General features: G+C 42.0%; 4 protein-coding genes across 9 annotated transcripts; 2 read left to right on the top strand and 2 right to left on the bottom strand.

The window, feature by feature from the left end:
* Window positions 1-5568: 5568 nt before the first annotated feature.
* On the top strand, window positions 5569-25302 carry eepd1 (endonuclease/exonuclease/phosphatase family domain containing 1). The gene is made up of 7 exons (XM_003455237.5): window positions 5569-6732; window positions 14808-14859; window positions 19035-19145; window positions 19724-19858; window positions 20176-20314; window positions 20431-20625; window positions 23661-25302. Exons 1-7 carry the CDS (start codon window positions 5783-5785, stop codon window positions 23849-23851), a joined length of 1773 nt encoding a protein of 590 aa, XP_003455285.2. The 5' UTR covers window positions 5569-5782; the 3' UTR covers window positions 23852-25302.
* A 3785-nt stretch (window positions 25303-29087) lies between these two features.
* Window positions 29088-40674, top strand: anln (anillin, actin binding protein). Of its 3 annotated transcripts, none has more exons than XM_005459749.4 (23): window positions 29088-29244; window positions 30711-30861; window positions 30946-31371; window positions 32594-32916; window positions 33058-33358; window positions 33580-33746; window positions 33843-33932; window positions 34021-34129; window positions 34437-34735; window positions 34815-34942; window positions 35028-35169; window positions 35254-35389; window positions 35650-35829; window positions 36013-36139; window positions 36308-36356; window positions 36477-36530; window positions 36680-36712; window positions 36815-36833; window positions 37657-37769; window positions 38144-38230; window positions 38324-38431; window positions 38810-38982; window positions 39068-40674. In XM_005459749.4, exons 1-23 carry the CDS (start codon window positions 29227-29229, stop codon window positions 39186-39188), a joined length of 3354 nt encoding a protein of 1117 aa, XP_005459806.1. In that variant the 5' UTR covers window positions 29088-29226; the 3' UTR covers window positions 39189-40674. The 3 variants fall into 3 exon arrangements, with proteins under 3 accessions (XP_005459806.1, XP_005459807.1, XP_005459805.1); XM_005459750.4 differs by having other exon boundaries at window positions 33055-33358; window positions 34509-34735; XM_005459748.4 differs by having other exon boundaries at window positions 33055-33358.
* Window positions 40675-53739: 13065 nt separating this feature from the next.
* Window positions 53740-56779, bottom strand: arl4ab (ADP-ribosylation factor-like 4ab). Of its 3 annotated transcripts, none has more exons than XM_005459751.4 (2): window positions 56624-56779; window positions 53740-55639 (listed from the first exon to the last, which is right to left on the bottom strand). In XM_005459751.4, exon 2 carries the CDS (start codon window positions 55560-55562, stop codon window positions 54957-54959), a length of 606 nt encoding a protein of 201 aa, XP_005459808.1. In that variant the 5' UTR covers window positions 55563-55639; window positions 56624-56779; the 3' UTR covers window positions 53740-54956. The 3 variants fall into 3 exon arrangements, with proteins under 3 accessions (XP_005459808.1, XP_025757951.1, XP_005459810.1); XM_025902166.1 differs by lacking the exon at window positions 56624-56779 and adding an exon at window positions 56298-56608; XM_005459753.4 differs by lacking the exon at window positions 56624-56779 and adding an exon at window positions 55743-56218.
* Window positions 56780-57859: 1080 nt separating this feature from the next.
* Window positions 57860-96581, bottom strand: scin (scinderin). Of its 2 annotated transcripts, XM_003455239.5 has the most exons (16): window positions 96283-96581; window positions 84501-84655; window positions 82769-82930; window positions 81503-81652; window positions 77498-77590; window positions 75685-75817; window positions 75480-75568; window positions 75112-75327; window positions 71757-71878; window positions 66532-66622; window positions 65728-65898; window positions 65473-65650; window positions 61130-61251; window positions 59498-59575; window positions 59363-59423; window positions 57860-59110 (listed from the first exon to the last, which is right to left on the bottom strand). In XM_003455239.5, the coding sequence occupies exons 1-16, from the start codon at window positions 96473-96475 to the stop codon at window positions 58947-58949; spliced, it is 2178 nt and encodes a 725-aa protein (XP_003455287.1). In that variant the 5' UTR covers window positions 96476-96581; the 3' UTR covers window positions 57860-58946. The 2 variants fall into 2 exon arrangements, with proteins under 2 accessions (XP_003455287.1, XP_019206212.1); XM_019350667.2 differs by lacking the exons at window positions 57860-59110; window positions 59363-59423; window positions 59498-59575 and having other exon boundaries at window positions 65439-65650.
* Between the last annotated feature and the right edge of the window lie 5691 nt (window positions 96582-102272).

The raw sequence follows: 102272 nt of genomic DNA, 5'->3' as shown, positions 1-102272 counted from the left end.
TGGACGGCCCCCTTCCAGGCCGATGGTTGGGCATCCTCGCCATCGTGGCCGGCCTCCTGACCTGCTCCGTCGCCGCCGGTGCCTCCCGCCCGGCCAGCCTCCTGAACTTTTTTCTGGACTCTTGGGCCGTCGTCCTCCGGGCCGGCCCCCTGAACCTTTTCAAGGCTGTTGCCTGGGCCTCTGCGCCTTTCGTGGGCCCTTTTGTTTGTTTTCTTTTGGACTGTTCCTGGGCCTCAGTGCTGTTGTTTTGTTCTGTTTTGGACTTTGTTCCCTGTGTTTTGGTTTCTGGCTCCTTGTGTTTTTGTTTCTACATACACACTGGCCCGTATTTAAAGTCCCTGTGATTTTTCAGATGTTTTATCTGATTTAGTGCTCAGATCAACTAATTATTGTGGGTGATTTTAACATCCCAGTAGATAATGAAATGACAGCCTCAACATGACATTTAATCTATTATTAGACTTAATTAGCTTTTCTCAAAAGTGTAAAAGAACCCACCCAGCACTTTAAACACATTCTAGTTCTTGTTCTGACATATGACATAAAACCTGAAATGGCATCTCACTAATTTAGAAGATCTTAATTTAGCCTGGAAAAATAGTTTGTTGCTCTATTTAAAAAAAAAAAAAAAAAGCCCTCTGTAAAGCTAGCACATCTTACTATTCGTCACTGATTTAAAAAATAAGAACAACCCCAGGTTTCTCTGCAGCACTGTAGCCAGGCTGACAAACAGTCAGAGCACTGTTGAGCCAAGCATTCCTTGACTTTAACTAGTAATGACCTTATTAATTTCTTCACAAATAACATTTTAACCGTTATAGAAGACCATCATAACCATCTCACAGATGTAACATTATGTACAGCTACTTTCAATACTATTTACATTTTTAGACTCTTTTTTTTTCTCCAGTTGATCTTTCTGTAATTCCTTCACTAATTCCTACAAATCATCATCTATTAGCAGGGGCGGATCTAGAGAAATTTTCTTAGGGTGGCATGAGGGTGGCAAAGAAATCAAATGGGGTGGCAAACTCAAAGCCTTTTTTTTTTTTTTTTTGCAGACATATGCAGGTGGTTACATATGGTTAAAATGATTCAAATGCAGTAAGTATACACGTTTTTCATATAAATATTGTCTATAACTTTATTGTCTGTAGCCCACATAATTAAACACTTTAGTTACATAAAACATGTGAGTTTTGATGTTATGTACTGTATAGCCTGTATAATAAATAAATATGTAGCCCAATGAGTATAAGATCCAGAAAAATCCAGACTAACTACACAAAACAACACACTAATTATACACTCCACACTAAACGTCACAAATCTCCCACATCTAAAAACTCTCTCGCTCTCTCTCGCTGCCATTACCGTCACTCCCAAAACTTTCCCCTCTCCCAAAACAACCAAATCCCACGTGTTGCCTTTTCAGAAAATTGGTTGACATGGTACATTTTTCCACCGATAGGAAAGAGGTGGCTTTTTTTTCTTTACTGTTTTCGCGCTGTCCTTAGAAAATGCTTAAAACCAAACAAAAACACACACACACAAAAACGTGACGACAGTATTTAGAAAAAAGGATGGCTTATATATATATTTTTTTTATCATAACTCTGGATTTACTGGCCTGTAATCAAAATTTAAAAACCGGTGTATACTTTGAAGTCCGAACTTTCAACATGGGCTGAAAGACTCAGCGTGGCTGCAGCTTGTTGCTGTGTCAGCTTAAATCAGTCATGTGATTTGGAGGTGGCCGTGGACCCCAGAGGGTTAATAACACCCTAACAATCTAGAATTAATCGTATCTGTATTTGTTCAATACAAAAAGGAAAAACAAAACAAAGTCACAATCAAAGTGAAGTCTGTTAAGTTTGCCAAGTCATTATAGTAGTCTACTGTTCTGATGACATTTTGCACATGGATTTGCCGTAGTTGGGATGGAGTGTGGTCTGTGGCTCAGTTAAGAGAGAACAGAGGAGGTGCAGTGCTACAGGAAGCTGTGTGGAACATCTATTAAAAAATGTCTCCCCTATTTATGTAGTAACATCCTGGCATCGGGGGGAGAAGTGTGGCGTGTTAGCTGCTGGTGACAGTTGGTGGAATACGCTGGGCAGATGACTGTAAGATTGACTGTAACTGTGTCTTTGTGTGGTTTCGGGACCACACACCTGTTATAGCCACATAAGAGCCTCATTCCTGAGTGGACAGTTGGATGTGCATAAACCAGTGAGCACAGAGGACAGTGCCCTCAATTCCATGGGACAGGTAGCCATGAACCTAAGGAATAGGATGTGACATCATGTAGTTATTTAGGGTGGTAACATGCCAGGACATCACAGAGAAGGACACCTTGAATACCATCTTGTTAACTGTGGAACATTTTCCACAAACTCACACAGACGACTATTTCGCTCAGGCAGAGGATAAAATAGTGGGAGATCAAGGATAAGGTGAAGCACTTGGCTACTGATGCTGAACCTAACATGATACCCTGTGCAAGGACACCACAGGCCAGGCACAGCATCTGTGTTGAACATTCCCTCAGTTTAATAGTGCAAAAGTCAATTCAATAGGTCCTCATGTTTGCAGATGTATGGGCATAATAAAGGAAGATGGTAGCAGATCAGATCATTTATGCCAGACGCAAGAGTCAGTGTGCTGACCAAAACATAAATTACTAATAGAAGTAGAGACCAGATGAAATATCACCCTGTTAATATTACACTGCCTCTTCGAACAGCGTGAAGCTAACCAGCTGGTTGTCTGGTGTTTGAATGCTGTTTCTTATGGCAGGACTAGTTATAACTGAATATATAATTAATTCCTACTAAAAATCCCGACTTCCCAGGGGGTTCTGGAGTTCTTGAGCAGCTTCCATGGGAACTTAACATGAAGGAATAATTTGGATGGTCGTCAGCCTGCCTTCAGTATAAACACACTTTCTGCCCTCTGTTGATGTATCTCAATTCAAATCATATTCTGACTGTCAGCTGAAGCTTATTTTACAGTAACTGTATTGCTGGAAAACAACTTGTACTGGTTAATTTCCTGTGTACTGCTAACCAGTAAAACCCTAGCAATGAATCTAAGTTCATTGAAGAAACAAACTTCTTTTAAACAAGTCAGTTTACTGATCAGATCTAAAATAGTGTCTAATCAATCTCTCTGTCCAGATGTAGTCACATGACAGTTTTCCAATGAGCATTTGAGTGATTTATCGACTGTATGTAGCCTTGAGTTTGTCTTTCTTACTGACTTGTTCAAACAAAAGCTGGACTCTGTGGACTTACTCTTTTGTGCAGTACAAAGCACAAACACTGCTGTCACACCACTGCCCTGGCACTGCTTTGAGCTCTGATTGGCCAGTCTTCCCTTTGACTTAGGCAGGTGAAGACAATCTCATCATTTCTCCAAAAGAAATGTTGACACAAACATCACCCTGCAGGACATGTTGGTGTAGTTTTCATTGTGTTACAGGCCATGTAAAGATTCCTTTGATCCTCTTGTTCTGGATCTAAAATATTGCTGCCGGATTCTTCTAGCGACGATGCGAAATGGTTTGTTCCATTCGGTTTGTTCTATTTAACTCCAGTTCATAACAAAAATTGTCTCAAGGTGCTTGTTAGGTGTGACAGGAAAGAGAGTGGGAAACAGTAGCATAGAGAGGCTATGACAACAAACGGGACAAACTACAAGATAAACAAAGAAATGCAAGGGTGGCATATAAATGCATGGGGAGTCTCCCACTAGCCTGAGTCTACAGTAGCACAACCATGCAATGTATGAGGTAGCCTGAACCTAATAATAATAATAATAATAATATTAATAATAATGGATTGGATTTATATTAGCGCTTTTCAAGGCACCCAAAGCGCTTTACAATGCCACTATTCATTCACTCTCACATTCACACACTGGTGGAGGCAGCTACAGTTGTAGCCACAGCTGCCCTGGGGCAGACTGACAGAGGCGAGGCTGCCATATCGCGCCATCGGCCCCTTTGGCCACTATAAGCCTTATCAGAAAGGGAAGTTTGCAGTTTTATCCCAAGAGTCTGTTCACGTTTGGTTATTTGCTGTTGTGACACTGACCTGGGCCCAGAGGGCTGTAGTGTTTCTGAATGTTTCAGCTATGAGAACATCTTTAGATTAATATGAATCTCCCAGTTGTAAGGATGATATTCAGATGTGCAGCACTTGTTTCAGAAGTAAATTCGTCCTTTATTGTAATGGGTGCACTTACAGCCACACAGCGGTAATATCCACCATATTAGTGTAGAGGCTTATACATAACATTGCATTCACATTTGTCTTTCTTTAAATATAGGAATTAATTTGCAGGATAATAAATAACTGGTTTTGGTTTAGAATTAATTCACCTATTCACATAACACTGCATTCTAAAATAAGTGCACACATTTTAGTTTACACTGTTATATATGATTTTAATCTTTGTTTTCTGAGTGTTTCTGAATGTTTCAGCTATGAGAACATCTTTAGATTAATATGAATCTCCCAGTTGTAAGGATGATATTCAGATGTGCAGCACTTGTTTCAGAAGTATATATATATATATCTATCTATCTATATATATATCTATATATATATATATATATCTCTCTCTATATATATATATCTAGATATATATATATATATTCCCTCTGTTAATACTGTCCATATGTATATAGTGCTGCAGAACTGTTTAGGAGGTTCAAATAGAAATATTGTGACACAAATTATCTTGAAAACTTTCTGCTTCATATCAAACCTCTCAGAATCTTTTTGTATAAAACAGCATTTAATATTAATTTCACTTTGGAATAACTTAAAAATAATACAATTATCAAGTCAAGAAAAAATCCTGCACTGAGTTGCAAAAGCAACATTTCAGTACTGTGTTTAGAAAAGCAGAGCTCGACGGTGATAAATAAATTATTAATCCTAAATAAAACCAAATCTACGTTTGGCTACAGCCCTTAAAACAATTTACATGTATGTATGTTATCAGATCCTCTTCCTCAGTGACAGAAAACATTTGGATATCACATAGAAAGACACGCCCCCTACTGTTAACGGTTGAAACAGCAAACCAGACATTTCAAAATAAACGCCAAACGCCAGGTAAAACCTCCAGGCTTCAAACTACAAAACAATATTTCTAAATGTAATGAGTGTTATGATAACATAGCTGAGATATTCCTATGTTTTGTAGAAATGACTGACGTAAGTTACACAGTGTAAAAGTAAAACTACAAGTAAATAGTTTAATTTCATCGGGCCAAATCCTGATTAGACAAAATCGATAAATGTATACGGTACCCAAAGTATTACATGAATAATGATCCGTAAATGAACAATAGGCTACCAGATTACTTTGATGCATAAGATGAGTAAATATAAATTGTTAAATGTGAAAGAAAATCATTATTAAACCGCGTTAATGTATCTGTTGGTTATTCCTACACTGTGTATTTATGTGTTCACTTGTCAATGAAGCTGATGATTGATTTGAACCGGTGTCACTGATGGCTTGCTTTTATTTTGAAGTCTGACAAGTACTTCGGTCTGCGCCGGTGTGGAGCTTGGCACTTGACAGACTTCTCCAGCAACGATTTGTATTGATGTGACCAAAGGCGAGTGAGGTGGAGGCTGACCCGTGCGCGGTCACACTGCGCAATACCGGAGGGCAAAGTTTGCCTGCTCTGATCTGCAGCTTGTGACTCGGAGGACTGCTGTGTGCGGCAGGAACCAGGGCTGAGCGCAGGGCTCGGGTGGTGCGTATGTCCAATATTATCTTTAATGAATGCTGCCGTGTAACCGCCGTGTTTCAGAACGTACTCTCTGGCGTGGGCCTCCGCCTGTCCACTGCACTGATCCTAGCCATGGGTGGGAGTCTGGGTTGCCACCGCTCCATCCCCAAAGACCCCACTGATTTCAGCTGCGGCAAGCGCAAATTCAGCGCCGCCTGCAACTTCAGCCACATTCTGGTGAATCAGGAGCGGCTGAACATTAACACCGCCACCGAGGAGGAGCTCATGACTCTGCCGGGAGTTAATCGCACAGTTGCGCGGAATATCGTGCAGTACCGGGACTGTATCGGTGGCTTTAAAAAGGTGGAGGACCTAGCGCTGGTAAGCGGGGTCGGGGCCACCAAGCTGGAGGTGATCAAACTGGAAATCTGCGTTTCTAGCAGGACCAGTTCTTCCCAACACTCTCCGTCGTCACTGCGCAAAGACTTGGACTCTCAGTTCTACACCGGGATGAACATCAACACCGCCACCCCGGCGCAGCTCATGAGCATTCGAGGTATCACGGAAAAGATTGCAAAGAACGTGGTTTCGTATCGCTCGGAGCACGGCCCGTTTAAAAGCATCGAGGACCTGGTAAAGGTGAAGCACATCAACAGCTCGCTGCTCGACAAAATCCGGTTCCAAGTTTTCGTGGAGCGCTCCCGGGCACCCTCCACCAACACGAACGCAGGGCTCCCCGGCACCACCAAGTGTCACCCAAGCCCCTCTTCCTTTAGTCTCGGCAGCGACGACTTGGACCTCCCACCTGGAGGCCCGACCCAGATCGTCTCTGTGCGGCCGAAGGTGGATCGCCCGCTGGGGCTCCGGGACGGGAAGCCCGTGGTGCGCGTGGCCACCTGGAGCCTGCAGGGCTGCTCGTGCGACAAGGCTAACAACCCGGGGGTCAGGGAGGTGGTGTGCATGACCCTGCTCGAGAATGAGTGAGTACCTGCACACACACTCATCACACCGTGGTTACTGAAGCGTGAGCAGATGAGGAAAGCAGCTTATTGGTTAAGTGGTCTCGGACGTGTGCCTGATTCCTGTGCGGAAATCCGGCAAAGGTCAAAATATTTCAAAGCTACATGAAACCCCCAAACTGAATAACTCACTTTATTAAATTCAGTCACTTTTATTTATATCGCGCCAAATCACAATAACAGTATTAATGAATGAAAGTTTGTAAGATAATAAACAAAACAACTCGAGTTTCATTTTTCCCATCACACCAAATGCACACAATGCACAGTCAGCCAGCTGTATATGTGCTGATAGTCATTATGTCAGAGTATGCCAGCTGTGCCACAAACCATACCAGTCACTTAGCAGCAGAAGCTGAAGCTCTTTGTGGTTAAATTATGCGGTGACCTCATCATATTTTCAGATTTATGACTCTTTCAATCCTAAACGGGAGCCTTAACAGGACCTTAACACTTCCTGCAATATTACTGCACTCAGGCCTAAGTTTACTTGTGCAAAAACCTAAATAGTGATTTGAATGATAATCTTACAGGAATGATGGCCCTTTGTTTTGGTTTTCCTTATAAAGACGTGCATATTTCAGACTTCAGAAAAACAAAACCCAGACTGTGAAAAGACTACAGCACACAAAGCAGCTCTTTGCTTTGTGTTATTTGTCTGTTATGGGTTCAAAAAGGTGGAAACAACATTAAAACTACTGCAGAAAGAAAATAAGAGAACATTGTTTAAAAAGAAAAGTTCAGAGTCATGACTTTATTTTACAAAAGCATAAATCTGAAAATCTGGGATTTAACAGACTAAACTTAATCCTGACCTGATGAGTTTTTTGTAGTGTTAGATCTGGTTTTATGTCCAGAATAAAACTCGTATCATGCATCTTTTGTATAAAGCCATCAGATGCATATGAAAGGGAAAATGTATCATACAAAAATATATGAAAATTCTACCCCGAGACAGCAGGCGAAAAAGATTATCGGGGCTTCGTGATTGAGGTCAAGCCAGTTTTGTGTTGCAGGGCGACACATTCTCAGATTCCCTGTCAGCAGAGTGGACCGTGGTTCATATTCCACCAGTGAAAATGTTCTTTTAAGCAGAAAATTAACTAAAATAAAATAAAAATCCATCCATGCATTTTGTTTGGCTTATCTTGGGCTGGATCGTGGGGGCAGCAGCCTAAGCAAGCATGCCCAGACCTCCCTCTGCCCAGCCATCTCCTCCAGCTTATCCAGGGGAATACCGATGCGTTCCCAGGCCAGCTGAGAGATATAATCTCTCCAGCCTGTCCTGCGTCTGGCCCGGGGCCTCCTCCCGGTGGGATATTCAGCTCTTGAATGGCTGAGCTCTTCATCCCATCTTGTCCCTGACCCAGAGTGGCCACTACAACCTTCTCCGGCTGAGGACCATGGCCTCAGACTTGGAGGTGCTGATTTTCTTTCCAGGCATCGGTCTGCATTGCGATACGGTGAAAACATAAGACTCTGTGGAAAACCTTTGGGTGTATATAGACGTGAAGACCATGAGTGGCTGTGAAAAATGAGAGTATAGGCAGAGCGCAGCAGCAACTTAAATCAGGCATTAGGGTTTAAATCTCCTTAGTGGCTAGGTTCTTTCTCATGTTCTCTCCTGGATAAATGGGAGGATGAAGTTTGGTAAGGTGTTTAATTGACCCCCCTCCCCCCCCCCCCTCCCCTTTTTTAATATTACAAAAAAAATGTTCTTTAACCCATCTATAGGGCTTCACAGCAAACTGTGTCAAGTACAGCCTAAACTCAGTAATGGTGTTGTGATCATTGTTATTGAGGAGCAGGAACAGCAGCAGGAGGAGGGCACTGTGAAGGAGACTCAGTATGTTTGCACAGTGACAGTACTGTACTGCTGTTAGTAATCACAAGACCCAGTCTAAGTTTACACACTTCATGGCTTTCCTCCAGGCAAAAGCAGACAGCTACTAGAGTTCAATGAACTCTGTTTTTTTTCACCAAAGTTTGCACAAACTGCACTCGGCCAAAACAGGCTATCAGGGATGTGGTGTTAGAATCAGCTGGCTGCAGTCATCCTGACTATAGGGAAGTAAAAAGAGCTGACTTACGCTCCTAATAGCGAGGTTTATATGGATCAAAGCATGCAAGCTGATAATGTGCCTGCAGATGTTAAAATGTCACTGTTGAATTCTTCTCTCCCTGTTTTTGAAGCATTCACAAAATATGGACCTTGTCTCTCAGTGTCTGTCCAAACAAGATGGGCAGTTCTGTTCTACTGTGACATGCATCTACTTCCCTTCCTGCGTCGACGCTTCACCTTACACAAAATGTGAAAAATCAAACCCTAACATTAAAGGAGAGTAGTGACGACGGTGCACCCAGCATTCTTTAGACCGATCACTGATATTAGATCTTTGGTCTTCCCTTTAGTTTCTCTTGAACTTCCTGATCCATAATGACTGGATGAGCAGAGGCATGCCATGATTTTTGTTATATGAAAAGTAATTGAATTAATTAATAATGCGTAAAGTAGCGTGCCATTATTATAAATGCTGCTTTGGCTTCACACTGCCAAACAGGCCCAGCTTTGTTAGCAAGCTAACCTAACTAACTAACCAACCAAAGCATGTGGGACTGAATTAAAATGTCGAAATTTAATGTTTAAAGATTTTTTGTTATTTTTGTATTTTGGACATTTGAGTGAGATAAAAATCCAGTACTTAAGTTTATTAGTTTATACCTGGACCAGTTTCTTGGACCGGCTCCTATTTTTTCCCCAAAAAATATCCTTCAATCACTGATGTGCAGTGAATATTGGGACAGGGTGGACCTGGTGCATCCTGTAAATCTTGGGAAAAGAACTCATTTGTGGGCTGCTTTTGGACGAGCCCATGAATTTGGACAGCCTTCGTCTCCTGGTTGTGACTTAATCAGCCTTCAAATGTGACGTTCAAAGGATGCAGCCACTGATGCTTCATCGTGTCTTACTTGTGTCTGCATTGAAGCAGCTAATATGAAGTCCTGTTTGACATTATCAGTGGTTGCTACTGTCAGAGTGACACTGACGAGTCTTTATGCAACATTTACTCTTATGCGTATTTTTCTTGCTGTAAACCCAACTCTATAGACTTGACCAAAGAGTCGTGGCTTACAGTTACCAGTGTTGTCCTGATGAGATGGCTAATAGTCAGCTCAGACTGTGGGGATTTGAATCCTTGCCAGTGGAAATGGGAGGATCAGGATCTTAAGCAGCAGGACCGTTGCATGCTCTCAGAGCGATCAGACCTGCAGGGGAGGAAGGGGGGTATTGTCTGTGGGACTGCAGGCTGTTTATTCTGAAAACAGGAACTGTGGACAAAGTTTCTGCCTATAATCCTATCAACACGAGGCTGTTCAGCGTCTCAGGTGGGCCAGTATGGCAGAGCAGTAAAAACATGCAGGTGCTAGAAAAGTGAAATGGAGTCCAGTAAAATTTGGTCTTTTTTTTTTTTTTTTTTTTTACTTGTTATTTATAAGCACTTTTTAAAACAACAGCAACTGATCAAAGCTGTACAGCTAAAAGAATAATGAAAAGCATGATACAAAACAAAGAACACAAGTAAAACAGTCCAAGTTAAAAAAAATAAAATAAAAAAATAGCCATAATTAGTTTGGGGCAGCTGTCGCTCAGGAGGTAGCGTAGGTCATTAACCAATCAGACGGCTGGTAGTTTGATCCCTCTACTCTCGTCCTTTGGCAAGATACTGAACCCTGATTTGCCCTTGATGTATCTACTGAACTGTGTGCGCGCGCGCGCGCGTGTGTGTGCGTGTGTGTGTGTGTGTGTGTGTGTGTGTGTGTGTGTGCGTGCGTGTTTGTGTGTGTAGCTCCCTGATGTGTTTGACTCATTTTCAGTATTCAGGGTTATATAGACTGAGACCTGCAGAGGTTCATTAACAGGATCAAACACCAATTAGTCTAATTGAGCAGAACCTGGAGTACCATCGAAAACCCACGCAGGCACAAGAGGAACATGAACCTCCACACATACGGTACCTACCCAGCTGGAGTTTAAATCATGAGATGCTCTGTTTCTATGCCATGTGTACAGAATCAGGAGTAAAACAGGGAGCACGAGGGTTCATTTGCATTTTCAGAGACGCAAATTTAACTTAATAATGAATTAAAAACATTGCTATTGTTTTCAACAATTAAATGTTAGTCAGGCACTTTATTAATTTTATCTTAACTGAGCATTCAAATAACCTCTGTGCAATAAACAACATTTACCTAAACTTCTTGTGTTTTCCAGTGATGGTCTGAGAACATCTAAGGCTTTCTAATAAGTTAGAGCTCTGTCTAGATCTCGGGTTGATAAGCTAGCATGACAGACTCCGGCCATTCCTCGACCTGTGTTAAAGATTCTGGCCGTTCGTACGACTTTGAGGTGCTGATTCTTTTAAACATGGACTTCCTGCTGTGATGTTTCTAGGACAAAAGAAATCAATATTTTGATAAGCTTTTAAATAATAATTTACTAACAGGGACTCAGAGAGGCCTAATGATTCATTGGGTTATATTTAGTTGTTTTTGCTCTTTGGTGCTATTGAAATGTTTCCATTCATTTAGTCATTGGGGTTTTTGCTGGTGTTGTTTATTATTTTTGGTGCTTCTGTAGTAGCTGCATAGTGTATAAGTTTACACCTGAGCAAAATGTAATTCCCAGGAGTAAACACAAATCATTTGGAGTTGCATCAGGAAGGACATCCGGTGTAACGAATCAAAACAATCTGAGCAACCTGTTGTGGCAACCGCACTGTAAATAATAGAGGAGCTCAAAACAGCTTTTATTCTTGGTGGTCTGAGGACAGACTGACTATAGGTATGGAGTTTTAGGGAGCTATTGCATGAAGACTATAAGACTGCAGTGTCATATATACATGCGATTAGTAGACTCCAAGTGTGGAACCAGATTTGCACACTCTTCAATGTTTATTTTTAGTCTTCAGTTGATGCAGATGGGTGTTGTTATTGTCATCGTCCTACAAAGTCTGTTTAGCCGTAGCCAGTAGCTTTCAGATTGCTGTCTCAAATGCATTTGGCTATGTTTGTGGAGTCTAGCTTCAAATTGGCAATCACACATAGAATTATGAAGGACTAAAGTTTATTTTTGTCCTTGTTTTTTTTTCCACAAGGAAAAAAAATAAAATGAGGGAAGTCGATGTAAAAATGTGGATGGGCTGGTGGTGTGTTTGAGCTAGCATTTTGGACTAAGTTTCATCCTCACCCAGGCAGTTTGAGTTCTCTAGAAGACCTGCTGGGGATGGTTATAAGGACCTCAGCTACTTTACACCCTTAATACTTTGAAGGGCCACATTTAAACCACTGCCAGTAAAGGAGGGTGAAAACTGGAACTACCGGTGTGTAGTCATGGATGGATAGATGGAATTGGCACACTGAGCATGAGAGTGCTGAAGAAACAGCTGTGATGTTTATTTATAGCAGCAAAAGTACAAATGGCTAAGATGGTAGCTTCAGCTCAGCTTTTCTTTCTTTTTTTGGTATGGTATGTATTGACAGCGTGTAGAAAATCTTCGCTACAACAGTCACAGTTTATGTTGATTCTTTGAAAACATCACTAGTTGTTGCAGAAATGTCTGGAAACTGCTTAATTTGAGCAGATACCAGGTGTTGCACACACATCTCTCTTTTCCACGTTACCCACAGTTGTCAAATGACTTTGTTGCCGATGAGAATCGGTCCCCATCTTTAAAGGAGAAAGAACTCTGCTCTTTTTTTCTGTCTGACATGAATCCTGTATAACTGAATAAACGTGGCGGTCTGATCATGGCTGAATTCTGCCATGTCATGTGACATGTAGAGGATTTGTGGTGTAACTCAATTCTGCCTCCTGACTGACTGCATTACTGATGATGCTTGTATATCCTTGGTTTCAGTGAGGATCAGCTGATGGGAAGCAGCCAGTTTGCAGCTGTAGTACTGAGTTCCTCACCTGTGTTGCAAAATGCAATGCAAAGAAGCTCATGTTCAGAGTAAAAGTGCTGGTGCCTGTTAGAAGTGTATAGCATTTTATTATGCTGACTGTTGATCTGGGGAGTCATTTGAAAAGTAAACAGTTCAATATTTATTGGGCTGTAAAGGCCCCTCTTCATGCAGTGTTGGCACATTGAATTTCAAACAGCAGTCCAAAGTGTGTCTATAAAGAGTCTTATTTTCTCAGCTGTCTGCCAGTTTGTTAAAAGAAATTGTAAATTTGGCCTAAGTTTGGTCTGTGTTTACTATGCTGAGAGTCTACCATAATACACGACCATCTCCTAGAAAAACTGTGATCTCAGCTTTGCTTTGTACCAGTAAGTCATAAATGCTGTGCAGATACAGTGCGAGGGTAGAAAGAAGAAATGAAATGCTCAGAACTTTTAATTAAGGCTAAAAGTTTTCTTCCATTAATATTAGAAGATTTCTATAAAACAGAGTCATCCGTCACATTACTTCATAGCTAGTAATAATTTTGTTTAATTTTTCAATGTTCTGATAAAATTTATTTTTCCCACACATTGTATGAATTAAACACGTTTTTCTTCAAAGTTTATAAATTTTAATTTACAAATAAGGTCAGTGTTCATGACTCCACCATAAGAAAGAGGCTGGGCAACAATGGCCTACATGGGAGACTTCCAAGATGAAAACCACTGCTGAGCAAAAGGAACATAAAGGCTCATCCCAGTTTTGCCAGAAAATATTGTGATGATCTCCAAGACTTTTGGGAAAACCAGGTATTAGGTTTAGGGGGCAATCACTTTTTCAGACCACTGTAAAACCATGTAGTAATGACAGGAGGAATGCCCAAAGTACTTTTTTTTTTGTCAGTGGGTTTTAGGGCTGGGCGATATGACCCAAAATTCATATCTCGATATTTTTTTAAAGCCATAAAGTAAGAACAAAAAGAGAGTTCTTAGTCAAAGCTGTGTCCCAGATGTCACACAGGCACTTTTATTAACATACAGCATAGATGTACATGAAAAAAACTACTCAAAATAAATTATGAGCATTTATTAAATAATGATGCTCTATAAATAAAAGAAAACTATGTTGTTTTTGTGCATAACAAAGAGCTCACAATTGTGCAGTCAAAATGTAAACTAACAGACGCTGAGCATAATAACAAAGACAGATTTCACAGCTGCTCTGTTCCCAACTTCTACTGCGTGACTGACAGCCTGGAGTTTGAAATCTGCTTCGTAACCATGTCTCTGAACAGGAGCCATTTATGGTCCTTATACACACACAGTACAGTAATATTACGTTGAAGCACAGTACGTATCACTCCGCGAGGCTCCTCGGTAGCCGTAATGCTCCGACAATCCATCAAGCGGTGCAGCTCCGTAGCTTAGCAAAGTCGTACTAAAACATTTTTTGACAGATTGCTGAGCGCTGTGTATCACATAAAATCGGTTCGCGGTCATCAAGCACAACCAGAATTCATACAAAAGGCGCGCAGTCAACTTTTGAGAGAATGAAAGGATTTCAGGCCGTGCATGGCGTTAGCGTGGCTAGCTCGTTAGCAAGGTTAGCTCGTTAACACGTTGACGCCGTCCAGCCCCACGCACGGGGCGATGCGCGGTAACTCATTAACGGAGATTTGCCGTGTCCATCTTGTCGCTGCCTGCAGGTGAAACGATGGGGGAGGAGGGGGAGTTGTGTTCAGTGAAGGAGAGGCGAGGTCGAGTAACGTTGCATAGAGACAAAAGAGAGGCAAACTTGCGGCTCCGCAACTATAATTATAACGTAACACAGACTATATCGATATTTATATCAATATCGAGTCATTTATATCGATATTGTCACAGCTTATACCTCGTATAAAAATATATCGATATTTTTAAAAAACTTGATATATCGCCCAGTCCTAGTGGGTTTCATTATCATGCCTTTCTATCAGGTTTTTCAAGTAATTATTTCTTTTAAGAGGAGTTGGGTAAATAATGGATATGTATGTATATGATGGTACATGTAAAGGTACATTTTTAAAAAATGCATTCTCTCTCTTATTGCAGTATCAAGTTACTGGCAGTGCAGGACCTGCTGGAGCACGAGGCTGTTGATAAGGTAAAGTGGAATATGGATTACACTTATCCCAACTTCTATTGTAAATGAGATGACTTGCGTGCACGGGCAGCAAGACTCAGAATTGTGACAGCAGCTTCTCTTTGTGTATACTCTGCAAGGTTTTGTCCTGCAGAGGTTCAGTGATGGAGAGGATCATAAAGTTGATTGGGTTACAGGCATGTAGGGCCTTCCATGTGGTTTAAGTACGCCTGAGTTAAAAATACTCTTGTGCTCTCGCTCCCAGGACTGACACCTTCAAATTTTAGTTTATTTTTTCCGTCACACTGCTGCCAACATTAGCACACATTTCATTCATTCATTCATGTCATTACTGATTTCTCGTAACTTATATTTGTCATATTTCCTTTTAGTGAATAACATAATGATTAGCAACACATCCTGTCTCTTCTCCCCCTCGTTGTCACTGGTTATGGGCCAACTTGTAACAAGAGGGGGCTCGTCTGGGATCTAATTCATTGTTGGAGACGGTTTGCGTTGTCATCTGACTTAAGCTCATTGTTCCGATGGAAACTGTTTTCACTCCTGTCTTGGAAGGAGTCTGTTGGCTTGGTCCGCTCTGTGTACATTTGGCTTGTGTTTTTTGGTAGTCTTTTGTCATAGCTGACAGAGGAGAGACGTTTCTCTGGGCTGGTCACTGTCAGAGCTAGGGGGGTAGATGTATTTATTTGGGATGTTTCTGGCAACTATTTTTCTTAGTTGACTAAACGAGGGAAATAAATTAGACTGCATAACTGACTAGTCTAAAACTAAGAAACACTCAGACGTCAACTTAAGTTTGAGAACCGTTTAATAAACAATATTTAAAAACTCTGAAACCATTTATCACGTTCTTCATGTCACTTAACTGGGCAGCACCTCACATCGTGTGTTATGAATATTACACATTAAACTCCAAACAGAAAAAGGAAGAAAAAATAAAATAATAAACTAATGTTAAGTTTGATATGAACATTTTTCTTGTAAAAAAGGGGGGCCTGGCAAAAAAAGCTTGGGAACCACTGCTATAGAAGATGCTCATGGGTTATTAAAATATAACAGATTATCTGAATAATTAATAAATTGTTACTGAAAAGTCTGGCACATTGTGCCGGGTATCGTTCAGAATGTAGTCACATGACATGCATGAAAGACGATGACGTTAATAAATAAAGATTTTGAATAACAAATCAATAAATTATCTAGCCATTTTCTTCCACTTATCTAAAGTCATATCTTAAAGATCTTATAGTACCTTATGACCACTGAGGTGAATTGGCACTTCATTTAAAAATGAATAAATTAACTAATCCTCACATACAGTGTCATGAATAATCAGACTCCATTTTATCTAAAAGACTTCGTAGTACCATGTCACTCCAATAGAGCACTTCACTCTAGGGATACTGGCTTGCATGTAAATTATACTTCTTCAGGAAATCTACATCGTAACTCATGCTTTAACTGGAACCCCATCCTATGCCAAAACCTTCTATATAACAGATCGACGCATATCACAAGGACTTGAATGCCATGGAAGGTTGTGGTATAGTGATAAAAGGAACTTCTGGTTTTTATGCAAGTTAGAATGTGGCTTTCCAACAGAGGTCTAAATCAAGCTTTGGTTGCGAGGATATTTAAAAGTAGAATGGGAAGCAGAGCCTTCAGCTTTCAGGTTCCTGGTCTTTGGAACCAGCTCCCAGTTTGGATTTGAGAGACAGAAAACATCTCTGCTTTTAAGATTAGGCTTAAAACGTTCCCATTTGATAAGACATATAGTTGAACTCCAGCGATCCAGCGATGAATCCTCCCCTAGCTACTCCACACAAGGCCTAGGGTGCTAGGGGGCTTCCCATGATGCACTGATTGTTGCTTCTTTACTCACATATTTCACTCACTATGTGCTTACATACCACTTTGCATGTCATCATTCGTTATTATTAATCTCTGGCTCCCTCCCATCACCTCAAACCGGCTGCGGCAGATGGCTGCCACTCACTGAGCCTGGTTCTGGCAGGTTTTCCTCTTGCTAATAGGGAGTTTTTCTTTCTCACTGTTGCCAATGGTTGCTAAAGGGGGTCGTTTGATTATTGAGGTTTTTGCTGCAGGGTCTTTTTCCTTAAAATATAAAGCACCTTGAGGTGATTTTTGTGACTTGGCACTATACACTACCAGTCAAAAGTTTGGACATACCTTCTTATTTAATGGTTTTTCTTTATTTTTACTACTCTCAGCATCGTAGATACAAACTGAAGACATCAAATATATGAAGAAAGATCTATGGAATTATGTAGCAAAGAAAAAAAATGATAAATAACCCTAAATATGTCTTATATTGTTGATTCGTCAAAGTAATGCTTGACGAATCTGACGAATCTTGCTTTGTTGACAGTCCTGCAGACCCTCGGCCTTCTCTCAGTCAGCTTCATGATGTAGTCACCTGACATGGTTTCACCTCACAGGTGTGCCTGTCAGGGCTCACAGTCCGTCATTACTGTAAGAACTGAAGGTCAGTCAGTCCACAACATTGCTAAAACTTTGTCTCCAAGCGCAGTCGCAAAAACCATCAAGCTCTACGATGAAACTGTCTCACATGAGGACGCCCCAGGAAAGGAAGACCAAGAGTCCCCTCTGCTGCTGAGGATACATTCATCCGAGTCACCAGCCTCAGAAATCAAGTTAACAGCAGCTCAGATTACAGCCCAGATAAATGCCACACAGAGCTCCAGTAGCAGACACATCTCTACGTGTTCAGAGGAGACTGTGTGAATCAGGCCTTTATGGTCAAATAGCTGCTAAGAAACCACGACTAAGGAAAAGCAACAAGCAGAAGAGATTTGTTTGGAAAGAAACACAAGGAGTGGACATTAGACCATCTGTGCTTTGGTCTGATGAGTCCAAATCTGCGATCTTTGGTTCCACCTGCCGTGTGTTTGTGTGAGGCAGAAAAGGTGAACGATGGTCTCTACATGCATGGTTCCCACCGTGAAGCAGGAGGAGGAGGTGTGATGGTGTGGGGGGCTTTGATGGTGACACTGTTGGGGATTTATTCAAAACTGAAGGCAGACTGAACCAGCATGGCTACCTCAGCATCCTGCAGCCACATGCCATCCCATCATTTATTCTTCAACAGGACAATGACCCCAAACACACCTCCAGGCTGTGTAAGGGCTCTGTGACCAAGAAGGAGAGTGATGGAGTGCTGCACCTGATGGCCTGGCCTCCACAGTCACCTGACCTAAACCCAGTGGAGACGGTTTGGGATGAAGGCAAAAGGACCAACAAGTGCTCAGCATCTCTGGGAACTCCTTCAAGACTGTTGGAAACCATTTCAGGTGACGACCTCATGAAGCTCATCGAGAGAATGCCGAGAGTGTGCAAAGCAGGAATTAAAGCAAAGAATGGCTTCTTTGGAGAATCTAAAATATAAAACATGTTCGGAGTTATTTAACACTTTTTTTTTATTTACTACATAATTCCATATGTGTTCATTCATAGTTTTGATGCCTTCAGTGAGAATCTAAATAGTCATAAAAAACCCCCATTAAATGAGAACGTGTGTCCAAACTTTTGACTGGTAGCGTGCATATAATTCAACTGATATTTACTTTAATAACTCTGCGTGTGTGTGCGCCTGTTTGAGTGATTTAAAATAAGATTTCATATTGTTTGCTATTAACTGCTGCTCAAGCATTAAGTATAAGTTGACTTTAAATTGAATGTTGAATTGAAATCCTGATGTCTTACTTTGAGAAAATAATATAAAATACTCATATTCAAATCTGAAATAATTTCATTTTTAAATTTCAAGTCCTGCAAGCTGGCTCTCTTTTAAGTTATTTCGAAGCAGATTGGTAGAAGATGACACTTAATACTTTTAAAATGTTTGTTTTGTGTGTGTATTACCTGTTTGCCATGTTGGTATTTAAATAATAATCTATTTACAGTCTCTTTAGATAATAATTTGGGTTGGCTGTAGCTCAGGAGGTAGAGCAGATCATCTCTAATCAGAAGGCTGGTGGTTTGATCTCTGGCTGCTCCAGTGTCCTTGGGCAAGATACTGAACCCCAAGTTGCTTTAGATACTTTGTGCCAGTTTCTTCCAGAGTTTTACAAAATGTTAATTTGCTTTTTAGTTAGGTTTGCCTGTTATTATATTACTGTCTTTATGTGTTGCAGTTCTGTGCAGAGTTAAATCAAGGAACACTTGCCAGCTTACAGAAGTGGAAATGGCCACGAGGGCTGTGGAAAAGTGTTGTGTCGGAAAAACCCACCGGACATTCCAGCAAGGTGGGTTTACCGTTGGCAGCTGTTACAACAACACTTTAAAGTACATTGTATCCACAGGTGGACACAAAAATAAATCAAAGTCTAAACTTTGCCGAAGATCAATCAGTTCAGTTTTCAATTCCCAGAAATCGATTTGAATAATTTACCTGTTGAGAGTTTTTAACATTTTTTAACTCTGTCTGCACTGATGCTAAACATAGATTGTGACTGTTTCTTAACCACTACAGTTTCTTTTATTATCTAGAACTGTAGTAGTACTGCAGTAAAACTGTGGTAGTACTACTGCACAGAGACTGATCTTTCATGCGTAATAAAGATGAAATGATCTTTTGTGAAAATAGCAGTGACCCTTCAGCTCTATTACCAGCAGCTGATTACCGTCATGCTTACACTCTACTGTTAAAAAGAATCGGTCAGCATCAGTAAACTACATCATCTAAAATGTTTATGTAACTGACCTATGAATAGCTGTGATTTATTAAATCATAAATGGAGTAAGAAGATTGACTTGAAAGTTTATATTAATTTAATAAACTTTTGAAAATGTATCTAACACTAATACATCTCTCTGTTCACAGGGAGTGAGCTACTCGGGTTTTTTGTGGGATAGCTCATCAGGAATTGATCTGAAGGATGCCCTCGTCTTGGAGTCTCCTGCTGCCAATGGAAATGGGAGTCATATACACCATCCACTCTATATGGCTCACTTTTTAGTAAGGCTATAATGTATTGTCATTGAATTCATGTGTGTTTGGTTATAAACAACAATTCAATTAATTTTATTTATATGGCACCAAACACAACAACAGCTGTCTCAGAGTGCCTTATATAAAAGACCCTGGAATAATGAAGAGAACACCCCAACAATCAGATAACATCCCTTTGTAATTGTTTAGAATACACTGTATCTGAATACTGGTTTTCTTAAACCTCCAGAACTAACACGTGTTTGATGCACTGCTGCATATTCCTTTGGGTTTTTTTTAAGGATAAAATTTTAAGTGGTCAAAAAATTGACTTTTTCTTTTAGATCGGTTCATTTGAGCTGACAGTGGTGAACGTCCACATGCAAGCCCCTGCTTCACCAGAGCAGTCCGGTGGCAAAAACCAAAACTCTGATGAAGCCAAGTGTCAACGCCTCCCTCCCAGCATCCAGGGAACACTAAAAGGTTAGTCTGTGAGGTCGGACCACTCGAGTCCGCACGTGTCAGACGCCGTAGACGGATCAGCAAAGTTTGACGTCATTTTTGACATCTTGTCCTATTTTCCGTTTCTTTCTTTGCAGGTGAAAAGGATCTACTAGTGTTGGGCAATTTTGGTTGCTCTCCTCAGAGCTCAGAGCTGGACACACTGAGAAAGGAGAAATTCTGTCCCCTGATTCCATCCACTCAGTTCACCAACATCACCACCTGCTCACCACAGGGCACCCGCTGCTTGGACAACATCTGGGTCAGCCGTTCCCTACAGAAGATATATTCAGGTACATGTACAGTTGTGTTTGGACGATTGCACAGGTTAAAATTAAAAACTTCTCTTAGGTTAGTTGTCTTGATACGGTCAAGTTTCATATTAAAGGAAAAATAATCTGTGAATTCATTCAACATTCATCATATCTCAAGTTATTTAGCTCCGCTCAGTTTTATTCGTGTCGCATTAATTCAGAGCAATAGTCGACTAAGTTTAAATTAAAAGTTCATCTCAGGAAATTAGAATATCATGGAAATTCTTTTTTGTAATTTAATCAGTGAAAGGTTAGACTTGATATGATTTTTTTTCAGCTTTATTTTAAATTTTGGTGTGCTCAAATTATTATTTTTATTATTATTATTAGTATTAGTATTAGTATTAGTATTAGTAGTAGTAGTAGTAGTAGTAGTAGTAGTAGTAGTAGTAGTAGTAGTAGTAGTATAAGACTTTCAAGTTTGAGTAAATTACTATTCAGACATTAGTCTAACTTGTCTGGTTCAGTACACACAGTCACAGTGGAGGCTGCTGAATGGACAGCTGTCCAGCTGACGAATATCGACACTCCACATGGAGGGAAAGCCACAGAGGATCTGTGCTGAGAAGGCTGATTGATTTCAGAGAGCTATAGCAAAGCTTTTTAATCAGAGGTTGACTAGAAACTAAAAGTATGGTAGGAAAATCTATATAAGCAAAAAACCAAAAGTTGATTTCAGGAACTTGACTAGGCTGAGGCTGGTCTTAGCAAATCACGAGCCACCATGCACAGATGTCTTCAGGAAAGAGGCTACAACTGTCACATTCCTAATATCAGGCCAATCCTGAAAAATAGAAATGCTTATTATCTGAGCTAAAATGAAAACATTTTACCATCCTGTTGCTGGACTGTTGGTCCAAAGTCCTCTTTTCACCTGAAAGTAAGTGTTGCATAGAATCTGGAGGAAGAGTGCAGAGACACAAAAACCAAGACGTTTGAAGACCAGTTTGATGTTTCCACAGTTTGAGAAGAGATTAGATGATAGTTGTAAGTTTGATAACTTCATGACCGTTACTGCAGGAGGAATAGCAACTCTTCTGAAGTCTGAGTGGATGGACGAAGGATGCTTTTAAATTCATTTCAGTTTTATTTTTATGGTGTCAAATCACAACAACAGTTCCCTCAAGGTGCTCTGAGACCATGCCATAACCACACCGGTTCTCAGAAAGGCCTAAAAATAGCCAGTTGTCCACCTAAGTGGACATGTTTAAAAAAAAAAAAAAAGAAAATCAAAAAACTTTTTTTCATGCCTAAAGATGAATAAAAATACTTAAGAAAAAATCCTGATTAAAGTTGTCATAATTCATGCATGAAAGGGTTCATGAATATTTGAAAGTTATTAAATTAAAATGGTGAAAAAAAAATGATATTTTTCGTAATGTAATTTTTTCAATGGAAGATGGAGACCCTGCAGTGTTAAAGAATACCCCGAACAATCAGAGAATTCCCGTCTGATCCTCTGAATCGAGCTCCGTGAGAAGCAGCCACAGCCAGTTGTGGCATGATAGAAGAATCTAGGTTAAATAGTCTAGATACACTGATATGAAGTTTTAAAGATAAGTGGTAATGTCCAAGTTGACTCTGTCTTGTACAGTTTTGTAAAAAAGTCAAATAAGTAAATAAGCCGAGTACACCTCCATGATTCAGTAGCTTGTAAAACCAACTTTGATTCTTTGTTCTGTCTTGTTTATTTCTGTCTTTTTCTGACATGCTTACTATGACTGCTGGTTTATGCATGAATGGCAAATAAAGAACTTTGAACTTTGAATTTTAGCCCACTCAGTGTTGTTTCAGTTTCATGGAGGTTAGAGGGTTTTCATTATCCACAGCTCCAATTTTTTTGAGGTGCGTTTTAGAAAGATGGAGATTTCTCTTGGCGACGCTTCCAAACAAGCCGTACTTGTTTAGTCTTTTTTCTAACTATCAGGAACTCAAACATATAACATGCTAACTTATGCCTGTAAAGTTTTAGATGTAGTTCTTGGGTTATTAGTTAGCGCTGCGTGTTTTTGGGGGGTGAATAAACTGAATTTGTGTTAACACACACCTGAGCCATAGCAACAAATTTACAATAGAAATTGGTTAAATCTACGCTGTAGGTGTGTCAGAACTGCAAACCCTTGTGAAAGTGTGTTGTGTAATAATGTGCACCTCCCTACACAGTGGCAACAGTGTCAGCCACTCACATAGGCTACACTGTAGGCTCTACATAGGTTCATCACAGAAGGCCAAGTCGAGTGTTGCTTTTACAGGAGTGGTCACACTTCAATTCAGTTTAGTTCTTTATATTGTACATTTAAGACCCTACAATAACACTGAGAAAATCCTAACAATGAGCCTCTATGAACAGGGGGAAGGAAAAACTCCCTTTTAAGAGGAAGAATTGAAAAGAAAGAAAGAAGAAACAAAAGTCACACAAGCAACTAATGATTACATGTATAGTGGTGTATAAACTACTCATATAAAACAAGTAAAGTGAGGTTTTTCATTAACGGTCTTAAAACGAGGCTGACTTTAGTTTCAAGTCTGGTTAAAAACAGGTCAGGTTTTACGCCGATTTGTTAGACTTGAACACAAGCTAAATGTTAAGTCAGTTCTCAGGTCCTTTACATAAGACTAAGTGTGCTCTGGAGTTCACCAAACCAATTTAGGTCAAATCAGGTCTTCAAGTCTAAGCTTGGTCTAATCTGAGTGTCAAATCATCAACTTATCAAGGTATTTAGGCCAAGGTTGCCAAGACAAGTCTAAGCCTAGTTAAAAGCAATTTGAGGCCACACTTGCACCTGAGTTATTTAGACTAGAAGTTTGAGTCTCAAGATAAAAATAATTACGAAATAAATATAAAAATGTATTTTAAACAATGTGTAAAGTAGAGGCTACATGGTTACTTTTCAAATGTATGATGAATGTGATGCGGTTTTATAGAAGCTATTAAGTCAAAGTTTGGTGCATTATTTGTGTTGCATGAAGTTCTAAGTATCTCCTGACTGTCCTTGTGTCCTTTGTTCTGACAGGCCACTGCAGGGTGGTTCGGGAAGGCTTAACTAACCCCTGGATCCCAGATAACTGGTCATGGGGCGGTGTGGCCTCTGATCACTGCCCTGTGTTTGCAGAATTTTATGCAGACCTACCTCCTAAGGAGCTTAGCAGACCTGGTATGGCAGTGGTGGACAGGGGAGACATTCTGCCCAAACATGAGCGGTGACATCAGCTGCAGTCAAGACAGAACTGGATGACATGAAAAAGATTTGAACCTTTCAGGATTCTACTTTATCTGGGTTTGCTGTGGTGCAGTTTCCTACAGAATGTGAAGAAGTGCCAAGATTGCCTTTTGGGTTTCAGGTTATCAATGTAAAATCGTAAATGAGAAATATTCAAGCCATAACAAATGTTTAGACAAAAATATGATGTATTTTAAAAGAAATGTGCCAAACATTTTATATATGTATAGAAAAATAAAAATAAATTGATAGATGTTCAAGGTCTGTACAAACTCTTATTGATACAGTTTAAGCAGCATCTGTATGACCCTGCTCTCTTTATAGGCGCTGCTGTGTCCTTCATCTTTTATATTTCACTGGAGAGTAAGATTCAGTCTCAGCTGCTGAGCTCATGAAGGCTGTGTGCTTAATTATAAAGTGAAGCTTGTGTGCATGTGAACTGCCATACTTCCCTGAGATGGCAATAACATTGCCAGGCACAGTGACATCACAGGGCATTGCTGCTGCCCTTAAAACTGGTCATTAACCACCTTCACAATACTGCTTTTGAAATTAAACAGCTGACTAACACAGACTTGCGTTATACTGCTCAGCACGATGCACACACAGTGTTTTAAAAGCACTGTTTATGTGCACGGACACCTTTCTGGGCTGCTGTTGCCGACTGGCTCACCTGGCTCTTTCATTCTGCTTTGGCACACATCGCTGTTCTCTCTCAGCTCCTCTCTGCCTCCACATCCTGTGTGCTGCTCAAATAGGGGAGGCATGATCTGATGATGATCCCTAACTGCATTGGCCAGCCTCCTCTGGCACTGCCCCCTGAACCCACTGCACCCCCCCCTTCTTTTTGTTGCCCTGTAACGCAGAAGACAAAGTGGGGGATATGGTATATTTTACCACATGAGCTTTGAGCTCTTTTTCAAGTCTTACTGACCTTATTGACCTTACTGACAAAGCACTTTACACAGCAATCAAATCAGAAATTGACTCTAAGCAGTCATGTGATCCCATGACAGCAGAGATGAGCTAGTGATGATTGGATAACTCCTCATGAAGTGATTAATGTGTTGCTCAATAGTGAGACCTGCTGGATTTAAAAAGTTACTGCAGCCAACCTGGAGAAAGAACTTGGCCCATGATTCTGATACCAGGAGATCAAATCTGTGACAAATAATCCTGTTTAGATAACCATAAAATACAAAGTGAAGTGCATGTATTCCAATTAATTTATTATAACAAAATGAATATGGTTGACTAATACAGTATATCTAATATATCTGTTTTGTAATGGTCTAAGGAGCTTGGAAAGAAGAATATTTTGTGATGAAGTATAAGTGAAAAGCATGAAATAAAAATGAAAGTTTTATTAAGGAAATATAAGTGCTTGTCACAGTGGGAGTGATTGTACTTGTGTGTGAGGAGGAGAAGGTTTACACACATGCCTGCAAATAAAATCATGTCAATTCATGTGAACATAAAGAAATGAGTCCATGAATTGGAAAGTAACTCAAATTACAACTGCGCAAAAGCGGGAACGGGAACGATACACGCACCGATAATGGGTGTGGCTAGTTGTGCTCAACGACCATAGATTTCTACAGGTTGTGCTTGATACACTCGCCGACGTTTTGATATTGTTTGACCCATCATTAGCAAATCCCCCCTCTGTTTCTTCATCTTCCAGAAGCTGTCACTACAAAAAATGTCAAATTCACTAAACTTAATAAAGATTTCCCAAATCGTAAATGTGTCTTCCCTTTTAATCTAGCTTTTAAAAGAACAATCCTCCATAAACTTAATGGAATGGAACCTCTGGTCTCCATGACAGGGACCAGTAGATACCTGTAAGAGAAATGGGTGTGGTGTTTAAAGCCAGCATAACTCCATGTCATATATCCTCCTCCATGTCTATTTTAACATTTATGTCTTTAATTTTTATTATCAGAATCACGTTTATTGGCCAAGTATAAGTGCAGACACATACAAGGAATTTGGTTCCGATAGATGGTGGCTCTCAAGCACAGCAATGTAAATCACACACACACACACACACACGTGTCTATATATACATTACACATGCATACACATACACAAAGCTGTGTAAACCAACTATAAATAACTAATCTAAACGTATATACATAAAAGACAGAAATGAAATGAGGTGGAATGAATACTACAGAATGTACATAAGGTGCAGTTGCAGTCTGGCAGTGGGAGCAGTGTGACAGGTCAACTGTTTAGAAGGGAGATGGCGAGGGGAAAGAAACTGTTCCTGTGTCGGGTGGTCCTGGTCTGCAGGCTTCTGTACCGTCTGCCAGAGGGCAGCAGATCAAAAAGTCTGTGTCCAGGGTGTGAGGGGTCTGTGATGATTTTCCCTGCCCGTTTCCTGGTTCTTGAGAGGTACAGATCCTGGATGGAGGGCAGGGGGGTGCCGATGATCCTTTCTGCTGCCTGTACAGTCCGCTGCAGTCTGCACCTGTCCTGTTTAGTGGCTGCACCATACCAGACTGTGATGGAGGAGCACAGGACAGACTCAATGACCGCAGTGTAGAACTGGATCAGCAGCTCCTGTGGAAGACTGTACTTCCCCAGTTGTCTCAGGAAGTACATCCTCTGCTGGGTCTTTTTGAGGATGGAGTTGATGTTGGTCTCCCACTTCAGGTCCTGGGAGATGGTGGTACCCAGGAACTTGAAGATCTCCACAGTCGACACAGGGCTGTCTGATATGGTGAGAGGGGGCAGAGTTGAGGGATGTCTCCTGAAGTCCACTGTCATCTCTACAGTTTTAAGCATGTTCAGCTCCAGATTGTGCTGACTGCACCAGAGTACCAGCCGCTCAACTTCCTGCCGGTATGCAGACTCGTCACCATCCTGAATGAGGCCAATGACGGTGGTGTCATCTGCAAACTTTAGGAGTTTAACAGCCGAGTTCTTGGAGGTGCAGTCATTAGTGTAGAGGGAGAACAGTAGTGGTGAGAGGACATATCCTTGAGGGGCACCAGTACTGAGGGACCAAGTTTCAGAGGTGATCTCCCCCAGCCTCACTTGCTGCTTCCTGTCTGTCAGGAAGCTGGTGATCCATTGACAGGTAGCTGGTGACACGCTGAGCTGGGAGAGTTTGGAAGAGAGAAGTTGAGGCACGATGGTCTTAAAAGCCGAACTAAAGTCCACAAACAGGACCCTGGCATAAGTTCCCGGGTGGTCGAGGTGTTGCAGGATGTAATGCAGCCCCATGTTCACTGCATCATCCACCGACCTGTTTGCCCGGTAGGAAAACTGCAGAGGGTCCAGCTGGTGGCCTGTAATGTCCTTCAGATGGGCTAACACCAGTCGTTCGAAGGATTTCATATCTCAATATCATTACATTTTCTTGTTTTAAAAAAACGAAACACAAGTTGACTAAATCCAAAGTGTTTAACCTCATAACATTGTTAAACAATCAAGATTAAAATATCTGTCCAAAATAATAGTGATAATTCACATGAGTCTCCCTGTAGAATCCTACATTTCCAGAGTTTCGTGTTCTTTAGATCAGTCACTGCAGACACAGCCCAAACAAACTGGAAGCTTCATGTTGCTTAAAGGTGAGTAAGAATAATTATCTGTACGTTTCCCCTGTGACAGGCTGGTTACCTGACTGAAGAGTAATACCCAGTCAAAGCCTTTTGACCTCACACGGTTCCAAGTGGAAGAAAAGGTGAATTAAAGGTACTGTACAAATAAACAACTGGATGTCTAAAACTATTATGTTGGCTTTTTAGATTGCATCGAATCATCTTATTTGTATGCAGCAGACTTTTATATAATCACAATTTGTACCACAGGATGGTAGCGAGGTGGCGCCCTGTCTGCTCTCAGTCCAATAGGAGAAGATCAAGAAATGCTGATGGAAAGGCAGATGTGAAAGAACAGGCACACTAGTAACTAACTTACAATAACATCACAATCACTGGATGTGACAGCACATTATGTACCAGACTGGGGAAATTCAGACCATCTATGGTTCGTTATTCAGCTTTGGGTCACAAGTTTGGAGTCGGTCCTAGCTGACTCCACAGCTCCACAAAAAGGTTCCAGCTGACCAACCAGAGGCTTTTTTTCTGTAAGGCAACAGTGCCAGTCACCTCACCGCCCGATTCAGGGTCTAATGCTGCATTTTGTTTTCCACATTTACAGTTTGTATAACTTTAAAAAAAAAAAAAAAAAAAAGATCCACTGCCACTGCCGCACTATGAATCTTGGGATAGGGTGGACCCGTAAATGGAACATATCACAATCCTGCCCTGGGTAGCTGACTGTGGTCTGACTAAAGAAAGAGCAACAGTTTTGTAATGTAAAGCAACCCCCCCCCATGGTTAACAATAAAAACAATAAACAATAATCGGTTTTTACCCCCACCGATCCAGTACGAGCAAACAGTAGCAAATTGTGAAACTTTTAGTCTGTGCTGCCACTGTTGTGTACTTGTGACTCGCTAAATAAGTCGCAGCCAGAGCACTGAGCATGCTCTGTCCATCAATGTGCTGCAGCGGGTTTTGAATCTAAAAACGAAGCTGCGCTGCTGGTGATACATGATACAAGAATGCATGACTCTGTAGTGCCGACTTCCAATGTAACTGGAACTTGGCATGAATTATGTTTTTGTTTTTTCCTCGCGCGAAAACTTAGGATTATAATTCTTGCCAAATAACATTCCCAAAAGTTTGATTGTCGATATTTAAACGTTTGTAAATGACAAATGTTTAAAGCCAGAAACAATAATTGTGTCACAAGGTAGAAGCTGCAATCAGTTTTTCTGCAAAGCAACTTTTATGTTATTTATGAATGAATATATTTACATTCATAAATATATTAATGAATGTAGGCCAAGTATAATGAATGGAAAAAGCTCATTGACATGAAAAGATTTATTTTCCAAAAGAGATCGGACAAAGAGGGCAGCAAAAATTGCAAATTTAACATGACGATAATTTCAGAATATTTTAAGTGGTCAAAAAGGGCTGAATCAAATATAATGTGGAACACAGTATGTAAAATAACGCTGAGTCATAAAGATACCTGCAAAACAGGCCATGTCTTTATTTTATATCTAACACCTTCGCATGTTGACTGCAGATTATTTAGTAATATGAGCAAACGTAAAAAAACCACACAGAAACACCGGTCACGAACCCCTCTCGGTGATTTTGATTGGCTCTAAGTGATCCGTTGAAGATGTGGAGTCTGCGCAGTAGTCACAGCGCCGAAATTCAAATTTGAACAGAAGCTGTTTGGTACAAAGAGAGAAGCTGGAGTCGCGCAGTTCTCTGTACACGCAGTTGTAGTAGTGTTACAGTCGAGCTGTTAGAAAGTGACCAGAATGGATCCGTTTACTGAGGTGAGTCACAGAAAAACTTGACTAATCCGTTAACAGAAGAAACTGCGTTAAAGTGACTGGTTAGTGTGCGCAGCTAACGTAAAAACCAAATGTTATAATGGTAGTGCTTAGAGACAGCACGGGTGATTAGCTTGTTTGTTATTAGCTTTAGACGTTGACATTTTTAACACGGCTGAAGAAAACATGTCACGTGTTTCTTTGGTCAAAAAGACTACATGAGCAATAAAAAAGTATCTCATTTTAATGTCAGTATGTATGTGGCCGGAACTATTTAACAAGTATTTCGCTGGACTCCTGAATGATCGTTATGTTTAAGTGCTCCTTAAACAACGCCCCAGTCATTAAACTCGCTGAGTATCCGTATGCTGTGTCCAGCAGTCGGACCTGTGGGGTGTAAGTTTCTTTCTTTTCTTTTTTTAAACTCACTCATGTCGGTGTTGCCAGCTAACTAACCGAAATGACTCAGGAATGGATGTCTGATGTCATTAGAGTTTAAACCGCAGGCGTCCAGGAGGCGCGCGTCATTCTTCAGCAATGCTTTTCGTCAGCGCCTGCAGAGCTGATGTGGGGTGTAGTATGTGTTGGGACTTGCACAGCAGAATAGAATATGCTGCCATGGCATTGTTCATGTACAACGAGATTATGGGTGCTTCACGTTAAATTAAAATATAAATAGTAAGACAGCAGAATTAACTATAACAAACAGGAGAAATATATACAATCAATGAGTAGCCTGAGTGATGAGGGTTACTCAGACCATGGCTCAGATTGTTGGGGGGGGTGTTTACAGTAAACACAGTGTGAGAAAAACGAGGGCAAGCAAACACATTCTTATTATCTTTGGTTACTTTGTGTTTCTTTGGATTCGTTCACGTGCTCAGGAGTTATCAGCTCTGACAGGTAAAACTAAGAAACTCGCATTAGAATCTGACAGTGAGGGAAATCCCAGCTTCCAGTGTGAAAGTGATAAGTTGTTAGAGTTTTGCACTCACTTATTTGTATGATTCCTGGAAAAGCACGTGTTGAACGTGCTCAGTCTGGTGTTTCATCAACAAGAAACACTATTTCTTTACAGTTTCCATTTGTGTGCAGATGAAATGAGCAGCATAGACCAAAGTCATGTGTGTTGGGAGATGCTGCTCTGCCTGCTCCCAGACTTTACTTAATGGTGTGCTTGTATTTATTTATAATAGTGGTCAAAGAGAACACTGAGAGCCCAAAGCTATAGCAGACTCTTACTGCACTAAACCATTTATATGAAGTGTAAACAGTTGTAAATTATCTTTGATACAGAAACTGTATCTGTATAAGGAGGAGCGACATCATCCCTTTAGATGCAGCAGCGTTGCCATAAATCCCTTTGTGCACCTGGCTTTAGTTTGTAATTTAGCTTAATTCTGTTTCACTAAAGCAGTTAAACACTACAGAGGTGATGTTTTATTAACAACCCAACTCTACCAAACTAGAAACTGTTGGAGCGAACCCGAGCTCGCAGAGAGAACCTCCAGAAGAAACTCGCAGAAAGAAGCAATGCAGCGAACAGACAGGTGGTGAAAAGGCCTCGAGAGCCACTGGCTGACACAAACATTGTGATCAGCGAGTCTGTTATTGATAAAGGTATGAGCACCTTTAGTGTTTTGGCACTTTTACCTCTGAGTTGCAGCTGTCTTGCGTTTGCTTAAATCTCTTTATTGTTTTCAGTGCCCCAAACATCCACAAAGCCATCCCCTTCGAAGCGCAAGTGCTCTGGAGAAAATGTCCAACCTGCAGCTGATGAAGAGAACCAGGAGCCAATGATGCCACAAGCTCCTCTTCTCTCAGATCCTCCCACAGACAAAAAGCCCCCGGTGGGTCCAGCCAGCATCCGGTCTTTCTCCTCCTCCTCGGAGAAGACTTCAGCAAAGCCTGTTCTGCAGTCTCAGTCAGTGCAGCTGAAAACTGAATGCCCAGAACCCAACAGGATGGCTGTCTGCACTGCTCTTGTTCCTCCAAGCAGAACAGAAGCACAGATAGGAGCCGCCAATCCAGCTCCTCAGAGTAGCAAAGAGGATCCAGCTCCATCTGCTGCTGGCATGAAATCACGCTTACAGAACCTGGCAGAGCAGAGGAAGTGCTGGGACACTGACGGTAACAGTTTCCTGCTGTTTAATTTACATAAAATGAGTTTGAATTTACAGGAAGTTACTAACAGGACTTCAGGAGGGGGGGGGCATAGATTATCAGAAATAAATTCAAATACTCTCAGAATGCTACAAAAGATCACCATCCTGAGATAACAACAGCCGAGGGAATCTACATGAAATCGGCTCAACCAAAAAAACATCAAACTCTGAACACACTGAGGTTGACAAAGCTAGTTCCTAATTCAGATCAAGCTAACGGTTCAGTCACAAGACATAAAATAGCACAGCAGCCTCCTCCCACCTACAAAAACAAAGAAACTAAAAAATCCATGTTTGAATCCTGCTGACTGAATGTTTTTTCCCACATGATGTAACCAATTGTAGCTTGTGGTGACTAACTGCTTGTCCACAGCTTGAGGGCAATGTGCACACACCAAAGGTGAGTGCACAGGTCGCCTGACAGGGGATGACCTTTCTGCAAACAGTCACAGTCTGACTTGAACTTGCTATCTAATATTAAAATGCAGACCGTTTGTCGGCTTGTTATCAATAATCCGAACGAGAGAATGACAACTGGCTGCCAGCTGGTTGTGTTCTGGTTATTTTCTTATGGAAGAGGAAGGTGCTGAGCGCAAATGTTAAAGTTAAATGTGAATTTCTGTCTATGTAGAAAGTCACAGATGTGGGATTTTTGATGATTTCTCACAGTTGCTGTAGTTTCAGAAACAGATTGCATGTAACTGCCAACTTGATCGTGCTGAATGTCAGACTGATGGTACAGTGAGTCGGTCCTATGGCAGCATTTTAGGCAGGTTTTAGTGACTGTGTGACACTGTGTGTGTTTTTAAAAAATGTGATAATGGCAATAATATCGTATCATAGGTCAGGTATCGTGTTGTCTGGTCATTCCCACTTCTACAAGCAGACAACTGGAGGTTGAAATGTTTTCTGATGCTGTCTATTTTAAAGAAATCTCTCTTACATATATGTAATGTAGAACAATATAACACACACTGTTGGCTCTCTTATACATGATTCTTTTTTGTAACCCCCCAAAAAAGTTTGAGTGAGGTTAGTTTGTGACACCAAGAAGGATTCAGAAAAACAGATGTTCCATCTTCCTCCTCAGATGAGCTCTAATCCTGAAATTCCAGATAACGTCTGTGCTTTTTACGTGTGAATGCCTGAATAAATGTGTAAAAATGAAATTGTTTCTCCCTTTTCAGATGCTTGTGATATACCTTCAGACTGTATTCCTGTATCCATGATAAAGAGACCATTTGATGCCCAACCAGCTGCCAGTCCCTCTGTCTCCTCAGAAATTTCCCTTGGGAGGAGAGGCAGACTGGCGAACCTGGCTGCAACCATTGGTTCCTGGGAGGATGATCTCAGCCATGCTAAAATCCCCAAAGAGAATGCAAAGGAGACGCTCGCTACTTCGTCTAGTCCCAGATTTACAGTCAGAGATGCTGCGGCTTCCAGCACTAAACCCAGTGTCGTGGTGACCAGTTCAACCGTGAGGAGCAAGTGCATGGGCATCTCCAAACAGGTATTATTTTTTTATCTTCTGCATAATCACTTCACTATTCAAATTTTAGTTTTTCCTGCAAGGTTTCCTGGGTCACCAGGAAAATCCAACATAATCTCCTGTATAAATAAACTGGCTTTCCATCTGTTTATTTTTCAGCAGGCTGCGTTTTCTCCAAGCCTTCAACAAGCTGACTTGGTATCCAGTCCTCAGAAGTGCTCCAACCAGGGCACTACAGTTTCCTCTATTCATCAGAAGACCTCGATTGAGGAACCGGCCCTCTTATCTAGTCAGCAGAAGGTCAGCTCCTCCTCCATGTCAGTGCCTCAAAGTCCCCTAAAACATCAGGCCCTTTCCAAAGGCCCAAAAGTCTCCTCCAGTTCCCAGAAGCCTGAGCTTTGTGCCAAGCCCAGCTCATCTGACCTTCCAGTCTCGAAGGAAAAGGTTACTACAGGAGCTTTTGGTGAGTCAGACTGGAAAGCTGGATATTTACTCAGTGGTGGTCTCTGCATGTTTTGATATGGCCAGTTTCTTAGCACATCAGCCGGTTCTATTCACTTGTGTACCAGGGGCACCTTCCTACATTGTCATTTAATTGTCTGCTCAAATCAGTGTTGACATAGACCCATTAGTTGATTATATCCTCCACATGTAAGAAAGAATGGTTTTTACTATCTCAAATAGGAGTGAAATCTTTGCGGGAGCGCATCAACCAGAGCTCACCTGCTCGAGTCGGAGTACAGACCAACACTACCTCTGTGAGTCCAAACACCAGGTCAGTACAGGAGAGACTCAGAGCTGCCCAGGCTACAAACACAACCACGGCTGACATCACTATGAGACAGAAACTGGTAGGTTGATGTCATTCCTGGTGCTGCAGTTATGTTTTTCCCCCCTTGTCTGAATAGCAGAATGGCACATTATAGTAACAAGCTTGCTTGTTTCAGGAGCGTGAGAGTGAGCTGGCTCAAATTTGCAGTCGATTCCAGCAGAGGAGCAAAATGTGGAAGGACAAAGAAGGAGGAGCGGACACTAAGGTTGGACAGGAAGCATCAGGCACACACAGAGGAAATAAAGTCTCCCAGCATTTACCTGACTGGATTTTTCAAACGATGTACTTTTCAGGAAGAGGCCGCAAAACCTGTTGAGAGAGAAGTGATCTCATCTGAGCCGCCGGATGAATCCTCTGCACCATATAAGAAATCTGACGCACACGGCGAGTGCGCTCCTTCAGGTATTTTGCATGACGGTACTGAACAGAGACAGAGTACTCTGACTACTGGTAAAATGAAGCCATCAGTTATCTGGTGTTGGACAGATTATAATATGTGATATTCTTTTTAGTGGCAGTGCAATGACTGGTGTGTGTTTTGACTGATTGCACACACCTTCAAATGTCACCATCGGCGTTTCTGTTTGACCCTCAGCAGTAATTCAGTTTGATTCAGATTTTGAGTTTAGGATGTTGGTACAGCTCTACACAACAAACCATACATCCCGATGACAATTTCAAGATTTCTAACATGGGTTTAAACAAACAGCAGGTCGTCAGCTGATGAACTCCCCTCCAGTGTTGACCTCCAGCCCCCTGAAAGTGGTTGTTCACACTACAGATAAGTTGACTGAAGAGACCCCAGAGGAGAAGCAGGAGAAAAGAGAAGAAAACGTGGACCTGTCTATCAATTCTACCGTCATCAACGAGCTGTTTGGAGATCTAGAACAGAGTGAAGATCACAGCGGTGATGAGGAAGATGCTTTAAATATCTCCTCGATGTCCCTCCTCACTCCACTGGCAGAGACTGTGGCCGCTGTGGTAAACAGTCCAGAAAAGAGAATGATGGTAAGCACTGACGAGTCCTCATCCATGGAAATGCATCCGTAATTGTTCGGTGGTAACATTTTCTTCACGACTTGTGCAGACATCCACTCCAGCCAACTCTTTCATTATGAAGAGCACCACTCCAGACGATGTCGCCAAAAGCTTCCAGGCCTCCTCAGATGGAGATGGTGTGAGTGTCTCAAGTGAGGACCACAAGCTTCCCTACAGGTTAGTGTTTCCTCCGTGCAGTGCTTAGATGCTTCAAAGCTGCCTGTTTTCACCGTCTCACCGAATGTTTGCTGCTGTATGCAAGTATCGATGCATACAGGTCTACCAGGGTGAAGAACACCGAGAGGCCCAGTGTGAAGCAAGTTATTGTGAGAAAAGAAGACGTTTCTAAGAGAGCCGAGGAGCCCCGAGCATCCAGCCTGTTCAGTGTCAAACAGAAGATGAAGGTTTACATAAACTTGTACCATATAGGATTTCAACTGGTAATAAACGACAGTCTTATCTTACACAAACATCTACCTTTTGTGTAGATTCTGACGAATGAAATCAACCTGCAGCAGACGGTTATCTATCAAGCCAGCCAGGCACTCAACTGCTGCACAGATGAAGAACACGGGAAAGGCTCCCAGGTGGAGGCTGAGGCAGAGAGGCTGCTGCTGGTGGCAAGTAAGCACATCTCTAATATTTCCTCAGTCAGGTCAAGGTTATTCGCATAGCACAATCACAAAGTCTTGAGTAAAGGAACACAAATAAAAATACACTTGACATAGTGCTAATACTTTGTTTCCTGTATATAATGTAAAAAAGCTTTGCACAGGCCTACCCTGTGTCGATGTTAGAGCTCCACATAGTCGGTATTTAGAAGATTAGTGAGGGACATGGTTTGGTCCCAAAGACATGATTTTGTTTATGTTTGATGGCCTCAGGCGAAAAGAGAGAGACGCTGAAGGTGGAGCTGGACCGGCTCAAAGGAAATCCAGGAGGAAGGAAAGAGGGGCCTGCAGCCCCACAGCCGAGCACGATGGCCTCCAAAGGCTGCATCACCCTGCAGGAGCTACGCCTGCCTCTCAAGGCAGACTTTGTCTGTTCCACTGCTAATAAACCAGGTGCACCATCCATAACACTATAGTTTTACATGTTCTCGATTTGACAATAACCATATCTCAAATGTGTGCTTTTATTAGACTGTTATTTGTGTGAGTTTTAAGAATCCCCACAGTGAAAGTGAAATTCCACAGGAGCCCACCATACTAATGTGTACCATGCTGTTTGTGTTTTCATTATTTCAGAGTCTACCAAGCATTCATTTTTCATCATGATCAGGGCGGGAGCAGAGAACATTGTGGCCACGCCTTTAGCCACCACACACCGTGGCCTGAGTGGGGACACCCTCACCTTCCCCACCAAGTTCACTATGTGAGTCAGACTAAGCCAGACAGAAGCAGTTAGTGTACGGACTGTTGGACTTTAGTCAGACCGCTGTGGTCCACTCATCATTTCAGTGCATCGTTCTGTTAGTGAATACTATTAACTAAACATAATCAATGTATTTACTGATTGCTGAGCAGAATCTTTGCCTTTCAGATCTGACGTCGACAGTGACTTTGACATCAGTCTAGAAGTATACTGTCTGGTACGTGTCCTCATTCTGCAAGTACTAACACACTATTTTCTCTAAATGACACAGTCTGTTCATTCTATAAGTTTGTGTTTTGCTGTGTTACTGATGGGTCCCAGTGCTGTTCCCTTTCAGGTGCAGAAACGTGAAATCTGCAGTGACAAGAAGAAGAAAACCAACAAGTCGAAAGTAATTCCTGTTTTTGTGTGTGTGTGTGTGTGTGTGTGTGTGTGTGTGTGGGTATGAAGAGGAGACAGGTCTGTGAGTCGATGTCAGTATGAGGCTGTTCTCATTTTACTCTTTAAAACAAATATAATACTTTTTCTTCATCTTACTAGGCTATCACTCCAAAGAAGTTCCTTACCATCACTGTAAGTATTTAAAAAAAAAAAAAAACCCTAAGACTTTAAACAAAAAATCAGAAAAAAAGCTCCTTTTTTCCACATGTTAATTAATTTATTCTTCTCTTGCAGAAGACGGCACAGACACCAGGTATGTGATGCTAAGCTTTATACAAACTGTGTGCTGTGAGGACTATTACATAACAAAGTGTAAAAGATACAGAGTGATGGTCTCAATATAAGCTTCAAGGAGAGGGGAGCTTTATTGGGTCAAATAAACGTATTGGATGAATCAGTGATCTGGTATTCTCACAAAGTGGATTCTGTTCATTTGGGCTGTTCCATTTTAAACAGGAGAAACATTTCAATACTCTTCAAAGTGACTTCTTTAGTCACAATGTGACAGCTTTTGTTTGAAAGTTGTATCTGAACAAAACTTCTGAAAAGTACTCTTTGGATAGACAGAACCAAAATACAGATGTTTAGCTATAATGTATATCACTATGTATGTATAAAAAAATAAATGAATAAATGAGACAGACAGACCCAGAGTGGGTGCACATCACCAATTAAAAGGCTAAGCATCAGGTGCTCTAAGTACTGAAAAGCCTACCCCCAACAGGGAACTAATCCCCACACAGGATTACTCCAAAAATAAAAAAGGCAAAATAAAAAAATGAGTGCCTGAAGGAGGAGCTTGTGCTCAACTAGACGCTCCCCTGTGCTAAATATATTTCTAAAGATGCTTTTGACATGAAATTCTCACCAGATGTCAGTAATGAGGCGCCTTCTTATAGGCCATCAGTTGGGGCTGAACCAGCTGATATAAATTTGCACCCAGTGGCAGGATTTCTAATTACTGACAGATATCTGAGGGGTCTGTCCATGCCTTTTTGCACCTCCCTTTCTTCATGTGTTCATTACTTTTTCCCTGTGTCACTTGTCATTATTAAACATAATGTATGTTGTTGTAGTTGTGGCCAGTCCAGGGGGCCCCAATGCTGTTCGCACCAGTAACTTTGCTCTGATTGGAGCATACAAGCTCACCCTGTCTTCAATTGGAAAGACCCAGTTTCCTTTGGAGAAGGTATGAAAGCCCTGAGTTCATATTCCATGTATATCTTTCTACATTCACACTCTTACATCCATGGCAGTAACGTCCTCATGCATCTGTAAAAGGGCTTTATAGAAACTCGGTAGTTATGTCACCCTATGTATGTATGTAAGTAAGTAATTAAGTATTAATGAGGACACACATGCACGCACACACAGTGTTTCCATGTCCATATTCACCTGTAGACTGCACCACCATTTTTTTTCTCCCACATGAACTGAAATCAAATGATTGTCATTTCTTATTTTCCTAGTAAAATATAAAGAAATGTGGAGTGACTCACAACTTTTGTATAGTAATGTATGAAGTGTTAGCCTTCCATTCAGTCTGACTACTTTGGGTCATAGGTGCCGTTCTTGTGCCCTTTGGAGGGCCACATCTACCTTAAGATGCACTGTGAAGTGGGCTCAAAGGTGGAGGAAAGGGGCTTCCTGGTGAGTATGGGTCATATGATACTGGCCTTAATGTGCTGCTGCTCCAACTATTCTTGAAGTTTAATCATCTGATTTTGCTTTTTCTTACCACAGACAATGTTTGAAGATGTGAGTGGATTTGGAGCTTGGCACAGACGATGGTGCGTCCTGTCAGGATACTGCATCTCCTACTGGACTTACCCAGACGATGAAAAGAGAAAGGTAACAATGCTACAAGCCACGCAAGCAAGTTTGTCTGACATCCATGTTACTCTACATTCACATGCTGCAAACAGTGACTGCTGACTAATGTGACTGCTCTAAACCTGCAGTAAAAACTAAAATTCATTAAATAGAATGTGCCAAAGTTTAAAGCCTTAAGAATAAAATATGTTTAAAGACCTCTGCCTGAACAGGGCGTAGGATACAGGAGATCACAGCTGGCTAACTGTGCAAGAGTATGTAGTATGGTGCATTCGTGCACAAGGAACGTGTTTTGGTGGGGTGTGAAGATGGATAAAGGAGGCCAAATCAGACATACGGAAAAAAAGTGTAGAATTATAGACGAGCCAAACCTGATAGTTGTTCTACATCTCTTAGAATCCCATTGGGCGCATCAATCTGTCCAACTGTACAAGTAAGGCAGTGGAACCAGCCAGCAGAGAGTTTTGTGCCCGACCCAACACGTTTGAGCTCATCACCGTCAGACCACGGAGAGACGATGACAGAGAAACTCTTGTCAGCCAGTGCCAGAACACCATGTGTGTCACTAGGTAAGTTTCCACCATATGGGCAGGTACTTACTCCTGAAGAGTGGGTTGATGACAGCGAACATACTCTGCTCGTTTTCCTGTGCAGAAATTGGCTGAGTGCTGACACCAAGGAGGAGAGAAATCTGTGGATGAAGAAGCTGAACCAGATTCTGGTGGACCTGCGGATGTGGCAGCCAGATGCCTGTAACAGACCGCTGCCGAACTAATCCCTTTCTATTCTTTGGACTGCTGATGATGCATGGCTTACTAAGTGCAATATACTATGATACCAGTTGGATATTTGAGTAGAATAGGATCATTGATCAGAGGAGGTGAAATAAACATCAGAGACATGTTAGAACAGGTTTTTTGTGCATTTACATAGGTGTGGGGTTTTTATATATCTGATACATATGCCTGGTTTGATGTGCTTTGGCTAATGTTGCCACCTTTTTATGTTAATGCTAATATTTAATATGCACATGCTGCATGGCTTTAAAATATTTGTTTTCAGTATTCAAATTTGAATGTGCGTGGTGTTCAAATTCCTCTCTCTCTAAATATATACATATGTGCATGTGCACGAGTGAATATGTGTATATACGTGCATGCTTTATAACTCCCCCCCAAAAGTATTATGTTCAATGGAGATAACTGGGGACCCGATCTGTTACATATCCTCTGAAGCTTGAGTCTGCATAACCAGCACACTGACCTATAATCACTTCAGGGATGTTGGACCATGTCCCAGCTGTCTGTCTTGACCTACTATGCATGTCTGTGGATGAGAAAACCACACAGGCACACGTAGAACATGTCAACACCACAAAGAAGATTTGAACCCAGATATCAGTGTGATGCAGCAGTGCTTAACTACTGTGCGTCCATGTTTCCCAGTTTTTCGGTTCGTTTGTTCTTATTTTTAATTAAAATATAAAGGTTCTGTCAGATCTAACACATGGCTCATCTACACAAAGAAATGGGGGTGTTTTTCATTATTTTTTGTTTTTTCAAGATGACTAGTTTTACCCCTCAGCTGTAAAAGGCTGATGAGATATTGTCACCCTGCCAGGTGGGCAGGCGGCATAGACATGCATATGAATGCAATAACTCGAGAAGATGGTGACGTAGGAGTTTAAACAATCGGTGTAGCTAGTATAGTTTGAATCGCAGCGACATTGAGGTTGAGGTCATTTTACTTGTGACCGTAACTTGAGAACAAGGGACAGGATTTTAAAATTGATGCCACCGGTGTATCTACTAGGAGGCTGGGGGTAACATCGGCGGCCACCACCTTTTTCAAATGATGTAATTTTATTATATGTTAATGAGTCTCAGGTGTAACAGCAAACTACAGAGTGCATGTTTACCTCCTAGGTACCCTGTTAGACAATGCAGAGTAAATAAAATATTCTAGTGACTTGCAAATAAATACAATTTTTGATAAAAGCACTTTTTAAAAAGCAAATATGGATGAAAATGGTCTACATGCATCATTATCTCTAGGAATGAGCAGGAGGTGTTTCATCCTGAGCTGTGTTAGGGATTTGGAAAACTTGCCTGTTAAATAATGTATGCTAGAAGCTTTATTAAAAAAAAATAATGGATGGGCTATTTTAAAGTGTTGCTGTGTAATTATATTGAATGAAAACAGTGCTTTCTGTTTACCTTTTGCAATTTGGTGCATTAAAAAAAGTATTTGCCCCTTCCTGATTTCTTAGGTTTTCCACAGTGGTCACGCTTGTTTCAGATTATCAAACTAAGTTTAATACAAAGATAACTCCAGTAATTGCAAAAAGCAGATTTCAAATGATGATTTCATTTATTAGTAAATAAAAGCTATCTGAACCTTATTGGATAAAGTCATCTAAACTGAATTACTGGTTGTGCCTTCTTGGCAGCAAGAAGTGCAATCATGTGTTTGCGGTAACTGGCAAAGAGGTTACATAGCGATGGTGCAGGGAACAAGGAGGAAACAAGTGACCTCACTAGGTGAGATAAAGTTTACATAAATACTTAAGTACATTTTTAATGGCTTCCATAAACTTTAAGAGAATAACAGCCAGGTGTTGCTAACAAAATGCACTTGAGTATCTGATTACCTTTACCATAGATGCATATTATGGAAAAAAGGCCAAGTACAACACAGAACAGCATCACTATAAATACCACCAAGAAATATAAGTAGCTCACATTCTCCGACATTCACATTTAGTTTCTATTTTAGCATGACCCAACCCGCCCCCTACCTCTGCTGCACTGCTAAGGTCTGTTTACCTCAGAGGTGGTGCTTAGGTTATGTTCTATGTGCAATAGTTACTAAATCACTCTGTTCAAAACTACATTTTTAAAGGTTTTATTAAACATGTCTTTAAAAGCTAGAAATTTTTAATCAAGCTTTGTCTTTGTTTGTTTGTAATAGAAGCTAATATGGGAGAATATGCAATGCAACGGAGTTATATCTAGGAGTAAACCTTCCTCTGATATGTCACTTTTTTCTTCAGAGAACTCGTAGTATTATATGCAGACAGCTTTTAACTGTTACCTAAATAGTCGTGATGCATCATAATTGTAATGTAAATAGTGCAGATATTAATGATTGACACAATAAATAAACTGTTGGCCTAACAGCATGCTTGTTGTGAACTGTCCAAAAGGTGCAGATATTTCTTCATAATCATCAACGTAGTTTTAGACTATTCTCCCTTTTGTTTAGTCTTAAAAAGTCCCAGGTACACCACCAACCTGTTCATGTGTCAACTGTCAACTGTTTTTCCCCACTCTGCGACACACCTGCTGGGAATCAAACTCTGGTATTTGGTGATTCTGTTCTGAGACATATGAAGCTATAGACACCAGCAACCACAGTCAACTGTCTTCCGGGGGCCAGAGCAGGCGACACTGAGGGAAATTTATGACGCTATGGACAATATTCTGCCTTGTGGTTCAGCAGTCGAGGGGAGGAGGAGTCAAACCTTTTATTTAATGGGACATATCTCTGTGTGATTTAAAGTGGGCTAGACTAGTAAAACAGTTACTAGCACTTCATTCCCGTACAGTGTCAGATTCAAACCAGGAACCTACTCTCTGTGGGAGCAAAGAAGGGAGCATGAAAGCTAAGTCTCCCATGTTAATGGTGATCCATGTAGGTTAGAATGGAGCACATTTGCTAAAGTGTCTGATGTTGGAATATATGGTTGAAGTAGCTCCAAAAGGAGGAAGGCAAGCTGTTATCCACAAAGATTTCTGGAACACTCTGAAGTTGAATTGAAAACAGTTTTGCCCCCGTTTATACTGCATTATAAGGCTGTAAGTACGAAGTGTGTCAGCCACAGAGTGAAATGAAATGACCATCTGCCCCAATTGCTTCACTATTGCTGAGCTGAATTGGCTGGAGGCAGCTTCTGCAGTTGGTGGCACATGAAAAATGGGACAAGTCACTTTTCACAAAAGTGGCTCTCCTTTTACCTGGTTAAATCACCATATTAAGTAATGCTGAATGACTTACAACTTGGATGACAGTAAGTTAAATTCGGAGTTCTGGTTTAAAACTAGCTGCAAGCATCACATTTGGTGAGTATCCTTGTATCCACTCAGCATGCTGCCTGTGAGTTGGGGGGTTTTACCAGTGGATGAGAAGTTGAATCTCTCATTCAGTTGTATGAGTGTGATTTGAAAACCCTCTGCTGTCTGATCATTTCCTGATAACATTTACATTTACAATAATTGATTACACAGCAGTGGAGAGTAGACTTTATCACAGTAGATGTCTTTCTGAAAGTGCTGTAACTCAGTTTAAGAATATAATCCACCCACTGTTATCATCTTCAATGCCCTGTACCAACATAGAGCAGAGCAGCTATCTGAACGCTACTCCAACAGAGGTCGATCATCTTGTTAATAATTTTACCTCCTCACTACGTACGACTCTGGATACTGTAGCTCCTGTGAAAACTAAGGCCTCAAATCAGAAGTACCTGACTCCGTGGTATAATTCTCAAACACGTAGCCTAAAGCAGATAACTCGTAAGCTGGAGAGGAAATGGCGTGTCACAAATTTAGAGGATCATCATTTAGCCTGGAGAAATAGTTTGCTGCTTTATAAGAAAGCCCTCCGCAAAGCCAGAACATCTTACTATTCGTCACTGATTGAAGAAAATAAGAACAACCCCAGGTTTCTCTTCAGCACTGTAGCCAGGCTGACAAACAGTCAGAGCTCTACTGAGCCAACAATCCCTTTAACGTTAACTAGTAATGACTTCATGAACTTCTTCACAAATAAAATTTTTATCATCAGAGAAAAAATTACCAATAATCATCCCACAGATGTAACATTATCTACAGCTACTTTCAGTACCATTGATATTCATTTAGACTCTTTTTCTCCAATTGATCTTTCTGAGTTAGCTTCAATAATTACTTCCTCCAAACTAGGGCTGCTCAATTAATCGAATTTTAATCTAGATTACGATCTGGGCTTTCAACGATCATTAAAAATGACTGAGCCGATTATTAGCACCTCCCTCGTGCTTTACTCTCGCGCTGCTCCGTGTGGCAAATCGAGCGCACCTCTCTGCGTTTCGAACACGCGTCACAACAATTAAGAGGACCCGAGGGAAGCTCGGAAAGCTCGGAAAGCTAAGCAGAAGTTATTTGTAGAGGAGAGGATAATGGCTGCTGAAGAAAGAATGCCGCTGGTTGAAAAGAGGTAAAATGACTTCAGTGGTGTGGAAACATTATGGGTTCGCGGAGTCAGACGTGGATCAAATATTGTGCAGTATTTTGAAGTTCACTAAACATAGATGTTTACATTTTTCATTTATTTTTTATATTGCAAACATTTGCACTGTAATCAGTATTTGCACACTATTTTATATTATTTTTTGACAATCTTTAAAGCCATTATTCAATACATTGTTATTGTTAAGTAAATATCGTCAAATAATCGAGATCTCAATTTCAGTGAAAATAATCGTGATTATCATTTTTGCCATAATCGAGCAGCCCTACTGCTTTCTTCCATTCCAGTAATCCAAGATGGCGGCGCACATAGTTGCAGCAATTCAGTGTCCCACCGATCGATGCTGTGTTTGGATAATTTTGTATGCCTTGTGTTTGTTTTTGTGTTCTACCGCAAATAACTTCTATAGCTGACATGATCTCCTCAAGATTGGAGTAAGTTACCGTGAGAGTGTGACTAGAAAATTTGTCCGCTTACACAAGATACGGGTGGAAATAGCGAGGAGTCCGGACTCCCCATGGATTGTTATCCCTTCGGGGTGGAGGCGCAGGCGGCGTCGAGAGAGGAGAAGGCGAGGTTGCAGGGCCGGCGCGCTAGCCAGGCTATGGAGGCAGCCACTCAAACCACCGCTCCCCAGTCTATTCATCGCAAATGCCAGATCCCTTGCAAACAAGTTGGATGAACTGAGGTTGCAAATAGCAGCGAATAACTACATCAAAGACTCATGGATTCTTCTTAACACAGAATCCTGGCTACATCAATCCATTCCGGACTCTGCTATTGAGCTAGCAGGCTACACCACACAGCGACATGACCAAACAGTGGACTCCGGTGAGAGGAAAGGAGGGGGGCTCTGTATGTATGTGAACAACAGCTGGTGTACCAACACAGGGATCACAGACTGTCACTGTTCACCGGACATTGAATATCTGACTGTTAAATGCAGGCCCATCTACCTACCTAGGGAGTTCACCGTTGTCATAATAACAGCTGTTTACATACCACCAGATGCTAATGCTAACTCGGCGATCGCACTTCTGCACACAAACATCAATAACGAACAGAGCATGTACCCTGACGCTGTACATACCATAGCAGGGGACTTTAATCATGCAGACTTAAAAACAGCAGTCCCCAAATTCCACCAGCACGTCAACTGTGCCATTAGGGGTGACAATATACTGGACAAAGTTTAATCCAACATCAAAATGGGCTACAGGGCCAGACCTCTGCCACATCTGGGTCAGTCTGACCACTTGTCACTATTTCTAATTCCTGCATATGCCCCCTCAAGAAAACTGCTCCCACCATCACAGAGACTGTTACCATATGGCCAGAGGGCGCCTCTCAGCAGCTGCAGGACTGTTTTGACAGGACTAACTTTAAACATCAGGACCTGGAAATGTTCACAGACAGTGTTCTCTGCTACATAAAACACTGCATAGAGACTGTTACAGTAGAAAAACGTATCCGGGCTTATCCCAACCAAAAGCACTGGATGACCTGGGAGGTCAAGCAGCTGCTGAAGGAGAGGAACATCACGTTCAGGTCTGGCAACAGGGACAACTGCACCGCAGCCCCATCCAACCTGAAGAGAGGCATCAGAGAGGTGAAGGGGGACTATAGGAGGAGGATTGAGGACCATCTGGAGAGTAACAACAGCTGGCAGGTGTGGCAGGGCATCCAGCATTTAACAAACTATAAGATCAACCTCAGAACTGCGGAAGGTGACCTGGTGCTGGCGGAGGAGCTAAATCTCTTCTTCGCCCACTTTGAGGCCATGGTACTGGAGGTATTGGAGCCACAGCAGCAACACGCCGCCCACAGCAGCACCACCCTCACCCTGGAAGAGCACGAGGTGAGGCGCACTCTGCAGGCCGTTAACTCGAGGAAGGCGGCTGGTCCTGATGGTGTGCCAGGTTGAATATTGAGGGATTGTGCAGAACAGCTGGCTGGGCTCTTCACCAGGATCTTCAACAAATCCCTCACACAGGCGACTGTCCCACTCTGCCTCAAGTCCTCCACCATAGTCCCCTTGCCTAAGAAGCCCCACATGACCAGCCTGAATGACTACAGAGCAGTGGCACTCACCCCAGTGGTAATAAATGCTTTGAGAAGCTGGTCCACAGACGCATCACAGCAGCCCTCCTGCAGCCTGGATCCACACCAGTTTGCCTACAGAGCAAACAGGTCCACGGAAGACACTGTAGCCACAGCACTCCATGCTGCCGTATCACATCTGGAAGAGCATGGGAGCTATGTGGGGATGGTTTTCGTGGATTACTGCTCAGCTTTTAACACCATCCTTCCACACAAACTGGTGGTCAAGCTACAGCACCTGGGGCTTCCATACAGCACCTGCATGTGGATCAACAGCTTCCTCCAGGGCCGTAGACAGAGCGTGAGAGTTGGCCACCGCACATCCTCAGCCCTGAGTTTCACACACAGAGCTGTGGGTTCAGTCCACTGCTCTACTCTCTCTACACACACATGTCCACCAGAGCACACCTTTGTGAAGTTTGCAGACGACACCACCGTGATGGGGCTCATCTCCAGGGGTGACGAGTCTGCTTACAGAGACGAGGAGCAGCTGTCATCATGGTGTAAGGCCAATAACCTCCTCCTTAACACTTCAAAAACCAAAGAACTCACAATAGCCTTCAGAAGGAAAAAGGCAGAGATCCAACCACTATTCATTAATGGGGACTGTGTAGAAAGGGTGGCAAGCTTCCACTTCCTGGGAGTCAACATAGAGGAGAACCTTTCCTGGAGCGTGAACACCTCTGAGCTGCTGAAAAAGGCCCAACAGAGACTGTACTTCCTGAGAATTCTCAGGTGGAATAACATCACACAGAGACTGCTGGTGTCCTTCTACAGAGCCTCCATTGAGAGTGTTCTAACCTATTGCATATGCATCTGGTACACTAGCTGCACAGTGGCTCAGAGGAAAGCACTCCAAGGGGTCATCAACACTGCCCAAAAGATCACTGGCTGTCCTCTCCCCATGCTGGAAGATCTACACAACACCCGCTGTCTTAAAAAAGCTCAGAACATCATAAAAGATACCTCACACCCTGGCCACTCCCTGTTTGAACTGTTGCCCTCAGGCAGACGGTACAGAGCAATCAGTGTAAGGACTAATAGACTCAAACACAGCTTTTACCAAACTGCAATAACACGTCTGAATGCTGCTACTAAAAAATGTCCATCATGCCACTCTTGAATTAATCTATGCGCTGACTGAAGCATGTATGTGGGAATGTATGTGAATGTTTGATAATACTTCTTATTAGCACTTTAAGTATTCTATTTATTTTATTTATTTAATTGTATTGTTTTGTTTATACAGTGGAACCCCGACTTACGAAATTAATTCGATCCAGAGGGTCTTTCGTAAGTCAAACTTTTTGTAAGTCGAAGCACCTTTTTCCATCGCCTTTTGAGTGAGGCGATTCTGGCTGAAGACGAAGTTCTTGGTGGAGGCTGAAGAAAGCATATGTATGCATGTACACACATACATATGTGTACATGTACATAACATTATGGAATTTAATTCTAAACATTAAAACTAAAACTTACATTTAATGTACGTACGTACACTGTGCAATGATATTTTTTTAACATTTTTTTAAACTCGCTCATATTATGCCTTATGCCGGCCCCATTATGAATGAACGATAGGCTAATTGCAAACGAAAAGCACACGAAATAGTGCACTGCAACAACAATACGTCTTTCACGTGGAATAGCGAAACGCATTTCGCAAACGGATTTCGTTACACGGGCATTTTGTTGTACCACGGGCAAAAATATTGCCGTTAAGTGCCTTCGTAACTTGAATTTTTTGTTAAATGGGGTCTTCGTAAGCCGGGGTTCCACTGTATTTTGATATTGTTAGGGATGATGCACTGATTGGGGACAATTTTTAATTTTGTTGTACCTGTGACAATGACAATAAAGACATTCTGATTCTGATTCTGATTCATTTGTCCTGATTAGAGATCAGGATGTCCTAAAAACTCCCTGAAAAGCCTTCAGCTGATCCAAAATGCTGCAGCAAGAGTCCTGACAGGGACTAGAAAGAGAGAGCAGATTTCTCCTGTTTTGGCTTCCCTTCATTGGCTTCCTGTTTAATCCAGAATTCAAAATCCTGCTCCTCACATACAAGGTCTTAAATAATCAGGCCCCATCTTATCTTAATGACCTTGTAGTACCATATCACCCTATTAGAGCACTTCGCTCTCACACTGCAGGCCTACTTGTTGTTCCTAGAGTATTTAAAAGTAGAATGGGAGGCAGAGCCTTCAGTTTTCAGGCCCCTCTTCTGTGGAACCAGCTTCCAGTTTGGATTCGGGAGACAGACACTATCTCTACTTTCAAGATTAGGCTTCAAACTTTCCTTTTTGCTAAAGCATATAGTTAGGGCTGGACCAGGTGAGCCTGAATCCTCCCTTAGTTATGCTGCAATAGACGTAGGCTGCCGGGGATTCCCATGATGCACTGGGTGTTTCTTTTTCAGTCAGCTTTTCCATTCACTATGTGTTAATAGACCTCTCTGCATTGAATCATATCTGTTATTAATCTCTGTCTCTCTTCCACAGCATGTCTTTATCCTGTCTTCCTTCTCGCACCCCAACCGGTCGCAGCAGATGGCCCCGCCCCCTTTTTTGGGTAAAAAATCGAGTGTTTCCTTCCCACTGTTGCCAAAGTGCTTGCTCATAGGGGGTGATTTGATTGTTGGGTTTTTCTCTGTATGTATTATTGTAGGGTCTACCTTACAGTATAAAACGCCTTGAGGCGACTGTTGTTGTGATTTGGTGCTGTATAAATAAAATAAAATTGAATTCAATCTTGGTTGCAGATCACCAGACCAGCTCTTTATCCTATATTCGAGTGTCATGACAGTTTGACCCTCCAGTCTACATCTTTTTTGTGGACTTGGAGAATGGATTTGACCATGTCCTTATGACGGGGGTCCTTCGAGAAAATGGGGTGTCTGACCTGTTGTTACAAGTCATTCAGTCCCTGTGCAACATTGGGAGAGATTGTTCTGGATCACCAGTAATATGTCGAATTTGTCTGTTGATTGATTCTAAGAATAGAATAAAGTATTTTTTACTGGTGTAATTGCAGTTAAAAAATACAGTCTTCTTTAATGAGATTACTTATTGAATAACACTGAATAAGTATTCTTGGTGTGTGTTCTGTGTTCTACTACATTTCAGCAAATGGTATTGGGAATCCAGCAGAGTAATTCAATTCAATTCAATGTTATGTATATAGCGCCAAATCACAACAAAAGTCGCCTCAAGGCGCTTCATAGGTACAGAGAAAAACCCAACAATCATATGACCCCCTATGAACAAGCACTTTGGCGACAGTGGGAAGGAAAAACTCCCTTTTAACAGGAAGAAACCTCCGGCAGAACCAGGCTCAGGGAGGGGCGGGGCCATCTGCTGCGACCGGTTGGGGTGAGAGAAGGAAGACAGGATAAAGACATGCTGTGGAAGAGAGACAGAGATTAATAACAGATATGATTCAATGCAGAGAGGTCTGTTAACACATAGTGAGTGAAGAAGAAACACCTAGTCCATCATGGGAATCCCCGGCAGCCTACGTCTATTGCAGCATAACTAAGGGAGGATTCAGGGTCACCTGGTCCAGCCCTAACTATATGCTTTAGCAAAAAGGAAAGTTTGAAGCCTAATCTTGAAAGTAGAGATAGTGTCTGTCTCCTGAATCCAAACTGGAAGCTGGTTCCACAGAAGAGGGGCCTGAAAACTGAAGGCTCTGCCTCCCATTCTACTTTTAAATACTCTAGGAACAACAAGTAGGCCTGCAGTACGAGAGCGAAGTGCTCTAATAGGGTGATATGGTACTACAAGGTCATTAAGATAAGATGGCTGCCTGATTATTTAAGACCTTGTATGTGAGGAGCAGGATTTTGAATTAAAGTCCCTGTAGTCCCTGCAGCAAGAGTCCCTGTCAGGACTCTTGCTGCAGCATTTTGGATCAGCTGAAGGCTTTTCAGGGAGTTTTTAGGACATCCTGATAATAATGAATTATAGTAGTCCAGCCTGGAAGTAATAAATGCATGAACTAGTTTTTCAGCATCACTCTGAGACAGGATATTTCTAATTTTAGAGATGTTGCACAAATGGAAGAAAGCAGTCTTACATATTTGTTTAATATGTGCGTTGAAGAACATGTCCTGGTCAAAAATGACTCCAAGGTTCCTCACAGCATTACTGGAGGCCAAGGTAATGCCATCCAGAGTAAGAATCTGCTTAGATACCATATTTCTAAGATTTTCAGGGCCGAGTACAATAACCTCAGTTTGATCTGAATTAAGAAGCAGAAAGTTAGCGGCCATCCAGGTCTTTATGTCTTTAAGACATTCCTGCACCTGTAACACCTACAGCATGTTCTAATCGCTCTAATAGGATATTATGGTCAACAGTATCGAACGCTGCACTGAGGTCTAGCAGGACAAGCACAGAGATGAGTCCACTGTCAGAGGCCATAAGAAGATCATTTGTAACCTTCACTAGAATAGAATAGAATAGAATAGAATAGCCTTTATTGTCATTGTACAGGGTACAACAAAATTGGAGTGCCACTCCCTTGGTGCAAAATGCAATAATAAATATAAATGTAAAATATACTATATAACACTAAAGCTGTTTCTGTGCTGAGTACAGTCAGATATCACGCAGTACCATCTTGAAGTCATTTGATTGGAAACAGCTTAATTATTCAGCATGCCAATGATCCCGAACACACTGGCAGTGGAGTAAAATCATACCCAAAGCCATTATCTATAAATAGAGGAAACTGGAAACACTGTTAAACCTACCAAAATTCCTCGAAGAGGGCATTGACGACTTATCTAGGACTCTGAACAACAGCTACAGAACTCCCGGCCTCACTTGCCTGATTTCACAATATGAAAGAAACAAAAATGGCATGTATGGTAGAGTTCTGAGGCAAACACTACTACTGACCGAAAAGAACACAAACACTCAAAGTATGTAAACTAGGAGAATAGATGAGTTTTAAAAACTTGCAATCAATGGTGGGCTGTGTAAACTTAAATCTACATGAAGAGTAACTGCATTAATGTATTAATGCCATAATCTTTGGTTATATAAGACACATATCATATCATATTGTGTCATGTTCTTCTGCTGGCACTTGGTGGTGTCAAACATGTTCTAAATACTTCTTTCTTAACTCCAGCTTCACAGTGTTAAGTCTATGACAGTTTTTTTAGAGCAGGGCTCCATGGTGTAAATGAGCCTTTATACATGCAGTGTTTCATGTCCACTTTAAACACAGTCGGTAGGCTGTCATTCATGCATCTGCAGTTTCCTTCCTCCACAGCAGGATGGCTATCTGCCCAGCACCCCTGTGTATTTTCCATTACACAAAGTAGAGCGGCGTGCCAGGTTAAGACTCTGCCTTTTCCCTTTGGCTGGAGGGTGACCTGCTGGCAGTAAACACTACTGAAGGGGTTTTAGGTGTTATTTTTTTCTATATAATCATACCAGTCCTGGGCTTCTCCTAGAGTTTAATTAATGATGGATTAGTGAAGACACACTGTTGGCTGCAGCTTCTCTATCAGGTTCTATGTGTGTGTTTAGACATGAGGTCAAAATGAGGTTGAGAGAGACTCCACCACTTTTCTACTTGTATCTACTCCAGTCGGCTGCCTACTAAGGACACTGGATGATGACTGTTGCTGAGGGCATACTGGTCTCAGAGTATAGAAAAACCATTACAGTGTTTTGAATCACTTCAGGTCAGCTAATGTGAATTTGAGCTAACTCGGGGTCAGATTACCAGACCACATAGCACAGTAGCAACACCAGTGGCTAGCTGTATATATTTCATAGCCATTCCTCCAGTCTTTTATACAGCTGAGAAAAAAAGACTTTAAAAGCATGGCCATCCATTTTAGGGTGTATATTCAGCAGCAGAGAGGGGTGCAGGGTTGAGGTGGGACGTTTGAAAGCTGTGTGGACTTCTAATCTGATTCCCAGTCAGCTCCAACTGTGAACGGTGTAAACTGCAGTTTTCAGAGCTGAGAACAGGATATGGTGATAATGTAAGAGGAACCACTCCCTTCCTTGCTTCGGTTTCCTGAGAAGAGTCTGGCTGCCTGCCGACAAGACCCCACCCGACCAACCATTTAATACTGAGTGAAGAGATAGCAGGACCATTTCTGCAAGCTGCCAACTAATCATTTCTAAATGGCCAATTTTGTGTTCATCCAGCACGTAGTTCAGATAAAAACACTTTCAGATTATCGTGACAGATATTTAGGACTTTCGTGTGCCTCAGAGAGTAACTTTCTATTTTACTTATACTTTTATTTAAAAGTATTTGAACCCTTCCTGACTTCTTATTTTACATATTTGTCACACTTATGTAAATATATATTTGTCACAAGATATCCAAAGTTAATACAATATTAGTTAGTAAATTATTTAATTTATTAAGGCAAAAAAGCTGTCTGAATCTGTTCGGCCCTGTGTACAAAAAGTAATTGCCGCCCCGTATTAAATCGTGAATGAACTGCTGAGTCTAATTTTACTAGCTATACTAGTGATATATATGCTAGACCTGTTGAATGAAGAAATCACAAAGTCTGATTAAGTGAAGTAGCTAAAAGATCCCAAATAGCAAAAGACATCATGCCCTCGAGCTAAAGACACTCAGGAACAGTTTAGAAGCAGAGTCACTGACATCTATCAGTCTGGAAAGTAGAGTCTTTGGGACTTCATTGAACCATGGTGAGAGCCATTATCCACAAAGGAGTGGGTGACAAAAAAGTCAGATACCATGTTGGTGGTGTGATGATCTGGGGGTGCTTTGCTGTTTCAGGAACTAGCCAACTTACTGTAATTGATGGAACAATGAATTTAGCTCTCTACAAGAAAATCCAGCTCAGTTCATGCCCTGAAGCTTAAGTGCACTCGGGTTATTCAGCAGGACAGTGATCCAAAAGAAACCAACAAGTCCACCTCAAAATGGTACAAAGAAAATCAAAATTAAGGTTTTGGATGTTTTGAAATGGCCTTGTCAAAGTTCGACCTTAAAACTGATCCAGATGCTCTGGAATGACCATGAAAAGCAGTTCATGCTCGACAATCCTCAAACACGGCTCAACTGAAAACTTCTGTAAAGATGAGTGGGCCAAAATTCCTTCACAATAGTTTCAAAGACTCATTACATTATTTCAAATGCTTGATCGCAGTTCCTGTTCCCAAAGCTGGCACAACCAGTTATTAGGTTTAGGAGGCTAATATTTTTTCACACAGTGCATGTTGGCTTTGGTAACCTTTCCCCTTAATAACGAATAAAAGCAAGTAAGCCTACCAGCCTCAATAAATTAAATAATCACTTAACAGTACATTTTGCATTTACTCGGGACATCTTTGTGTGAAATATTTGTTTGACAAACATGCCAAAAAAATAAAAATTAGGAAGGGGGAAAACACTTTTTAACGTCCCTGTTTAACCAACAGATGTGCAAATGTACTTTTATTAGTATAACTAAACGCATGATGTACAGTTCCCTTCCTTTGAAGAAGTGGAATCAAAGTCGTGTTTTATAGCAAATAATTTTCCATCATGGTCATCCATGGGCACCCCAACTTTGGATGTAGTATGCAGTCCTGTAGTTTGGTGCTACACAACCCATTTGCTTACAAACAAGGACACACAATAACACGTTTACCTTCAACAGCACATGCGGTGCAGCTGGAGCCAATTACACCGAGTTGGTTTCTTTTTTCCCCCACAAAGTTACCAAATTGTAAATTTGTAAAGCCTTGTTAGGCTACCTTTGAATAACAGAACAAGCTCACGTTCATAGCACTGAGACATATGCAATATGTGGGTGTGAATCCTTAACTTAATCAGTAAGAGCTGCTCACCCTTTTATCTCATTGCACTGTGAACAGCAGTTTGACAGTTACATAAAAGCTTCCATTCTGATCATGTTAATTGATGTTCAAAGAAGTACTTGAGCATTACTTTTTAAAAATTTATTATTAATGCCTTACAACAAAAATTCCAAACATGAAAGGAAGTAACAAAAAAAAAACAATCACTACTCACTGAACATGAAAATAAATTCTCAGATGACGTCTAACATCACAGTTTTTATCTAATGTTAGCAGCACTGACAGTGGCACAGGAATCACAGGACAGGCTTAGACGTTACAACAGTGCAAGTAAAGCATGTGGGTCCAGTCTATGTTCTGCAACAAAGGAGACATGACCCTGAACAACTTAATAAATGAAGAAATGTGGATGGTGACCTGAAAACTAACATCTTAGCAGCAATGCAGATGACACTTGCATATCAAAAAGTATAATGCTGATTGATTGTCATCTTACTCCAAGTGTGACTCTGACTTCTCACTGTGGTTTTCGAAGCTCCAAAATGTTTTTTATGACAGTAGTTATAGTTATTAGCTTTAAATATTTGAGCACTGAAGCTATCGTCAATTATTGACTACATTTTATGATATAAACTAATATCAGAGAGTATATAAAGCACTTTTTTGGTGTAGTTGATTGAACTATTAAAAGCAAGGAAGCCTAGCAGCCTCAGAAAGAAAGAAAACAACTCATGTGAGTCATGTTTTGGTCTTTTGACACTACTGTCAAGTGAAGAAACTGGTTACTGTTATGTTTAAACAGTAACCAGAAGATTGAAAATCATGTAGTGTAACTGTACTCTTGGCTTGTCATGTCATCGAGACATGTCAGCAGGAACACAGGCGCACCCTTGAAAAATAGCTTCTATTCAACTGTAGCGACTTTGACACGTGACGCTGTTTCTAGGAGTCACTAGTGATTCTTTACTTAGTGAGTCATTATCAACTTCATGTTAACTTTTAGAGCTTTGGTGGAATATACATGAAAAGACTTATTTGATTGTTTTTGAGTTGGTACAGCGTATGTTTCAACAAATAAACACGACAAAAGCTTTTTGTCCTTCTTTGAGAGTTCGGCGTGGCGTATTGCTGTACTAACTTTAGAATGACTGTTTGCATTCAAAATACATTGCACTGTCCTCAGTGGGAGCACTGGCTGACTTTAAGCCATTTCAGTTGAAGGAACAGAGCCAGCCAAAAGGGGGCAACTGACAGAATGGGTATCACTGTGTTGCATTCAGCTCACAATAGTACTTGTGCAGCTTTAGATTCTGCTCATACTTTGTAGTTCCACTACTAACACATCATCTCTTCCTCTTTTGCTGCCGGAGCACCTTTCTCCTCTTCATGATCATGGCATGGAGCTTCTCCAGTCCCTCCTGCAGCCCCTCGCCGATAATGGCACAAGCAGGCTGAAGGTGCCAGGGTGTGGCAGTGCTGAGCTCACCTAGAGACAACATGCTCTCCATCTCAGCCAAACTAAGAGAATTCCGCAGGTCCTGTTTGTTAGCCACCACAAGGACCGGCACACCCTGGTTCTCTGCCAGCCGTGTGATTTTGTGCAACTCTGCCTTGGCTTCCTCGATGCGCTCAGCATCCACCGAGTCCACCACAAACACAATGCCATCAGCACAGCGCGTATACGAGCGCCACAGAGGCCGCAGCTTCTCCTGGCCACCTACATCCCAGAAGTGGAAAGACGCAGTCCGACGGCTGCCTCCAAGAGACACTTTGATCTTCTCTGTGTTAAATCCCTTGGTCGGGACAGTGTTCACAAACTCATTGAAACGCAGGCGATACAGTACAGTGGTCTTGCCGGCACAGTCCAGTCCTAGAATGACAATGTGAAAAGCCTGAAAGCAGGGGAGGCAGGGGAGCAGGGAGCGATGATCCGACAGTCCGTTTCCCATCTTGGCACACGGACCGAAAGAAGTTGCCACTAAATATTCCCAAGGTTGATCTTGTTGTGAAAGAACTGCAGCAAAAGCTAGAGTGTAGAGGAGAAATGCATGAGTCAAGGCATGCAAACACACAGCACTCTGTTACTTTACAAAGGCACAAACACCCAAGAAGTGAATAAACCCACACACCCTTACATTATCCTGACACTGAGGACTGAATTCGGAATAAAACAGCAGGGTGGATCGCACTTCAAGGTGTTACTCGGTAAACAACGGGGGCGAGAGATTTTTTAAATTTCCCCCAAATCCAGCCGTCACCTCCATGAACAGATCAAAACCGGGCTTTTTTTCCCTTAAACTGCTGAGCACACTGACATGTAGCTTTAAAAAAATGTGTTGCTTGGCAACCGACTTCTTTATGCTGAAAGGACCGTTTCTAATCTATAAATTTAAATAAATCTTTCGTTACTAACAAACCGACATGTCCTGAAGAATTCGGCTCCCATGAGGTCACTGATGAACACATTTCCGACGACAAGAAAACTGCGTTTTTATGACTTTATGCCTGGTTTGCAGCGGCCGCTCCCGCCCTGCTCACTGAGGTAGACACACGGAGATGGTGACAAGTGATGTGCCACCAAGTACGCGTTTCATTAAAACCTAGTATTAAGAGTTAGCCCGAACTGAAATATGGCAAATAAAGATTGATGAAACATCTCTATTTATATCAAATACTGTGAATACCTTTAGCTTGTTATCCGAGGAGCGGCGTCAGTTTGTGAGATATCCAAATGGAGTCTGGCGTGCAATGCTGTAGGTCCTGTGTTACAGCAGACCTGGCTCGACTCCAGCTTGTAAAGCCAACAAGTGTTGGAAAAAGCAGCCTTAGCGCTTTGGGCCTTTTATACACGTTTGCGTTACATGACAAAGCAGGCGGGCATCAACGTAATTTGCTTCATTCAGGGGAAATTAATTTGAGCTGTCTCTGGGGTTAGATATGATTTTCCGGCTGTTATCGCTGTTTTCTACAGAAGAATAGATCCGTCACAGTAGCAGCGTAAATAACGTACCTCGACAAACGATGTTAACCCATCACAGCTGGCAGTGCGTCCACAGGTTCGATAACCCACCGCGTTCACCTCCTCAGACGCCTACAACTACTACTACCTCTCCATTCCGCAGCGGCGCTAAGCCTACTAGAATAAACACCACGATTTCCGCTTTCGCTTTTCAAAATAAAAGCATAGCCGGCATATTTGGTTTGGTTGACTTAAGCAGGCTTCGAAGCAAATCACGTAAAAGGGAAGGGCTCATTAAACGTACCGATGCAAAAGGGTGCTGTTGTTTGGAAGGTTTTGAAATAGGAAATCATATAACTTTAGGTTTCCCCATAATGCATTATCCTGGTCTATATTCTTGTAATCATACAAGAGCTGAGAGTTCAGCGTCAGTGGCCTATTTACACCATTTCCCTCGTGTTGTACGCCCACCACTGGAAAATTCTTCAAAACAGTAATTTATAGGATAATAGTAATATTAGTAATAGTAATTGATACTAGTGATATTAAATGTTTGTACTATTTAAGAGTTACACGGGATTCATTCCATGCAATTTATAGTCTAATTGTCATGAACCTCAATTTTTCCAAGTCATTTATTTAGCGACTCACTTCTTGGTTACAGTCAAACCCGGGACTGTGCAATTAAGCCCGTTATCAAAGAGCACGCCTTAGATACATAAAGAAATACCTTTCGACTATTTATTTATTTTGGAAGAAGGCCAGCTTTTCAGGTTAGAACACACAGTGGCCTAAATTATGTTGAAGTAAACCCTTCAACATAATTTAAGCCACTGTGTGTTCTAACCTGAAATAAATACATTAGATAGATGGGATACACATGGACAGGTCGCTAGTCTTCCGCGGAGCTAAACGCAGGGAGGCAGACGACCATTCATGCTCACATTCACACCTCTGGGCAATTACGAATTAACATAATCCTTCTAACCGCATGTCTTTGGATTGTGGGAGGAAGCGGGAGTACCCGGAGAGAAGTAACCCGGACCCGGGTGAAAACATAAAAACTTCACACAGAAAGGACCCAGACAGATGGTGGATTCGCGCAGTAGGACCTTCTTGCTGTGAAGCAGTGCTAACCCCCACGTATACAATTTAAAAATCAAAGAAACTACTACATTGCTTATTTTAATTTTTATCATACTGACTCCAGCCCATGATGAATTAAATGAGCAACTCTGCTCTGTGGATGAGGTTGAGATTATACGTGCTTTTGGATCAGTATGAATGCTGTGGCCAAATATTGTTTATTACATATTTTTAATTATATTATTACAGGCATAGGTGCTTGGAAAAGTAAAATTCATTGGAGGGCATACAAACATCTACACCAGGCCTCGTGTTCACCCTCTGGTGGTGAAATTGTATCATTCAGACTATGACTCACATACTTGCATATATGGATGGAGGAACTAGAAAACTAAATACACAGAGTCTGCCACTCTTCTGTTTCAACTGTTGTAAGAAGTGGTAACAATTCACAGGAAATGAATGACTCTCATTCACACAGTAAATATAAAGCTACCCAGTACACATCTTGCAACCACAGAGCCAATACACATATTCAGAGCAATGCATTTGCATTTTTTAAATACTGTTGATTTTGTAGGTTTAAGGGAATTCAGAAGGCCCAATATAAAAAACAAATGGCAAAGAAAACTTCCCAGTGTCTTGGCAGATGATGATGCATCAGGAGTTGTAAACCATTATGTATTACTGCCTGCACTGTGGATGTGTTAAAACAGACCAAAGAAGAACAGAATGCAGGAACTTGCCAACATTTGATTATCTACTTTTATTATGTAGCTCTGAAGTTGACACGCTTTGTTTCAGCTGCACAATATTGTCAAAATCAGGAACATCCTACCACAGAATAATGCTCTGGACTACTGAACTATTGTAATGTGAGAAGATGACCCAGTAGCCTTCAGTTAATCCAAAATGCTGCAATAAGAGTACTAACAGGGACGAGCTGAAACCCTACTCCTCAGCTGGCAAAGACTTCATAAACACTTATAACATTATGCATGCCATAAAAACCTTTAATTACTGATTACTATCAAAGCAAGCTTTTACAAAAACTGGAAGTTACAATGACTTAACTAGCTCTGCTCAGTCTAAGCTGAGCTGTTTCAGCTGGTATGAGAAAGCAGCTTAACGTGCAGTGAATACAGGACTGTTCTCATTAAAGGATTTTAATACAAACTTTAGGGAAGAAATCTTCCACCGACAGTACACATGTAGATATATATTTAAATTGTGCTGATTATAAAGATGATAATATTTCTGTGTTCTGTTGATTTATCATGTGAATGTTTTAAACATTCAGAGACCTCACGCTCCTGGTGATAGAGTCCCAGTAGGAAGGGTCCCAGGCCAGGAACCAGCCTGTGAAGTTGGGGGGTTCATGGCCTTGTTTCACCACCACCACAGGAGTCAGCTTGTCACGCCCCCCTGGGTCAGTCTCAATGTACTGTTTGGCTGCAGAGGAGACAGTGAGTCACAGACAGGAACCTCAAACAAAAGTTTGTTGTAGATAAAAATCTAAAAAAACAATATAATTAAAGGTTCCAATTAGCTGTTAGCTATTGCATTTCAGAATGGGTTCATATAGTATCTTTATTAATCAAAGATCTTTGAATTGTTTGGGTTCATCCTATGGATTACTATAGTATAGTTTGTCTCATGCTACCTAATAAAATTCTGACTAAAGTCAAAATTGTAAAAGCTCACCAGATTTGAGAGATTCAGCCCTCTCCACCTCGTTTGCATCCTTTCCGATCCAGACAAACACCTACAACAGAAGAGTGTGTGAGGGGTTGTTCAGTGTATCCTAAGATGTCTATTGTGTCCTACAGTTGAGTGTACCTGGTCCCAAACATCCAGCAGCATTACGTCATCTTCAGCTAAGTCTTCCTGTGTGAAATCTCCTGGAACCTCCTCAATCTGCATACAATAACATTTAAACTCAGCTACATTTCAGTGATCAGTGTTTAGCAAAATGTGACAAAAGTTGAATGAGGATTACCATGGAAGCTCAGAATGTATGTTTTAATGACACAGGAATGTGTTATAGCACAGCTGTTCCACCTGACCACATGGGGAATGTAACAGGTAACTGAAGTGCTGTGAATAACTGCAACCTGTGTTATAAAGGCTGCATTTAAAAACTATTATATAGAGGATTGTTGAATGATATCCGGGTCTTACAATTTGTTTAAATACACTACACCAAATGTGCTGATTGTCTGACCATAAAATATAATACCACATAATTACTGGTGAAGCAGCTATACATGATTAGGGTCTTATGTTGTCAAGGCCCTATTTAACACAGGTGACTGACATCCAGAAGTGCTACCAGTGGCTGGACAAAGCTGGACAGAAAGACAGCACAGAGGCACTAATCATGACCCATAAATAGTTCAAACGTGAGCCTCCAACTTAGGCTACGTTCACACTGCAGGTCTTAAGGCTCAATTCCGATTTTTGATCAAATCCGATTTTTTTGTCTGCTTGTTCACACTACAAATAAAATGCGACAGCAAACGCGCTCTAGTGTGAACGCTCAAAGCGGCCCGCATGCGCAAAAGAAGACGTCACACACAACGCGCTCTGTTTAGACCCAGAGCAAACAATATTGTTTGACTGATGGCCCTTAATATAAAGACTTCGGACTTTACGTTTCCCAGTTTTGCTTTAAGTTATAAAGTTATTTTGTTACTTACATATGGCCTAATTAATAATTAATGATCCTTATTGCTGTTTTAGAGGAGCGGTGCTTCAAAGGATAGCTGCAGATTTCTGTCAGAATCTGCAGATTATACAGTACAAATAAAATGTTCACGTTTCTCCAACGTTGTCTTCCCAACAGTTTCACTGACATCTACACTGGATGGCCAGGAAGCGTTTGCGATGTCTTCTCGGGCGCTTCTCCGACGCTGGTAATTGGCGTCTGTCTTGTGTCAGTGACGTAAAAGACGGATTTAATGCGACATGACCGTTCAAACAGCAGTTGCTTTCTAACACATCAGATACGTATCGGATTCAGTACCACATACGAAAGTGACCCAGATCGGATTTGAAAATATCGGATTTGTGCCGTTCACACTGTCATACCAAGATCGGATATGGGTCGCATAGGGTCAGAAAAGTCGGATTTGATGCGCTTTTACCTGCAGTGTGAACGTAGCCTATGAATGACTGGATTGCCATAGTAAGCAAAGAAAACTGTCTCTCCAACTTCGTTTGTTACATCTGTGAGAAACTGTGGCGAAATTAATCCAAACAAAACAAAATGTCATTAGCCTGATAAGTAATATAATTTCAGGTTTTTGACAGATTTCTAAAATAAATGTTTTCTTGTTTTTATGATGAGTGGTCTAATAAATTTGTTAAGCACATAACCTAATACAATAAAAACAGAATAAATAACATGCTGGAAAAAAGTAACAAATGGATTCCTTCATTAGGGGAAAATGACACATGTCAAAAACTTACTGTGAACCTGCCAGTCTTGTTGGAACATCCAAAGAGTCGAGGAGGATGAGTCATAGACTGACTCTCCAGCCTCTCTGATGTCTGGTACTCCTCCTTCCCTCCTAATTCAGCCCAGAAATTAGCTGCAAGACAAAATACAAAGTGACATCTCAGAAGCTCGTATAATCACATTCAAGTATACATATGAAGCCATTCAAACATTCATATAGGGGATGCTTGGCTGGCTGTAGCTGAGGAAGGAGGTCCAAAACTTACCACACTAATCACAACTTTTCCAAAATTAAAAATGTATAATGTACTTTTTTCTATGCAAGTGCCTTCTATCTAACATTCACACACATTCATACTTCGCTGGATGCATCAGAGAGCAACTTGGAGTAGTATCTTGCCCAACGATATGTGGCATGTAGACTGGAGCAGCCAGGAGTCAAACCACCATCCTTCCAAGTAGTAGATGACCTGCTCTACCTGTTGTACCATTTTTATTGAATTCTTGTGAATCATAATTTTTTTTATTATCTATTATTGTTTTTTCTTTAAAACAGTAAGAATATACTTAAGCTAGTTTGCGATTAAAAAAAAACAATTTTACGGAATTTGCAGCGCTAACGGAAGTTACGCTACTTTGAGCTGCAGCAGCTACAGGGGCCTGACTAGCTACTAGCTAGCTTTTTCAAGGGAGTTAAGCCGAGTCTCGAATTCAGTGATACTGGCCGAGCTGCAAACAGGCTACATTTATTACAAGTATTGTTATTACTAAAGGAGGCCAAAGAGTAACTAAACATCTGACACACTGAGCAGGAAAGTGCAGCAGGGACAGGTGAAGAGGCCATGCTGCTAGAGAGCTAAGCTAAGCTAGTGAATACCTAAGGACGCAGTGAGTGAATACTGTGAATATAATTAGCGGGTGAATCAACAGAGAGTATGCTTTGGTTAAAGCATGTGAAGATTACACTATGAAATTGGATGTTATCTATATTTTTTTCAGGTTTTTTTTTTTTTAATCCATTGTACATAGATAATCTACAAAAAAAAAAAACGCCACTGTACACTGTAACAGGAACAGGAAGTGATACTCCAGATAATGATACCACAGAAAGAGCCAACACCAAGTGAGCAATGTGAGATATCCCAACATACCCGTTAATATTAAGTATAAGGTCAAAAAGCATGAAGTCAAGGCTGTGATTAGCTCATGCCTCATGTAGCCCAATATTTTGGAAACTGGCCAGGTTTTAATAACTTGTGCTCACGACAGATGACGTGAGTCATCGTCTGATGGTGACACTGGGAAGGACGAGCTGGTGACGCTGGATTTAAACTAGGGCTACTGGCAGATATCCTCGTCTCCAGAGTCTAAGGAAAACACGGCATTTGACTTCGTATGGGTTGTACCAATTTGTCACAGTTCCATCTGACTTGCTAGGAACCCCAGGCACACTTCGGCGTCTCACGGACCAGGTGCTGCAGCCACATGCTCTATATAGGGTCAGCAGTGACTCCTTGGTGGTGCATTTGCACGGGGTGGCCACAGTGCTGGTGTCAATGAAACAGGTGGGGCTCGCAGCCAGTCTTAAGAAGTGTGTGGTTGGATGGAGGGAATTAGAGTATTTGGGGAGGCATCCCAAGACCAAAAAACAGGGAGTAAGGCAGTAAGGTTCTTGAGACTTGCTGGTTATTACTGCTGGTTCATGCCAGTCTTTGCAGAGCTGACCGGACTCTTGACCAACTTCACCTGAAAGTGTGCCCCAGATCTGGTCCCCTGCAAGACACCTCTAACTTTACCCCTCCCCTTCATCCTAAAGCCTCGAGCTGAGGCCGTTTTGTCCCAGCAGGTAAGACGGCTCCCCAGCCTAAGTGGGAGAAGGAGTGTTTGTGGCAGTGGGGTGTGGTTTGTGGCTCAGCTGCAGGGGAGGAGTAGTCCAGTGAGTTCACAGGCAGGTGTGAGCAAGGAACACGTTCATCCTCTCTATTTAGTTTGCTTGGACAGGAGCTGGAGGACTGAGGTAGTTGTGGAGAAAGAAGCACTGACAAAAGGAGTGTCTGTGGTGTTTTGAGTACACCGAGTACAAATCGCAGAATCAGAGAAACCCATGAACCCATTTTATTTAACATGTGTTGTGTAATATATGGGTTCTGTGTAGGATTTTGTATGGAATGAGTTTAAAAATGGGGTTTTTTTAGTCAATGAGAATTTGTCCAGAAATCAGGTTTCAAAGAAAGTGGAAGGTCTTTTTCCCATTTGGGGATGAGTAGAGATATTGAATTTGTGAATGAAATTAATTAATATAATTTTAAGAGAACAGTTTTGTTTTTTGGAGAAATTGTTGTAATCTCTTTCACATGTGGTTGGTTGTAAAGGGCTGTGAAGGATAGGAAATGTATTTGATATTAAGTTGATGTTAAAGACCATTTTTCTTGTTTTGTCCAAAGCTTTGAAACAAATTAGTACCTGACATGAGTTTATTATCTTAAAAGAGGTGTGTGATTCCTTCTTTCGCCCATGCTGTAAAGTAAAGAAATGCTCTGTTGATCTGAAAGTCTGAGTGGTGCCATTTTGGAGAAAACCTGCTGGATTCTATTTGGGAGTTTGTGATTTCAAGGGTTTTTCATCAGCCTGGCAAGGTGGAGAAGATGAATGGGTTTTTTAAGCAGCTGTGGCATTAAAGCTGTAATCAAGGGAAGTTCTGAAGGTTTATCGTTACACTCTGCATGTTCTAATTTTATCCAAGAGTTTTGTGCTACCTTTGGGTAAATCCAACTGATAATATGCTGTATCTAAATATGCTTTTTAATAATATTTTTTGATTCCAATGAGCTCCATTCAGAAGAGCCACATGGTTGATTTCATTGGGAAACGGTTCATTAATTCCACATGATGTTCTTTTTAATACATGGCCCTTGCTTTTAACCAGTTCTTTTTGCTGGAAATGTTCAAATGTGGCGATGAGACCATGAGACAGTGTAAACACTAGAATGACATGTTATTAACAGTTTTCAGGATAATCTGGTGCATTTTGGGGGATTCCTGAGAAAATCAAGGTGTCTCTGTCTCAATGCTCTTGTTTGTATGTCGAGGACAGTTTTATTCTCAGTTTACAGATTTCCCTCTGAGCTATTATTGCTGACACAGATGATCTGAGCTTCCAGTTGCCCTTTGGGAGTTTGGCTATTTGCTTTTTAAAAACATGCAAATAGAAGATTAACTAGTTTAACTTAGGGTGTCATCCAGTGTTTCCCAACCTTGTGGAGCCACGGCACATATTTCACATTAGAAAAATCACACGGCACACGCCAAACAAAAATGGCACAAAAAGCATATTGATCATTTTCCCTGTGCACCAGGTATAGTGGAATTAGCTCAGGTTGCCCCAGTATACCTTTTTTGCTTTCTTCTGACTCCTACTCATGCCTTCATCTGGGTCGGAGTTTTCTCCAGTTTAACACTGAGTTGTCTCACTCACAGCATGATTATTATGTAATTCCTTCTTCATCTTCTTCTGTTTTACTGGCAGTTGGCAACCCATTTAATTAGAGCAGGTAGTTGTACTGCCCTCTAGTGGAAGAGAATGTAATTGTTCTGCCCGTCACTCATGCTGATTGTTTAGACTACTAATCAGGTGGAACTAGATAATTTTCCACTGCACACCTGATCATTTATCACGGCACACCTGTGTGCTGCATCACAGTGCTCTGATCTAACAGCCCAGTGCTGCAATTTGGAATCTTTGGCACTGAGAATCTCACAGTGTATTGTGTGAACTCAGCCTAAGACCAATCAAATAGCTGTTTCCAAGTTATATGGCTTTGTTGTCAGTTTTCAATCAATAAATCATGGAGTTAACCTCGAAGAGCTTGGTGGATGTAAGCCAGATTTATTGGATTGTTAACATTACCCCAATCTACTACCACTCTAAACATTTTGAGCTATCATGTTTGTAGACAGAATGACATGTACGCACAAACACACAGAAACTGATCAAACTTACCAACAGCTGACAAACAAACTACGACTACTGCTACTGTGAGATGGTCAACCAAATCGATAAGTTGGACACTAACTAGAAGGTTGGTTGTAAAAACAACCTCCTTGGCAGAGGTGAAAAGTCCAAGCCCTCGTGTTGCAAACTGAGACATGAGCGCTGGTAAAAATGTTCACTTTCTATCATATTTATATTTGGTTTCTTTTGAATGGAGATTTTCCTTTTTGCAACAAGTATTCAAAGTAAAACTTTATATCTATACTGTGTGAAAACATGCAGCCCTATGCGAGCCTGTGTCTGCGCGTGCATATCATATGAATACACACATTTGGTATATGTTTGCCAAGTGTTGATCTTGACCTGGTTCTTGTCCTTCAGTGATGCGTTTACAGCTGCAGTTCAGCTCTTTACTCATGTACTCAGCTCCTTTTTCCTCTTCCTCACTGGCCCCTTTGCCTATCCACAGAAATCCCTGCCCATCAGGGGTCTTCAGAAAGAAGGCATCATTAGAGTTTAGGCTGGCGGCACTGGCATCAACCTGAAACAGACAAGAAGTTCAGCATCTTTGCATAAACGGATCATTACTTTACTAAAGACAATCAGGAAATTGCTTACCTCAGCAATCCTGGTGATGGTACCCAGGTTCCGTCTGACCTGGAAGAGTCGCGTAGGAGGTGGAGGAGGATGATTGCCCAGGCGGGATGTGCCGCTCTTATACACAATGAGGGGTTTGGATTTAAAAAGACTGAGCAGATGTGGGGGTTCTTTACCCTGAGACACTCTGACCTGAAACCATATGAAGCAAACTGGTTTTTAACATGCCAGTTAAAGAAAGTTCAAGACGGGACAATTTAAAGTGTTTCTTGTCGACTTGCCCGTTTTCTGTCTGTGTGTGTGTGCATGTGTAAGTCTGCTTATGTGTTCCAGGGGCAGAGCTTGCCTGGCTTCCTGCTCCTTTGGTATCACATCTGTGATCCATTGCTGATTATGCACCTGATTCCAGTTGGGCTCATTACGAATGATCTACACTATAGTGTCAAAAGTATTTGCTCGTCTGCCATCACACGAATATCAAATTGAGTGATTTCTTAATCCAGAGGGTTTAATATGACCCACCCAACTCTTCTGGCAAGGCTTTCCACAAGCTTTACGTTATGGGAATTTTCAACTATTCTTTTACACAAGTGTGCATAAAAGAAGGGCCATTATGTTAGCTCCTGTCTGTATTGGCTAAAAGAGGTACATAGTGTATACTCTTAGCATGTTTCAATGAATCACTGCACCAACTTCCTATTTTTCTAGCAAAATATAAAGAAATGAGGAGTGGCTCAAGACTTTGCACAGTACTGTGCATTTCGAACAATTAACAAAGCATTCAGTACAAGTGCTTCTCATATTTATTTGACACTGGTGTTGTACCTGAACTGCATTCCCTCCCAGTGAGCGATCCAGCTCTACGGTCAGGAACGCTGAGGCAGTTAGCTCATCCACAGAGCAGCTGGCTCCCTGCCTGCAGGAGACAGTAATAGTGATCAATATTCAGTTTATCAAGTTACAGTAAATCTAGAAAGTGAACCAATCAATATTCTTAAAATAAAAATGCATCAAATAAATTTTGTCACCAGCTCATCTTTATGGAGTTCCAGTGCGAAACTTTTCACTTTGGTTCACTCAGTCCATTCTCCCACTTATATTTAGTAAAGTGTGAAAAAAGTGAAAATAATCACAAAAAACTACCAAACAGACAAACACACACAGTCCAAATAGGTGTGATTCACTGTATTAAGAGTCTTAGCTGTCCATAGGCTGCTCTGGGATGTGAGCTTCCTCAGCTCTATGAGATAAACTTTCAATTACTCCCATTTTGGAATAAAGATTCTTTGATCCTTTGGATGAGTTTTGCTCACTTAACACCTGTCCTTTTACAATAAGACAGTCTTGAGTCCTTTTTCCAATTTTGCCTTCCTGTATCACCCTGTATGAATCCTTTATTCATTATATTTTGATCCATCAGCCTATGATCTGTTTTAATAATCATTCTTGTAGTATTCTTCTTGTAGGCATAACTCAGGATGTCAATTAGTATGTTAACTTCCCTTATGTCAGGTTTTGTGTGGAGGCGAGGAAGAAGGAACCCAAACGCGGGACTCGCAGGTGGGTGAAGCCTGGTGATTTATTATGAAGAACGGATGAAACAGAACATGAAACGGAGGGTTGACTGAACTGAGATCACTGGCTGAACTGAAATGACTGAACTGGCTGGCTGGATAGGAAACACGGACAGCGTACACAACATCAACATTAATGACACGACAACGATCGGATGGAACTGAGGACTTAAATACACGCTGGGTGATGAATGATTAGAAACCGGTGAGTACACAGCTGAACTTAGTCTGACTAATGATACATGGAAATAACTAGAACACAATACGCAGGCGGTATGCTGGCACGGAAAACAGGAAGTGAGAAAGTGAATGTGGCAAACAAAACTGAACATGAACAAACTGGAATCACTGGGTCAACGACCCAGGAACCCTGACAGTACCCCCCCTTCAAAGGCCGGCACCTGACGGCCGAAAGAAAGAAAAACCAAGACAGTTCAGGTGGGCGGCCACGTGGCCGGTGGCCGAGACGAGACAGTTCAGGTGGGCGGCCACGTGGCCGGTGGCCGAGACGAGACAGTTCAGGTGGGCGGCCACGTGGCCGGTTGTGACGCTGGAGGAGATCTAGTGGTCGGCCGCGAGGAAGACGGCGGCGGCCACTGAGCAGGTCCGGTGGTCGGCCGCGAGGAAGACGGCGGCGGCCACTGAGCAGGTCCGGTGGTCGGCCACGCCGGCGATGACGTCCAAAACGTGGCTTGGGCGACGGCGTGGCAGCCGCAGGACCAGGCGAGGCAGAGGCAGAGGCTGGGCCAGGCGGAGCAGGAGCTGACGCCGAGGCTGAGGCTGGGCCAGGCGGAGCAGGAGCTGACGCCGAGGCTGAGGCTGAGGCTGGGCCAGGCGGAGCAGGAGCTGACGCCGAGGCTGAGGCTGGGCCAGGCGGAGCAGGAGCTGAAGCCGAGGCTGAGGCTGGGCCAGGCGGCGGTGACAAAGCAGCCGAGGCTGGGCCAGCGGGTGCGGAAACCCCTGGCTGAGGAGCGGCCGGGCCAGCGGGTGCGGAAACCCCTGGCTGAGGAGCGGCCGGGCCAGCGGGTGCGGAAACCCCTGGCTGAGGAGCGGCCGGGCCAGCGGGTGCGGAAACCCCTGGCTGAGGAGCAGGAGAGCTCACAGCTGGCTCTGGATGCTGTGGCTGCAGGTCCGGGAACCGAACAGGATGGTGGATGAGGGACTGGACCAGAGACTGATCAGGAGATTGGGCAACTGGCGACTGAACTATAGGGTAATGGATGACAGACTGAACTGACTGGACTACAGAAGACTGGATGACTGACTGGACTACAGAAGACTGGATGACTGACTGGACTACAGAAGACTGGATGACAGACTGGACTGACTGAACGACAGGAGGCGACTGGACTGACTGAACGACAGGAGGCGACTGGACTGACTGAACGACAGGAGGCGACTGGAGGACAGGAGGAGACTGAACTACAGGGGACTGGAGGACAGGAGACTGAGCTAGAAGCTGAACAGCAGGCGAGGGAACTGACTGGAGTGGAAGCTGAACAGCAGGCGAGGGAACTGACTGGAGTGGAAGCTGAACAGCAGGCGAGGGAACTGACTGGGCTGGAGATGCTAAGGGATGAACAGAGGTGGGCGAGGCTAAGGACTGAGCTGGGGTTGGTGTGGCTAATGGCTGAGCTAATGACTGAATTACTGAAGGTGATAAAGCTACAGCCTGGGCCAGTAAAGCTGGTGCCTGAGCAGGGGACACCTCAGCTGGCCTAAGCAGGGATAGCGCGAGGGCGTGAAAGGCTGGATCAGGAGGTGGATGAAGAGGTGAACTGACAGGTGGAGAGGCTAGCTCTTCCGCGCCTCTAGGGAGGTCAGGCTGGGTTCTTGCTGCCCTCAGCCTGGGCGCTGGGACAGGCACGGGAGGTGGCTGGACCTCAGTCACCCCCACCCAAGAAACAGGAGCGGGTGTGGAGGTAGACTGGGTCACCGCTGCCCTCGTCCTGGGAGATGGAACAGGAGTGGTTGTTGGCAGAGCCCTAGCCATCTGAGGTGGGGTTGTAGGGACAGGCTGAGCCTTAACTGTCTTCACCTGAGAAGGTGAAACGGTTGAGGAGGAAGGCCGAATCTGGGCCGCCATGCTGGCAGGAAATGGCTGAGTGATGGGTGTGGAAATAGTAACGGGGTGTGTGATGCTGGCGGGTTTATCAGGAATTGTTCTGGTCTTTCTGCCACCACTATTTACAGTCTTTGGGGGAGCAGAGCAGAACAAATCTTCCCAGTCCACAGAATCCTCCAGGAGGGAAACATCCCATGAATCAGAGATGGGTTTATTATTGGTTTTAAGTGAAGAATCAAATGAGGGTGGAAAACAGTCACTGGAACTCACCACCGGGAATTGCTGGAAATAGTCCATTTTATGGCGGCGTGTGCGCCGCTTTCTCCGGGAAGAGGAAGCGGGCGGGGTACACATCCGAGCCTCTGGCGTGGGAGCCTCTGTTGAGCCGAGGTGGGAGGCGGAGCCGCTGTGCCATGGCGAGGTTGAAGGTCCGGTGAATGAGGCAGGTGGCGTGTGAGCGAGGAGCGGACCCGCGAGAGAGGGAGCCGCCGAAGCACGGCGTGAAACGCCCACTCTCCGCGGCAGATGCTCCGGTGCAGGGGAGGTAGCAGGTGGGTGAACGCGGCGTCTCCGAGGCCCGCCCAGAGTCAAGCAAGTACCCTCGAAGACGTGCTCTCGCTCCGCGAAGAGTCGCTGTCTCTCCTTAAGCTTTTCCGCCCACAAGGAGAGCGCTGTCTCCTGCCGCTCAAAAAGTCCGAGTCCGCTGGGTCAAAAGCGGGTCGTGTCATTCTGTCAGGTTTTGTGTGGAGGCGAGGAAGAAGGAACCCAAACGCGGGACTCGCAGGTGGGTGAAGCCTGGTGATTTATTATGATGAACGGATGAAACAGAACATGAAACGGAGGGCTGACTGAACTGAGATGGCTGACTGAACTGAGATCGCTGGCTGAACTGAAATGACTGAACTGGCTGGCTGGATAGGAAACACGGACAGCGTACACAACATCAACATTAATGACACGACAACGATCGGATGGAACTGAGGACTTAAATACACGCTGGGTGATGAATGATTAGAAACCGGTGAGTACACAGCTGAACTTAGTCTGACTAATGATACATGGAAATAACTGGAACACAATACGCAGGCGGTATGCTGGCACGGAAAACAGGAAGTGAGAAAGTGAATGTGGCAAACAAAACTGAACATGAACAAACTGGAATCACTGGGTCAACGACCCAGGAACCCTGACACCTTAATTCTCCTGTTTCAGTTTTTTGATACAGTAATCCCTTACTTTTAATTACCTTGTAAATCCCCTTTGTAATTCTACAAGCCTTCTAAAAGGTCCCCTGTTAGTGAGTGTACAAACTGTTGTAATACCCTTGTCTCACAATTTTACATGCTCAATCATCCAAGTATGGAAATACTAAAAAGTCGATTCCATTCACCTGAACATAGCATTTTCAGTGGGAGAAACCTTTTGTCACCCATCCAGGTGACTTCTACAGTCTCAGCTGACTGCAGATTATAGGTGCTAGTTTTGGTCATTATGCAAATGTACTGTTTATACAGTTGGGGAAACCTGCAGTCACCTAAGACCAAAGAAATCACTTGAATGAGTGACTGAGCGCTACGTCCAGATGAACAGATTCAACTGTGTTGGGCAGTCAGATTGGTATTTTAATGTCTCCCTCCAAAATATGCTCCCCCAAATCTTATTCCATTGATATCACTTTCCTGAAAATGTTTTATTCCCTTGGTCCCTTGGTCTACTAATGATGTTGGAATTGTGATAGTTTCAATTTTGGTTTCTTTGTCCTTTCATCTTGCTAATGAGAATAGCATATAGAGAGTGACCATTTGTCACGTCCTGAGGCGTCCCATAGGAATGTGAAACCTTCCATGTCCCTGTGATACGCGCCGGATTGTGGATGGAATCCAATAACATGACACTCCCTAACCTTAACCACAACCTTAATCATGTTAGATAGTGTTTTCCAAAGTGATTCATGATGAGACAGTAAAATAAATGTCAGTGTGTAGATTCAGTCCAAAAGGTTTTCATGTTTCCAAACGAGTAACATAGCAACGATTTGTCACATAGTGTAATATGTTATGTTTTGGGATGAGAATGTGTTGGCATACATATACACCGAGCAGAGCATAATATCAAGTCAGTTAAACTTCTAAAATATTGATCTGGTCAGTTAGCGGACGGGGCTGTTCAGTTTCAGCTGCTTCAGTGTTAAATACAGGGATAAGAAGGAGATAACCCCCCTCATATTTTCTGAAAGCAGGGAAATAGCATGGTGTCAAAAGGGCCAATGACCATTTGGAGTGTGCCCTAAAGGTCGACGAGTCCTTGGGGTTCACCACTTTTTACCAACATCAGCTGTGACAGGACATTTGGTGGTGAGAATTAAGAGTATGTGTATTGGATGCAAACTAGCTCAGTTTCTGAACTCATACCAGGTGTAGATTATCTGCCCCTTCCTGTAAGTGTACAGGATGATGTAGCAGTCTCCACCGTAGAACTGACCATAGTTCTTAGGATCAACAGGAACTCTACCACTGCTCTCCACCCTCCAGATCTATAGAATGAGAAAAAGAAGAATAGTTATTTTACTAGTAATACCATAATAATAAAAAAACCAAACAAACTGAATTGCTGCTGCAATAGGTCAATTCATCTTCCCTCAAAGCAGTGTTCCTAGTATCATCTTGTCTGTGTACATGTGTATTTCACAGGCCAACAGGAATCATGATAAAAGGTCACGCACAGCCAAATAGCTCCAGAAGATGAGACAAGTGCTGAGAAGCCATGTCAATGATAAGAATAAAACCCATGCTATCAATACATACACATTACCAGTCATCAGATACTCAGCTGGAATAATAAACTGGCCACACAAGGACATCAATGCCACCAATGTCAAGACATGAAAGCTCCTTATAGTGCATGGAGGTCTCCACCTAAAGTTCAATACACTGAGGCTCAAAGAGCAACATAAAGCAGGATAGCGAGGATTAGTGAGTTTCAGAGCCACAGTCTAGGATGAAGCATGCCTATAGCCCCTCGTACTTCTCTGTTTTCTTTTGCTCCTTATTTCTGATGATTGCCGCATCTACCACAACTGCTGTCTTCTTCTTGTTAACCACAACTGTGTCTAGTTGGCTGCCCAGCAGCTGCTTGTCAGTTTTCAGTGTAGTTTAATTTTATTTGCACTACTGGTAAAAAGTTTTAGAAAATCCTAATTTTTTCAGCTATTTATTGCAATTCATCAGAATCAGAATCAGATATACTTTATTAATCCTGAAGGAAATTATGGGTTACAGCAGGCAGCACACTAATGGCGCATGCGCACTTACAAAGGAACCTTCTGACCTTTACACAAACGTCACATTGGGAAGACATGTCAGAGAGGTAGGCTGATAGGAAAAAAAAAACAACGAAATACATAACATGAGGTGAGAGGAGGAGAAAAAAAACTCCACTCAGACTGAGCTCCTAATGGGAGAACAGTTTGAGAACAGAAAAAAACACCTCAGCACAAAAAGCACATGACTATCAATACACCATAGAAACACACGACAAGCAACAGGGGCGGGTAAAAGGTGAGAGAGAGCCGGTGTGGACAGCGCATCCGGTCCTGCAGCATGTCTGCGCTGGTCCAGTCGACCCGCCATCTGAACTGGGAGGGAACAAGCATCGAAGGCGTTTGGAAAGGGAGGGGGGATGAGTGTGTATCAGTGTATGTGTGTGTGTATGTGTCCAGAGTTCAGCTGAGACAGTGTCCTTCGCCCTGCCAAGCTAAGTAAACAGTCCTCCAGCCAACCCAGGTGGCCTTGCATAGGATAGGAGGAACAGTCTAAGCACAGTCTGTTATCAGGGTGTTTTCGTTCAGCTCCAGCCTTGAGACCGCAGCTGGCGCCGAAGTGGTAGCCGCATGAAATGATGGTGATTTTTACTTTAGTGCGAACAACTCACATAAATTTCAAAGCTGTTCTAGCAGTCCAACACTGGTCTCTCAATCTCCTGTTGGAGAGCCGTGAGCTTCTCCATGATGTTATCATTCATGCGCTCAAAGAGCAGATTCTGAGAGCTCGCGACCGCTGTGAGCTTCTCCAAGATGTAATCCAATTTTTGCCAGGGGTCTTATTCTGAGTGTTCGGCCTGTACGCCGTGGAGTAGGTGAAAGGACGGTTCCACAGTGTGTGGCATCAACTGTCAGACATGGAGGAGAAAGTGTGATAGTGTAGGGCTGTTTGCTGGATCCAGGGTCGGTGACTTGTACAGAGTGAGAGGCGCCCTGAACCAAAACAGCTACCACAGCACCATGCAGTACGCTCTGGTATGGACCTAGCTGGTCAGGGGTTCATCCTACAGCAAGATAATGACCCAAAACATCAGTCCAAGCTGTGCCAGAACTACCTTAGGAACAAAGAACAAGATGGTGAGCTTGCAGACATGGAGTGTCCGGCACAGTCTCCAGACTTAAACCCCATCCAGCTGGTTTGGGATGAACTGGACAGAAGAGTGAAAGCAAAGCAACTTACAAGCTCCACATTTATGGGAACTTCTGCTACTGATATGGGAGAACATTTGATTTCTATTGTAGAAAGAATGCCACGGGTGTGTTCAGCTGTTATATCTGCCAAAGGTGCTACTCTGATGAGTCAGAGGTTTAGAATACACTTTGGTCTATAAACTGATTCCATGATTTCTGTTTGAACTCCAAATGCTTATTTCTACTATGCTTTCATTTCAGAGTGCAATGAGAACTTAAACTACATAATTTTCAATAAAAAACGGGAAAAATTGGGGTGTTCTAAAACTTTCGACCGGCAGTGTATGTCACCTCACCATTTGAACACTGTCTTATCCCCAGTGTTGTCAGTAGTCTTTAGGCACGAATGAAACAGGATTCTGATGCATGCCTAGGAACTTTATTTCATACACCTGTGGCCATGAAAGCTATTGGAACACCTGAATTCAAAGATTTAGATGGATGAGTGAATACTTTTAGCAATAAAGTGTGTATGTATCTTAGTGCCTTGAGGCAATTGTTGCTATTTGGTGCTATATGAATAAAACTGAATTGAACTGAATATATATTTCACAGGTCCACAACACAGAAAAGAAGGATTTTTTTTTCTTTTATTTTTTGGGGGAAATTATAACTGTGTCTCCACAGTACTCCTGGTAAAATAGGAAAAAACAAAAATGGTTGGATTAACCACATTACCCCAAAGATTGTGAACTCTAAAGCAAAAATGATAAAGGTAAAAAGTGAAACACCAGCATAGTTTCACATGGACACTACTTGTACGGTTCTAAGGAGCTTGGAAAGAAAAGCGACTGGACTTCTTTCAGTTTCTTGAAGACGTTTCAAATCTCCTCCGAGAAGCTTCTTCAGTTCTAAAACCAAATGGTGGAGAGTCTCAGGTATTTAAACCCTAGTGGGAGTTGTGCCTTAAGAGGGTTGTTGATCCAACTATCGATCATGTGCATCATCACATGAGCCAAGGTGTGATAAAGGGTGTGGGTCATTATCACCTGCCTCACCCTATCGAGATCAAATCACACAAGATGTCAGTGGGCATTGAGGCACCTGGGAAGGGATCTGAAACCTGGATCGAAGGTGAGCCACTTTGTCAGGACAAGAGTCACCTGTACATCTGCATTTAAAGATAAGGATCACTCTTTCTTTCTTTTCTTCAAGAAACTTTAAGAAGTCCAGTCGCTTTTCTTTCCAAGCTCTTTAGATTACCGTGATCTCAATGACTGAGAACCTACACAGACATACTTGTACAGTTCGTTCACCTGTGTTTCTCCGCTCCCATCATCCATCATGTTATATTGAGCTGCCATGTGGTGGGACTCATGAAGTTTTGAGGCATTAAACTCAACTTGCTGAATCTTGGCAACCTTCTCAGTGGTGAACACCTTCCCAAAACCCTCACTCTGATCTCTCTCCTTCCAATCCAGGAAGAACTGCTTGAACATGGGAGTCTCTCCTCCTTCTGGGAGCACCTGAATCTGCAGGACCATCAGGAGGAACATCACTGGAACTATTTCCATTTCCAAGACAGGACAGTTTTCCAATAGTCCTGTACTTTTACTTACAGGAAACTTTTAAACAATAATATGAAAACATGTCCAGATTCCATGAAGTGAAACTGAAAGTAAACCTGTGTGTTTGCTGGGTAGCCCATCTGCTTGATGAAGTTCTCAGCTGTTTTCATGGCCTCTTTCCTTTCATTGGGATTAGCATTATGTCCTGTGGGAAAAAAATAGATGAAATCAATGCTGATATGAAACTGAGTAGCTTGTTGCACTTATAACAAGCCATTCAAAGCAGGTCCCAAAAACGCCTAGCTAACACTGTTTGAGCACCTTTCCATACAAATATAATTTTGTTTTTGCCGTGATCCAGGATGAAGCATTCATCTGAAAGTAGGTCACTCTGCAGGAAGGGGTTTTCTTCCTTCACAACAGTCACTGTCATGGATCCTGATGCATCAGACACCTGGTAATGATAATAATAAAAAGTTAAATGATAGTTCTTGAGTTCATTTTAGAATGTGTGCAAATGTTAGATAGAAAACATTTAAGCACAGAAAAAGTGCTTGTATGAATGTGTTCAAATGTGTGAATGATGCAGAGGTGGAGTACAAATACTCTGTTACTGTACTTAAGTAGAATTTTCTGGTATCTGTACTTTACTTGAGTAGTTATTTTTCTGATAACTTTTTACTTTTACTCCCTACATCTTTAAGCAAATCTCTGTACTTTCTACTGTGTACATTTTCAAAACAGGCTCGTTAAGTTTAGTTTAAGGGATTTTAGGGGAGTTATTATTTCATGTCATTGTGGGCCATCAAACTAATTTGAGCCTAAACAGTAACTCATTAAGGCAGTCTTGTTTGCATATTAACCACCAGGGAATGTTGTATAAAGAGAAGTGAAAGATGCAAAACTGTGTGTCAAAGTCAGGGGATGGAGTGGGCTGTCTTGTTGTTTTGTTTGGGGTTTTTTGCACACCAGAACGACTGCAGGTGTCCATAAGTTGCAGTTGGGACACTTCAGCATCTAGCTAGATTTAGAGACAAGCAAGCATAAAGGGAGTAATATTTTTTTTAAGTGGGAGGTAATTTCAAATATAATGTTTCTATCAGCTCAACAAACACAAACTGTTTGTGTGCAGTTTCCCTCACAGGGTGTTGCAGCTAAAGGTCCAGCTGCTGTCCAGCTGTGTATCATCAGCAACAGCTAGCAGGATTCAAAGCTATAGAATTATAACTTTATAGTTATAAAGAAGCTAAAGGTCCAGCTGCTGTAGTTCACAGGGAGAGAAAAGAAAGAGAACTAACTTCACTCAGAGATGGAGAAAGATAAGAAAGACAGGAGGTGTGCTTGTAGCACCATATTATGTACATGTTATAGTTTAATTTTTAATTTTTAATACATTTAAAGGATTTCAAAGAAATATTTTTTTCATTATGGGGTATTGAGTGCTGAATTTTGTGGTGAAAAACAATTTAATGAGGGTGTAACATGAAAAAATGTGGAACAAGAAAAGCACAGCGAATACTTTCTGGATGCTCTGTAAGAGGAGATAAAGGGAAAGGCTGACTAATGTCATAAAGACTCAATCCTTCTGCTAAATAGGCTAGAGCCTGGCCATGTAAAGCTTTATACGAATAAAATTTTGAAGAGGATTCTTAGGTCGAGAAAATAAGACTGGATGAGCGTAGAAATGTGAAGATCAATAATAATAATCAGATATGATTCCTGTGTTCTTAATAGATTATCTGTTGTTGGAGAGGAGGCTGATCAAATGAATGACCTCCCTAGAGAAGTCCTCAGGACCAAACATAAGAACAGTTTTAGAAATGTTTGAAGACATCTGTTTTTTAATAGCAATCAAGTATTCAGGCGATGTTGTTGAGGTTGTTAGACTAGCCAGAAAAGTACAGCTGTGTATCATCAGCAATCAGCAAATGTCTAACACTAAGTAAATGACCCAGTAACATACATAAATAAAAGAACTGGTACAAGGATTGAGCTGCGTGTTTGTCCTGATCAGTTCTTTTCACAGCTAGCAGGATTGAAAGTTATAATAGTGTTTGGAGAAACATTCTAACTATTAGACAACAAAATCACTCTCTGTTGATTTTTTTGGTGTTTGTTGATGTTAATACTGTACCATATATAGTTTAGCCATCTTTCTGTTAGACATGTCTGCCTCTGTATCATCATCATCACCTCCCTCTGACAGCTGTGGCTTGTCTCCAAGAACCTGTCGATGTGATAACAAAAAAAGCAAAAAAAGAAGAAATGAAACAATTAATGCTTCCAGTAAATCCAAAAATAAACAATTCAACCAAAGCATAAATATAACAAACTATAAACAATCATAAAAGAAATAACAACAACAACACACAAAAAATGAATAAAACACAAATATCTGTCAGCATTAGGTATTTCAAATGTAAAGTCTACAGTTCAAACTTATATTCCTTGTTTGATTTCAAGTCCACTGCTAATGTACAGACACAAAAAAAGGACAAAACAAACAGACTGTGTCTTTCTCTAACAAAATAGGGGGCTAACTGTACTTCACACAAAAATAAAGAAATTAGAAGTGCAAATGTTTATTAGCTTTCGAAAAGGGTGGGACCAGTTATCCATAATTACGTCAGGGCGACAGGCCTGTAGTCATTTAGTCCTGTGATGATGAACTTTGTTACGGGTCCGAAATTGAGGACGAGAGTAAAACAATGATGGTCCAGAAGAGGTCGATCAAACAATTGATTTTTAATGAATACACGCAGCGTGGGGAGACGTACACTGGAAACCATCAGTTGTAAATCCCCGTCCAAAAATACACTTCAGATTGCTTTTATAACATCAGGGTATTATGACGCCCCCTCTTGCGTTTACAACCACATAATTTGCATCTTAAGAACATTATTTGCCTCTTTTACAGACAATGATCAATTTTAAGAGATAAATGCAGACACAGAAGTTCCCCTTTCTGGCATCCATCCAAATATGGTGATGATCTCAGGCCTTTGAGGTCCCCATGGACTTGTCCTCCTTCCGTCACCTGTTGCTAGGCAAACTCAAATGCAATAAGAAGCTGAATACATTCAGGCCTTTGCTCAGCTACTATTTTACTGTAGCAATATACTCAGCATATAAGCTTTTAAAATTATAGATTTAACTCAACGATTTAAAGTGGTTATAACTGCACCTGTAATAAACATGTTAATATTTATTATGATAACCCCTGTAATACAAATTATAACATAATGCCAGCAACTTCAATAAATGCTTGGATGAAATGATAATTAATGCAATGGTTATGTAAAATAATCCCTGTAATTCCACAACTTCTTTGGTGGAGCGTTTGAAGCAGGAGGGAGCACAGTTCCAGAGATCTGTTAATAATCCAGGTGAAGACTGGGGGCCAGTTGGTCGCACAGACTTTCAGGCACAAGAGGGACATGCCGTCAGGTCCTGGAGCCTTTCTGGTCTTTTGTCTGCAAGTTTAGACTCACGTCCTCCTCACAGATCTTTAGTGCAGGTAGGGAGTCAGAGGGCAGGGGGGTGAGACTGCAGGTAGTCTTTTTGTGTAGGTGTGAGGTGAGGGTGAGCAGATGGGATTTTTTGAGTGGTTGTCTTTAAAATCTGCAGTAGAAGGTGTTAAGGTGATCAGCAACCAGGGCCAGGGGAGGGTGATGTGCTGCAGGCCTCCCCAAACGGATTCTGGATCATTGGCTGAGAAGCTGTTTGTTTTCTTTAGCTTCTTATAGTAGTTCCTCTTTGCTACCCTGATCTCCTTGCTCAGCTTGTTGGGAAACAGCCCAGTGAGGTCCATGCACATGCGCTCAAATGGGACCTTCATTAATAGTAGTGGGTGTGAGGCACTGAATTGCTGAAGCTGGCGGACTTCAGTTTGCCATGGTCATTATGGAGCCAGATCTAAATAGTAAATATATTAGCATACAGCTGCTAGTTAGCCAATCAGTGGCGAGTCAACCCATTCCTCATTATCCTCATTATCCTCACATGTGCTAGTTTAAACCCTTGCACACTTTGTTTGCAGCGCGTTCCTGCTGTTTATTACTGTGAAGCAGCCTCTACCATGCAGGGATGAAGGGGCCATCACTAACTTCTCATGTTGTTTGCATTGTTGTATTACACTATTAATTAATTCTGTTAATGCAGTTACATAAGACTCCTATGTGCTTCTTGAACAGAAACTACACCATCACTCCACCTCATGGAATACACTTCTTTCCTGCACTCTATTTCCACGCACTTACATTATGGATGTGAAACCCTGTGTCCTGTTCAATAAATGAGTAAATGACAGCTACATCATTGGAAGTGGATTCAGTTCAATAAGTCATCTGCACAGATGCACAGAATAAATAATAATAATAAACTTTATTTATAAAGCACACTAAAAAACCAAGGGTATACCAAGGTGCTTGACAAAAAATAAAATAGGAAAAAGGAGATGGGAGGGAAAAGAGAAAGGACCTGGAACGTATCAATTATAGAGTCAGAACCTTATCATCTTGTCATTCATTGTTACGGAGGTCAAGTTCATCTTTCTTAAATTGATATCTCCATAACACGGCCTCTTCCTCCCCAGAGTCAGTACTGAACGACATCACATCACATCACATCACATCACCAGTGAGTGTAGCGCAGAGGGTATTGGCCGCCACCAGGGCCTCCCCAGAAAACAACAGGAGCAGTCACAGGGACCTCTTCTCCACAGGCCACCAGCATGCCTCTGCTGTAGCCTGAAAGACCTCCAGTAAGGCCTGGGGGTCGTCTTTCCTCTATCTGGTGGAGCATCGCCACCAGGGACGGGGGGAGTGGTAGTGTATATATACACACACTACCAGGTAGTGGTAGTGGTATATGCTACCAGTCCAAAGTTTGGACACAACTTCTCATTTAATGGTTTTTCTTTACATTCATGACTATTTACATTGTAGATTCTCCTCAAAACTATGAATGAACACATATGGAATTATGTAGTAAATAAAAAAAGTGTGAAATAATTCAAAGCATGTTTTATATTTTAGATTCTTCAAAGTAGCCCCCCTTTGCTTTGATTACTGCTTTGCACACTCTCGGCATTCTCTCAATGAGCTTCATGAGGTCGTCACCTGAAATGGTTTTCAACAGTCTTGAAGGAGTTCCCACAGAGGCTGTAGCACTTGTTGGTCCTTTTGCCTTCACTCTGTGGTCCATCTCATCCCAAACCATGTGATCACTCTCCTTCTTGGTCAAATAGCCCTTACACAGCCTGGAGGTTGTGTTTGGGGTCGTTGTCCTGTTGAAAAATCTGTTGGGATGGCATGTGGCTGCAGGATGCTGTGGTAGCCATGCTGGTTCAGTGTGCATTCAGTTTTGAATAAATCCCCAACAGTGTCACCACCAAAGCCCCCCACACCATCACACCTTCTCCTCATGCTTCACGATGGAAACCAGGCATGCAGAGACCATCAGTTCACAACTTCTGCGTTGCACAAAGACGCACTAGAACTCTGTGTGGCATCTATCTGGGCTCTAATCTGAGCTGCTGTTAACTTGTGATTTCTGAGGCTGGTGACTCAGATGAATGTATCCTCAGCAGCAGAGGGGACTCTTGGTCTTGCTTTCCTGGGGCGTCCTCATGTGAGACAGTTCCATCGTATTGTTTGATGGTTTTTGCGACTGCACTCGGGGACATACTCAAGGTTTTAGCAGTTTTCCAGACTGACTGACCTTCAGTTTTTAAAGCAATGATGGACTGTTGTTTCTCTTTACTGAGCTGATTGGTTCTTGCCATAATATGAATTCTAACAGTTGTCAAGCACGGCTGTCAGCTGTGTACCAACCTGACTGCTGCACAACATGACTGATGGTCCCAACCCCATTAAAAAGGCAAGAAACTCCACAAACCAACCCTGACAGGCACACCTGGGAGGTGAAACCCTTTCAGGTGACTACATCATGAAGGCCAAGAGTTTGCAGCGCTGTCAACAAAGTAGTCTTCAGTATGTATCTACAATGTCCAAAGCAGTAAAAATAAAGAAAAACCATTGAATGAGAAGGTGTGTCCAAACTTTTGACTGGTAGTGTATATGTTTAGAACAGGAAACCCAAATGTAAAATAACATAATACCCATAAAATAGGACTTACATCTGTTAACTTTGATGGTTCACTTCCTTCTTCTACGACTATCACTTCTGCACGAGCATTCCTCTCGTTGTCTCGGATACCCCTGGCCACTTGTGTTGCCTTCAGTCGCTCATACTTGTTACACTTGGATCCACACCACTGGTAGATCTTCTGCTGACACAAAAACAGTTAGACAAGGCAATATAAACTTGGCTTTGGGCCCTATTTAATTTAGACTCTCCCTGCAGATATACATAGTGTCCACATATACTACACTGCCAAAAATATTTGCTTGTCTGCCTTCACACGCATATGAACTTGAGTAACATCCCATTCTTTATCTTTAAAGTTTAATATAGGCTTTCCACAGGTTTTAAGAGTGTTTTTATAGGAATTTTGACCATTCTTCCCTGCTCTAGAGTCCAGTGGCAGCATGCTTGGTAGCATGCTTTACATCACTGCATCCAAGGCTTTGCATTGGACTTTGTGATGTAAGGCTTGAATGTTGCTGACCCAGCTCTATGATTTTAGGTGGCCTTCCACTTTGTGGGTGAGTACACCACTAGTAGCTAACTTGGGAATATCTAGTAGTGAAGAAATTTCATGATGGGACTTGTTTCATAGGTGGCATCCTGTACCATAATAGAATGTCCTGAGCTCCTGAAATTGACCCCCCCCCCCCTTTTTTTTTTTTTTTTACAAAAAACACATTTTTTTATACTTAAAAGTAGAGAGGGTGCCTTTGTCCCAAATCCAGATTTGGGTGCCTGTTCTACAGAAGTAGGGCCTGGAAGCTGAAGGCTCTGGCTCCCATTCTGTTTTTAGATACACTAGGAATTACAAGTAAACCAGCAGTGTTAGAACAAAGTGCTCTGATGGGGTGATAGTACTTTTAGGTAGAATGAGTGACAATGAAATACTTTTGCTGTATAGTAAATGGTAAATGGCCTGTATTTGTATAGCACTTTACTTAGTCCCTAAGGACCCCAAAGCGCTTTACACATCCAGTCATCCACACACACATTCACACACAGGTGATGGCAAGCTACATTGTAGTGACAGCCACCCTGGGGCGCATTGACAGAGGCGAGGCTGCCGGACACTGGCGCCACCGGGCCCTCTGACCACCACCAGTAGGCAATGGGTGAAGTGTCTTGCCCAGGGACACAATGACCGAGACTGTCGAAGCCGGGGCTCGAACCGGCAACCTTCCGATTACAAGGCGAACTCCAACTCTTGAGCCACGATCACTCAAGAGTTGCGATCGTGGCAACAGTTTGACCTTACATCTCCGAGGTCAATGATGAAGCAGTCTCCACTGTTGAAGCTGGACCAACTGAAGGGGACTTGGGTGGCTCTGACAACACGCCGACCCTTGACATGTAGAAGTCTCTGTGCTGCAAGGTCATTGGTGACCACATGGTTGAAACCTGAGGCCACACCTCCTGTCTGTGGAAAGAGAACATATTATGCTGTCAGCCTTCTTCCTATTCTGTCCACATTACACTGTCACTTCTCTTTTTTACTCGCTCTTGGTCTTTCTTTCCAGTCACTGTTCCCAAATATAATGCAGCAGGGTTTGCAGAGTACAATGGTATGGTACATAGTCAATGTAAAAAAATATCTGGCTTTTCTGGAAGAGAAAAATCAAGTGGTCTGTAAAGTCATATTTTTGAGCCGACAGTAACAATAAACTTTTGCAAAAGACAACTACTGACAATTTCTAAATGGTATGCATGGTATAAGTTGTATACTACTTTTGTCATCTAAGGCAAGGCGTACGTGGGGGTTGAAGTGTCCTTTGTTCTTTAAATGCACTCAAAGCACAAATGACATTCTTTTGAGGATGCCACATCTTGGACTTAGAAAACAGATGGTTTAAAATGTCTGTGAAGGTTCTCAGTCATCCAGGTCATCGTAGTCAAAGGAGCTTGCAAAGAAAAGTGTCTGGACTTCTTTGAGTTGCTTGAAGACGTTTCACCTCTCATCCGAGAAGCTTCTTCAGTTCTAAGGTCAAATGGCCGAGAGTCCCAGATTTAAACCCAGTGGGAGTATCCCCCCAAAGAGGGACAAAAGGACCCCCTGATGATCCTCTAATCACCTGAACCAAGGTGTGAAAGCGGGTGTGGTACCTAATCAGCCAGGGTTTTGGGTGAGCTCATTGTGAAACCTGGCCCCACCTTGTCATGCGAATTCCTGAGGTCAGATGGCCCAGGATGTGAGCGGGCGTTAAGGCGTCTGGGGAGGGAACTCAAAACTGGCAGACAGTTGGTGTCGTAAACCACCGCCTCTGTTCAAAGATGGTCGCTCACAGTGGACATAGATGGCCTCTTTCACTCCTCTTTCAAACCATCTGTCCTCTCTGTCCAAAATGTGAACATTGGCATCCTCGAAAGAGTGACCTTTATCCTTAAGATGCAGATGAACTGCTGAGTCTTGTCCTGTGGAGGTGGCTCTCTATCTCTGTTTTCTCCAAGCACGACATCCCAGTGTACTTCAGACCCAGCAACACACTCAGACAAAAACTGGTTCACCCGAAAGACAAAACTCCTAAACACAGACTTAACAGCGTGGTGTATGCTGTACAATGCAGTGAGGAATGCCTAGACCTCTACATTGGAGAGACCAAACAGCCACTTCACAAGCGCATGGCACAACATAGAAGAGCCACCTCCACAGGACAAGACTCATGTGATGCCTCACATGATCAACAGGTCATTGACAACGACTGTCAGAACCACTAAAGTTATACTATTATATTTTTAATTCTGTTTGAGAATATAGACTATATTTGTTTTTCTACTATGGACACAGCAGAGAAAAGTCTTCCTGCAAGATGATTGTTTAAATAACCATATGTTCCTCCATGAACTGAATGCAATGATGAAGTTGGCACTTGTGGTTCGGGAGCTTTAGACATCTAGAATTGTAATTAAAAGATCAGTATGGAAAAATATTTTATTTAACTTTCATGTTACAGCAGTACATCATGTTCAGCAGAGCTCATGAATGAACATACTTTGTAAGTGAGCCCTCCTTTGAAGTAGCTGGTGAAGGCAGTTGACTCAACCCCCTGTAGTTCTCGGTACTGGACTGGCTTTCCACCCAAGTAATCATCCAGCTGCACAGTAAAGATGGCTGCAGCAGTGCTCTCATCCTGGGTGCACTCTTTTCCTGTCAATAATAAATAAGGACAGTGAGAAAGTAGTTAAGCAATCCAACTGTATGTTGAAGTAAACTGCCAAATGTCATAAGGTATTTTTCTTGATGGACCAGAGCCTCCATCTGGTCCATCTGGTCCATCTGGTCCATCTGGTTCATCAGGCATTGAGTGACTCAAAAAGTTTATTTCTGGAGTGGATGGTGTCAACAGTGATCTCTTGTGCCTGCCCCAGGGCCACGGAAACATTTAGTTTTTGAAAGAGAAAGCACATTGCTGCCAATCACCTTGTCAGCAGAGCAGATGATGTGCTGTATTCTGCCATTGTCTCTGGCAGTGGCAGCAGCTAGATTGTTATGGAGGAGGTGAGCATGGCTTCAGTAATGAAGAAGCAGAAGTGCACCATCACTGACAGGTTGAATTTCTTAAGCAGCTACAAGAAAATTCAATTCAATTCAATTCAATTTTATTTATATAGCGCCAAATCACAACAAAAGTTGCCTCAAGGCGCTTTATATTGTACAATAGATCGCACAATAATAAATACAGAGAAAACCCCAACAATCATATCATATGACCCCCTATGAACAAGCACTTTGGCGACAGTGGGAAGGAAAAACTCCCTTTTAACAGGAAGAAACCTCCGGCAGAACCAGGCTCAGGGAGGGGCGGCCATCTGCTGCGACCGGTTGGGGTGAAGAAGGAAAACAGGATGAAAGACATGCTGTGGAAGAGAGACAGAAATTAATAACAGATATGATTCGATGCAGAGAGGTCTATTAACACATAGTGAGTGGCTGGAAAGGAAAAACTCAATGCATCATGGGAATCCCCGGCAGCCTACGTCTATTGCAGCATAACTAAGGGAGGATTCAGGGTCACCTGGTCCAGCCCTAACTATATGCTTTAGCAAAAAGGAAAGTTTGAAGCCTAATCTTGAAAGTAGAGATAGTGTCTGTCTCCCGAATCCAAACTGGAAGCTGGTTCCACAGAAGAGGGGCCTGAAAACTGAAGGCTCTGCCTCCCATTCTACTTTTAAATACTCTAGGAACAACAAGTAGGCCTGCAGTGTGAGAGCGAAGTGCTCTAATAGGGTGATATGGTACTACAAGGTCATTAAGATAAGATGGGGCCTGATTATTTAAGACTTTGTATGTGAGGAGCAGGATTTTGAATTCAATTCTGGATTTAACAGGAAGCCAATGAAGGGAAGCCAGTACAGGAGAAATCTGCTCTCTCTTTCTAGTCCCTGTCAGGACTCTTGCTGCAGCATTTTGGATTAGCTGAAGACTTTTCAGCGAGTTTTTAGGACATCCTGATAATAAAGAATTACAGTAGTCCAGCCTGGAAGTAATAAATGCATGAACTAGTTTTTCAGCGTCACTCTGAGACAGGATATTTCTAACTTTAGAGATGTTGCACAAATGGAAGAAAGCAGTCTTACATATTTGTTTAATATGTGCATTGAAGGACATGTCCTGGTCAAAAATGACTCCAAGGTTCCTCACAGTGTTACTGGAGGCCAAGGTAATGCCATCCAGAGTAAGAATCTGGTTAGATACCATATTTCTAAGATTTTCAGGGCCGAGTACAATAACCTCAGTTTTATCTGAATTAAGAAGCAGAAAGTTAGCGGCCATCCAGGTCTTTATGTCTTTAAGACATTCCTGCAGTTTAACTAATTGGTGTGTGTTACCTGGCTTCATGGACAGATAGAAAATGTCCTTTAATCTGCTGTTTTGATGAGGGAGCTGGTATTAGCCTTCCACTGCAGATCCTGGGAAGATCCCCAGGAACCTACGCCAGGATCCTGTTTGTGGACTTCAGCTCTGCCTTCAACACCATCCTTCCAGACCATCTCCAAGGCAAGCTTTCCCAGATGAATGTGCCTGATCCCATCTGCCGGTGGATCACTGACTTCATGACGGACAGGAAGCAGCATGTGAGGCTGGGAAACAATGTCTCGGACTCCCGGACCATCAGCACCGGCTCCCCTCAGGGCTGTGTTCTTTTTCCTCTGCTCTTCTCCCTGTACACTAACTGCTGCACCTCCACCCACCAGTCTGTCAAGCTAATCAAGTGAACAGATGACATCACCGTTACTGGACTCCTCTCGGACGGGGATGAGACTGCCTACAGGAGGGAGGTTGAATGTCTGGTGTCCTGGTGCAGCCACAACAACCTGGTGCTGAATGCCCAGAAGACAGTGGAGATTATTGTGGACTTGAGGAAGCACACAGCCCCACTCCCCCCCATCATCCTGACTGACACCCCCATCACCTTTGTGGACTCATTCTGCTTCCTGGGTACCACCATCACCCAGGACCTGAAGTGGGAGCCCACCATCACCTCCGTCATAAAGAAAGCCCAGCAGAGGATGTACTTCCTGAGGCAGCTGAAGAAATTCAACCTGCCAACACGGACGATGATGCAATTCTACACTGCAATCATCGAGTCCATCCTCACCTCCTCCATCACCGTGTGGTACGCTGGAGCCACTATCAGGGACAAGCAGAGACTGCAGCGTGTTATGCGCTCTGCTGAGAAGGTGATTGGCTGCAGACTCCCATCTCTGCAGGACCTGTACACCTCCAGGACACTGGGGCGTGCAGCTCGGATCACAGCTGACCCTACTCGCCCTGGACACAGTCTGTTTGACCTGCTCCCCTCAGGCAAGAGGTTCTGGTCCATTCGCACCAGAACCTCTCATCATAAGAACAGTTTCTTCCCCTCTGCTGTTGGACTCATGAACAATAACCATATGACTGTTCCCACCACTAACACATGACCCTACACTGTGTTCACTGCATCATTCCATGTTTGGCACTGATCACCACCTGCACTCATGTATATATCTATCTACTTAGCACTTTTAATTCTTATTTTTATGTCTATTTAAGCGTTATATGACAGTATGTTTGCACTAAGTACCGCAGCAATTTCCTAATGTTGTAAACCTGCTCAACATTTGGCAATAAAACCCTTTCTGATTCTGATTCTGAAGATGATGGTTCCCAGGAAGTGGAAAGACTTCACAGTGACCACAGGTGAGTCGAGCAGACTGATGGTGGCCTGGTTTCATTCTGAAATTCACGGTCATCTCCACTGTTCTGTCAGCATAGATCTCTACATTGTTACTGAATCATGGCTACCAGAAGGGCCTGATATGCATCACCATTATGGTGAAATGAAAACAGTTGAAACCTTTCCTACATGGTGATACAACTCTTGACAGTTAACTGAAAAATGCATTGTTGCTTGTTAAAAACTTGTGAACCTAAATGCCTGGCAATGTGGTGCAACCAGGGACATCCTGAAATTTATCCTAAGTGTTCCAGATCTAAATTCTTGAGAACCTGTTAAACTGAATTGGCTTCAAAAGCACAAGAGAAATGAGCTTCCTCTGACATCATCTGTTCCTGTTGGCTCTGTTCACATTCCAGAGACAAGGAAACTGATTCACACTTCTGAACTGTGGCACGAGTGAACCACAATTTCTGTTTCTGTAACACTCAGAGGATTGTGGACAACTGACTTTGTGTTTTACGCACTATAATTTAACTTTTTTGCATTTTGTTGTAAGTGTAATATACAATGTCTTACTGTATATCCTATAGAAAGTGAAAGGATTAAGTCTAAATGAAAGTCAGTTGAGATAAACTGAGCTACTATAACTGTGCTGACTCTTTGGCATTTAAGAATTTAAACAACTAAACGAACCCTAGTTAACTTTCATTGTAACTTATAATTAAGTCAAATAAAACTTATACCAAAGTTTGAACTGGACAGTTAGTGAAATGTTTTTCCTCCACCTTTTATTATAATTTTTTAATGTTATTTATTTTACTTTTGGATTCTGGAGGTACAATTGATGTGCTCTAAAACTTGTATTTATATTTCTATATCTTTGGCTTCTGGTAAACACATTGACAGCTCCAAATTCACCTTGGACTGTGGTTTGTAATTTTAGTGGTACTATGCAAATTGCAAAATGCATTCAGAGTGAGCCTACATTTCCTTTGGCCTCTTAAAAGCCCAACCTGCATTTCAGAGATGCATGGATGAGATGATAGACTACCTATGTGATTAATCTTTGAAATCTTTCAAAGATTTTGTGAAAGTATTGAACTGAAATCCACTAAGTGTTAATCATTCAAGAAGAGGATAGCTGTTTGGAGGCTTGTCTCAGCTGCTGGAGTGTAGTTACCAAAGACAGAGAAACCATCTAAACTTTGAGGCCAAAAGGGATCCAGTGGGAACTAACTTCTAAAATTTCCAGACAGAGGACTCAGGAAAACAAGCAGTCCTTGACTCTCAGATAATTCGTCTCTGTTAGCCAGCTCTTGACCTTTAACCACCAAAGATGAATTATTGCCCATGTATAACAGACAAAGTCTGACATATTGAGACAAACCTTGCATTTCAATAAATCTTGAACTGAACTGGAGACACAGCAGCTGAAAAGTCACAGTATCACAAGAGTGTGATCTAGGATTTTTGATATTGTTATTTGATATTGATATTGCCAGACCAGCTGCTGGCACAGATGGTGGTGGAGCTCACGGTGATGCACAGGGAGTCGGTGGTGGTGCATTGTGCACAGCTAAAGAAGCTGCAGGCCCAGACCAAGTGCCAGATGCAATTGCTAGAGCAGTTTCAGAGGAGACTCTGCTGGCTTCGGTAATTGGAGGATTGGAACATAGAAGATTTTCCACTAACAGTCTTGTGACGACACTCTAAGATCAGCTTTTGTGATTGATGGTCACATGATGCACCCTGACTTATCACTGACATTTCCATTTGTGATAGTTAGGAACAGAATATATCTAGTGAGCTGTGACAACTGAACACAGGTCGAACACACTCAGTTGTTACTGAAATTATTTTCCAGACGGCTCATTACACCCCAATGTTGGCTTCTCCACCGTTTGACTCAGTAAAAGAGGCTCTCTGTGGGGAACCCGTGCTCCACACGCCTAATTTTTCTTTCCTTTTATTCTGCAGATGGACGGATGAACAGATCACTGGGGGCCGTTTTGTCCCAGCAGGTAAGGGGGGGTCGACTGCTCTGTTGTGTACATTAGCCGGAAACCGTCTGAGAGAGGTTTGCGCCTGTCTGTTCAGACCATGCATAATGGCTCCATTGAAAGATGCCAATGCCTAGATCACCCAGAGGCATCTTGCCCTCCAGCCATTTAAGTTCAAGGTGGTCCATAGGCCAGGGGGACACGGTGGTGTTTTGCCTGATTTCCTCTCCTGCTCACAGAGAGGGGAGATGGACAATCCCCCAAACTATGTAATGAACAACATAACACTGCATGCTATCTGCCCCTGGTGGGTTAGGGAGACTTCATGTTGACATTATCGTAAAGTTTTGAATAATGCTGACATTCTCTCCAGACTGGTGCTGATATGATTTTTTCTGGCTTCTCCCTAATCATTTTTGCCCGGATAGAAAAGAAACATCCCAGACAAAGCTGAGACAGCATAGCTGAGTCAATATAAGAAGGAAATGTCAACAAAGAGTGAACTGTCAGAATAAGACAAGCATGACAAGTTGCTGGTTAAAGCTGCACACTCCCAATACAAACTTTGTCAAAGAGAAAAGCTACTGGAGTTTTTTTGGGTCTAAGTCAAAAGAATAATGCTGTTAGCCCAGTGCTAGAAAATAAGATGGAACCATTAGAGGAAGAACTGCTTGTAGAGTGTAAACAGTCAGAAGTCTTACCACAATAGTGGTAAGACTTGCTTCTAGAAAAACTTATGTTAAGCTAGGCTAACAAAGTCAGTAAAATACAAACATCCACCCAGCAGCAGCTTGAATACTCACTGTTGGCGCACTGTATCTAATCTATTTAATGTACAATTAGAATTCTTAAGCATTGTGATTATTGTGCAAGAACAATTTATTGAAAAATAGCAGTCTGTTCTGCTTTTTGGTTTGGCCTTTACATAACAGACAAAAAGGGGTGACTGTAGCTAAAGAGGTAGAGCAGGACATCTACTGATTGGAAGGCTGGTGGTTCGATCCCTGGCTGCCCCAGTCTTGTCATGCTAAGTATCCTTGGGCAATATATTAACCCAAGTTGCTCTCTGACGCATCCATTGGAGTGTGAAAGTTAGATGCAAAGCACTTAAGTAGAAAAAGCACAGCAAAGCAATGAATGTGGGAAGTTATATAAAGTGATTTGAGTGCTCAGGGTAGAATAGAAAATTGCTATATGTCATTTACAGTTCACCTTGTTTGTTTTCTTTAAGTCACAAAAAAGAAGCCATCTAGATGCCATCTAGATATAACGACTTACTTTTGTTTAAATGTGACTTTTTAGGAAACAGTGAAAATTGGGTGAAGTGAACCCCTAAGTACAATTAAAGTGTTTCACTTGATTTTTATGTTTTATTCAATCAGAAAATCAAAGCACACAAATATCCCTCACATTTATAAACATCACAAGTATTACAAATATATATATACTCAAGCAGTCAATTTTTAATAGTTACGTGTTTACATGTTGCCAAACATACAAGTAGTTCATCTAAATATCAGCATAGAAAAAGGAAAATGTGTCCATACTATATAGTTTTATAGGTATATATCCATTGTTCTTAATGGACAAGCACCAGAAAGAATGTTGAGAGTAGAGTAGAGTCACTCAGTACACATTTGGTGTTTACTTTCAGCCACACTGAAAACAAACATTTTGAACTGTTGTTAAAATGGTTCCAATCAAAAACTGTAGTGTGGTGTGGGTTAGCTAGCTCAACATACGCTTTTGTGCGATGCCTACTTTTTGCAAAATTGTTGCAAGTGAAGTGTACAAAAGACACAAAAGGAGGCATGAAGAGATACCGCACAATAACTTAAACTAGAGTGCTAAGTGTTAAAGTGTGACAGGATGTGAACTCATGTAGTTTGTTACACCCATTACAGATTTCTTATATCTATGACATGCTGCTACTGATAACTTATGTGGTGCAGAATGACAAGCCAAAACCAAGAGTGTTTTAGGCTTTTTTTCTTCTCTGCTGCACACAGCTGCAAATAAATGAAAGCAGTAAGAGCAACGCCACAGCTCAATGTTAAAAAGATAATCAGCTGTTGTTAGTAAATGATTAATTTGGATATGATCATTGTGTGATTATCAGGGGGATCAGGTAAAGCCAGGTGTAAATAATCATGGTAATAATGGAGCATGTCAGCTTGAGAAAGGCTGAGGCTTATTCAGGTTTTAGAAACTGAGTATCTACGTCCTGTAACTCGAGCCCTTGCAAATATGGAGGCTTCTACTTCGCTGAATATGGCGCTTTTTAACGCTCGATCTCTGTCTAATAAATCATTATTGTTGAATGATTTTATATTATCTTAAAAACTAAAAAATAGCCCAGATGGTTATACCTTTATTACCCAGCCTCGGGTATCTGGTCGGGGGTGGTGGTCTCGCTGTGGCTTTCTAGGACCGCTTCTCCTGCCGCTCTGTGAAAATTGGACGTTTTCTTTCGTTTGAGCCGCAGCTGCTTAAAATTGGAAATAAGGATCCGTTTTACTGTGCTGTGTTGTATCGTCCACCTGGCTCAAATAGGTTATTTTTGTCAGAGTTCAGTGACTTCTTATCCTCTACCATGAAGCTGTTTAGGTTGCTCACAGTTGGGGACTTTAATATACACATTGATGATGACTCCGACCCTTTTGCCAGAGACTTTATCAATATTATGGACTCTTTTCATTTTGCTCAGCATGTGTCTGGTCCTACGTATAGCAAAGGTCACACACTGGACCTTGTTTTTACTTTGAGTTTAACTATTGATTTTATTTGCTCCGAGGGCATTTTTATTTCTGATCACCATGTTATTGTTTTTAACATGTCTTTTAATGAGCTTTCGTCCCCAGTTCAACGGATGGTTAGCTCTCATATCTTTTCGCATCATTTGCGGATGCTTTTAACCTACAGCTATCTCCTCATAATGGTGTTGAGTTCTCAACCAGTCTTTTTAATAATTATTGCCTCTCTATTTTAGATAAAATTTGTCCGGTTAAAACGAGGAGAGTTTCTGCCTGCAAATCTCTTCCTTGGCTAAATGACAGTATTCGTTGTCTAAAACGTGATTGTCGTAAAGCGGAGCGCAGGTGGAGGAAAACTCATCTAAATGTTCACCTCCTCTACCTAAAGGACCTTTTAATAATGCGATCAGAGATGCGAGGGCTGCCTATTTCTCACACTTGGTTACAAAGAGCAGAGGTAATCCTAAGGTGCTATTTAACACCATTAGTGACATTGTTACTCCTGCTCTACCCGCGGCCCCTATTTCATCTAATGAGGACTGTGACAATTTTCTTTCCTTTTTTGCTTGCAAAGATTAATAACATAAGAATGAATTTTTCACATTTAGCACCTGTTATGTCGATCTCCACCCCATCTCGGCCCATCATTTTAGATACTTTCTCTCCTGTTTCACTACCTGAGCTGGTAAAACTAGTGAATTCAGTGAAAGCATCCTCTTGTCCTCTTGACATTGTACCTGCATCATTATTCAAAAATGTCTTCCAGGCTATTGGTCCATCTGTGCTCACTCTAATCAACTCTTCACTGGCGGCTGGTATAGTTCCGGTTTATTTTAAAAATGCTGCTATTCTCCCACTTTAAAAAAACCTCAGCTACACCCCTCTCTTTGGAGCAACTACAGACCAATCTCCAAATTACCATTAATTGCTAAGCTTCTAGAAAAGGTTGTGGCTAAGCAACTTATAGCGGCTCTGGAAAAACAGTGTAAATGACCACGGCAGACCCGGTGACATTAACATGCTTTGCATCCTTTATTGACATACAGAGCTGCAGCTCTCCCGCTGCCAGCTCAACATAACCGACAACAACACAATCACAGGACCCAGTGCTATGCTTAAGTCGGCGGGGCATGATTGCGGATGCCGTGCAGGTGCGTCCGCCTTCCCTGCACAGCACCGCAGGCCCCGCCCCGCCACACATAGCATTTGCGATAAGTTTCAGTCCAGCTTTCAGGGTCTCAAATGACATTTTGATGAGTAATGATGCAGGAAAATGCTCTGTCCTACTTATGTTGGACCTCACATCGGCTTTTGACACTGTTAAACACCACATCCACCTTGAAAGGCTTAAACACTGGGTTGGTGTATCTGGAACTGCCTTAGAGTGGTTCTCCTCATATCTACATCACTGATCCTTTTCTGTGGTGGTCTCTGATTTTAGGTCATCCTCTACCTCCCTTACTTGTGGTGTCCCTCAGGGTTCAGTTTTGGGGCCTTTATTGTTTTTAATATACCTTCTCCCCCTCCAGCATAAAATGGGCCCTTTTGAGGACATTTCTTATCACTGTTATGCTGATGATATTCAGTTGTACATCTCTTTTAAGTCCCATGATTTATCTAAGCTTCAGCTTCTGAATGATTGCTTAGATTTGATCAAACGTTGGATGGCTGCAAATTTCCTCCAACTCAATGAGGGGAAAACTGAAGTCCTCGTATGCACTCCGGACAGATTTTTATCCCAGATAGTAAAAGCCCTTGGTCCTCTCTCAGTGTATGTTAAATCCTCTATCAGGAATTTAGGTGTCACTTTTGACTTGACTCTCACATTGGATGGTCATGTGAAATCTCTGGTTGGGTCTTGTTTTTATCATTTAAGAAATGTGGCTAAGTTAAGCCCTATTTTATCTCGCTCCGAACTGGAGATTGCTATACATGAATGAAAAAACAACTCAAAACTCACCTTTTTAAAACCGCTTTTTATTAACTTTTGCCTGTGTTATATAATTTCTGTTTTACCTTTTATTATTTGTTATCTTATGTGCAGCACTTTGCGACTCTGTCTAGAAAGGTGCTATATAAATAAAATTTTATTTATTATTTATTTATTATTTATGGCACACAGCATTAAAGTACATCAGTATATCATACACACACTTATTGTTAGCATGATGTGTAGTAATTGTATGGAGCAAGCGAGGACCGATTTTCTGACTAAACTTTCCTGAAGTGTGAAGTTGTGGTGACATGTTGCTGAAGAAAGCAAACTGGCACCTTAGTCATTTATCCACAGCAAATTAACAACAAACTTCACATTTTACTGTTACACTATTTTTTTTAACTATGCAAATGAAGCTTGATGGAGTTGGTCACTTTGCAGCACCTTCTCATTGTTTGTGATTTTACAACATTTCACTCACGAAGCTACTGAGTCACGTAGCCAATAAAGTGTCTTTGAAAAATGAAGCAGTGAAGTAACAACAAAAACTAACAACAAGCTTCTACTTGGTCCACTAGCTCACAGACCAGCATCATAAGTGAGTGCAATCCATGAAGTGGGTTGTGGATTACCAAGTTATGATGACAGATACTTTATATACTATGTAGTATTCCATGTGTATATTTAACACATAGCACTTTTGATGCATTAGTCCTGACAAAGTTTGACAGTGAAGTAAATTGCAGGAGGAGGAGGAGCAAAGCAGGGGTATGCCAAGGGATGGCCTATATGACAAACCTGACAAAGACAGCATTGTAGGCAGGTATTCTGATAGGACACTACAATATTTTTATAAAGTTTAAGCATTTAGACAGAGTGAAGTTTGTGTTATAGTGGAATGTGGATCATTCAGAAAGCTGTGAGGAAAATTATTTTCTCTGTAAATGCTTTTGCTATCTACATAGCTTGCTAATACAGCAACGCAGTTAGCTACTTAGATCACAAACTAGATGTAAGACAAGTTTGAATAAAAATTAAGAAGGGTTCTTTAACCTGTTGCACATGATAAGAAAACATAAAAGTTATTAAATTTAAAGATGTAAATGAAAAGAGACAAAATTATTGTTTATGTTGTGAATAAAAAAAAAAAAAATCTAAACAAAATCAGCTTGTAACAGCAAAACCAAAAAAAGGTAAATGTTAAAACTTATGTCTGACCTGTATATAAAGCAATTAGTGGCTATTCAAGAAATATTGTATGATATTGTATAATTTTGTGATTTCTCAAGGAATTATTGATGCTACGCTCAGTAACTCAAGTGAGGAAATCTTACAAATAGAGCAGAATCAACTTCAAGGTGTTATAAAGATAGTGTCACATCCTGGCGTTGGTAACTTTGTACATTTGTGGACTTTGTGCGCTGCTGACAGTGACACAGTAAACTTTGTTTGCACATGTAACAAAGAGAATAGGAGCTGTCAGCAGCCACTGTGTTCATGTGGAAAACTTGGAGGAGGATTCTTAGTCTGACTGATTGCATGCCAACAATTCGTACCTTTGTGAGCAGTCAGACTGGATAAACCTTAAAGCTTCCTGAAGTGATTAAATTACTTCTAGGTTCTAATACTGAAATGAAAATAAGAGCAGCAAACAAGCAATACTAAGATAAGAGATAGTCCATAACACTTTTGGGAAATGTCTTCTCAGTAATCAGTCTTTATTTCTCTCCTTAGAACTTCTAAGGAAGCTCTTGAGTGGTTCCTTGGAATTTAATTTGAGATTTATCTGTTACCCTGGAGGACCACTCTGAAATAGGACTTCTTCCAATGATAGGTAATTATGTCCAATTATAACTAATGTCCCTTATTCTGAGTGGAACAATAAAATGAAACGATGAATTAGGTCCAGAGCTTTAGTTACTTACCCAGCCAGTAGTGCAGATGGTAAAAAGAGCTCTCTTTCTTTTTGACAGTGTAGAGAATGACATAAGCATCCCCTGTGTAGAAGCTCCCATGTAAGTTGTCGGGCACAGGGACCAACTCCATATTCTCAATCCTCCAAATCTGCAGGCCAGCTTTCTTGCCTGCTTTGGTGAACTCCTCATGCTCGAGCATCATGTTAAGGTGTTGCTGAGAATCTGACTGAAGAGGTGAAGGGTGGATCGTTGAGAGCAGAAACACACTGCGGGCCTGTTCCTGGCTGCTGACTGACTGAGTGTGTAGCAGCAGTGTTTCAGTTTCTGCTTTTCTCCCCTCTTAATACACACAAAGTGGGCGTGTCCTGTCAACATACACCAGCATTCTCAAACATACATGCCTGAGAAAAGTGGCTCAGTTCCAAATCACATACAAACTCATCTGGTTTTCTGTAACCACAGAAAAACTGTTACACTTGTTAGTAGTAAAACTAAAATTGTGACCGAAAACTGGAAGTGTCTCCTTGCAGATTATTGTTTTTTTAAACAGCAGTCTTCTGGAGAAAAAGTTTGTGGAATGAAATGTGGAGAATGTGGGGAAAAATTAATAGGGGTAGTATCTTTAAAAAATAAGAGAAATACACACACATCCTAAACACAGTGCACCACAGAGCAGGTGCATTTCAAGCACACATGCTCTTCATCAGACTTTGGTTAATATCATTACAGCAATGATTACCCCATCTTCCTAAACAACCAAAAGCCATATGTTGCCATGTCATTTTTTGATTGGTCGACATGGTACACTTTTCCACCAATAAGAAAGGCGTGGTTTTTCTTGTTTTTTTGTTTTTGTTTTTTATCGAGCGCTGTCCTTAGAAAATGCAGTTTTTACCATTTCCTCCTACAGTAAACATGATGATAGCATTCAGGAAAAAAGTTGCATTTCTTTGATTTATCATAACTCTAGATCAACGTGGCTTATCAACACATTTTAAAAACTGGTCAGTTGTTTGAAGTCCTCACTTTTAACACAAGTTGAAATGGAGACTTCGTGTGGTTGATTCTTGTTGCTATGTCATGTTAAACTGGTCATGTGATTTGGAAGCCCTGGTGCATCCGTCGACCCGAGAGGGTTAAAGCAGGGTCATGCAGTGGGACCAGTGATTAACCATCAGCTGGCCCTCACAGACCTGTCCTCCATTGGTTGGGGCCATGAGGGCTGGAGGGTCAACGGCTGTTGACGTGGCCACTGTGCAACTCAGCACATAAATGTGTTGGAGCTGAGGGCTGTCCACCTTGTGCTCCAGCAGTATCTGCCAAGACTGAGAGGCTATTACATCATTGTCAGGACAGACAGCACCAGACTTGGACTTGGCCCTTCAGCATCCTCCCGTTGAGCCTCTTAGGGATGATGATTTGAAATGGCTTTCCCTCAAAACGGTTACATTGTAACCTTGGTTCTCAGAGTGAGACACTGAGATCTCTCCACCTTTAAGGCTGCTCGAAGACACATTGCTATCAAGTGATCAGTGACCTCACTCCAGCACAGCTGTTTTAGAGATAAGCTGTGGGGAGTGGCCGGGCAAGCTGGAGTGACTTAAAGAAGTACCGACACGCCCTGACTAAAGGGGTGGAGAAATAGTGTCTCTCCTCTACTTTTATGGATATCTGATTCCCCGAAGTCCAAAGTCTTTTGCAGCAGAGAAGGATGATCTGCTCTGAAGGTCTAGCTCTTCACCTTCTGCTGAAGAGCCAGACATGTGAATTTTGTTGTGTATCTGTCTCTTAATGTAGTGTTAGCTGTCCAAGAAACCCCAAGCTGTGCAGTGCAGGGAACAGCTGTGATTGGCAAATGCAGGCGGTGACTTAGTATTGATTTCCTTTTGCTTTTTGTTTTAATTGGCGGAGCAAGTATTTTAAATATTGCTTGATGATTCTCTTTTAATTGTGGAAAAATAAATTCATGTTCAAAGATTAAAATACTCTTAATTGTGCAGCTCTAGGGTACAACGTTTATACATGACAAAGTTCTTTAACCACTTCTGCTCCTCTTAAATTTAAGCCTTTCACGCAGAATTTCAAGCTTCAGTTCTGACCACACATCATGTTGTCATTTGAGGTCGGTCAGGGAGCTGGTCAGCTCTGTGAAGTTTGGGATGAACCTATGGTAGTAACCACCCGGCCCTTGTTGTACTGCTGATGTTAGTATGTTGATTCTTCCGTGACAACCTTCCCAGTGAGTAAAGTTTTTCCTTCCTCCCAGTTTAGTAAAGTAAATCCAACATCACACGTGGCTATCCCTGGCTACAGCCACCTGGTTGCTGTGTTGGCAAAGGACATCTTTAAAGCTGCCTTTAATCACCGCCAGTAGGCTGAACGCCACCGTCTGGTGTTCTCTTAACAATAGGAGCAGCAGGTGCATGGCACAGTCCCACGTCGCCCACTTATAGGCTTCTGCCGTGGTTTCAAACATGTCCAAAGATGACTAGGGATCATCCGTTTCATTTTATGCAGTGTGATCGTTGGAGCAATGGGAAGCAAGGGTGAAACACCAGGTCAGCTGCGGGATCAAACCAGGACAGTAAGTTTTCCAATATCTGTGTGCATGTGACACTTGGACTGAGCCTGCAGGGCTTCCAGTTGTTGCCGGTTAACTACTGCCTGTTCTTACTGTACCACCCACATTGGCCATGGGTCAGACACATAAGTGTTGGAAAAGGTTGGGTGTCAACATAGCACAATGGGTCACAAGAATATCCCAAGATACACATGCTCTCACACCGTATACTGGCTTGCATGTTTCTTTTATTATTACTCACTGTATGTTGTAACTTTGCCATTGTTGCCCAGTGTAGTACCAGCGGCATTCCCAGCTGCTCACTGTACTGCTTCCTCCTGGTCCCAGGATTAGGAATTGCATACCAGCTGCACTAACTAGCCTTTCCTGGTACAAAAAGAGACTATTACTTGTCAATGATCAAAAGAGGTACACATTTGGTAGTGATTAGTTCAATTCATTTCAGTTTTATTTATATAGCGCCAACAGTCGCCTCAAGGCGCTTTATATTGTAAAGTAGACTCTACAATAGTACACACAGAGAAAAACCCAACAATCATATGACCCACTATGAACAAGCACTTTGGCGACAGTGGGAAGGAAAAACTCCCTTTTAACAGGAAGAAACCTCCGGCAGAACCAGGCTCAGGGAGGGGCGGAGCCATCTGCTGCGACCGGTTGGGGTGAGAGAAGGAAGACAGGATAAAGACATGCTGTGGAAGAGAGACAGAGATTAATAACAGATATGATTCAATGCAGAGAGGTCTATTAACACATAGTGAGTGAAGAAGAAACACCTAGTCCATCATGGGAATCCCCGGCAGCCTACGTCTATTGCAGCATAACTAAGGGAGGATTCAGGCTCACCTGGTCCAGCCCTAACTATATGCTTTATCAAAAAGGAAAGTTTGAAGCCTAATCTTGAAAGTAGAGATAGTGTCTGTCTCCTGAATCCAAACTGGAAGCTGGTTCCACAGAAGAGGGGCCTGAAAACCGAAGGCTCTGCCTCCCATTCTACTTTTAAATACTCTAGGAACAACAAGTAGGCCTGCAGTGTGAGAGCGAAGTGCTCTAATAGGGTGATATGGTACTACAAGGTCATTAAGATAAGATGGGGCCTGATTATTTAAGACCTTGTATGTGAGGAGCAGGATTTTGAATTAAATTCTGGATTTAACAGGAAGCCAATGAAGGGAAGCCAAAACAGGAGAAATATGCTCTCTCTTTCTAGTCCCTGTCAGGACTCTTGCTGCAGCATTTTGGATTAACTGAAGACTTTTCAGGGAGTTTTTAGGACATCCTGATAATAAAGAATTACAGTCGTCCAGCCTGGAAGTAATAAATGCATGAACTAGTTTTTCAGCGTCACTCTGAGACAGGATATTTCTAATTTTAGAGATGTTGCGCAAATGGAAGAAAGCAGTCTTACATATTTGTTTAATATGTGCGTTGAAGGACATGTCCTGGTCAAAAATGACTCCAAGGTTCCTCACAGTGTTACTGGAGGCCAAGGTAATGCCATCCAGAGTAAGAATCTGCTTAGATACCATAATCCTAACATCTAAGATTAGTGTGTGCAATATTCAAATCTAAAAATATAAAGTCAAAGAATAAAAAAATCATATACATAAATAAAGTTAAAAATGGTTCCCTGGAAGCCCCAAAATGTTTGGGAAATAAGGTTTCAGTAGTGATTCTTAGAATTTATCGCAAAATTTAAATAAATGAAGGCATGAAACTGAAATGGTATTTTAATATTTATTAGAATGTAAATGAATGCGAGGCGCTGTACTAGATTACCAAAGTAACAGACGACCAATTTGCTGTTCTGGAAAATAAATGACCAACATTTTGTTAAAACGTCCCTGAGAGACAAATGGCAATAATCTTTATATAAGTCACATTTTACAGACTTTAAATGGTTCAACAAACAGACTGAGCTGGAGGCAGGAGTTCACATTTGTTAACAGCCTCTGTGCCAGGAAATCTAAACATCAGTATCAGTATCATCTCTGAGTGGCCAGTACAGAAATTACTTAAGCCTTAGCACAAATACTGAGGAAACTCCTGATAAACCACCACCTACCATTACAATCAGTCTAATTCTGTGGCTTGTGCTGGCAGTGAGTTACTCCTTTTGGCTTCCTCTCCAAATAATAACTAAATTTTTAGTGAAACTGTTCCTTATTTTAAAGGGCTGGTTAGTGTTGTTAATGTTGTAGTGTAATGTAGTTCACAGTATTAGCTGTCAACTTATTTGCAACAGTGTTGCAGTTTATGATTATATTTTCTATGGTGTGATTACAATCATCTCATAATGTGAAAGACACATAAAACGCCCCATTTCAATGCACGAAGGTGATAACTGCTGCTGTCATACCAGTTACTTCTGACTGAGAATTTAGGTTTTGTTAACCAGTTAATACAATAAAAACCTGAACTTCATTCGTGGTACATCACTCTATTTAATAGATTTAATTGCTTGCTAACCAGGGTAAAGGGTGTACTATATATAATATGTAAACATAACTCTTTATTGTCATTGCACAGTCATACATATTACAATAGTACAATGAAATTGGAAAACTGTCCCACGTCGGCACTACGTACAACACAACACGACATGACACATGACAACACAACACAGTAACTTAACTTAGTAATAAAATGAACAATAAGTGTATGTGTATTGCACATTAATTATTATTGCACCTGTTATAAATATAAATATTATTATTGCTATTGGTGTTACCCCCCCCCCCCCCCCCCCCAAAAAAAAGTCGAGGGAGGTAGCCAGTCAGGTCAGCTGTTTGCATTGATTAAGGCTGTTGCCCTGTTGTAAAAGCTGTCCTTGAACCTGTTTGTCTGTGACCTCAGCAGCCTGAACCTCCTGCCAGACAGCAGCAGCTTAAACACCCGGTGTCCTGGGTGTGTGCAGTCCCGTAGGATGCTGCGTGCCCTCTTGAGACAGCGAGTGCTGTACAGGTCCTTCAGGGAGGGAAGAGGATGTCCAGTGATTTTTTGGGCCATATTAATGACCCTCTGGAGTGCCTTTTTGTGTGCCATGGTGCAGCTGGAGAACCACACACCGATGCAATATGTCAGCACACTTTCAGTGGAGCAGTGGTAGAAGATGATCAGCAGCTCCTTCTTCAGGTCCATTTTTCTGAGGATTCTCAAAAGTTTGAGACGCTGTTGGGCCTTCTTTAAGACCGCAGAGGTGTTAGAGCTCCATTGGAGGTCTGTGTCTATGTGCACACCCAGGAATTTGAAGCTGGACACCCTTTCCACACACTCCCCGTTGTGCTGACAGGTTGCAGCTCAGACTTCCTCCTTCTGAAGTCGACTACCAGCTCTTTTGGTGATATTGAGGTCCAGGTTGTTGTCTGCACACCAATCCTGCAGCCTCTGAACCTCAGCCCTGTATGCTGACTCGTGG

This window comes from Oreochromis niloticus, linkage group LG22, assembly GCF_001858045.2.
Source record: "Oreochromis niloticus isolate F11D_XX linkage group LG22, O_niloticus_UMD_NMBU, whole genome shotgun sequence".
NCBI lineage: Eukaryota > Metazoa > Chordata > Actinopteri > Cichliformes > Cichlidae > Oreochromis > Oreochromis niloticus.
This window is presented reverse-complemented; position numbering and strand designations above follow the sequence as displayed.

Excerpts from the sequence above, each read along its gene's own strand:
- eepd1 (XM_003455237.5), top strand. The coding sequence starts at position 5,783 with ATGTCCAATATTATCTTTAATGAATGCTGCCGTGTAACCGCCGTGTTT. Across the intron at positions 6,733-14,807 it reads ATGACCCTGCTCGAGAATGA|TATCAAGTTACTGGCAGTGC; the intron begins GTGAGTACCTGC and ends CTCTTATTGCAG. Across the intron at positions 14,860-19,034 it reads AGCACGAGGCTGTTGATAAG|TTCTGTGCAGAGTTAAATCA; the intron begins GTAAAGTGGAAT and ends TATGTGTTGCAG.
- anln (XM_005459748.4), top strand. Across the intron at positions 34,736-34,814 it reads GTCCAGAAAAGAGAATGATG|ACATCCACTCCAGCCAACTC; the intron begins GTAAGCACTGAC and ends CGACTTGTGCAG. Across the intron at positions 35,170-35,253 it reads GTGTCAAACAGAAGATGAAG|ATTCTGACGAATGAAATCAA; the intron begins GTTTACATAAAC and ends CCTTTTGTGTAG.
- arl4ab (XM_005459751.4), bottom strand. The coding sequence starts at position 55,562 with ATGGGAAACGGACTGTCGGATCATCGCTCCCTGCTCCCCTGCCTCCCC.
- scin (XM_003455239.5), bottom strand. The coding sequence starts at position 96,475 with ATGATGCTCGAGCATGAGGAGTTCACCAAAGCAGGCAAGAAAGCTGGC. Across the intron at positions 75,569-75,684 it reads AATTATATTTGTATGGAAAG|GACATAATGCTAATCCCAAT; the intron begins GTGCTCAAACAG and ends TTTTTCCCACAG. Across the intron at positions 65,899-66,531 it reads TGGGAGGGAATGCAGTTCAG|GTCAGAGTGTCTCAGGGTAA; the intron begins GTACAACACCAG and ends ATATGGTTTCAG.